The 144,179-nt window shown below is 39.3% G+C and overlaps 1 protein-coding gene across 1 annotated transcript; it reads left to right on the top strand.

Moving 5' to 3' along the window:
- Positions 1–33,074: 33,074 nt before the first annotated feature.
- Positions 33,075–96,384, top strand: ATCES1 (Alkaline phytoceramidase (aPHC)). Its single transcript, XM_089404688.1, has 3 exons — positions 33,075–33,232; positions 40,625–40,988; positions 95,689–96,384. Exons 2-3 carry the CDS (start codon positions 40,732–40,734, stop codon positions 96,197–96,199), a joined length of 768 nt encoding a protein of 255 aa, XP_089260814.1. The 5' UTR covers positions 33,075–33,232; positions 40,625–40,731; the 3' UTR covers positions 96,200–96,384.
- The last annotated feature ends 47,795 nt before the right edge of the window (positions 96,385–144,179 follow it).

Here is a 144,179-nt window from a genome sequence, read left to right as displayed (position 1 = left end):
GCAACTGTGGGGATGGAATCCATTCTTTTGACAAACTTCTGTTGGTTTTCAGTTGTTGGCCATTTGTTGCATGCTGCCACCAGTTCCCGGAACACTGATAGCTCAGGTGGGAGAGGAGGATCCAGTTCGCGGCCCCCTCCTGGGGCCATGGCACTGGAGCTGCACACAATTTCTGGTTGTCTGCTCCTTCGCGCGTGCAGAGCTCTCCACCCTTGTAGATCTCTGATGCTCCTCTTTCTGATGCTTGCAAAAGATTGCCCTTCCCTTCCTTTGGCTCCCCCGTGGCTCCCGTGCTCCGCTGCTAGATCTCCAATAAGAAATTCAGTATGTGTGAACAACAGGCCCTTATTGACAAGGTCCTAGGTTCTCTAATGATGAAAGTGAGGAAATTAACGTTGAAAGCTTCAAGAACAATTCTACTTCTTATAAGGTAATTAAGAAATCATCTTACCTCAAGACTTTTCCTTTAATCAAATCAAACACTACATGCCCTACTTCTTCATCACCTATATATAATGTTATATCTCCTAAAAATTTAGTTAGAATATCCCAAAAAAAAAAAAAAAAAAAATTAAAATTATGGATTCTTCCTTAGTCTTTAAATATCTCCCACTTATTTATGTAATCTATTTTTTTAATCTCTATTCCTGTTATATTTTACATAATTATACAATAAAAAAATAATATTCTCAACTTTTTCTTTTAAGTATACTACACAAATTTGTTCCTCTGAATTAATTCTACACACAACTCTTATCATTCAATTCTCACTATTCCTATTAATGAAAGCTAGTGTTAGTCCTCCCTATAGAATACACTGTTGGTCGAGATAGATTAAACCATTGGATTTCAATCATTTCCTCATCTAAGGCTATTCTATTTTTAAAGAAGTTCCTATAAATTGGATTGTTACTTTCTTTTAATTCATAGTTGAGGTTTCTATCAATTTGATTTTGATTGTTCCGTTCTTTTAATTCATGGTTGAGGTGTTTAAGTCTCTAACGAAGTTATACATCTTAGAACTTTACATGCTTTTATAAATTTTCCTATCTCTAGATTTTTTAAGTTAAAATCTAAATGAGTGGTTCACATCATCTCAAATTGGAAAACGCTAGGCCAAGGATTCTAAAGGTGAAGTAAAATAGTAGAATGATATGAACTTGAAAGTGAAAACTTTAGTTCATATTAATGGTTTTTTTTACTATAATCTAAATGAGTAGTCCACATCATCTTAAATGGTAAAAGGGTGTCCACATCATCTTAAATGGAAAAAGGTTGGACATTTAAACTAAAACCTAAATGAGTGGTTCATATCATCATAAATTGGAAAAGGGTAGGATATTGTTCTTTTAATGGTAAAGTGAAATGGTCCAATGACATGACGTGAACTTGATCATTTAAAAATGAAACCTTCAATTTGGATATATGGGTTGGGAAGAAGTACTTCATGATTAAATCATATTCGATTTTTTAATAATAAGAAAAGATTGTTTATGAGGATTATTTTTATTTTTATTTTTATAATTATTTTATATAATTAATTTGTTTGAGGGATTTAAATTTATTTTAAAAAGGGTGATTAATAAATTGGAGAGATTTTTTTATTTGGTTAACTAAGTCAAGAGGTGCCTTTTAATTTAGTATGATAGAGATGTTGTAATGTGATGTATTGTAATATCTTGTAAGCATTTTGACTAAATGAAAATAAAATAAAATTATAATTATAATTATAATTATAATTATAATTATGAATCACACTAAGTGGTTCGAAACATGTTGGTGTAAAAATTACTATGTGATTTATGTAGAAGAGAGTTTATATAAATCATGAATCACAAAAGCCTGCATTCTCGAAAAATAAAACATTTTGACTGGGTCAAATTACATAAAAATAAAAATAAAAATAATTAATAATTAATAATTATATTTATAATTAATTACAATTAATAATTAAACCAATGTAGATTGATCTTAACTCTGAATCTATTAAGCATTGAGAATGATCAAATCTCTTGAGATACAAACTCTTTTAAAGTGAAAAGAGATTTTATCAATTTCAACCCTCAGTAGATCCCAAATTAAAATAGATCTATATTAATTTTAAAATATATATATATATATATATATATATATATATATATATATATATATATATATATATATTTGTTTTTTTTGAAATATCTAAATGAATAAAACTTAATTGCTAAATATAGTAACCACCTTTAATATGGGAAAACTTTATTAAATTTAAACTTATAATCTTGAATTTTCAATCTTTTCATCAACACCATATCTCAAATAATAGTTAAAACAATTAAACTAGAAACTAATTCTCATTTTAGTTTAATATGTAATCATGTTGTAGTCTATTTGTCATACATTTTGGAGCTTTCTCGAGCATATTTTCAATCGAATTTGCTTATAATTCAGTAGGGATTTGTTGGAATCAAAAGTTTAAGTGTGAACTCTCCACCATCCAAATACTTCATAGCTTTTTCAAAGTATTAAACCTATATATATCATCAAAAACACACTTTAAATAACAAAAATTCATGATTTGACCAAAATTTGTCATCAAATCCCAACCAAAAACTCTAACAAATATAGTAATTAAACAAAACCTAAATCAAAATCACTTAATAATATCCTTAATTTAATATTCATCTATATTTTAATAATGGAAAATAATACAATTTTGTTAATACATTCCATTATAAATTGATAAAAAAAAATTGGCAAACCCATACATTGGTGTATTGTATTTTACTTTGTTATTCTATGTTTTTTCATTATTTGGAGGAAATACACCATGCGAAGTGTGTTTAACATTAATATAAATGGACTCTAAAACTTGTGTTGCCTTCCATGCTTGAATTACGGTTTATATAACATTTTAATGCGGTATGCATTTGTTAGCCTATGCGAAGACTTTTATATTTTTATTTTGGGAAGGTACTATATTCATTTATAGTCCTTACTTCATGGTATTTGTGTGTTTTTGGTAAGTGTTAATAAAAAAGTTGGAGTATTATATCTGACAGGGTTTTTCACCAAAGTTTTTAGTAGTTTTACTTATTATTATTTGGAAAGTTAAAAATATTATTTTATATTAATAATTAAAAAAAAATATTTAAATAAATTATTTTTTATTTTGTAAGGGGAATTTGAATGGTATATTTGTTAATATTAAATTATTTATATATTTAATTGCTAATAATTAATTATATTATAAGGTGGTAGGAGGGGAGGGATTTTCATTAATTCTGAAGAATTATTGAAGACATATATACCTGGGGTCTCGATAAGAAGACAAACAATCAAGTTGAAGCTTATGGTTTGTTTTTCGGCTTAACATTGGCTCAGAAAAAGGGCATTAGAAAGATCTAGGTCCTAGGACACTCAATGTTGATCATAAAGCATATAAACCATAGATTAGCAGCAGAAAATATGAACCTTAATCAAATAATTAAGAGATCCCAAGGGATGATCCCCTTATTTAAGTTTGTGTCATTTTTTCATATCCTAAAAGGGATAATCAGGAAGCAGATAAGCAAGCAAATTTGGCTTACTAATTGAAGGCAAAAAAAAGTATAATGAGCGAGGTTGAGGAAATGATATGCATTCCCTAATCTTATTCATGGGTTTATACTATTGGTATGAGGATGGCATTCTTGGCTCATCCAAGAGGTCAAAAAGTATCAACAAGTTGGATTTTGCAAGATTAGTTGGTCTTAAGTTTTCATTACCCCCCCTTGCCTCACTATCTCTCTTTTTTCCCTCCCCACCCCGTCCCTTCCTCCCCCCCCTCTTCTCCTTTTTTCCCTCTCCTCCCTATGCTTTGTCACCGTTCTTCCTCTCATCCCATTGATCCTCTCATTCTTATCTCTCCTCCTCTTCTCCATTTTGTTAGGGCCCCCTCCCCGCTCCTTGGTACCTGTCGCATCAGCCAATGCTTGGCTTGTCTTGTCCTTGTGCCTCGTGGCATGGGTTACCTTAGTCTGTCGCAGCAACGTGTCTGCATCCTTCATGGAGGTACTACACTTGGGCTCAGGCAATCACAGTTCATGAGAATACAGTCCCCTCGGCATAAATTATGTTGCAAAGGTCGGCGTTCTAGTATAGCTGAAGGCAAGTTAATGGAAGATTGGGAGAAACATTTATATCCTCGGCTCAGATTTTCTCTAGTCACTCGTGGGAAGAAGTTGTGGGCGAGGATGAAGGAACAGGAGAAGACCTAAGAATTTATGGTTGTTAGTTGGGAAATTAAGGATGAGCATGGGGATCCCAGCTCCATTAGTATTAATCTCCAATAAAGCATCCATATCTAGATCCACTACTTCTATTTAAAGAGTAACGGTTTGATATACTATTATGGGATTAAGGCTTATTTTGCTCAGGTGGCCTCTATGAAGGCGCGGCAGCTGAAGCTTGGGACTCTTAGCATCTCTTGCGAGTTCTGGCTCAAAGCGTCGGCGTTTAGGGGGGTCTCTGAAGGAATTTGCAGCTGCAAAGGGAATATAAGTGTCGACTTACTTGTATGTGTCAATTTAAAAGATTTGGTTGCCTAAGAGAGGCCACGAATTGTGGGGATAATCAGAGTTGGTGGGTGTTCTAGAGCAGAACTACATGGACATTCTGAAGTTGGAGGTCTTTGGTAAATTGGAGTTGGGGGACTGTGGCATTTTGGTCACTGCCATGAGCGTGCACACTGCAGAGGATAATTGTTTGTCCGACTCCTGGGGACACCGCAGGCCTAGGACTAGGGGGTCGAGGGATGGAAAATCTAGGGAAGGAAGCAACAACAAGCAGGCCTGCAAAGAGTATGGGCAAGAACATTTGATGATTCGGGAAGGTTTGGCAATTCTGCAGTGTTTTATCCAACAACAACAATTTGACACTCTAGTCATGCAGGAGCACAATTCGAAAAGAAGGAGTGCATCCGACATTTGGAAGACAAGGTGGATGTGTTGCGTCAACAAATTGAGCTATTGAAGCTTAAGATGGAGGAGAGAAGCAATAGCAAGGAAGAAGAATTCACTGACCTGGATCTAAACAATCCAATGCCAATGGAAGAATAGTCTGTTCACTCACTTGTTTTTGTAAAATGTTTTTGAATGTAACATTATAAATGAATATACTTACTATGTCAGTTATGTCAATTGTATAGCCAAAGGATAACTGAAATGACAATTTTTTGTAAGAAGCGTGGGAAAAAACTCTATGGGAAGGGATGGGAAACAATGGATGTATCAGAAACCTTTAACAGGCTTGAAAATATGATGTAAAATCCTGATTTTTCACGCGAACGAGTGTGATTTATATATATAAACACTACTCATTCTCATTAAAAATAAATAAATAAAAACTCAATTATTTTTATTAAAAAAATCAATTTTAATATATATAGATATACATATACATATACATATACATATGTGTATGTGTATGTATATGTATATGTATATGTATATATATATATATATATATAGATACGCTATCATTTTAATATCAAAATGTAGTGTTATTATCTAATTTTGTATAAATAATAAAAACTTAAATACATATATCATCATTTTAATAAAACTTATAACATTTTTAGTACATTTTATGAAAAAAAGTAACCTTTAATAAGTAATTTCAAATCCTACTCTTTTGAAATATTCATTTAAGAAGAAAAATACCCCAGTCCAATAATTGTTATTAATGTAAAAACTATAAAATTATAAACTTCTAGTCAAAACCAATGGATCTTGTCCATTGGATATTTCATAATTGGAGAACAAACTGTGAACTTCATCTATGCTCTAAAGGTTTCTTCATTGTAAAGTTTGCAACATCAGAGGATAGAGAATTTGTACTACAAGAAGGCCCTTGGTTTTGGGGATCAACAGGCCTATTCATTACCCCATGGTTCCCAGATTTTGATGCAAATACCATGATTGTATCAAAAATGTCGGTATGGGTAAGGCTTCACAATCTTCCTCTACATTTCTGGCATGATCAAGTGCTTGAAGCCATCAGGAACATTTTAGGACGCTACATAAAGACAGACACATAAAGACTAGAGGAACGAATCTACACTTTTGCTCGAATATGTGTAGAAGTGGACCTCAGTAAAGGCCTGCCAGACCGCATACAATTGATACACAATAAGCAGAACTGGACTCAATTCCTAGATTTCGAGAACACAACATTTAGATGAAGAACATGTCGTCAAACATGACATCTACAAAATATGTGCCCTGAAGCCAAGAAGGAAACATGAAGAAAGAAGAAGTCAGGTAAGCAACCCAAAGGGTGGCAATTTCCCCCAAATGAGTTAGACGAGGAAGAGGACGAGGAGAAGACCCCCAATCCCACTCAGAACACTCAAGAGGAAGAAGAAAAGGCTGAAACAATACAAGAACAAACAGAACTACAGGTCACTTCAACACAATTAGCAAGGATACTTGAAGCAAAGGATACTAGTGGTTACAAACGGCCACATGCATCAGAAAATTCAGATTCAGATAAGGAAACTTCAAGAACAGAAGAAAGCCAGCAGCTCGCCCTTGTATCTGCCTCACCATCTCAAGGAGAATGGCGAAAGGTGGAAAAGAAGAAATGGAGAAAAGTTTAACCTTTTTCTTCTCATGATTGATTATATTGTATTGAACTCATGATCATCAATCTTTGACTTGATGATGGAATGCTTTCAAGCATCTGCATTATGTAATTTTGTTTTCACTAATAAAATTACGATTTTTCCTTAAGAAAAAATAAATAAATATATAATAAGAAAAAAAATCATTTTAAAGACTCCTTACTTAATAAATTATGTAAATTGTTACCTAAAACAAGGCCGCATAGCTAGTGTTTCCTGTCGCTTAGTTTAATCATTGAATTTTGAAATGTGTTAGTGTCAGTCTTTGAAGCCTTCCACCAGCGATCAAACATACTCTTACAAAGTGGTCTTAGGGTGTCAAAGTCAAATTTTGTGATTTCAGTAAGTCTTCAAGTAAAATTTGGTCACTAGGTATTAGGTCTAGGATTTGTTTTCACTCCTTTCAAAGTTTTCTAAATGTCGGTCCATGTCACCATTCGGTTGAGTTTACCATCATTTAAAAGGTTGTCATCATCATTTCAGGTTCCAATGGGTCATTTTACACCTTGTTTGTGCTTCAGTTGTGCTTAGGTAAGGCTCATTTCCCTCTCCTAGGGTTTTTGTTTCTAAGCAAGACAAAATGAATTTGGAAAAAGTGAGAGAGGTTTTTGTCCACAATAGGCCAAGGAAGAAAATTCTCCTTCACTTTTTACACATGTGTCATGATTTTAGAGAAATGTCAAAAATACAGTCGCTACAGGAGGGTTGATGCACCTCTGGAGTGACCTTGGTAAAATCAATTTTTCTCCTAGATGGAATGACCAAATTACTTGCTTGATGAGTCAACTAATAAGTATACTCCCCAAGCTTTCCAACAAGCTATCCCGCGCCCAATTTGGACACCGAGAAGGCCTTCAAAAGTGTCCTGCAAAAAGGCGCTATGCACCTGGGAGGCGCTACGCACCTGGCAAGGTTTTCCTTTGTTAATTTGCACTGGCGCTATGCACCTAGCAGCCAAGCCCAAAAACTTCACCAAGTTTCCATTTCACCTTAAATCTTCAGTTTCTCCCTCTAAACAAGTAAGTACTTCACTCTTATCTTGTGTGTTAGGGTTTGTTTACTAAGATTGGTGTTTTGTGTTCTTCAAACTAAAACCCTAGCTTCTAGGGTGAAACCCTAGTTTTCTTCATTGCACTAGTGGTTGTATACCCTATCCCCTTAATCCCATTCCCCTCATACATTTTCCCCTTAATCCCATTCTCCACATATAATTTCCCAAACTCTACACTCCCCAAACCCTATCCATATCCCTAAACCCTACTCACATCCCTAAACTCTTACTCCCATCCCTAAACTCTGTTCACACATACATTTTTACACTCTCTCTTCCATACACTCTGCCCATTCCATTCCTCCATCCTGTTTCCACACTATTATCCACAAAACAACCATATATAACCACATTTTGCAAAACCAAAGGAGAAAAATGGAAAGAGACAATAATTATGAATATGAGCAGGAGATTGAACATGATCGGGAAACTTGGCTTAAGAGGGTCAACTTGCATCTTGAAGGACTGATTAACAAGGCTAACAGGGACAATAGAATGCTTCGGCACATGTCATATCATTATATGACTCGAAACGAAATTTGCAATATTGGAATCAGGAAGCTTAAGGCTAGGTCGAGGAAGGCCTTAAGAAGCAAAAAGGAGCAAGACAAGTCGAAAATCTTGGTTGAAGTCTCACTAGCCCATAGAAGCAATTAATGGTTGTGCCTTGTGCCAAATCTGGGCAAGTTTTGACAAATTCTGGTCATGTTCAATTTTTGGAATTTTGCAACACAAAAATTTGCCCTAGGTGCACGATTTTCACTAGGAGAATTTTGGGAAAAATGGTTTGCGTATTTGGATTCAACATGATGAGTGCATCAATCCCTGAAAGTTTCAGCAGTTTTGGAGCAAAACTTGGTCACCTAAAGGTCAAAAAACAATCAAAAAATGACCTCTCTACTTTGGACACACAAAAGCAGCCTTGGGAGATTCCATTTTTGAGGGGGGAAATGACCTCCAAATGAAAAAATTCAAGATGTTCCAAAAACTAGACAGGAAGACCTTTCCAATGAGAAATCTTGGGCCTAATTTGGCTAAGGGGAAGGCCTCCAAAATCAGCTGTAAAGTGGCGCTATGCACCTGGCCAGTGGCGCTACGCATAGAGCCAGTTTGCCTAAAAATCCAAATTTTGCCCAGTTTTTCTACAAGTTGACTTTTTCTCCCATCATGGATGAATTTATGATTGTAAATGATGCTATGCTATGTAAATGTAATTGTAAAATGACCTTAGAGGGTAGATTCATCATTTTGAGGTGGTTTGGGGGTCAATGAATCAGTTTCCATGGTTTTAAAGGCAAGTTATTCCACTGTCTATATTCCTGTTCCTTGTTGGGAAATGGTTGTAACAGTCCCTTATCTCTTGGATTCGACCCCTAATGGCTAGCATAGGTGGTTTTGATGTATATATTATGTATTTTTTCAGTCATTCGCAAAGGTTGGACTCTCTTGGATGCTCTGAGCTACATTGTACATCTTTACAAGAGTTTGGCAATGAAATAAACCAGGATTTGCAACTATTTTTGTGGGATACTTGTGGTAATGTGTTTTTGCACAGTTTCTTCTTCAGTCATTAGTTTTTCTCATGTGTTATGTGTGCCAAAATCTAATTCATTCTTTTAAACCAAATGAAATCAAGATAGATAGTTAGAATACATTGGGGACAGTGCTCTGCCTTGGGAATACATTTAGTTTTTGATGTTTTCTACAGTTTGAAGAGGATACATGATCTTTGCATGCCCTCCTCAGCTCCTCATTAGTCTTAGACCTACCATCTCACTCAATTACAAGTGCTTAAACACCTACCTACCTCGCCCCATAGAACACCCTGCATTCCTGACTTGATTTCCCAGACCCAAAGCTGCCTGCTCCATTTGATCCAGCAACAAAACCATCAAAATCAACCAAAAAACCCTAGAGCTACTATACCTAGCCTAAAATCCATATTTGATTCAGTCATCTCAATTGAGATTGACAAGGAGAGAGCCCTCTCCCGACCTGGTAGGGCTAGCTACCAGGTTAAGCTTGGTTTGTGGTTATCCTAGGATTGCCTCCCTTCAGCTTGAGGTCAATCGAGGCTTTAATAGATTTTATGAATTTCAGAGTGTAAGGGTTCGATTTTGGCAGCAGAGAGGCTGCTTAGCACTGTGTAAAGTTTTCCTGAATATCACTTTAATAAAGCAGTTTTTCTGCCCTTTAGACCTGGGATTCATCACAATGTTATTGTTTAGTATGTTTTTCCTGTAATTCACTTACATATTTTGTTTTTCTTCCTTGTTATAGCATTATCTAAGAGATATGTTAGGAATTCATCTATAATGATGCTCCTTTCATGATGATTTTGTTGTTAGATGTAATGGTTGTCTTTGCAGAATTCATCCTTTGCTAGATGCTTTGTTGAGCAACCTCCTGTTTCTCGTTCGTCTAAAGCTGCTCCTAGAGATCCATCCCTATTTGATGCTTGCAGGGCAGTGGGCTTTCTCCCCTCTATTCTTCTCACATTTGCAATCTTCTATCTGGCTGAACATGGCACTTAATTTGCCCCAAGTTTGCCGGCAGAAACTGGCATTGACTCCGTAGCCCAATCATCCTTTCTCTTGCATTTCGACCCAAAACCTTTCAAACAAATCCCTGCACTTCATAGCTAGCCTAAAATTTCATTTATTGCAGCCACATCTTGTTGGCAAAGAGAGAGCCCTCTTTGGTCTGGCAGGGCTAGATGCCAGATCAAAAGCTTGGTCTGTGGTTACCTCGGAATTGCCTTTTCTCAACCTTGAGGTACATTCTGAGTGATAACAAAATGTACGAACGAACTACCACATTTGAACAAGGGCTACATTGCTCATAATAATTGTAGAGGCTTATTATATATGTCTAGCGTTCAATTTTTTTAGTTGACTATTAGTTGTGCTTGACCAATCTCTAATAAATTATTTTTTGGCAAGTTATAATTGAGAGAATTTTGATTTAAATTTTTCCACCTATTTTAAAATAATCTAAATAATGAATTTTTAAAAATGTTGATAAATTATTAAATTGTATTTTATCTCACCAAAAAAACTCATTAAAAAGTTAAATTTATCTAATATATTATAAATAATTTAAATTAACTGATATATTAAAAATAATTTAAATTTAACTTTCAATGTATATATATTATTATAACCCTCACCTACGGGATCCACACATGGCCGTGTGAATTGACCCTTTGTTTGTACATGGGTTAGGATGTTGTCCGAGAAAATAGAGGTCACATGGTGTAAGATTTGGAGGCCCATGGAAGTGGAGAAATTCACTTGAAGAATGGAACACCCTTTATTCGAATGGACTAACAAAGTTTATGTGCACCCTTTTTTCAAGGCTCATAATTCCATTCGACTTTTAACATCCACACTTGCCAACTTTCCTTAACATTTATTTAGGTTTTTCATATTTATAAAAAATTACAGATAAATTATTTTATATAAATAATATATAATGCAAATATTTATAATTAAAATATAAAGTTGCATAATGCATTCTGTCACACATAATAAATGCATGGTGTCCCGTCTACCTTATGCGTTCCATCAATAATCATTCATAAGCCAGGATGATGACGTGCACTACAATCCAGATTGATTTATGTGTTGGATGGGTGACGTTAAGTTTTTTGTACTCTATGAAAACGCCATTTGGGTACCAAACAAGACCTGTCATGTACAATGCCCGAGGTGGAGTCGTACTTAATCATTCATAAGCCAGGGTGATGACGTGCACTACAATCCAAATTGATTTATGTGTTGGATGGGTGACGTTAAGTTTTTTGTACTCTATGAAAACGCCATTTGGGTACCAAACAAGACCTGTCATGTACAATGCCCGAGGTGAAGTCGTACTGGAGATGAAGTCATACTGCAAATGGACTCGCGGCAATAACATCATTACTAAATAAAACACAAGCTCTTTTAACCAATCACAATTTAAAAATAAAAAATAAAAACTCATTTAATATAATTAAAAAAAAATATTATTTTATTTTATAAAATTAACCTTATAAATTAATTTTTGATTTTTTGTTAAATTAGAACAAATTAACTGTTAACGCATTTGCGAATGCATCATATCCACCCGCGACAGGAATAACAATAATAATATGAAATCTTTAGTTAACGTATTTGATTAACCTATAATCTGCATGGAGACAATTCTGTTGCATCAAAGTAATCTATAAAATCAACTCGATGTACACTAACACAAGATCATCTAATTTTCCGAAAAAAAAAAATGATTCAATCATCGTAACAAAATGATTATGATCATATTATGACTATATCATGCCACCACACATCTTTTTATATTTAAAAACAAAAAACAACGTAACCAATTTGCATATAATTTTATTTTTTCATAGAATATTGATAGATGACTTTATCAAAAAGTTAATTATAAATTTATTTTAAAAATAAAATAAAATAATATACATTAGAAGAATTTATTTTCATGTCATAAATATCTTCACAAATTTTATTCTACCTTATTAGATAATGTATTAAAGTAATTAATAACCATACATTTTCTTTTAAAGCTTATACCAAACAACTCACACTTTTAAGTACGCTTACTTTTGGGTTTTATACTCTCACTTTTATTTTAAGTGTATCTTTACGTGAAATGACTTTGAACGCTTTAACTTTTTCTTGAACGGTCTCTTTCATTTAATGATGCCTTTTGAATAATATAGTGAGATGGTGTGAGTGTGCAATGTTTTTATTTGTAAAAATATTTTATTTTTATATTATTTTATATTTAAAAAAAATTAAAATAGGTTTATGGGGTTTTAGATAGATGGCGATTGAGTATTTTTTAACTCATTTTTTGATACGAAGCTATTGGTTTATTTCTCCACCTCGATCAGGGTAATATATTCGACATGATGAATATGTAATCTTGCCAAATTTACAAAAGAATTACATGTATTGATTTTGGTAAGTGTTTATTATAAATAATTATAAAAAAATAAAAATGTCATGTATAAAATTTAAATTAAAAATTAAATAATTAATTAAAATATTAATAAATAATAATACTTATAAAAAATACAAATTTTGAATAAATAATAAAATGGAAAAGAATTTATTAATAATATAAAAAGGAAGGAAGGGGCTCGAGTGGAAGGGGTTATTTTTTGCCTCGATGAACAAATAGAGACTCAGTATGCCTGGGGATTGGGTGTCGCATCCAATAATCAAGTTGAATACCTAGCGCTTTAGCAAGGATTGGAAACAACAATAGCAAAAAAAATCACAAAGTGTGGAAAGCTAAAGAATCGCAAAACTCATATCTTCCTCCTATTCTCCAAAAGAATCATTTTGCAATCAAGGCAATTTAAACAAATTATTTTTTTTGCCGGAAAATTGATCGAATTCTCAAGGAAGACCCAGCGTTAACATTCCTCCCGTCACGCACACGGATTTCGGCTCGTAACTTAGCATTAGCATGAAAGGAATGGTGGAAAATATTAATTTTCTGGCCACACAGCTCAAAGGAAATAAACCTCTATCTTAATCACTTTAACATTTAATGACCAAAGGATGTTAATTGTGTGCACAAGTACCATATGGCTTAAATTTTTCAAAGTTGGAAGGAGTTAACACAAGTGAGGGGAGCCTTGACCCTGTGAACACATTCAATTCATATCAAAATGGTGTTAAAACTCCTCCTTCTTTGTATCATTCGATTGACATTCCCAGGAAATCGTCGTGATTCAAGCATGGACTTAGAAGCTTTGTAATTCAATGATCCAAGGGGACAATACAAAGGTGGACAGGGTTATATATGGCTATGCGTTGCTCTTCGATCCCGCTCTGTAATGTTGTTGAGTGTTCAAAATTGTGATAAGAGGAAACTCTTATTTATTTTTATGTCTGAAGCATGAAGCACAATAGTCTCACTTTGGAGGAATTAGGGGATAAGTTTCAGGAGAAAAAGCATGTCAAAACAAACAGGTTGTTGGCATGTTTGCTCGAATCTATTGAAGGGTTGTTGAATATCCTTGAGCAAAGGAGCTCTGCGATGGAAAAGGAGTGAAAGACATATCAATTGCGTATGGATACCAAACATGAACTACAATAAAGTAAAATGGATGAATTCTAAGTTGAAATCATGTTTGAATTAACATCCTTGGATATTAGGGTGGTCAAGCTTGAAGGAAACTCCAATAGCGACGTCAAATTCATTGTGGAAGTGACAAAGACCAACGATGAACCTGTGAAGAAGAAGGCTAACAGCGATCAGGAGGCAGGAACAACAGGACAAGGATGGTGATTCAAGCCGCATGAGGAAGCTAATGAACCAAGAACTTCCTGATAGATAATCTAATAGTTTTTTAACCCTTTGATGCTATGTAGATATATATTGTTATTAGGAGTTTTTTATCGAGTATATAACATGAATTTATTTAAAATAGTTGGTAAAAATTGTCATAAGAACAAACTCTCTATATTTTGGACCTCATAATGCAGTATTATTTTGGATCATGAAGAAATATGTAAGGGTTCTGACCCAAAATCCAGATTTTCCTTCTAATGTAAATTACTACCCACTTCTTTCACACACACACATGAAACACAATCAAAGAAGATGGAACAATTATTCTTAAATATAAATGTACGAAGAAGTTATATAACAAACAATTCTTTTTCGGTGATTTTTTTTTACAATTTAAATTTTAAATTGTAAATTTGGATTGTATAATTTATAATACTCAAATATAAATGGAAGGTAAGGTTGGAAAACAATTATTTATTATTAAGATAGATAGAATGATTAACCAATGATTAAATGACTACATAAATCTAGAAATAGAAGTAGATGGGGGATATCTCTTGGTATAGCTCACTTGATGACTCGGTGACATGTAAAGTTATGTGAATGATGAGGTCCTTTTTCAAAGTCCTTAAGTGTCAAGCATGTCTTCCTTCACATGGGTGAGGTAGTTACACTTAAGGGTTATATTATATCAATTAGAATTCATCGAGTGCAATTACCCATCCTCTAATCATAAGCCTAGATTCCATAACGGATTACATCAAGCCCTTAAATAGCATTCATATTTTATAACACCAACCATGGTTCTCCCATGAAATGCAATGTAAATATTGTTACACAAAAATTAAAAAGGACTGAGTCAAGGGACACAGATGCTAGCATTGAGGGGGTTGCTTGCTTGGGATATTTAAGGTTTCCTTGTTGCAGGAAATTTGAACTGTTTGGACAGCCATTAAAGGTTGATTGGTGTGTTTTAATGGGTGGATTTATGAATTAAATTGGGCTCCAAGAGAAGTACGTAGGGCTATGCTGCTCTAGGAATGAGTACAAGGCAGAAAGGACAAGAAATTTATGGAGCTTGGAGCTTGTGCAAACAGCTGGGGGGAAGGAAGAAAAGTCGACCTCTGAAGGAGTGGGAGGATCCTTCATGCATTTGAATGGGCATTTACAACAACAAAGAAGGATGAACAACAAAGGAGACTTGTAGGAAGAAAAAGAAGACAGTGATATCAGTTCGGTTGGCAAGATTGGCAGGAAGAAGGTCTCTCCTAAGTGAGGAACATTGGCCTCTCAATTCCTTATATAGCCAGAGGGTGGAGATGGTCTTTCTCTAGATTCCCTTGATGGCTGGAGTGGAGGGTTGTTCCTTAGATTCCTGAAAGGAGGATCTTTGGATCCTTTCTTACTAGGAGGTTACAATGGATTTTGGATTCCCCAAGTTGGGTGGAAACATTATGTTTTGTTGAAGGGTGGAGACTTGTTTCTCTACACTGCCTTGACATTCTTGGGTGGAGGAAGTAAGCATCCAGATTCCTTATTTGTTTTGATTGACTACCATCAGATAGTTGGAGGGTGGATGTTGTTGGCCTCTAGATTCCCTGTACATTTGGTAGTTGTTGAGTAGTTGATGGGTGAAGGAAGGAGGCCTCTGGAGTCCCTGTTTTAGCTGGCAGTTGATGTTTTATTCCCTTAAGCAAGACCCCTAAGTCTTTGGAATCTAGCTCGGGGGTGACAACTGCAAGTGATGACTGGCTACAACTGTCTATGGTTGGGTGGAGAGTCCTTGACCTAGATTCAGTTGCCCATAATATTTAAGATAAGTGTTGTTTTTATACTTGAAATTTTAATGAATGATGTCTCTTTTTTGGTTGAATGATGGCATCGATAGTTGAGGAATGCCTGTGATCATTTTGTTTGTATTTCACAGTAATCTGACTTGGAAAAGAGAATCCTCATTAAAGACATTGGTAGATGTTCTGACTGTTAAAATTAAATATTGCATTGAATTACTTGAACTATGTATAGCTTATAGTGGTAAATTAAAAAGGGTGAGATTCTGTCAATTAGTCATGTGACTGTGATTTGCCCTAAAGCCCTATATGCAGGGAGACTTACATTTAGAATAGTGTCATAAGCACTGGGTATAAGCAATTATGCAATTAGTGCGGGTAAGCATTTGTGAAGGCATCATAACCTTGTTGATTGATTAAACACTTAACCTCATTGTTGAGCATAAATGATGAAAACTCCGAACAGAATGGGTTCGTAGAGGAAACTTGTATAAACCTCCCAACAATAATAAAATTCACTAGTATGACTAAGGTTTTGAGGTGGATGAACCTCATTATAACCAATGTAACTCACAGGAAATTCGCATACCCTTGGCTATGTGCGGGAAGGAGAGAAAGCACATGCATTGTTAAAGTGTATTTATGCCCAACCATTCTTTCTGAAATCGTTTGCTTCACTCATGAGTATATATACATACATGTATGTATATTACAACATTGGCTTAGCTCCCATAACTAGTCGAAAAGGCGCCATTCACGTCACTTGGCTTTCGCAAATCCTGTGTGGAAATCCCTTGCAAGGACCAGGATGGTGTGTCTTGGAGGCTCCTTCCCGGAAGGTAAAAGGGGAGCAGTAGGGAGGAATTGTCAGGATGGCAAGATCAGGATGACGTGTCTCAAATGTGTAAATAAGAGTATGCAAGGAGTCATCGGGATGGCAAGGACCGGGATGACGTGTCCCATAGACCCCTTCTTGGATGGTTAAAGAGGAGTAGTCGAGTGGAGTTGTTGAGAGGGCAGGGATCAAGGTGACGTGTCCTAGGGGTCCCATCCCCAAAGGTGCATAGGAGAACATTGGAGGAGAGCATCGGGATGAGAAGCATGGGATGACATGGTGGGCCAGTATAGGGGAGAAGGCCGAAGGGATGGGCCCCATCGTGATGTAAGCACATGTCAGCAAACCCATTAGCGGTTTTGGGAAACCGGAGACTACTTTGCGACATCCCCTACGATGGTTTCAGGAAAATTTAGGGGAGGGGTGATGCAATTCTTATTGACCATCGGATGGGCGGAGGTGTTGTGGATCGTCAAATGAGGGCCCTAGAACCCTAGGATGAAACCATGATTGCGACGAGGTGCTTGCATATTAACGTCGAGCACATCGACCTGACAGAACCTAATCACAACTCATTGATTCCCCGCTCATTTGGGACCATCAGATTCAATTGGTAGTGATAGGGACCGCTAGGGCATAGTGGCAAGGTGTATATAAAATTATCCCATTCTTCTATCATCATAAGAGGAATTGGATTAGTAGTAGCCATCCCACTGGGTGAAGTGGTGGGGTGTGTTACAGATGGTATCAGAGCTTCCAGGTCTAGCACTTGGACTGGATGGGCTCTATCATGAGCAAGTGAGGACAAAAATACGCTAAGGAGAATTATATATATATTTATATTTATAAGAAAAAATTTATCCCATTCTTCTATCATCGTAAGAGGAATTGGATTAGTAGTAGCCATCCCACTGGGTGAAGTGGTGGGGTGTGTTACAGATGGTATCAGAGCATCCAGGTCTAGCACTTGGACTGGATGGGCTCTATCATGAGCAAGTGAGGACAAAAATACACTAAGGAGAATTTCATAATGGGTTTTAGAAATTAACTAAACAATTTTTTTAAGTGTTAAAAGTCGATCTAAACAAATTAATTGCAGGTCTAATTGATATAATGATTTTGTGATTTATCTAAGTAGCAGAGACAATTGACATGTTTCAATGGCATGAATAGATTAATAGTTGTGAATAACAAGTAAAACATTATTGAATTATGCAGGCTTGTATATTTCAGTTAATGGTTTGTTGATAAACATGTGCTAATGTCAATTGTGATGCGTAACCAGTCTGTTACGAAAACTCTGTAAGAGCAGGACCATGGGAATAATTTTGTTGTTTATTTATTAATTATGCTCTAATAATTGATATTGCTTGATATATGATTGATTCATATGAAATATAGAGTGTCATGGGCATAATAACATGGTTGTTTTGTCACGACAAAGATAGGCATGGCAACTCCATGAATACAAGGTTCATGGTCATGATTGTGTTTATTTATTTATCACATGCATCTAATAATGTGTGTGATTGACAGCACATCACAGGAAGCATAAGACAGAGACAAACACATAAATGAGGACCAAAACGGTTTAGTATATTTTTTATCAACCACAACATGGAAATGAAGAGGCGAGGACAAGTGAAGACGAAAGGTCAGTTAACCAAGGGTAAGGGGATCACCCTCTAGATTGGATGGATACCTTGAGAAGCCTACATGTGAAGTTATAAGCTTCAAGGAAGACAATGAGAGACTGGTGAGAGCTCAAGATAGACAATATGAGATAAGTGTAGTCATCCTGCAAAGTCTTTTAGATTTACAAAGATAGAGGCGACCTGAGATGAGGGCTAGTCATAAAGATAGGAGGAGCCTTCAGGATTTAGAAGAGAAAAACAATGGGGCAAGTGGTAGCAGGTCTAGGAAGAGGTATAGGCAGGAAAATGAAGATATTATGCAGGGAAATGCACCATTGAGCACTCTAGAAGGAAATACCAACACTTATGCGCATCATTCTAGCTAACCATCTAGTTTTGTTACTAGGAGGTACCATCATCATCAAGGAAGAAAGGAAAAGGATTACATGCCTAAGGAATTCAAGAAAGTAAAGCCACCCACATTTGATGGGGAGATGAAAAAAATTGATTATGTTGAAGCCTAGTTGTTGGTCATGAAGATTTCTTTTAGAATTCATGATTATTCTGAAAACATGAAAGCTAATATTGCCACCTATAGCTTGAAAGGAAAAGTAGACATATGGTGGGAAGATTTGAAAAATGTTAGAGGCATTGTTGAGGGAGAATTGACTTGGGATGAATTTGAAGAACTCTTCAGAGATCAATATTTTTCTGAGTGCTACTATGGTGTCAAGGAAAAAGAGTTTTATGAACTCAATATGGGACCAATGATAGATGATGAGTATGTCACTAAGTTCCTTGAACTATTGAGATATGTGCCAAATGTCAGGGATGAGAAGGCAAAGATTCATAGATTCATTAGTGGGTTGCCTATGATATTTAGGGACAAGATTGAATTGTTGGAACCCCATACTCTTAAGGATGTCATTAAGAAGTTGAAACATTGTTATGAACAAGCAAAACGCACAACATAAATTAATAACGACTAAAAGGCAAGAAACAACACTGGAAGTAAGAAGAGTTGGACTAGGAAAAGTTCTGAAAAGAGGGAAGGTAAGCATCCAACCCCTACAAATCAATTTCAGCAGAAAACTAATATTGATGCTAAGGAAAATATGTCTCAATCAACATGAAAGCAACATAAGCTTGAAGGCAAAGATCAATTGAAGTGTTGGACATGTGGTGAAAATCACAGGAAAAGGGGTTGCCCACATCAGAAGAACGTTGGGCCAAATTTTAAAACCCCTAAGGAGCTCATATAGTGGGTGATGTAACTCGAGATTTAGCCAGATTTTATGCAGCTGTAGACAATCGCTAGGCAGACCATCAGGAATCCATCATTGAGATGGAAGGTAAGTTGTGTAATCAAATTGTTTCTATTCTAATTGATCCTGGTTTTAATTATAGCTACATCAACTGAGAGATTGTTGAAAAATGCAATTTTGCAAAGGAATTTCATAAAGAACCACGTTTGGTTCAATTGGAAACCAGAACAAAAAGAAGGATTAATCATTGGGTAAGATCATGTGCATTTTAGCTCAGTGGCATGCCCACAATTGCACATTTGAATTTATTGTTGTTGGGTGCATACAACATATTGCTGGGCATGGATTAATTGTATCTGCACAGGACCAAAGTGGATTTCTATGAAAAAGAAATTGAATGCTTGGATGCGGTAGGGAAAATATGAGTTTTGTAGGGCAGGAGAAATCCTACTTCAGTGAGGTTGATGAAGACTATGCAAGCCAATCGTAATAGCAGAAAGGGATGCATGTTGTTTGCAATGTAAATCTTAAGTGATGTGAGGGCTAGCAATGATGCTAAGAATGAGGAAAGTGAATTGTTGAAAAGGTACATGGTTTTGTAGCAGTATGCAAATGTGTTTCTAGTGGAGGTTCCTCGATTACCTCCTCATAGAGAGAGAGATTTCTCTATTAAGTTGGTACCTTGAGCAGCACCGACATCCAAGGCACCATATGAGCATCCCTAAGTTGTTCGAACTAAAATTGTAGCTAAAGGAGATGCTGGAAAAGGGATACATAAGGTTGAGTGTGTCTCCATATGGAGCACCCATGTTGTTCATGAAGAAAAATTATGGGGCCCTTAGATTATGCATCGATTACTGGCAATTAAACAAGGTGACCATAAAGAACATGTACCCATTACCATAGATTGATGATCTTTTTAATCAGTTGAGGGGAGCAACAATCTTCTCCAAGATTGACTTGAGGTCAATATATCATCAAGTAAGGATCAAGGAGGAGGACATTCATAAAACTACTTTCTAGACAGGATATGGACACTATGAGTTTATATTGGTATCCTTTGGGCTTACTAATGCCCCTGCCACTTTCATGTGCTTACTGAATTGTGTGTTGCATCCTTATTTGGACAAATTTTTCATTGTATTTGTCGCTGAAATATTAGTGTACTCAAAGACTGAGGAAGAGCATGAAAAGCATTTGGTTGCATTACTACAATTGCTGAGGGAATACAAGCTCTATGGAAAGCTCAACAAGTGTGATTTATTCCGTTCACAGATACACTATTTGGGGAATATTGTCTCCGAGGAAGGGATATCGGTTGATCCAAAGAAGATCAAGGCTATAATGGAGTGGTCAACCCCAAATAATGTGAGTGAGATAAGATCATGCATGGGATTGACAAGTTATTACAAGATATTTATCAAAAAATTCTTCGAGATAGGTTATCCTATCACATCACTGCAAAGAAAAGGGAATAAATTTGAGTGGACAACTCAATGTGCAACAAGCATTGAGAAATTGAAACAGTTTTTCACAAATGCACCGGTGTTGAGGATTACAGATCCTGACAAGAATTTCGTGGTATGCAAAAATGCCTGCAAGGAAGGGCTCGGTGGAGTCTTGTTGTGGAAGGATAGGTAGTATGTTATGAGTCAAGGAAATTGAATGAGCATGATGTAAATCACGTGATTCATGACCCATAGTTAGTTATCATTATTAATTTGTTGAAAATGTGGAGGCATTACCTCCTTGACATTACATTTACACTTATGAAAAACCATAGTGGGCTCAAGTATTTGTTTGAGCAACCCAAGTTGAACGCAAGACATGAAAGATGGTTTTCCATACTTAGCGAGTTTGATTATGGGGTCAAGTACCTCAAAGGCAAAGAGAACAGGGTTGCAGATGCACTTAGTAGGAGAATTCAAGTAAATCACTTGGCAACCATAAGCTCTTACAAGAAGGACCTAGTAGAGAGGGTCAAGAATGCAAGACAACATGATAAAAGATATCAACAAATGAGAGAAAAGTTGCTACAAGATGGTGGGGATGAGGAATATCACCTTGTTGATGATGACCTAATTAGGTCCAAGAATAGAATTTATGTGCCAAATGATGACGAATTGAAGAGGATCATAATGAGAGAGTTGCATTTCAAGCCATATTCAGACCATCCAAGTTACCAAAAGACTCTCACAACCATTAGAAAGTCCTACTATTGGCCAAATTTGAAGAAAAAAGTGGCTGATTTTGTGGCTAAATGTACAGAATCTCAGCAACTGAAGGTTGTATGCAAGCATCCAACATGATTATTGCATCCCATTCCCATTCCAAAATAGAAATGGGAGGTGATCTCCATAGATTTCATCACAAGTTTGCCTACAACCTCCATGGGACATGATATAATTGTGGTGGTTGTTGACAAATTGAGCAAGGTAGCTCATTTTGTAGCAGTCAAGTCCACCATCTCAACTATTGAGATGGCATAAACCTTCATAAAGGAGATTGTGAGATTGCATCGAATTCCCAATAAAATTATTTCAGATAGAGATGTTAAGTTCACTTTAAGATTTTGGAGGAACTATTTGCAAGTTCGGGGATAAAGTTGGCATTCAGTATAACATAGCATCCACATATGGATGGGTAAATAGAGAGAATAAATAGAATCCTCAAAGACATGTTGAGGATGTATGTGATGCATCAGCCCAAAAAGTGGGAGAAGTATCTTCCACTTGTAGAGTTTGCATACAACAATGGATACCAAGAACCCATAAATATGAGTCCATTTGAGGCACTGTATGGGAGAAGTTGCAATACTCCTATCAGCTAGAGTGATATAGTGAACAAAGTGCATATTAGGCCTGGCATGCTCAAGGAAATGGAGTAGCAAATTCATGTCATCAAGAAAAATATGAAGGTGGCACAAGATAGGTAGAAAAATTATGCAGATCAACATAGGGTGCATAAAGAGTTCCAAGTTAGGGAACAAGTTTACTTAAGAATCAAACCCAAAAATAATTCCTTAATGATTGGGTTATGTGCGAAGTTGGAACCATGGTATTGTGAGACTTTTGAGATCCTTGAAAGGATTGGACGAGTGGCCTATAGGATGGCTTTACCTCCTTCAATTAAAGTTCATGATGTTTTTCATGTTTCTTTGCTTAAAATATATGTATAAGATTCTAATCATGTGATTAATTGGTTTGTGCTATAGGTGGAACCAAAGGGAGAGTTCCAACTAGAGCCATTGTGCATTATAGACTAGAAGAGTCTCATGCTCTAGAATAAAGCCATAGAGCAAGCCAAAGTGAAATGGAGGCACTTTGGGCCTTAGGAAGCCCCTTGGGAAATGATTGACTTCACACACAAACACACACACATATATAGAGTTGTACATATAAAGATTTACAAAACAATATGTGTTTTATGTTGTTTCCTGTGTTGCATATGAGTACAAGAATATCGAGGGCGGTGTTCCCTCGAGGGGGAGGCGTTTGTGACAACCCCAACCATGGTTCTCTCATGAAATTCAATGTAAATATTGTTATACAACAATTAAAAGGGATGAGTCAAGGGACAAATTCCATAACTGAGGGGGTTGCTTACTTGGGATATTCAAGGTTGCCTTGTTGTAGGAAATCTGAACTGTTTGGACAACCATTAAAGGTCAGTTGATGTGTTTTAATGGACACATTTCTGAATTAAATTGGGTTGCAAGAGAAGTACTGGGGGGCATGTTTCTTTGGGAAACACTTACAAGGCAAAACGACAAGAAATTTATGGAGCTTGGAGGTTGTGTAGATAAATGGGGGAAAAAGGAAAAAAAATTGACCTCTGAAGGAGTGGGAGGATCCTTCATGCATTTGAACATGCATTAAAATCAACAAAGTAGGAAGAGGCGCAAAGGAGACCTGTAGGAAGAAAAATAAGATAGTAATATCAGTTTGGTTGGCAAGATTGGCAAGAAGAAGGTCTCTCCTAGGTGAGGAACAATGGCCTCTCGATTCCCTGTATAGCCAGACGGTGGAGATGGTCTTTCTCTAGATTCCTTTGATGGCTGGGGTGGAGGGTTGTTCCTTGGATTCTTGAAAGGAGGATCTCTAGTGTATTTCTTGTTGGGTGGTTTTACATTGGATTATGGATTCCCCAAGTTGGGTGGAACCACCGTGTTTTGTTTGAAAGGTGGAGACTTGTTTCTCTGGACTCCCTTGACATTCTCAAGTGGAGGCAACAAGCCTCTAGATTCCATATGTGTTTTGATTGACTACCATTGGATAATTGGAGGGTGGAGGTTGCTAGGCTCTAGATTCCTTGTACATTTGGTAACTGTTGAGTAGCTGGTGGGTGGAGGAAGGAGGCCTCTGGAGTCCCTGTTTTAGCTGCCAGTTGATGTTTTTATTCCCTTGAGGAAGACCCCTCAGTCTCTTAAATCTGGCTCGAAGGTGACAAATGCAAGTGAGGATTGGTTTTAGTTGTCTATGGTTGGGTGGAGAGTCCTTGTCACGGACTCAATTGCCCATAATATTTAAGATAAGTGTTTTTGTTATACTTGAAATTTTAATGAATGAATTTCTCTTTTCTGGTTGAATGATGGCATCAATAGCTAAGGAATGCCCGTGATCATTCCATTTACATTTCAAAATAATCTGGCTTGGAAAAGAGAATCCTGGTTAAACACATTAGTAGATGTTTTGACTGTTAAAATTAAATATTGCACTCAATTACTTGAACTATGTATGGCTTACAATGATAAATTCAAAAGGGTGAATTCTATCAATTAGTCTTGTGACTGTGATTTTCCCTAAAGTGTTGTATGCATGGATACTTACATTTATAATAGTGTGGTAGGCACTGAGTATAAGCAATTATGCAGTTAGTGCGGGTAAGCACTAGCAAAGGCATCATAACCTTATTGATTGATTAAAAACTTAACCTCATTATTGAGTGAAAATGATGAAAACTCTGAACATAGTGGGTCTGTGGAGAAACCTGTATAAACCTCCCAACAACAATTAAATTCATTAGTATGACTAACGTTCTATGGTGGATGAACCTCATTATAATGAATGTAACTCATAGGAAAATTCATGTGCCCTTGGCTATGTGCGGGAAGGAGAGCAAGCACAAGCATTGTTAAAGTGTATTTATGCCCAACCAATCCTTCTAAAATCGTTTGCTTCGCTTATGAGTATATATACATAGATGTATGTATAGTGTAGTGTTGTTGGAGCACTGTGTCAAGGCGACCTTGGCTTAACTCCCATAACCATTAGAAAAGGCATCATTCGCACCAGTTGGCATTCGCAAATCCCGTGTGGAAATCCCTTACAAGGACCAGGAGGATGTGTCCCAGAGGCTCTTTCTCGGAAGGTTTAAGGGGATAAATTAGGAGGAATTGTCAAGATGGCAAGGTCGGGATGACGTGTCCCAGAGGCACAAAGGGGAGCAAGCAAGGAGTCGTCGAGATGGTAGGGACCAATATGACGTGTCTCGGAGGTCCCTTCTTAGATGGTTAAAAAGGAGCATTAAAGAGGAGTCATTGGTAGGGCAGAGATTGAGGTGACATGTCTCGAGGGTCCTACCCCGGAGGTGCACATGAGAACATTAGAGGAAAGTGCTGGGATGAGAAGTGCAAGATGACGTGGTGGGCTAGTATTGAGGAAAAGACTGGAGGGATGGGCCTCATTCTATCCCATTCTATCATAAGTACATGTCAGCAAACTTGTTGGCAGTTTTGGGAAACTGGACACCGCCTTGCGACACCCCTTGCGGTGGTTTCGAGAAAATATGGGGGAGAGGTGCACAATTTATTCTTACCGTTGGAAGGGTAGAGGCGTTGTGGACCGTCAAATGGGGGCCCTAGAACCCTAGGACAAAACCATGATTTTAATGGGGTGCCTGCTTATTAACGGTCGAGCATATTGACCCGTGTAACCCAATTGCAAGTCATTGATTCCCCGCTCATTTGGGACTGTCAAATTTAGTTGGTATCGGTGGGGACTGCCAAGACATAGCGATGAGGTGTCATATATATATATGAGATTCTCTTCCCAACCCCTTATTTATATTGTGAAACGTCGTCTTTGGAGCCTCTGGCATCCACCTTTATTTCTAAAGGAGTTATTTGATGCACCTTCCTTTGAGGTACCCTTCAACCAACTTCCTTTTGCCTCCACATACATAGCCTTGGTGTATGCATCATCCAACGTGTTGATGTCGAATAAGGTCAACTCTTTCTGGATGTGCCTATGCAATCCCTTAACATGCTTTAACATTGTCGCCTCCTGCAAATTAATAAACAGTCAATGGAACTTTGTTGTGTATTCTTCTACCTTATTGATCGACATTGGTAAGCTCATTGCGGACATTGTAACTGACATCACAGGGACAAATACCTTAAACCCTTTGGACTTGAAGCACATTGGTACCTATTCTTATAAGGTCACCAATCTGATGATGCAGAGGCTTGAAAGGGGAGATGACACTTTGCTTGGGTAGCCCTTATCATTCCATTTGGGAACTATATATATATATATAAGGAAAAAATTATCCCATTCTTCTATTAATAGAAGAGAAATTTGATTAGCAATAGCCATCCCATCGAGTGAAGTGGCAGGGTGTGTTACATCATCATAACATATACCATGAGTAAAACCATGGGTTGGCATAACTTGGAGCTAACAAATTTCCAAAGCTAAATTATTTATTTTATTTTATTTGATTGACTCAAAATGTTTATGTTTATTGCGTCAAGTGACAGTATATAAGTGATGTGTATGAGTAATGTAAGAAAGTTTGTCAATATTTTTACATATTGGCTCAATATGTTGAATTTATATTAATATGTCCAATTTATAATACTTAAAGGACTGGTAAAAAATTTCATGTAGCTTAAAAGTAATATAGAGCCCAATATGGGGGAGATATTTTAGTGTCAATAAAAAGTAATAAAATTCAATTTGTTATTTAATATTGTTTTTATTAATAAAATTACAAATACTTTTTTAGATAAAAGAAAATCATAATATACATATTACATTAAAATATATAAGTAGCAACAATAAGTTAAGATCCATTTTACGTTATAAAATATGATAATAATTTGTAACCATATTTAAATTTAATTAATAAGCACATCAAAACTTTAATACTTACAATAAATTCACATTATAACAATAAGTTTAACGATGGATACATGGTCCATTTTGCCATATATATTATTAACTTGTAAATAGACTTTGTTACAATACCATGGATTAATACCATGGCTCATCAATACAACATGCCCAAAAACCATCTTTCATTTCACAATCAAAATATTTTATAAATATTTTATTTGAATTTATTTTTATAATTTTATATTATTAAATTTAAAAGAAAAAGGATTATTATTACTTTTGAGATATATCTACATCTCTATCACATTAAAACATATAAGATATAAATAGTAGCTATAAATTAAGATCCATTTTACCATATAAATTAAAATAATAATTTTGTAACCATATTTAAATTTCATTAATAACCACATAAAAAGTTAATACTTAAAATATAACAATATTTTTAACCATGGATATTCAAACCCCACTTTACCATGGATATTCAACCCCCACTTTACCATGGATATTATTAACCATACCATACCATACCATGGTCAGTACGATGTCTCATCAATACCACATGCCCAAAAACTATCTCTTATTTCACAATCAAAATAATACTTACATAATAATAAAAATTTAAACCATGGATACTCACCCCACTTTACACAATCCATATATATATATATATATATATATATATATATATATATATATATATATATATATTTTATTACATTCTTGGGACGAGAGACACTCTTCATCCAAGTATAGATGAGATGTTGTAATGACATGTTATATTATATTATCTAAACATTTTGATCTAGTCAAATTCGATAAAAAAAATTAAATGAAAAAGATAAAATTAATACTTAAACGGTGCAAACCTTTCTTCACCTTTGCACTCAAAAAAGAGGTTTGCACCTCGAGATATTTGATCCCTCTAGACATTTGATAGATCCGAAGTTAAAATGGATCTAGGTTGGTTACATTAAAACATTTGGTCTCTCTAGACATTTGATAGATCCGAAGTTAGAATGGATCTAGGTTGGTTAAATTAAAACATCTCTTCCATACTAGACTAAAAAACACCTCACACACAAAAAAAATACAAATAAAAAATAAATACCAGCCTAGATCCATCTTAACTATGGATCTATCAAGCGCCAAGAGGAATCAAATCTCTTTTCACTCTAAAATATGTTTACATGTCAAGAGATTTATACTTGTCAATGCTCAATAGATCCAGAGTTAAAATGGATCTAGGATGGTTTTATTATTAGGTTTTAAATATGCTACATTGGAAAAGGACACTATGCAAAAAAACCATAGGTTGGAGTAGAAATGTTAAAATATTTTTTATTTTGTTTTATTTTAACCAAGTCAAACTGTCAAGCATTACAACATCTCTACCATTCTGGGTTGGAAAGCGTCTTTCAACGCAAAAAATAAAAATAAATGATTTTTTTTAATTAATAATTGATTACTTTAAATTTCATATTAAAAAATTAAAAAATATTTTCCTACAACAAATTATTTAATTATATATTTCACTCCATATTCATATTAAATTATATATTTTAATTAATATCATAGTTTCCATTAAATAATATCTATGAATATTTGAAAATTTCTTGGTCAAAATTTTATCAAAAAGAAAAAAGAAAAAAAAAAAGTATCCAACATAACGAAACCCTAACTTCAAAATCTTATAAAAAGAAGCATACTCATAAAAAATAATATAGCACCAAATTGAGATGATTAAAGAAAAAAAACTAAAGAGAAAAGTCCAAATAAAAGTAGACCAAGGGCCAACAGAGGTTGAATCAACCTATTTTCCCTCAACACAAGGAGAAAGTAATAATTCAACATTTCCTTCACTTGGGCTTCAGAAACTCTTGTGACTTGGGCATGGTTGCAGGATTAGTGGTTGATGAGTGGAATGCCTTTATATTAAAACTTCAAAGATGTGGTCTCTCCTTATAGGAGAAGGAGGACACCTTTGTTTGGCTTGAAACTCCTCTTCCAAGCATATTACTGCCCAACATGAATACTATGCCATTTTCTGAGCTTTATGCGCAACCGAGGACCAATTGGTGGTATGCAAAAAATTGGGATTGGCCCATAGCCCCAAACCTTAAATGCTTTATATGGCTAGCCCTTGAGAATCAAATTCAAATGAGGGACCGTTTGATGAGGAAAGGTTTTTGTGGACCCAACATATGCCTGCTATGCTTAAGGGACTCATAATCCACAACTCGTCTTTTCTTCAAGTCACTTTGCTTGGAAGTCCTTGGCGCCCTAAACATCACGGAAATTGATCCTATAGAGCCTTTGGATCAATGCCTCCTTTGGTGGGACCAAAATATGGGCTTTTTAAAAACTTTACTTCTCTTCATTGCATGGGGAATTTGGAAGATCAGAAACAAATTCATATTTGAAGGCGGTCCCAAAGAAATCTTTAGTATCTCCAGTTAGATCATTGGCTTCTTCTCTAATTATGTTAATCCCATAAGGCCTCCCAAAATCAGACTTCATCATTTCCCTCCTCAATCCTCCTTCGAATGTGCAATTTTTTTTTATGGAGCTTTATAGGCAGGGGTGTGTGGAGGAGGTGGTACCATTTTCCTCCTAGGTAATAGGTCTATTTACATTTGGCTAAACTCTAGAGCAAGCACAACACTAAAGCAAAAGTGACAATAACCTGGGCCCTTTTATTTTTTGTTGCTTCCTTAAAAATTTAAGCACTACAAATCTATAGGGACTCAAAATGTCTAGTGGACTGGCTACTTAGAAAGAGCTAGTTGAGAGTTCTCTCCCTAAGTGGTTGGATGAACCGTATTTAATACCTTAAAGGTCTCTTTGAAGATTTATCCGTCCAACATATATTAAGAGAATGGAACCATCAGGCAAATTGTCTGTCTAAAAATGCTTTGCAAGAGTAGGAGGGCATGATCCTTTTTGAAGATTGAAGAGGTCTCTAGATTTCGAAGAGGGGATCCTTCCTGATCCTTAGTGACATGTAGTCGATTTAGCTAGATCGTTTCCTGTAGAATCTTCATGATAAGTCTTAGGGACTGTGCAACAATGTTTGACTGGTATTTTATCAGCCTTTCACATGTTCTTTTTCAGTCTTTTGAGTTTGAATGTTCCAATTTTCTAAGTTAACTTTTGTGTAATTTTGTAACAAACTTTATGTTGTTTCCTTAGCTTGCGAACAATACTGTAAATAGTCATGGTTGTCCAAATTCTATGTGGTCTCCACCTTGGTTGGATATGTTTTTATCCATGAAGTTCTAACATTTTTGTATCTACACTGTTGTCTAATGAATAAAGATTTCTCCTTTATGGAAAAAAAATCAACATTTCCTTCCAATATTTTATTTAAAGTAAATGTCTATTTGATGATTAGGGTTAACTTTAACTCATTATTTTTTTTATATAAAAGATTGAAATATCTAATTTAAAAATTAAAAAGGAAATCATAGCTAAAACATTTAAGCCAATGTTAAGTGTCAAAATCCATAATGAGTCTTAGGCTATAAAAAGAGGAAAAAGGTAGGGAATGTTTGGACATGTGGTTGTTATCTATTTATATTGAAGATATTTTAATATTTGATTTTAAATTTACTAATTGTGCCAACCACTCACTCGTCCCACGATGAGACTATATTTTACATATCTACTACTAATAATAATAATAATCCAATTTTAAGGTCATGGCCATGCCAAACACCAAATTGGTGTATGAGACTCCTTTATTTGCAAGACAAGGGACCCATCTCTACCTTCACATGATGATGCAGATCCTAGAGCATATGAAGGCAATGTTCACTTTTTAACAATTAACACATCAAATCATCAATATAAATTAATTTTATTAGACAAAGGGCCCACTTAAATTTACAAATTTATATATAGTCTACCTCCTTTGGATTTGAATCTTAACTCATCAAGAGGAAACACATACTCTTAACCATTTTTTTTGGGTAAGGTGAAAATATATTACCACAAAATCAAAAGTTTACATCAAAAAATTATAAGTCATTTTGGTCTCTCACCAGGGAGTCCAGATCTTACCCAAAATTAGGTCCTTCGAAGGATCATAGGTAAACGACAATATCTGGAAAAATTTGAATTAAACACAAAAACACCATAAAGTTATATTACCCTATAATTGCCACGAACACAAAAGGAAGCATTTCAAACTCAACCTAAACAGACATCATAAACTTAGGGAACTAGATCCGAGTCCAAGTTGTTGACATGGATGGGATTTTCTGGAGTTATCGAGGGTCTAGGAATAACAGTTGGAATCCCAAGGTGTTTTTCTATTCGCGCCAACCTCCAATCCATTGCTTCTAGCCTACAAGCATAATGTATGAGGTGGCCATGCATGTGGTCTAACATATGTAGTAAATCTCTTCTCACTTCCTAGTTGTCAAGGAATGCCTGTCATAGAAGATATTTCATTTGCTAGTAGAGGTTGATCGCTTGAATATACTCAGTCCCTCTGCTCCTCGTTTGCCTTATATCTTGCATTCAAATTTCCCACTAAGCTCTTATTTATACACCAAAAAGGGATGTTCTTTGTGAGGAGGCCTCCCTTTTCAATCTTGACAACTCCCCTTGCGCATGCACCAATATTTGTTCACGATACCTGATTGCAAACCCAATAACTTTGTTTTAAAGTCGTGAATTGCCCCAAGGGCTCTTTCTTCATAATAGACTAAGCCTCTCCCAAGTCTGCCTCACTCACACAATATGGTGAAGAGTCTCACAGCTCTCAAGACCGACCAATAGCCACTGTGCCGCGTGTTATACTTTATGTCTAGCCGTGAATGTGGATCCCGCAACCCGTCCTCTTAGAAAACAACCACCCAATCACTATATTTCTTATGAAACAATCACACCCAGAAGGATTTAAACTCTTTTGTTGCCCAACAAAAGTTCTCGGTTTGTTGCCTATATGCTTAGCCATCCGAATCCTACTTCTCCCCCTTACATAAAAAGGGGTCCCTACTAGTTTCACCCTCACAAACACAAAACCAAGCAAAAATTTGCCTCCCACAAGATCGACCTTCACCCTCCTTATCCATACTTCTTTCCTACTCCAGTTACCAAATATATCTCTATATCAACTCCAGTAATTAACCCGAAAGGCAACAATAAAGATTTCTAAACAAGAGTTTCGAATTACCAATAAAACAACAATGAAAGATCCCAAATTATACCAAGCTATTCTAAAGGGATAAAAAAAACCACATCTATGACAATGAGCCAGAGAATAGAGTGAGGATTATTTGGAGAGAGGGCAATCCTGTAACCAACTTTAGGACTAGACCATCCCGTCCTCGACCCTTGGTCAGTTTGTCTTGCCCACATAACTCTGCAGTTGAAAAGCTCCCCTGGCTTCATCCAAAGGCCAAGACAACTATTCCTACTCAGAGTGAGAGATAGGTTGATCACACACTCTTCTGAACCACTCTGAGACTCACATTCACCTTCGCCACTTTCACATAAAATGATGATTCTTGCAGATTAAAACCCACCTCACTCACCAACTGTTTGGGCATTCTAAGCTCCTTATGGCCAAACTCAATTCCCTCCCTTATCTCACTCCAAGCCACTACATATGCAACCTCATATTTAACATTGTCTTGCAAGTTAATGCACATCCCTTCCCATGATCCCAACCATTTGCCACCCACCCTCGACATCTTCTCCAAAACAAAATGATTGTCAGTATTAATTTGTTGCTCCATTGGAATTCATATACTAGGATGAAACCGTTATCCACCATATTTGACATGCACTCCTTACATACTTCTGCCATGAATGTTCTTTCCACCTCACTTCCTTTCGAACCCACACACATAAACATTCTCGTCCACAACATTAATCACAATGTTGGGCATCATCCCAAGGTTTTTAACTAATGAATATAGGGGGCTTGTTGCCACACCCTGCCTCTTGGCTAGGTGGGGTGGTGACCACCCGTCGCCCCTCCTCTTTCTTTTTATCACTTAGATCCATAAAACACATACTCTTAACCATTACACACACTTAAGCCACACATTAAAAAATCCTAACATAAATTTTCAAAAAAATCTAAACAAACATATATTTAATATTAAAAATCCTAAACAAAACCTCCAGTGGGAAAATCCTAAACAAAACCTCTAATATAGAAACCCAATTAACGGTATTCTTTAATAATTAAAAAATACAAAACAGGGAAAGCAAACATAGCTGATAGAAGTTTCCAAACAAAATTTTCAAACATTTGAGGTAAGAGAAAAAGGAAAAAAAAACTAATAAAAGCTAACCATGCAACTTTTCCTTCGAATTTTGAAATTAAACTAAAATTCATTGGCTTAAAAAGATATATCTATGGGATGGGTTAATGTTCACTTCACCGAAAATGTGAAATATTTAATGGAAAAAGAAAAATTAAAAGCGGAGTCGCAACCAAAATCTTCGAGCGGAAGCCCCGGGTCAAGAGCCTTGACGAGTCTCGGCGACAGAGGGAGAGGAGGGCAGGGGAGGGTTTCGAGCGCACACAGACAAGAGTACCGTTGCCTGTTCTTCCCAACATTATATTGAAGGTGTGTTCGTTTTTTCATCTCTCCCTTTTTCTGTACCGTGTTTTGCGAATGGTTTTCCATTAGATTTGCCGGCTTTTCACTGTGGATGTTTATATGCTCGTCTACATCTCCTGTTCTTCGTGTTTTAGCGTTTCCCTTCATCTTTTTGAGGTTCGAACTCGACCCTTTGTTTTGGAAATCCAGCAAGGTTAATATCGTGGGGATTAACTTTTAATGGGGTTGCTTTGATTTACCTCGAACGTAATTGAGAGCTTTTTGGAAATCGTTGATCTTCTTTTTCGATTTTTGATTTGAATGGTGCTCTGTTTTCAGTCTAATGGTATTTATCGCGCACTGTCATGGTTGGGTCGGTAAATCTAGAAAAAACTGTGTCAGATTAATGCTCTCTGCAGTCTCATTGCATGACTGAGATTTACCCATATGTTTGGGTGGAAGTATGGTCAATATCTTAGATGGGCAATTTATCTGTTTTAGCAAGTTATTCCCTGTTTCTGTTATATTGAACATTCATTTGCGGACTTGAAGTGGTGCAGCAAACACTTACTCCAGGTTGCGTGTTTGAAATGGGGTTTACCTAAGCATTGAACAGTTAACCCCGATCTAGGTGCATTAGTTTAAGCTTTGTGGTCCTGGAAAACATTTGACAATGGAACTATGAGAACGTCAACTTAGTTCAGTGCCCATAGTGCAATGGAATTGGTTGGGTGATCTTTGAATTTTTGCCCAACGGGCGATGGGCCACCACGATATTTCGGACCGAAACCTAAAACACACACCGAAACCCCCCCCCCTCCCCAAAAAAAAACCTATTTTGAAAATATAAATCTTATTTTAATTTGTTAAGATTTATTATTATAATACTATTTTGAAAATATAAATCTTATTTTAATTTGTTAAGATTTATTATTTAGACACCAAATTGGTGTATGAAACCCCTTGTTTGTGGACTGCTAAGTCTACGAAGGTATACATATTCAACATCTTCCGGTTTTGAACATGTGACCTCTTAAGAGGAAACACATGCTCTTAACCATTAGACTCACTATTATTATAAGTCAAAGTAACTATCAACGACATCTAAAATTTAATTTTTAAAAGTTAAAGTGGAAACCCCATCTCATGGTGTCTGGTAGTGGATTTGGCCTAGTAAGTCAGCCGTCACATGTAGAAAGTAAAATTTGGAGTGGTTTTTTTGGCTTTGAACATAGTAGTTTTTTGGCATTTGGGATTTCTGCTGATAGAACCTGGTAGATTATACTTTCTATACCTCACGTATCACATAGATGTGCAACCAAACATTAGTGATTTAACTATGGTATGATGATATTTGGATTTTAGAGGCCATTTAGGACTTCCTGTTTATATCTCATGGTATTTTTAATTATGAAATTCATGATAATTGAACATTGAAAATGATTTGTAGAATAGTCTTGTCAAATTTGAAATTCACGAATGGTATTGTGATTTTTTTATATGTCTTGGTCTTTTTTCATATATGTATTCGCTCTTTCCCTGCTGCATCGTATCTGGAATTTTCTGAAAGCTTGCTGTTTCTGTTCCGGATACTGTATCCATATTTGTGCAACTTAACATAAAATTGTTTTCTAATCTCTAAATGACTGGTATCCATGGTTTAGTGGTTAATCTAGGTCAGAAATTGATCATAAATTTTAATGTGTCAAATGGGACATTCCCTCTCACTTGATGGTGACACAGTCGAAATAGTAACCTTCAATTGCAACCTAATATTCTTCATTGGACACTCTTGATGGCTTGAGCTTCATAGAGATCGTATAAAGGGTTAGGATGCCCTTAACATGTGAGAGACAATGTTCCAAGGTCCATTCCTAGGATCTTGGATTAAGATTCGATCCTTTTTCATAATATTGTCACACTGAAATTGTTGTATGGTGGCAAGATATGTGGATCTGGTTTAGCATTGAGAGAGTCCTTATGTTAATGTTATCTAAAACATTTGAACCATGAGAACAGTTTGGTCAGTTGTGATCTTAGTGGAGTTTGGGTATCTATTTTAGTATTTTACACACTTTATCCATATTTCATTTCATGATCATTGCTTGTTAGACTTTGATTCATGGCAGACATACTGGTTGTGTATGGAAAGGATATTTTTACTGGCTTTCCAGTCTTTTGTGAGATTAGTCAGTCAAATGTTCCATTTTGGATAGTACTTCCAAACAGGTAGTGTTCATACATTGGGTTTGGAATCTTGATATAGACAATTATCTTGTTGAAATATGTAACTAGGTTCTGTCTTCATTATGGTTTATGTAATCATGATTTTATGTATTTGATGTAAAGAGGAAAAGAAAATTTATTATTGTTATTTGGTAGGATGGGTTTCATGCTCAAGGTCATTTTATTTATAGGTCAATCACCCATTGAGTGCTTCTAGGGCTTTGTCATAATGTCTAGGAGTCAAAGAGTCATTGTAATATGTAAAAGACCCTATTGGGCATGTTGTATCATATAAAAGGAATTTATTTAGAGTCAAAAGAGTCAAATGTCCTCCTCCAATATCAAGTCAGCCTACAAGAGAAGGAGTCGGCCTAGCAGAGACAAGTCAGCCTCATAAGGGCTATTCAACCTACATAAGAAGCCTATATATACGAAAGAACTTGATCTTATGAAGCATCATCCAAGATCATCCAAGAAGTTTGATGAAAAGGACAAGAAAGAAATAAAAAAGGTGAGCAAAGAAGAGAAGAAGATAAAGCGAAGTTTTGGGATTGGTTTTGGGCCACATTATCTCACACGTGCGAGGAACTAGGACATCATCTTATTACAGCAAGACCGAATTGCAGACTTGCCAAGAGAAGCCAAAGATTGGTGTCAAGAAGATCTATTTTGGAAGTTGAGTCATCAAGGAAGAAGGATCTCTCTAAGTGGAGGAGAAAGGAGACCAAAATCACCATATTCCACCCACACATGCGAGCTAGGGTCTTTGCAGTTAGGTCGAAAACTACAGTCACAAGTTACAGGTCTGAAATTGAGGTTGAAGGAGAAGTTGCAGCAGATTTGAAGCAAGTTTGGCTTGGGTTGACTTTATGAGAAACAAGTTCATCAAGGAGGAGTTTGACTTGGTCGTGGAGGGGTCTTTGTCGAGGGTCTTAGGTCTTGGAATTCATCATTTGAAGGTTCTATAAGAAGAGAAGAATTCTTGTGGGTTTTCCTCTCAAGAGGAGAGGTTTTGGACCTGGCTAGCAACCTACATTTTGTGTCCTCTTGTTTCATTGATCTTCATAGTTTGGTAGCTATTTGATGATAATAACACAATAATAAAGTAAAGAAGAAGTTAACTACAAGTGCATCAAGTTAATTAAAAGAACATCACAAGCAGTTATCAAAGTAAGAGAAATCACCCTAATCTAGCTGCTCTTGAATTCTCAACATATCTAATTACGTTCTCTATTGATTCTCTTGTTTGACAAAGGGAGGAGGCATCAAAGGGAGTAGCCATGAGGAATGTATTGAGCTTATTGGGCTTGTCCACGTGGATCCTTGTCACTGAAGCAACTCCATTATTTTTTCCTTTATGTGCAGCTGGAAAATGAGTTCATCAGTGTCCTGAGGTACATTGATCCAAGGTTACTTGGGAGCAGGAGCGGGAGCGACATTTTTAGAAGCTCACAGTTTGGGAGCGATTCCGGGAGCGTTATATATATATATATATATATATATATATATATATATATTTTATATTTTTTATATTTTGATGCATATATGTCAACAAAAGCATGTAGAATGATGATTTAGATATAAAAAACATAAAAAACATAGATTGAACCATATAACAACAATCATCTAGAAGATATCTTCATCAACCACATCCACAAGTTAGTAACATAGTAACATACAACATATTGAGTCTCATGATTCATCAATCTTAAAGTTTCAAGCTTTCAAAATTCAATATATAACATTTATCATCATTGATCACCAAAGTTGTACTTGTTATATTTTTTTATATTTTGATGCATATATGTCAACAAAAGCATGTAGAATGATGATTTAGATATAAAAAACATAAAAAACATAGATTGAACCATATAACAACAATCATCTAGAAGATATCTTCATCAACCACATCCACAAGTTAGTAACATAGTAACATACAACATATTGAGTCTCATGATTCATCAATCTTAAAGTTTCAAGCTTTCAAAATTCAATATATAACATTTATTATCATTGATCACCAAAGTTGTACTTGTAAGCTAAGTTAACCATTACAACAAATAATATCTAACATGAAATGAAATGTTATAAAATGAAATGAAATGAAACAACTTTCAACTTTCACGAAGCATCATATTTATAATTCATTACTAATGAGTTATAATTTCCAACTTCAAACTTCAAACTTAAATTGTCACATATTTTTTACAAAAAGTATCATAATAAATATGAAAGAGTCAATAGTTATAAAAACTACTCGAAACTAGAAAAGACAAGTAAATCTATTATCTATTGCTAATGTTTGAGCCTCTTGCTGCCATGAGAAATGTCTAATTTTTTAGTCTTGTTCGAAAATCAGGATCTTTGTCATTAATATCACCCTCTAAGCATTAATATCCAGAGGTATCTTTGTCATTACCTCTGTATCTGTATAGGGATCTTTGTCATTAATATCACCCTCTAAGCATTAACATAAGATAGAAAAAGCATAGCATGTCAAGTCAAGATTTTGTTTGAGTGATGCGTGCATTTTTAGGAGGGTCATGATAGAGGAGTTTGACAACCAATGTCACTAACATCAAGGTACATAGAGGGATTGGTGCTCTTGATTAAATACGAGTTCCAAACCCCAATACATGACAAAATCCAATGGAAACATTGCAATCCCTCCAATCCTGAAATCCTGAAAAACTGATAAGTCTTTTGGATTTAATGAAATCTAAAATTCTACTTTCTCCATATGAAATCCAATGAGGTTGGAACCACTCTCAAACATCCCGAATCATTTCATGGTAACGTTAAAAATTTAAGTAAAAGGATGAAAATGAAGATTAAGGAGGATGTCACTTTTACTTTAAGAATTCTTAAATTACCATGAATCACATATCAATACTAGGGACATAGGCTTGATCATTAGGCTGTCCCACTCAAAACTTATTTGTTTCTTTGAAAAAAAACTGCCCAAAAAAAAATCTCCCCAGTTTTTTGGGAGCATTTTTTGGGAGCGTTTAGTCTTTTTTTGTAATTTTTTTTGCAGTTATATTCCAAATGCAATTTTTTTTCAAAACAAATAAGTTTTGAGTGGGGCATCCTAATGATCAAGCCTATGACCCTAGTATTGATATGTGATTCATGGTAATGAGATTTCGGGAGCACGCTCCCGACTAGCTCCCCCTGGAGCGCGAATTGGGAGCGGGGGCGTGGGGGGGAGGGGCGCTGGCAGATCTCTCACTTCTGCAATATGGAGCTAGAAAGAGAGGATTATTTCATCTTTAGATGTCCAATTGAATATGAAATTTGTGGGAAATGCTACTGCTTATTTAGGGATTGAGAGATTCTTTATCGATGTTGATACTGTAAGAATCAGAAATGCACAGGCCTCGTTATCTGGGATTTGACACAATATAGTAAGAGATTGCTCAGTAAATCTCATTGCAATCTTAATTTAACCTTCAAGAGACTTTGGCCATTGACAATCTCAGGAGGTCACACATCATAATCTCAGTCTTCCGGTAGACTCCACAGATATTATCACAACAACTAACAATTTTTTTTGCAGCTTCTGAATCTGGTATTGTTAAGAGTGGATACTGAAACATGATTGCCCATGTTAGCTCTTGCAACCTGGGTCACATTGTTTGGGTTTGACAATGATTAGATTTGGTTTGAATTCGAATCTTTTGATGAGGTTTGGATGAGGTTTGTCCACACACACATGTTAAGTTTAAAATGAAATATAGCATAAATAGTCTGAAAACATTAAAAACGCTATCATGGACTTGGGAACTGCAAGGATAGATTACAAGCTTGAGTTGTGACATGAAGTTATGAGTTTTGAATTATGGACTCTGGTCAATGGCTATGAGGTTTGATGAGATTCGCTGAACCTCAAAAGTTTTTTTTTAGGTTTACCAAATTTTGAACTTGAAGGTTGAAATTCAAGGAAGCTTGTAACATAGGTTGCAACTAGCTTCTCTTGTATTCTTATTATATCATGGAATTGCACAAAGGTCTTCCTTGTAATTTGTCATTTTAAAACCCAGCGTTAGAAATCTCTTTTGGAACTCTGAAAATCTTGCAAATTTGCTTTCAACTTTTGTATTGGCTCATTTGCATTCATTTGGTCTTGCCATGACAACATACAACATCCAAAATATGAATGGGCTAATGACAAAAGATATGATAACATAACTTGTATACTGAGGTATGCCAGGATTTGTTGTTATTTGCTTGATCAAAGCAAATATGTGGGTTGCTTGATTAAAGTAAATATAATTCTATTGAGGCTTGTTGGGAAAAAATATTTCAGGTGGATGGGCACTGCTAACAAGTGTACATTTGCAGTCAAGCCAATGAAGGCAGGTAAAAGAAATAAAAAGTTGTTAAATAGTGAGATTAATATAGCTAAACAGAGAAACGCTTGATGATATCAATTAGAAAACAAATGTATTATGATCACATGAACATTTATTGTTTTCCTTGTGGACATACTAATTATAGACCAAGTCAGAGGAGTCCCAACATCTATTGTATGCTGGAGAATTAAGCTCTGGTTCTGTTATTGACATGGTTATTTTTCTCTGAAATTCAGACACCATCTTGTTTTTGGCTGTACTGCATAGAAATTGCAGTATCCTTTTTATTAATTTAACTAAGGAAAAATGGGGAATGTTGAAAGTTGTCATATGATGGGGGTACCACCAATTATAAATGTATTCTTACCAAATAACTTGCATTTAGAAAGAGATTGGTGTTGGTAGTCACATGCTTACTTTAAAGTGCTATTTTATAACTTTAAAGGTTCTCATTGTCTAATAGGAAAAAAATGAATTATGGACCCAAATGTGTAGGAATTAGCAACACATAAAATAAATATGAATAGTTTAATACAAGTGGAATGTTTGGATTCCGAAAGGCATTGGTTGTTTACTTTCATGCTTTTAGGATAAAGCTTTTTTCTTCCAAGTCAAATATTGCTAACTTTCCCATTTCTTGGATGACATGATTTCTGAAGAAGAAATTTATGTTGTGTTAATTTGAGTTTATTATAATTTATGACTCTTAAGTTCTTGTAGATTATTTATTTTCTAAACTCCAGAATTCTCTGTAATATGTGTTGTCTACAACTATAATTTATAGATGATGGATCTGTTGATATGCTACTTATGATAGATCAACAATTTACCATTGCAGGCATATCGTCTGTTTTAAGAGAAACTTTTGTAGTACGCATGATGTCAAAGAATAATTGGATTCTGGTTCTTTGATGTTTGGCCTGCGGGTAAACTGCATTTGAAAGAATGGCAAGTCAAAGGGTTGATAGCTTTTGGGGGCCTGTTACATCCACCACAGACTGGTGTGAGAAGAACTATGCCGTTTCAGCATATATTGTTGAATTTTTCAACACAATATCCAACATTCCATGCATTATTCTGGCTTTTATTGGTCTCATCAACTCATTAAGGCAAAGGTTTGAAAAAAGATTTAGTGTTCTGCATTTATCCAACATGGCACTCGCCATTGGCAGCATGATTTTCCACGCCACCTTGCAACATGCGTAAGTAGTTTGAAGACAGTTCATTTACATGAATAACTTTTCTTTAGTGCTGAATTCGTTATGATTCCTGATTGATATAATTGTCTTGGATATTGACACGTTGCATCTTTGTTAAGTTTTAAGTTTTAACAGTTCCATCTTCCTATCATAATCTAGATATTTCTTCCTGGGATATGCCTTTGATCCTTCCTGCATCTGTACATAGATTTGTGTGGGATCCATACAGGATGTGTTTCAAATACATCTAGGATGCATTCCCATGTCATATTTTTTCTTGAAAAAAAGTACATAGAAACATTTAATAAGTAAATATTCTTGTAATTTCAATTAGACAAGCTAAATGCATGAGGCCAATGATCATACTTGATGTGTGCCATCCACCGTTCAGCTATGGATCCCTTTATACCAGGTACTTGCATCTTAGTCAATAGCTTCTTGTTTGAAGAAATCTAACTATTTTTAGTTCTAGCAGCCCAGAGAGTGTTTGATGTGGCAATACTAAGATATTATGCAAGTCCTTTATTCTCTCTCTGATCTCTGTTTTGGCAGTTATATTACAACCTACGTCACCGGATTCAGCGAATTTCAAACTCCAAATTTGAAATTGGCCGAATCTCATAGTAAATCAAACAAAATGCATTCAGGTTCGGCTAATTTTAAGATGAATCTTAATTGAAATCAACCTTCAATAAATTCCCCATAAAAGTCGTAAAGTTTGATAAAGGCTGGGTTGGAGTTTGTTTTGAGGTTAAAAAAATAATTAAAAAAAAAAGCAGACTTTCGGCTTCATTTTCTTCGCTCTGCACTGCCCACCAGAATCCAATCGTCCAACTACACAGCAAGTGACTTCATTACTGAAAGCTGAAATTTGAATGTTAGTGATAGTATCACAGGTTCATATAGTATCTCAGGTTCATTCACGGACAACCTAGGGGTTAAGGTACATCGTTGAGCTATATTAGTTTTATATTTTATTTTAATAAATACATATATAGTATTATTATGTAATAATTGCATATGTTTATATTATTTTTACTTATATATCGTGGGGAATTAAGTTAGGCATCAGGTCCAAAAAATTTACGCTCGAGTGCGCCCCTGCTGCTAGGCCAATCCTCGAATGCGCCTCGGCCCTCGGCTCCCTGTCATGGCCCCTCCGGAGGCGGCTGATGATCAACGGGCCTTCTCAGCTTTGGTTAGATCCTTACCACCTCAGAGGCCTCGCCCAACAATCTCCAAGTTTGTGAAAAAGCTCAATGTTTTGTAGGAAGTTAATCTGCCCCCAACTCTACCTTGTATGGCCGCCCTTGCTCTAGCAGAACGAGGTCTCATCGGACAATTTACTGGACTCTGGCCATCACCGAAAACAGTGCAAAGATGGGTGGAAAGGAATTGGTTTGATAAAACACAAGGCAAAATCTCCATACGATTCTATGGAAAATGGTATTTTACGTTTCACTTTGAAACAAAAGAAGATAAAGACTTGATATTCAGGAATGGGCCCTATTTCATGGATTCAAGAGGTTTATACCTCAACAAATGGACTCCGGACTTTGATCCCGAGTTGGACACATCGAGCGTTGTTCCTGTCTGGGTTCAGCTTCCTCATTTTCCTCTTCACCGCTGGGGAGATGAATCAGTTCGAGTTATTGGGAACGTAGTAGGAAGATACATTGATCGCAGTGAACGTAAAGACAACATGCATGCTTGTGCCTGCCTCTGCATAGAAGTAGATCTAGGCAAAGGACTTCCAGAGGCCATCAAGCTCAAGGTAGACGATTGGACCCACATTCAACAGTTAGACTACAAACAGATCCCGTTCAAGTGCAAGGTATGTCATGAATATGGCCATTTTGCTAATTGTTGTACTAAATTAGTAGATGTAGAAAATACTTCGCAAGAGGAGCAATGGGAAACAGTTAAGAAAAAGAGAGCAGCCCCCACCCCCAAGCCAAGCTCAGAAGCTGGACCTTCTGCTCGTATTCCATCCATCCCAGCCACCTCGCCCCTCTCTAACTCCTTTCTAACCCCGCTGGACCAACCTGACCCCCAACCTCCTTCTTCATCCTCCAACTCTTTCCATATCCTCACTCCCCCAGAAGATAATCCCACCCTCGTAGCCCAAACTGATGCCTCAGAATCTCCTCTCCCTTTGATTATCTCCTCCACCCCCCTTCTGATCCACCCTCAGCCAGAATCATCAGAAGTAACTCAAAGGAGCATGGCGCAACCTTAGACAATCAAAGGAAAAATGGTCCAGGAAGGAAATCTGCTAAACAACAAAGAGATGAAAATGCCCAGAAGGATATAGCCATGGGCATCCAGAATCCCATAGAGTCCTACATCTTGGGACAAATTGACAAAGATTCAGTAAATAAGGAGCAGGGAGGGCGAGAAACTCTCTGCAACCCCCACTTGAAATGATGAAAGTCCTCTCTTGGAATAGTAGGGGACTAGGGCACCCCTCCAAAATAACTGCCTTAAAAGATCTAATAAACCAAGAGAAACCAGAAGTTGTATTAGTCCAAGAAACAAAACAGGGGCAGCAAGAAATGAAAAAAATCATTGCACAACATAAACAATACAAAGGCTGTGTTTGTGAATCAAGAGGAGCCTCTGGGGGATTGCAACGCTTTGGAACCAAAATACTTGGAGTATTACAATAGAAACAATCAATCAACGCTGGATAAAGACTGCTCTGGAGAGTACTACAAATAACCAAAGGATAGTCATTTACAATGTATATGCACCAAGCCATTATAGAGATAAAGAACAATGCTGGGGCTCCCTCAGCAAAAATATAGTTGAAGAAGAAAATAGTAACATTATTTTGGGGGAGATTTAAATCTCATTTTGCACTCCAATGAGAAGCGAGGAGGCTGTTTCTCCCCAGACCCCTACAGAAACCAGTTGGAGACTATCATGCAGGACTGCGATCGTACGCTGGGGAAAAATAACATCATGGAAAGACTAGACAGAATCCTGGTAAATGTAACTCTTATTTCCACCTACTTAGTTGCCTATGCCTTCATTCATCCTTTCACAACTTTAGATCACTACCCCACTTCTCTGGTCCTTGAAACCCACTGCCCATTGGGGCCTCTCCCCTTTAAATATAGTCTGTTGTGGAATGAAAACACAGTGGCCAAAGAACTTATCCTATGCACTTGGCATCAGCACATAGAAGGATCGTTGGGATACATTTGGGAAAGCAAAATTAAAAGAGTCAAATACACTCTAAAAGACTGGGCAAAAAATTGCTACACGGAGCTGGAAAAAGGAAAAAGAGAGACCAAAGCCAAGTTAGAGAATCTCCATAGCACAATTGAGAAGCGCGAATTTCAGTAGGAAGAGAAAGATCACAAAGACAAACTCTATGGCCAACTTTATTGCAACAATAGAGAAAAAGAACAGAAATGGAGAATCAAGTCTATGGCTAAAAGGTGGAGACAAAAATTCAACTTTTTTCCATAAGGGAACTACATTGCGGAAAATTAGGAACAACATTACCTCTATCATAGATAGTGAAGGAAATCAACAAACCAGCCAAGGTGCTATCAAGCAAGCTGCTTCAGATCATTACAGAGAACTCTTAACAGAAACTGGAGAAGAAGAAGATTACGCAGACCTACTGCAATATCTGCCTAGTGGGATCAGTGCTAAAATCAATGACAATTTGAGCAAGGAGATAGAAGAAGAAGAAATAAGAGGAGCCATCTGGGCTCTCCAACCAGACAAAGCTCCTGGTCTGGATGACTTTCCAATTTATTTCTATAGAGCTCACTAGGGAACTATTAAAAAAGATCTCATCAAAATGATGAAATGGATTCAGCGCAAAAGGAAAATTGGAGGCTATACCAACTCTACCCACCTAGCCCTCATCCTAAAAGAGAATCGACCCTCAACCTTCTCTCGTTTTCGACCTATTTCTCTTTGCAACTCTTACAAAATCTTCACCAAGATTTTGGCTACTCGTCTCAAATCTTTTCTTCTTTCGTTCATCTCTGAAAACCAAGGTGGGTTTCTGGCCAACAGGCAAATCTCTGATTCAATTCTCCTTGTTCAAGAAGCAATTCATTCCAGCCATTCCAGGAAAGAAAAAGGATTCATCCTGAAGCTGGATTTGGCCAACGCCTTCGATAGGGTAAGGCATTCCTTTCTAATTGTTGTTCTCCAAAAAATGGGCTTTGCTGCGCCCTTTCTTGATCTCATCAAAGCCTGTATCTCGGGGCCTTGGATTTCCCCCCTTGTTAATGGTAGGCCTGGACCTCCCTTTCAATCTTCGAGAGGGCTGAGACAAGGCTGCCCTCTCTCCCCTTACCTGTTTATCTTGATGGCTGAATCTTTCAGCAGTGCCCTAGATTACAAGAGACGAGCTGGCCTCATTATTGGCATAAAGTACGAAAATGGTGTTAAAAACATAAATCGTTCCCAATTCGTTGATGACATCCTGCTAACAGGAGGGGCGTCTATCACAATAGCTTGACATTTCAAAGCTCTTCTGGACAAATATATGAGATATTCAAAAGGCATGATCAACCATCTAAAAAGCTGCATCTATGGTTGGCATGTTTCAACTCAAACTCTCCATAATATAGCTAACATTTTTGGGGTTCCTTGCAAGCTAAATTGGGAATATTTCAATTACCTGGGAATGCCTGTGAGCATTGGGCCCTTAAAAGCTGAAATCTGGGATATACTTATTGATAAAATGAAGAGAAAAGTGCAGCAGTGAGGATCTACATGGCTTAATCCGGCAGGTCGCTTTGTCCTCCTCAAATCAGAACTCTCATCTCTTCCGCTTTACCAATTCACTTTAATGCAAGCTCCAACCACCTTTCATAACAAAATGGAAAACATACTCTGCCATTTTCTCTGGCAAGGGGGGAAAAATGAAAAAAAGAAGTTCAATCTTGTTAGCTGGAAGCAAGTAATCCAAGGTCAGGACTGTGGAGGACTCGAAATTAGATTTCCTAAACTCTCAAACTTGGCTTTTGGAGGTAAGATCGTGTGGAGACTAATTGGTGAACAACCGACATGGTGGAAAAGAGTGCTAGAAGCCAAATACCTTAGTAGCCCAAGACAACAGCTTTTGGACTGCGAAATACCCGCTAGAAACAATTCAAAAGTTTGGAAACTATGCAAAAAAGTAATCCCCTTTTTGGCTCAAAACACCTCCAAAGTCCCCAAGGGTGGCAGCAGTGTTAAAATCGAAGCAGACAAGATTATGGGGAATCAGTCTATCAACAGTCAACCAGGTACAGATCAAATCCTTCTCTTTCTACACAACAAAGGAATACACTTTCTGGACCAAATCTCGCAATGGGACATTAACTCGCAGATTTGGAAGGGATGGAATTTCCCTCCCATACCCAAAGATCTCAAGGAGAGCTTCGACAATCTTCAGACTCATCTCCACAACATTGCCCCTATAATAAAAAACGACATTGACAGTTTTCGATGGGATCCCACAGGTTCTAGTTATACAATTCAAGCTGGCCACCGATATTTGTGCAATAGAGACTATCCTGCTCCTACTTGGACACATTGGAAAATTGTTTGGAAGTCTGAAGCCATCCCCAAAATCAAATTCTTCATCTGGACCATTTTGAAAGGGAGAATCCTCACCACTGATAATTTGCAAAAGAGGGGTATAGTTGGGCCATCTCGATGCCCAAACTGTCAAGAAGCAGAAGAAACCATTCAACATCTTTTCATCACGTCCTTTTGTAATTTCTTGCTGGAGTGGAATTTCCCCTAATGACCATCCCCCATGGAACCCCCATATTTCCATTGGCGAGGTTCTGAGTCTGTGGAAGAAGAGTTACCCTTGGCAACGTAAGAAGAACAATATAGCTAAAAGGGTTTGGGATGCTCTCCCTTATGCCCTTCTGTGGAAAATTTAGCTTGCAAGGAACCGCAAGATCTTCAAAGACAAGGAAACCATCACAAGGCAACTCTGCAGCAAGGCGAAAAGTTTAATGCTAGAAACCTTTGCTAAAAACATGAAGAAAATTGATGTTGCCGGCCTTTGTGTCGAAGAAAGAGATTTTATTGGCTGTTTGATAAATAAAAGCAGGAGCAATCAGATAGAAAACAATGCCAGCGTCCAATCCAGCACCCCCAAACACAATTGGAAAATAAGAATCAAAGAAGAAGAATTCTCAGGATGGCTCCGAAACAACAATTCCCACTACGTCTTCTTCGATGGAGCTTCTAAATCCAATCCTGGAATAACAGGTGCAGGCGGAGTTATTTATAATCCTAGTGGTAGCATCATAGCCACTTTTGAGTGGGGACTGGGTCCATTATCCAACAACAGGGCAGAAGCTCTTGCCCTCTACCAAGGACTAAATCAACTTCAAAAATTTGGAATTAGTAAAGCGATGATATTTGGAGACTCAGCCACCATCATCAGTCTCATGGTTAGCAATCGAAAGGCATCCAATATCTTCCGTCAGCAAACAATAAACAAGTGTCAAGCACTAAACCGTCAAAATATGGATCTTCAATTTTACCATGTGCTCTGCTCTCTCAACAAAGAAGCTGACAGTTGTGCCAGCAGAGCATGCTGTAGATCCAAAGGCAATCTTCTCTGCAACAATTTAGAGTCCCAACATCACCTCCCTTGACCAAATTTCTCTACATGATCTGTGGCAGCACAATTGATCCAGATCTCTGCAGCATTTTCAAGGGATACTCTGACAGGATTCAGCATCATTCCACCACTGCCAAATCTTTGTCCGTGATCTTTTCACCTCCCTTTTATCCCGTTGCACATCCCGTGCTCTCTCACTTGAGTCGATCCCCTCACTCCTGTGACTCCTTCCTCCTCTCCCTCGTGATTTCGTCCCTCCTCTACAGTGGCCCTCTCTCTTTAAATTCGATATCCCTTCCTCATTCCAGCGCACAGTTGCTCTGGTCCCCTCTGTGTCCCTTTGCGTTTGTTCCTCGATTCCCTGCTTGGCTGGGTTCTTCCCCCCCAACTCACTGCTGCGTCCCATTCCACCCTTGCTTTCATTCCCCTTCGTTCTCTGTCCTTCGCTCCTTCCTCCCCCCCCCCTCCTCTGCGGCGTAAGCTCTTTACGCTCCCTTTCATCGACCCCAAAGCGCTGCTCCTTCTCCTGTTCTGATCTTCAGGGCGTTCTCAGTCTCTGTCCATCTCTGTTCTTAGCGGCAAGGCAGATTACCTTACATACAATAGGCCCCTCTCACTTCAACCAGAATAGCAAGACAACATTCGACATCCAAGAAATGGCAAGGAATGAACACTACCTGCGCTGCGCAGACCTTTAAGCGGAACTGGAGCAAATACGCGTGCATAAAAAAATCCTGGACTCTAAAATTGATTCCCATGCCAGAATGACTAGTGAGAAATACGAAGCAGACCTCAACCTCTTCCTTCACAGAGTCTCCTCGCTCCAGGAACAGTTTAATGCTATGGCCAATAGATGTAGCCATACTCAGGAATCAATTGACATCTTTAAATACATGATGGAAAAATGAAATGCGCCCAACATCAGTTCTTCAAGTCTCAAGAATGCTAAAGCCAACAGCAAGCCAGAAGAATCAACAGCACGCCAGATCAATCATATTAGCATAGATTCAGATGTGTTGCAGATATTGCTTACTATTGTCTCAGTTTGTTAGAATTTTCACTTGCTCTTGTTTTCCACAAGTCAGAAATGACAGAAGCAAAGGAGAAAATTGTCTTTCTAATCATCTCCTAGCTTCACCTACGGGCCTAAAAATCTTGTATCTCAGGAGCTCAACCTCCCAATCTTTTTTTGGAATATAAATAGCAACCGACTATGTTAATTTTTTGTTTGTTTGTTTGTTTTTGTTTCTGAACATAGTTGGTTGCTGGTTATATTCCAAAAAGATTTGGGAGACTAAGCTCCTGAGTTACATGATTGAGGCCCATAGGCTGAGCTTGGAGGTAGTTTGCGATACAAAATTCTCCTAAGCTATTGTCATTTTTGACTTGAAGGAAACAAATGCAAGTGAAGATTTTGACAAACTGAGATAAAAGAAAACAGAATTTGCAGTACATCCTAGTCTATATTGATATGGCTAATCTGGCGAGCCGTTGACTCGTCCGGTTTGCTGTCCACTTCGGCGTTCTTGAAGCTTGATGAGCTAGTGCTGGGTGCATTACGTTTCTCCAGCATGTATTTGAGAATTTCGATTGACTCTTGAGCATGGCTGCACTGGTTGGCTAGATCATTGAACTGCTCCTGGAGTGAGGAGACCCTATGGAGGAAGAGATTAAGGTCAGCTTCATATTTTTCACTGGTCATCTGAGCATGTGAGTCAATTTTCGCATCCAGAATTCTTTGGTGCGCTCTGATTTGTTCCAACTCCACCTGGAGGTCTGCACAGTGTAAACAATCTTCACTCCGTGCCATTTTTGATTCCTTAAAACTGTCCTGTTGCTGAGTGGAGAGAAGGGGCCTGCTACGATGAGAAGGGACTGATTCTGCGATTAAAACAGAGATGGAGCAGCTGGAAAAGAGGGAGATAACAGAGACGACATAATGCTTTCCACTGAACAGAAGTACGAGAATAGTCGCAGGAATTTGGGACCTCAACTGTTGATTACTGAAAAACGAAAGGGGGAGCGGATTAATGAAGAGCAGATTAATTAAAAGCGGATTGGAAAGAAGGGGCCAGCTACAATGAGAAGAGACTGGATCCTCTATTAAAACAGAGATGAGGTCGGGACTAATGACGATCAGAGATACTGGGAGGTGGCAGAGGTAACCTTTCGGGGAGGAAGATGGATAGCGGGGTGGACTGGCGCTGCAGGGGGCACAAATAGAGAGAGCTGAGAAGCAGCTTGAAAAGAGAGAGATAACTAAGGTGACAGAGAGTTCACTGCTGAACAGGATATTGAGAAAAAAAGCAGGGTGTCAAGGCCTCAACATCAGAATACTGAAATGCGGGAGGGGAAGCGGATTTATGAAGAGCGAGCCATTGGAAGGGCAGGACGAGATCACGAGGAGGAGGGAAAAGTCACGGAGGTCACGAGAGCGACCAGAAATCGAGAGAGCAGAGGTGACAACAGGATTAAGGGGCAAAAAATTCGTTGATAGAGATATGGTAGAGGTGGGATTGTGTTGGATCCTGTCAGGATATACCTTGAGGTTGCTGCAGGGGTCGGATTTGAAGATACTGTCACTGGCCATGAGAAAATTCAAGGTAAATGATGATGGTATTCCACATTGTTGCAAAGGAGATTCCCTTTGGATCTGTTGCACGCTTGGTTGGCACATTTATCGACTTCTTTGTTGAAGGCGCAGAGTACATGGAAGAATCGAAGGTCCCAATTTTGGCGAATTAAGGCTTGGCATCTGCTTATTGTTTGTTGGATGAAGATATTGGAAGCTTTACGCTTGTTGATCATAAGGCTAATAATGGCAGCAGAATCTCCAAAGACCATCGCGTTACTGATGCCAAGTTTTTGGAGCTGGATAAGACCTTGATAAAGAGCAAGCGCTTCTGCTCTGTTATTAGATAGAGATCCCAATCCCCACTCAAAGGTTGCTATGATATCGCCAATGGGATTGTAAATGACTCCCCCTGCCCCTGCCACTCCCGGATTGGATTTGGAAGCTCCATCAAAGAAGAGGGAATGGGAATCACTGTTCCGTAGCCATTCTGAGAATTCATCCTGTTTTACTTTAATTTTGCTGTTTGTACTTCCCTGTTGTTGTCTATCAAGCTGCTGATAAAGTCTCTTTCTTCTACACAAAGACTGGCAATATCAATTTTCTTTGTGTTCTTAGCAGCAATGGTTTCTAGCGTTAGACTTTTAGCTTTGCTGCATAGTTGCCTAGTGATGGTCTCCTGGTCTCTGAAAATCTTGCGATTCCTTGCAAGCCAAATTTTCCATAGGAGGGCATAGGGGAGAGCATCCCACACCCTTTTAGCTATGTTGTTTTTCTTATGCTGCCAGGGGTAGCTCTTCTTCCATTTGCTTAGGATCTCACCAATGGAATGCTGTGGGTTCCAAGAGAGAGGGCCAGAGGGGGAGATTCCATTCCAACAAGAGATTGCAAAGGGGCATGAGATGAATAGGTGCTGGATAGTTTCTTCTACCCCTTGACAGTTTGGGCATCGGGAGGGCCCAATTATACCCCTCTTTTGCAAATTGTCTGAGGTAAGGATTTTCCCTTTTAGGAGGGTCCATATGAAAAATTTTACTTTGGGGATGGCCTCAGACTTCCAAACGATTTTCCAGTGCATCCAAGGAGAAGCAGAATAGTCCCTACTGCACAAATAATGATGGCCAAGTTGAATGGTATAACTAGAACCTATGGGTTCTCATCGAAAACCATCAATGCCATTTTGGGTGATTGGTGCAATGCTGTGGAGATGAACTTGAAGATTGTCTATGCTCCTTTTGAGATTTCTGGGAATGGGAGGGAAGCTCCATCCCTTCCAGGGCTGCGAATTTTGCCCCATTGTGAAATTTGATCCAAATAATGTATTCCTTTGTTGTGCAAGAAGAGGATTTGATCCATACCTGGCTGACTGCTAATAGGCTGGTTTCCCATAATCTTGTTTGCTCCAATGTTGATTTTGTTGCCACCTTTGAGAACCTTAGAGGTATTTTGTGCCATGAAGGGAATAACTTTTTTACAAAGTTTCCATATTTTTGTGCTTCTTCTGGTGGGTATTTCGCTATCTAATAGCTGCTGCCTTGGACTGCTGAGATATTTGGCTTCAAGAACTCTTTTCCACCAAGCTTGTTGTTCATCAATTAATCTCCATACTATCTTGCCTCCAAAGGCTAAGTTTGTAAGTTTAGGAGATCTGATTCCAAGTCCTCTGCATTCCTGGCGTTGGATAACTTGCTTCCAGCTAACCAAGTTAAATTTCTTCTTTTCATTTTTCCCTCCTTGCCAGAGGAAATGCCTGAGGATACTTTCCATTTTGTTATGAAAAGTCGTTGGAGCCTGTATAAGAGTAAATTGGTAAAGAGGGAGAGAAGAGAGACCAGATTTGAGAAGAACCAATCGACCTGCTGGATTAAGCCAAGTGGATCCCCATTGCTGTACTTTTCTTTTTAATTTATCAAGTGCTTTATCTCAGATTTCAGCTCTTGTGGGTCCTATGCTCACTGGCATTCCCAAATAATTGAAATGATCCCAATTTAGCTTGTAAAGAACTCCAAAGATGCTGGCTATGTTATGAAGAGTTTGGGTTGAGGCATGCCAACCATATATGCAACTTTTTAGATGATTGATCATGCCTCTTGAATATTTCATGTATTTGTCCAGAAGAGCTTTGAATTTTCGAGCAATGCGCTCCTCTTATTAACAAGGTGTCATCAGCGAATTGGGAATGGTTAATGTTTTTGACTCCATCTTTGTATTTTATGCCAGTAATGAGACCAGCTTGCCTTTTGTGGTCATGAGCACTACTGAAGGATTCAACCATCAGGATAAACAGGTAAGGGGAAAGAGGACAGCCTTGCCTCAGTCCTCTTGAAGATTGAAAAGATGGACTGGGTCTGCCATTAATAAGGGGTCATATCCAAGGTCCAGTGATACAGGCTCTAATGAGATCAAGAAAGGGAGCAGCAAAGCCCATTTTTTGAAGGACAGCAATAAAAAAAGAGTTCCTGACCCTATCAAAGGCATTCGCCAAATCTAGCTTCAGGATGATTCTTTTTTCGTTCCTAGTATGGCTGGAATGGATTGCTTCTTGAACAAGGAGAATGGAGTCTGATATTTCCCTATTTGCCATGAAACCACCTTGGTTTTCAGATATGATCGTGGGCAGCAAACGCTTGAGACGAGTTGCTAAAATTTTAGTAAGGATTTTATATGAGGAGTTGCAAAGGGATATGGGATGGAAACGGGAGAAGTTGGTGGGTTGATTCTCCTTGGGTATGAGGGCTAGGTGGGTTGAATTTGTGTAGCCTTCCATTTTTTTCTTGTGTTGAATCCATTTCATCATTTTGACGAGATCTTTTTTAATAGTTTCCCAATGCGCTCTATAGAAGCAAATTGGGAAGCCATCCGGTCCTGGAGCTTTATTTGGTTGGAGGGCCCAGATGGCTCCCTTTATTTCTTCTTCCTCTATCTCTTTGTTCAGACTTTCATTTATTTTAGCAGTAATCTTATTTGGCAGATATTGTAAAAAGTCTGCATAATCTTCTTCTTCTCCTTTTTCAGTTAGGAGTTCTTTATAGTGAGTTGTGGCAGCTTGTTTGATGGTACCTTGGCTAATTTGCTGGTTGCCTTCACTATCTATGATAGATGTAATGTTATTTTTAATTTTCCGAATTATGGCTTGCTTGTGGAAAAAAGCCGTGTTTCTGTCCCCGCCCTTCAACCATAGCTGTCTCGACTTGATCCGCCATTTCTGTTCCTCTTCTCTTCTGATGCTATAAAGCTGGCTGTAAAGGTTGTCTTCCTGATTTTTATCTACCTGTTGGTATTCTCGCTTTTCCATCGTGTTATGGAGTTCTTCTAGCTTAGCTTCTTCTCCTTTTTTTTTGTTGTTTAATCTTGTTCCGACTCTTTGTAGTGGGTTTTTGCCCAATCCTTAAGAGCGTGTTTTACATTTTTGATTTTGCTTTCCCAAATGAAAATTGGTGAACCTTCAACGTGCTGTCGCTAGGTTTGCTGAATGAGATCTTTGGCTGCTACGTTTTCATTCCACAGAGAGCTGTATTTGAAGGGGGAGGTCCCAAAGGGCAGTGGGATTCGAGGGTCAAAGTGGTAGGGTAATGGTCTGAGGCTGCGAAAGGGAGGATGGAGGCGTGGACAACAGAGAAGGTGGAAAGAAGGGTTACATTCACTAGAATTCGGTCTAGTCTTTCCATGATGTTGTTTTTCCCCAACCTACAGTTTTTCCAGGTGAATTTGTGGTTCTTTGGAATCACATCTACAAGATCATCATATTGCATTATATTTTCCAATTTATTTCTAGATGGGTCTGGAGAGAAGCTGCCTCTTCGTTTCTCATTGAAATGCAGAATGAGGTTAAAATCTCCCCCCAGAATAATGTTGCTATTATCTGCTTCTGCTATATTTGTGCTGAGAGAGTCCCAACATTGCTCTTTATCTCTGTAATGATTTGGTGCATAGACATTGTAAATAACTATATGTTGGTTGCTCGAGTTGTTCTTCAAAACAATTTTTATCCAGTGCTGATTTACTGCTTTTGCTGTGTTACTCCAGTTAGTTTGATGCCAGAGCGTAGCAATTCCTCCAGAGGCTCCTCTCGAATCACAAATACATCCTTTATATTGCTTATGTTGTGCAATGATTTTGTTCATTTCTAGCTGTCCCTGTTTTGTTTCTTGAACTAATACAATTTCAGTTTTTTCTTGATCTATTAGGTCTTTTAAGGCATTTGCTTTGGAGGGGTGCCCTAGTCCCCTACTGTTCCATGAGAGGACTTTCATCATTTCAAATAAGGGTTGCGGGGAGTTGCTCTTCCTCCCTGATCCTTGTTTACTAAGTCCTTGTCTATTTGTCCTAAGATGTAGGACTCTATGGGGTTCTGGATGCCCATTGCTATATCCTTCTGGGCATTTTCATCTCTGTGCTGTTTGGCTGACTTCCTTCCAGGTTTTTTTTGATTGTCAAGAGCAACACCATGCTCCTTAGAGTTGTTTCTGGTGATTCTAGGTGGGGGTGGGTCAGGCGGGAAGGTTGAGGAGATGATCAGAGGGAGAGGGGGTTCAAAAGGATTGGGTTGAATCACGGGACTAGGAGTATCTTCAGGAGGGGAGAGGATGTGGAAGGGGTTGGAGGAAGGAGAAGAGGGTTGAGGATCAGGCTGGCGATTAGGGTTAAGTGAAGGGAGGGATGAGGAGGAGGAGGAGAAGAAGGACCAACTTCAGGGTTTGGCTTGGGGTTAGGGGCAGCTTTATTTTTTTCACTGTTTCCCATTGCTCTTCTTGCGGAGTGTTTTCTACATCAACTAGTTTAGTACAATGATTAGCAAAATGGCCATATTCATGACATACCTTGCACTTGAATGGGATCTGCTCGTAATCTAGTTGTTGAATGTGAGTCCAATCGTCTACCTTGAGTTTGATGGCTTCTGGCAGTCCTTTGTCCAGATCGATTTCTACACAAATGCGAGCACAAGCCTGCATATTATCTTTAGGTTCACTTCGATCAATGTATTTTCCTACAACCTTTCCAATAGCACGAACTGATTCATCTCCCCAACAATGAAGGGTAAGGTGAGGAAGCCGGACCCAATCAGGAACAACACTGGGTATGTCCAACTCTGGATCAAAATCCAAAGTCCACTTGTTTAGATATAATCCTCTTGAGTCCATGAAATAAGGTCCATTTCGGAAGATTAAGTCTTTATCTTCTTTTGTTTCAAAATGAAAGGTGAAATACCCTTTCCCACAAAATCTAATGGAGATTTTCCATGAGTTTTATCAGAGCAGTTCCTTTCCACCCATCTTTGCACTGTCTTTGGTGATGGCTAGAGCCCAGTAAATGGCCCAATGAGTCCTCGTTCTGCTAATGCAAGGGTAGCCATGCGAGGCAGGGTTGGAGGTAAGTTAACTTCCTGCAATCCATCAAGTTTTTTCACGAATTTAGAGACTGTAGGGCGAGGTCTTTGAGGTGGTAATGTTCTGACCAATGCAGAAAAGCCCTGCTAGAGAGCGGCCTCCTTCGGAGGGGCCATGCCAAGGGGCCGAGGGTCGAAGCAGAAATCGCAGTTGATGAAGACCTAGCAGGGCGCGCGCAGCCGGTTTAATTCTACAGATTCATGATTTTTAAGGATTAAAATATATATATATATATATATATATATATATATTTTTTTTTTCTTCACATAATCGGTTGCTATTTGTATTCCAAAAAAAGATTGGGAGACTGAGCTCCTGTGATACAAAGTTTTAAGCCCGAAGGCGAAGCTAGGAGATGATTGGGAAGACAAAATTTCCCTTTGCTTCTGTCATTTCTGACTTTTGGAAAACAAGAGTAAGTAAAAATTCTAACACACTGAGACAGAAGTAAGCAATATCTGCAACACATCTTTAATCTATGCTAATATGGCTGATCTGGCGTGTTGTTGAATCTTCTGGTTTGCTGTCGATTTTAGCATTCCTGAGACTTGAAGAACTGGTTCTGGGTGCATTCCTTTTCTCCATCATGTACTTCATGATTTCAATTGATTCTTGGACATGACTGCATTTATTGGCTGATCATTAAACTGTTCTTGGAGCGAGGAGACTCTGTGTAGAAATAGATTGATATCTGCTTCATATTTCTCACTGGTCAGTCTGGCATGGGAATCTATTTTGGTGTCTAGAAGTCTTTGATGCGCACGGATTTGTTCCAGTTTCGCCTGTAGATCAGCACAATGCAGACAGTCTTCAGTTCTTGCCATATCGTGGATGTTGGGAGCTGTCTTAGTGCTCTGCTTGGGATGAGAAAGACCTGGAACGTTTAAGGAGTCCTGTCTAGTCGATGAAGATAAAGAAGAAGGACTAAAAAGGAGATCGCCTTGGTGAGCAGAAGAACTGAGGGGATAACCCTTCTGAGACGAAGAAAGGGAGAAAAAAGGAAGGCACCGTGGAGAAGGGATGAGGATAGAGCGCAGATCAGAGAGCAGAGGGGAATGCAGGCGAGGGAGAAGCAGCGAGCTGGGGAGACAGCAGAGATCGAGGTCCTAGCCAAGCCAGGAATCGAGGAACAAAAGCAGAGGATCGCGTAAAAAACCAGTGAATAAAACTGAGCACTGGATTGAGGGGGGATGCTCGAATTTATAAGATGAAGACCACGGAAGTGGAGGCGCGGGATCACGAGAGAGGGAAGGAGGGAGTCACGAGAGTGAAGGAATCGAGTCAATCGGGGCAGAGCGGAAGGGGCGACGAGACTGATGGGAGGAGAGAAGATCTTAATCAGAGATTTGACGGAGGAAGAGAGATGCAGATGTCTGTCAGAGAATCCCATGAAGATGCTGCGGAGGACAGGGTCAGATGAATTACCACAGATCATGATGAGGAAAAAGATTACGGGAGATGATGATGGGATTCTGTATTATTGCAGAGAAGATTTCCTTTGGGTTTGCAACAAGCTCTGTTGGCACGAATGTCAGCTTCTTTGTTGAGAGAGCGGAGCACATGGAAAAATCTAAGTTCCATGTTTTGACGGGTTAGAGCTTGACACCTGTTAATCGTTTGCTGAAGGAAGATATTGGATGCCTTTTGATTGCAAACCATGAGACTGATGATTGTGGCAGAGTCTCCAAAAATCAACGCTTTTCTAATTCCAAATTTTTGGAGTTGATTTAGTCCTTGATAGAGGGCAAGAGCTTCTACCCTGTTGTTGGATAAGGAGCCCAATCCCCATTCATAAGTGGCTATAATGCTACCACTGGGATTGTAGATGACTCCGCCTGCACTTGCTGTTCCTGGGTTGGATTTAGAAGCTCCATCGAAGAAGAGATAGTGGAGATTGCTGCCTCAGAGCCAACTTGAAAATTCTTCTTCTTTATTTCTTATTTTCCAACTATGATTGGGGATTGTGGATTGGATGCTGGAATTACTTTCAATTTGATTGCTATTGCCTTTATCTAACAAATAGCCAATAAAATCCCTTTCCTCAACACAGAGGCCAGCGATATCAATTTTCTTCAGATTTTGGTAGAAATGGTTTCTAACGTTAAACTTTTTGCCTTGCTACAGAGATGCCTTATGATGGTTTCCTTGTTTTGGAAGATCATATGGTTCCTTGCCAACCAGATTTTCCACAGAAGGGCATAGGGGAGGGCATCCCAAACCCGTTTGGCTATATTGTTCTTCTTATGGTGCCAAGGATAACTCTTCTTCCATAGATTCAGAACCTCGCCAATGGAGTTTTGGGAATTCCATGGAAGATGTTCGTTGGGAAATGTTCCTTTCCAGCTAGAAATTGCAAAAGGGCAGGTGATAAAGAGATGCTGGATGGTTTCTTCTGCTTCTTTACAATTTGGGCATCGCAAAGGTCCTGCTATACCTCTCTTTTGCAAATTATCAGTAGTGAGAATTTTTCCTTTCAAGAGGGTCCAGATGAAGAATTTGATTTTAGGGATTGCCTCAGATTTCCAGACAGTTTTCCAATGAGTCTAAGCAGGAGTAGGATATTCTTTGTTACATAAGTATTGGTGGCCAGCTTGAATTGTATAGTTGGAGCTTGTAGGATCCCATCGAAAACTGTCGATGTCATTTTTTATTATGGGGGCAATGCTGTGGAGATGAGCTTGAAGGATGTCAAAGCTCTCCTTAAGATCTAAGGGTATGGGTGGAAAAGTCCATCCCATCCATATCTGCGAGTGGGTGTCCCATTGCGAGATTTGGTCTAGATAATGAATTCCTTTATTGTAAAGAAAGAGAAGGATTTTATCTGTACTTGGTTGACTGTTGATAGATTGATTCCCCATAATTTTGTTTGCACCAATTTTGATACTATTGCTTCCCTCGGGGACTTTGGAGGTGTTTTGGGCCAAAAATGGATTACTTTTTTGCATAGTTTCCAAATTTTTGAACTGTTTCTAGTGGGTATTTCGCAGTCCAAAAGCTGCTGTCTTGGGCAGCTTAGATATTTGACTTCTAGAACTCTTTTCCACCATGCCGGTTGCTCGCTGATTAGTCTCCACACAATCTTGCCTCCAAAAGCCAAATTTGAGAGCTTGGGAGATCTGATTCCGAGTCCTCCACAATCTTGGCCTTGAATTACTTGCTTCCAGTTAACAAGATTGAATTTCTTTCTTTCGTTTTCCCCCCTTGCCAGAGAAAATGGTGGAGAATACTTTTTATTTTATTATGGAATATGGCTGGGGCCTGCATTAGAGTGAATTGGTAGAGTGGAAGAGATGATAGCCCTGATTTTAGGAGAACAAGGCAGCCTACTGGGTTAAGCCATGTAGAACCCCATTGCTGCACTTTCCTCTTCATTTTGTCTATAATTGTGTCCTAGATTTCAGCTTTTAAGGGCCCAATGCTCACAGGCATTCCCAGATAGGTGAAACATTCCCAGTTCAATTTGCAAGGGACCCCAAAAGTGTTGGCTATATTATGAAGGGTTTGGGCTATTGCATGCCAACCATAGATGCAACTTTTTAAATGGTTGATCATGCCTCTGGAATAACTCATATATTTGTGCAGAAGAGTTTTGAAACGACGAGCTATTGTGACAGATGCCTGTTCTATTAACAGAGTGTCATCCGCAAATTGGGAATGGTTTATGTTTTTGACTGCGTTCTTGAATTTTATGCCAGTGATGAGACCAGTTCGTCTCTTGTAATCTAAAACTTTACTGAAGGATTCCGCCATCAAGATAAACAGGTAAGGGGAGAGAGGGCAACCTTGTCTCATCCCTCTCGAAGATCGAAAGGGAGGTCCAGGTCTACCATTGACAAGGGGGGAAATCCAAGGCCCCATGATACAGTCTTTGATGAGATCAAGGAGGGGCTAAGCAAAACCCATTTTCTTAAGGACATCGATAAGAAATGAGTGCCTTACCCTATCAAAAGCGTTGGCCAAATCCAGCTTCAGGATGAACCCTTTTTCTTTTCTGGAATGACTGGAATGGATTGCTTCTTGAACAAGGAGGATTGAATCAGAGATTTGCCTGTTGGCCAGAAAACTACCTTGATTTTCAGATATGAGCAAAGGAATAAGAGGTTTGAGACAAGTAGCTAAGTTTTTTGTGAGGATTTTGTAAGAGGAGTTGCAAAGAGAATTGGGCCGGAAGTGGCAGAAGGTTGTGGGGCGGTTCTTTTTGGGGATGAGCGCTAGGTAGGTAGAATTGGTATAGCCTCCAATTTTCCCTTTGCGCTGGATCCATTTCATCATTTTGATAAGATCCTTTTTAATAATACCCCAGTGAGCTCTGTAGAAGCAGATTGGAAAGCCATCTAGTCTAGGAGCTTTGTCTAGTTGGAGAGCGCAGATGGCTCCTTTTATTTCTTTTTCTTCTATCTCCTTACTCAAGTTGTCATTGATTTCTTTGTTGATCCCACTTGGAAGGTATTGCAACAGGTTTGAATAGTCTTCCTCCTAGTTTCTGTTAGAAGTTCTCTATAATGATCTGAAACTGCCTGCTTGATAGCACCTTGGCTGGTTTGTAGATTGCCATCTCTATCAACGATGGATGTAATGCTGTTCCTAATTTTCCGGGTTGTAGTTTGCTTATGGAAAAAAACCGAATTTTTGTCTCCTTTTTTCAGCCATAAATGCCTAGAATTAATTCTCCATTTTTGCTCTTCTTCTCTATTGATACGATATAGTTGGCAATAGAGTTTATCTTCACGATCTTTATCTTCCTGCTGAAATCCGCGCCCTTCAATTGTGCTATGGAGATCCTCCAATTTGGCTTTGGTCTCTCTTTTCTCTTTTTTCGGCTCAGTGTAGTAGTTTTTTGCCCAGTCTTTTAGAGCATATTTGACTCTTTTAATTTTGCTTTCCCAGATATATCATGGCGATCCTTCTATGTGCTGCTGCCAACTACTTTGAATAATACTTTTGACTGTTGAGTTATCATTCCACAGAGGACTGTACTTAAAGGGAATAGGTCCGAATAAGCAGTGGGTTTCAAGAATCAGAGATGTGGGGTAGTGATCTGAAGTTGTGAAGGGATGGATGAAGGTGTAAGCTGTAGAGAAAGTGGAGAGAAGTGAAACATTCACCAGGATTCTATCCAACCTTTCCATAATATTGTTTTTCCCTAGCCTGCGATTATTCCAAGTGAATTTGCGGTTTTTTGGGACTACATCAATAAGGTCGCGGTCCTGCATGATAGTCTCCACCTGGTTTCTGTAGGGATCTGAAGAGAAGCAGCCTCCTTGCTTCTCATTGGAGTGCAAAATGAGATTTAAACCTCCCCCCAGAATTATGTTATTATTTTCTTCTTCATCTATATTTTCTTTGAGAGTGCTCTAGCATTGCTCCTTGTCTCTATAATGGTTTGGAGCGTATACATTATAAATGACTATCCTTTGATTATTTGTAGTGCTCTCCAGAGCAGTCTTTATCTAGTGTTGATTGATTGTTTCTGCTCTGAGACTCCAAGTGTTTTGGTCCCAAAGCGTTGCGATTCCTCCAAAGGCTCCTCTTGATTCAAAAACGCTATCTTTGTATTTTTACTTATATATTATTATGTATCATTAATGTAATAATAAATATATATGTTGTTGTTCTTATTATTATTATTTATATTTATAAATAATTTTACATTTTGTATTTTATTTTTATAATTTCACATTTTGTATTTTGTATCTAAATACAAGGTGTATTTTATTTTATATATATATATATTTAATTTTTAATTATATATATTTGTAAATTTAAATTTAAATTTTATTTAATTTTTAACTTCATTTTTATTTCATATTTATTCTATGGATATAATGTGTCTTAATTTTAAAATATATATATTTTTAATTGTTTAATTTTATAGTGTATTGAATTTAGTGTAGACTTTTATTAATAAAATTTTCCTCATTGAATTTTTATCGAACTTCAAGGTTGCTAAATTCGAACTCGAACTTGAACTAGGTGACTTAGGTTACAACCATTTTCTCTTTTAGAAAGTACTTTTAAGTTTTAGAGAAGTATTACTGTTACATCAGTCCAAAGGTATTACAACTGGATTGAAGTAGTTGAGTGTCACAAGCGGCCCACTTGTGTGGGGAAATGGCCCTTGAGTGCTATACCAATGATCAGAAGCACTTTTTTTCAGCTAAGCTGCGATGACAGGGTGGGTATTGATCTGTCAAAGTCACCCAGTGCTTGTCTTGTTGCCAACTGCTCGTTTGTGCCTTTGGGAGAGTTGAACCTTTGTGGGTGGTCTGACACGCCACTGTCTTCGTTGCTGAACCAAAAAGCAGCATGAAGACTTACACGAGAATGTCTATTTCTGCAGGTTATGTGCATTAACCTAGACAACTAACTTTGTTCCTCCATGCAATCTGTTTTCTAAGTGTTATCATACTCTGGAACAATTATTTTACACTCACCTGAATGTATATCATATCTATTTATATATATATCGTAGTCAGTCTAGTCGTATTCAAAATTTTTGTTAAAACTGAATTTTCTGGTATCCATATCCTCATAACTTAGCTCTGTATCTGCACAATTGAATACTTCAACATTGATGAGTGAAATGATCTGTTTATACTTCAACATATGCATTTGTCCAGTGTAGATGTTTGGATATTGAAGAGGTTAACCAAAAGATTGTTAGTTTTTGTACCATCGGATGTGTTCTAGCCTTGAAATTTTGTGGAGAGGCTAGAATACTTGAGATCTCCAAAACCCAGAAATTGTTTCGGGAAATTTTGCCTAGAAATGGCTTAATAAGATTATTAACCAATTTTTAGATATTTTCAAAGTTTAAACTTAGGGAATATGGTTAATTAACTAGTGTTAATTAAGTCAAGACGTGAATCATCTAGAAACCTACATGGATCGATCTAGAGATGATCCTAGCCATCGATTATGTTTTAATCTTGGCCGTTGGTGCTCCAACAATGGACTATAAGAGGAGGTCGATGTGGTGATGGAGAAGACACTCGAGAGGTTCGATTTCATGAGCAAATTGATTTCTAGAGACTCAGTTGCCGAAGAGAGAGCGTGAGATTGAAGCAGTAAGAGAGGGCAGAGACAATGAAGCCGGAGGAAGATTTCCAGATCCGGTGAGTGCATTTGCAGAGAGGCAGAAAAGCCACAAAGACGCCGACGTTGGGGCGGAGCAGTAGCCTCTAGAGGCAGTTTCGATTCTGCTAGGGAAAGCCAAGTTTCAGTGCCAGAGGCTGGACAAAGGTTCCAGGGGTTCAGGAGAAACATATTCCTAGACAACAATGGACTAGACTGCTCGAGGAGAGGCCATTCCAGACTTAGTGCAGAAGGGACTACACTAGGGTGACGCAATAGCTGCATAGAGCCAGTTTGGATAGCTCACTTGGTGTTGAGGTCAGAGTTCGAATTTGCTTGTGGGGTGAGGAAATTTCCTCACTAGATTTTTGCCAGTATTTTCTCTGCGAGATTGCTAGTATTCAGCATCCAAATTGTACTCATATTATTTCACTGTCGCTTAATAATAAAATCCTCAACTGCTGCACCAGTTTTCCCAAGTTGGGATTTTGTGGGGACATTTGTCCAAAAATAATTGTGTTATTTTATGTGTGTGTGCTAGCATTTTTTCCAGCGTTTATTCTTCCGCAGTTTTATTTGTTTAGGTTGCAGTGTGATTTATTCAGTATTTGCTGTAGCAAACGACAAATAATTTGTTAAATTAAATTAATAATTAGGAGAATAAACTCCAGTTGCTGCAATAATAGGATTCTGGTTTGGAATTCTCACATGGTATTAGAGCGCAGTTGATCAGTTGGAGAGCTAAGAGGAGAAGAGAGAAGGAATTTCGCTGCTCATTGTGAGCAACATGCTGAAATTCCCAAGGGCAGCGCAGTCATTTTGCCAGGAGGTAGAGTTACTTGTGGAGGATCGATTTTTCTGAGTGAGGGGTAGAGAAATTTGATCCTACCAGATCGAGTGATTCCAGAGGCAGAGGGAGCAATCTAGATTTTTCTTTGAGCAGATCTCTAGCTGGACGCAATGGTTTTGTAGCTGTTTGCTAGAGCAAAGCCAACATCAGGTGGAAGGAAGAAGAGCACACAGAGGGAAAATTTTCCTCAGGGAACTTCTAGTCTCAAGAAGTTCAATTTTTCATCAACAATCGTTGTGGGTAGATCTTCTCACTCCAGAAGGGAGTGCGAATAGTTAAGCAACCGCTGAGTAGAAGGAAAGAGGAGGTTTTTGACATTTGGTTGAGATGGCCACTGCAGGGCTTCATGATCAGGACAAGTTGGATGGGGCTTCCAACTATGTCATCTGGAAGGCAAGGATGTCCTTCCTTCTAGATGAGTTTGGCCTGAAAATGTATATCGATGCAGTGGTAGCAGTTCCCCAGGATGCAGATCAGCTAAAGGAGTACAAAAAGGAGATGGCACGGGCAAAACGTTTGATCCTAGATGGAGTTCTGGATCATGTAGTTTTTCACATAGCTGGCAAAGACACTGCCAAAGAGATGTGGGATGCCCTCTCTACGCTGTACCAGGGTACTTTCGAGCAACGAAAGATGTACCTAGAGGAGAAGCTGAGATGTGTAAGGATGTAGAAGGGGGAAGGCATAGAGCCCTTCCTCACCAGAATTCAGGAGATCCGAGACCAACTTGCAGCTGTTGGGGCAGCGCCTCAACCCATGAAGCTAGTATGATTGGTGGCACTCAACAGTGTCTTAGAGGAGTGGTAGGTATTCGTCCAAAGTATCTTGGGCAGAGATATCCTGCTAAGGTGGGACAGGTTGTGGGTTGATTTGCAAGAGGAGGAATTGAGGCGAGCTCTTCTAAAGAGCTCCATCAGTGGCAACAACAACAGATCGAAGCAGGTGAAGGAGGAAAATGCGGCCCTCGCATCAAAAGGTCCCAGTCAGGGACATGGGAAGTAGAGAAAGAAAAAGGAGTTGAAGGTCAAGTGCTTCAGGTGTGGTGGACTTGGTCACTACAGTACCCAATGTCCTCTCAGGGAGAAGGATAAGGAGGAGAAGCAAGACCAACATGCAACATTAACAGAGATTGATAGGTTGTCCTCTAGGGCAGAGGAAGACTTAGCGATGTTTGCTGATATACCTCCAGGAGTGAGGTGGGGTGACTTGGTGTTGTAGCCCCAGAGTGCTACAGATGGGAAAGATCCTTGAGGAGTCCACCTCATGTATCAATACCTTGCTATAGGGGCCCACAATACTTAGTAGTAGGATGGATCAGTGACAGTTGATGTAGTCAGATGCTAGAGTGAGTTGTAGAGACTAGTAGCAGTCAGATCGTCGGGAGCATAGTGCAGAGTCAGCAACGACGCAAGTTCTTTAGTGATAGTGCAGATACTAGCTACAGTCAGAGACTCGGGTGACAAATGCATTATAGTGATCGCAATTGATTTAGTATTTTGGATGCTTTTCAGTTGTAGATGTTGCAGTTGCAACAACAATAGATGAAGAGGGAGTTGTAGTGCAAATGCAGTGTTGGCCGTAGTATGGCAGTGTCAACAACAACACAGATGCAACGTATATCAGAGTTGCGCAGTGGTTGGTGGGTAGTATGGCCAGACATCAGCAGTGTGACAGGAGATGATGTAGAGACAGGGTGTGCAGTAGCATTAGAACACATTCCTCACTAAGAGAGAGTGTTAGTTTTTGTAGTATCGGATGTGTTCTAGCCTTGAAATTTTGTGGAGAGGCTAGAATACATGAGATATCCAAATCCTAGAAATCGTTTCTGGAATTTCTGCCTAGAAATGACTTAATTAGATTATTAACCAGTTTTTAAATATTTCGCGAGTATAAACTTAGGGAATATGTTTAATTAATCCGTATTAATTAAGTCAAGGCGTGAATCATCTAGAAACTCACATGAATCGATCCAGAGATGATCCTAGCCATCAATTAGAAGAGGAGGTCGATGTGGTGGTGGAGAAGACACTTGAGAGGCTCGATTTCATGAGTAGATCGATTTCTAGAGTAGCAGCAGTCAGTTGTTGGAGAGAGAGCATGAGATCGAAGCAGTGAGAGAGGGGCAGAGACAGTGAAGCTGGAGGAAGATTTCCAGATCCGGTGAGTGCATTTGCAGAGAGGTAGGAGAGCCACAGAGAGGCTAACACTGGGGCAGAGTAGTAGCCTCTAGAGGCAGTTTCGATTCTGTTAGGGAAAAGCCGAGTTTCAGTGCCAAAGGCTGGATAGAGGTTCCAGGCGGCCATGAGAAACATTTTCCCAGACAACAGCAGACTAGATGGCTTGAGGAGAGGCTATTGCAGACTGAGTGCAGAAGGGACTGCGCTAGGGTGACGTAGTAGCTGCGCAGAGCCAATTTGGATGGTTCACTTGGAGCTGAGATCAGAGCCCAAATTTGCCTGTGGGGTGAGGAAATTTCCTCACTAGATTTTTGCCAGTATTTTCTCTGCAGGATTGCCAGTATTCGGCATCCAGATTCCAGATTGTACTCAAATTATTTCACTACTGCTTAATAATAAAGCTCTAAGCTGTTGCACTGATTTTCCCAAGTTGGGTTTTTCTGGGGACATTTGTCCAAAAAGAACTGTGTTATTTTATGTGTGTTCCAACATTTCTTCCAGTGCCGCAATTTTATTTGTGTAGGTTGCAGTGTGATTTATTCAATGTTTTCCGTAGCAAACAACAAATAAATTGTTAAATTAAATTAACAATTAGTAGAATAATTTCTAGTTGCTGCAATAGGATTCCGGTTTGGAATTTTCACAAAGATATGTTTACTACATATGATATTTGATATCATTCAAATGGTTCTTATTTTGCTTGTGTAATTTATGGTATTATGCAAAGGGTACTAACTATAATCAGCCATATGCATCCCCAATGTATTTTAAAAATTATGTTGAACTTAAGTTTCTTATTAATATATTGCCTGACGGAGAAACACTGAAATGTATTTGAAATTTACAAAAGAACTATATTGTGGAGCAGCCCTAGACTTGTCTTGTGGAGAAGGACATCTACAATAGAAGTTGGGCAGTCCTCCTAGCTCGTGTTCATTGTGGGAGATGGACATCTCGCAATGATAGGTGGTAGCTCTTCGTGCCTTATGTTAGTCTTCATTGGAGCAACGCGGGAAGACTATAGTGGGCTGAAGAGCAGTAGTGAGCAATTGTGAGTTGTTCACAAACGGAGTTGTGAACAACTCAACAAGAGTCTCGATGTGTTGATACGTTGATGGATGAAAGATCACCGAGAGAGCAGATTGTTGAGTCGAGATTTAGTGGCCAGATGGACTTGGATTGTTGATAGAGGCAGTTCTACAAATCAGGAGCCGAAGGACCGGGCATGTATAGGGTACGACTGAGAGGAGTTGTGAATGCATGCTACATTAGCCAGATGGTCATAATATCTTGTTGAGGGTATATTGGTTGTCGACGGATTGACACCAAGCCTCGATTTTGTATTCTTGTACTAGTGGATATTTGAGGGGCCATTATCCTTGGTACGAGAGCCTAGATTGTTGTATTATTTAGGTTGATTAATACAATGAAGTTGGGTTATTGTACAAAATTGTGTATATTTTGCGCACTAGTAGATTTACTGTTATTTATATTTCTCGGTGCAAAGTAGCCTTATTGTGATTCTTGGTTTGGTAGCATCAGAGATTTAAGATTCTATCCTAGACACCAGGATCGTGGAAAAAAACACATTGGGCACATCATCAGTATCTCCAACACTAAGCATCATGGGCTCAATGTTTCAGCATCTGGGGGTTCCTTCGAGTGTTAATCATCATGTGGAAGTAACAAGTGGCCCAACGCTCAACCCTGGGTAGGCAATGTTACATCATCAAAATCAATCTCTCTCTCTCTCTCTCTCTCTTTGCACTGGATGTTACACTATACAACTTCAATTGCTTCGTTGAGGAGGTGGGGCAATCACCTCTAAAACCCTCTACTGTTGTGATGTGGACCATCTGACAAAATCTACTCAAGATCAAGTGTACATCAATCAATCATTAGGTCATTAAGACCATAGATGCATCATAGTGGACCATACTTAAAGTTAGGGGCACAACCAATACTTCACTCGAAGGTCACCATCAAATATATTATTAGACCATGTCTCATATAGGTGTTCCCTCTCTTATGTTTGTAATGGCTAGGTGGATAACCTTGTTAGGTTAACCCATCAATGCATAGGTGCAAGAGTAGACGGTGGTAATGGAGTGGGCAAGACTTTAGGGCCAAGTGCCATAGCCAAGTGATCAACTGTATAGATGTAAGGAGGGATCAATCGTAGAGGCATGAGTTACCCCTTTCCATTCCTCTGGTGTGCCTTTTACTTATGATAATTCTTTGATATGGGTGCATAGTTTAGGAGCCCAAGCTTGCAATTAGGAGATTTAGCATTTATTGCCCCTTATGATGGGGTGGATTATTGCTAATCAGGTTGGGACAATACAATGGTTTCTTTTTGTGGAGCATCAAGTGCTCAAGGAATTAGGTGATGGCTAATGAAAGGGGTAGAGTTCATGCTAGGCTTTTTCCCACACACTAATTTTAGTCCTAACTATCCTTTGCATTTTCTGTTCTCTTTTATTGTGGTTTTCTTTGCTTTTGTCATTCTTTTAGTTGCATCAACCTGGAAGGCAATGTTTCCCAACCCACACCTAAGGATGAGGATGACATAGTGCTAATCCCCATGACCAATGACCACTCGCTCGAAGAATGGATGTGGAATAGAGTAAAGGATGGAAAGTGGTAAGTATGGAATATCAAGGGCACACTAGTTATATGTCGGAGCCTTCCTTGTAGTGTTCTTCATTAAACCCTAAGGCATCAGAGGAGGTCCCACTCGACTAGGATCAAAGCTAACCACCTAGGTGAAGTGAGGGAATGAGAATACAATCAAGATCGGTCAATTATCCCCTTGATTCATATTAATATTCCCTAAAACAATAAGAAAAAGCACATGATTTCAAAATGGTAAGAACACTTGTTGATGGATGACCCACCTTCCTTAAGGAGGAATGCTAGATGGAAGAACGAGATCTGACTAGAGCATATGTATTTGGAGGGTCCATGGCATCATGTCAGGTGCTGATCAATAGGGTTGTTGGCTCATTGGCTGCATAAGGAGAAAAACTTCTCCTATCGGGTTATCCACTTTTTGGTGGGTAGTAGTCCTATTGACCTACTTTTGTGGTAATTTGTTGGACATTAATAAAATTGTGGGGTCACACATATTTATCTTATTATCTCGTGTGATACAGAGTTAGTTTCACACATGGTATCAGGACCAATATCAAAGTTTGTGAGCTTGTAAACCTACGAATTCATGTTTGTGGAGAAGTTCTGTTAATTTTAGGCAACAATGGTATGTTCTATGCTTTAGAGCAATTTTACTTCAATTTCTTTATTAGTCCAGTATCAATATTCAGATTAGCAATCACATCAACATGATAGTAAAATGCGGATAGAACATAAACATAAACAATAGAAGACAAACCAAGACAAGAGGACACAAGATGTGGCACTAGCCAGGGACAAACCCTAATGTGGGGAAACACTTGATCAATTCTTCTTATAGTCTTCAATAGTTCAGCAGAGATAGATATTACAATTTACAAATCTGATAATTTATAACAACAACAAAAGAGCCCTAACCAGAAAAGTCAACGCTGATCAATAGGGCAGATTTGACCCTCAACAAATCGGTCAACTTCAGTCAACTTCAGCCTCCAAACAACAAGATAAAATAGCCATCAAAACAGTGAAATTCAGTCCAGTCAAAGTCTGGTCAAACAACCCACTTGTAGTCAGCCCTATCTGTAGTCATTCCCTCTAACTTAAAGGTGACCTGGTTGAAGTAGTATATTTCAATTGCATCTTAGGCACTTTGTATGAATTCTTTTGGGGTTTATTCACTATTTGTTGTTATGTTGGTTGGCTTTGGCGCTTTTCTTTCCCCCAACAGTTTTCTTGCATACCTAAGATGATAGAAGTAAACCAACTCCAAGAGGTCAAACACCTTAATTTCTTGGAACATTGCCTGCTAGATGCCTTATATGGGTAAATGTATGTTAGTATGCTCTATATGAATACATTTATGCCTTGGATGAATAAAAGATGCCAGGATGGATATCAGATGGTTGCATTTGCTGGAATGATTTGTTGAAGAATCCAGGGCAGTTAGAGTTAGAGTGATTCTTCTTAGCATGATAACAATTTGTGAAGTGTTTTTACAATTTATCTTAGCTTGATCTTCTTATTATTATTAGTGTGTGTGTTTGCTTCATCAAACTACTACCAAAACAAAGAGACTAGAACACAAGATGTTGGCTTTCTGCCAGGGCCAGAAGCTCTCCCTCTTGGAGAGGAAAACCTGTTGATTTTTGGTAGCATTGGATGTGCTCTAGCCATGCAAATTGGTGGAGGAGGCTAAGGCACATGAGATATCCAAGACCGAAAATCATTTAGGGAAATTCCACCCGGATGGAGAGATATGAAAATAATTAATATTTTTAATGGGGTTCCTAAGTCTAAACTTAGGAAAATTAAAATATTGATGTGTATTAATATAATATGGGTGAGAAAGTTCTAAATAACAAGGATCAAGGCAAATCTAATTTTTAGCCATTGATTAGGGACTTAATCTTGGCCGTTGAATCGTCAACAGGAAAAGTATAAGAGGAGGCTTGAGGGTCAGTTGGAGACGCACTAAGTTGATCAAGAATTCGATTTGCTGGGGCAAGGTTTGCTGAGAAATTGAGTTAGTGATCTGTTGTAGCGAGGGACAAAAGGCTGAGAATACATAGCAGAGAGGTAGAGAGAGTGTCAGAGAGACAACGCAGAGCCTTGGAAGGCTGATGCAGAGGCTAAGGAGGCTTGCGCAGAGGACGCAGAGGGCCAAGAGGCTGACGTAGGCAACACAGAGGGCTACAATGCTGACGCTGGGATGAAGAGGCAGAGTTGAGGAATTTTCGTGGGGAACACTGAGAGCTGGTTAGCTGACGCAGAGCCGTAGAGGGTGACACATTTCTAGAGAGAAGCTTGGAGCAGCTTTCGTTGCCTAGCTAAGGAACAATCAAAGTCATTGTGGGGCTCATCATCCAGTTGTCGATTAGCCGAAATCTCTATCTCTGAAGAAAGGTAATTTCTGCCAAGGAAAATCTTTGAAGGGTGAGCCATTTCTTGCAACCTATTTGTATTAAGAAAACTGCATAATAATAAAACCCTCATATCTGTTGCACCGTTTTTCCCGCATTGGGTTTTTCTGGGGACGATTGTCCAAAAGTAACGGTGTCCCTTGTGTTGTCTCAGTTTATTTCAGTTGCTGATTTGTATATGTGTGAAGGTTGCATTTGTGTTTATTTCAGTATTTATATTAATAAATAACTTGTTAATAGAAAGAACAAGTAGGAGATAATAAACCAGATACTGCAGTAGGGATTTTTGATGTGTAAGACTTAAAATTTGGCACATGGTATTAGAGTGATTGCAAATCACAGGGGGGTTGAAGACACCAACAGAAATTTGAAATTTGCAGCAATAGCAATTGTCTTGAAAGACAACGTTGTTCCAGAGTAGAAGCAACAAGAGAAGAGGTGAGGTAGAGCTTGCATCAGTGGTACGAGCCAAGGGAAGGGCCAGCTCAGAGGCAGAGTGAGGCAGAAGAGGCTCACGAAGAGCCACGTCATTCTGCTCAGGCAGGTAGGATTGACACAGTTGGTCGGAGGAGCAGATTCAACTTTTGTCGGGATTGCGCAGAGCCTGAAAGGCTCAGTTTCTTCAGTTGTCGGGGCTTGGGGAGCTGTGGGTAGATTGTGATTTGAGGAGCTGGTGGGACGCTGTTTCTGTCGATACAAAACAATGTCTAAGGAGACGGAACCAAGGTAGAGGGAATCACTACCTTGACGGATTTTTAGCCAAGGAATCTAGATCCAAATTGCAGTTGCAAGGAGGATTGGAGAGGAACAGTTCGACAGCTGGCCAAAGGATTTCCAGGAGGGAAATCGGGACTTAGAGGGAGATTTCCAGAAGGGGAGTCGAGACTCAGAGGTAGCATCGAATGTGCTCTAGCCATGAAAATTGGTGGAGAGGCTAAGGCGCATGAGATCTCCAAGGCCCAGAAATCGTTCGAGGAAATTCCACCCGGATGGAGAGATATGAAAATAATTAATATTTTTAATGGGGTTCCTAAGTCTAAACTTAGGAAAATTAAAATATGAATGTGTATTAATATAATATGGGTGAGAAAGTTCTAAATAACGAGGTTCAAGCCAAATCTAATCTTATAGCCATTGATTAGGGACTTAATCTCGGCCGTTGAATCGTCAACAAGAAATGTATAGGAGGAGGCTAGAGGGTCAGTTGGAGACACATTAAGTTGATCAAGAATTCAATTTTCTGGGGTAGGGGTTGCTGAGAAATCGAGTTAGTGATTTGTTGTAGCGAGGGGCAGTGTGGCAGAAGGCTGAGAATACATAGCAGAGAGGCAGATAGAGTGCCAGAGAGACAATGCAGAGCCTTCGAAGGCTGACGCAGAGGCAGCCAGGACTGATGCAGAGGATAAGGAGGCTTGCACAGAGGACGCATAGGGCCAAGAGGATGACGCAGGCAGCGTAGAGGGCTACATAGCTGACACTGGGCAGAAGAGGCAACGTTGAGGAATTTTTGTGGGGCAGACTAAGAGCTGGTTAGTTGACGCATAGCCGTAGAGGGTGACACAGTCCTTGTAGGGTGACATAGTTGTAGAGAGAAGCTTGGAGCATCTGTCACTTTCCAGCTAAGGAACAATCAAAGTCACTGTGGGACTCATCATTTGGTTTTCGATTAGCGGGAATAGTTGTCTCTGAAGAAAGGTACTTCTGCCAAGGAAAAACTTTGAAGGGTGAGCCATTTCTTACACCCTAGTTGTATTCAGAAAATTGCATAATAATAAAACCCTCATATCTGCTGCACCGGTTTTCCCACATTGGGTTTTTCCGGGGACGATTGTCCAAAAATAACGGTGTCCCTTGTGTTGTCTCAGTTTATTTCAGTTGTTGATCTGTATATGTGTGAAGGCTGCATTTGTGTTTATTTCGGTATTTATATTAATAAATAACTTGTTAATGGAAAGAACAAGTAGGAGATAATAAACCAGATACTGTAGTAGGGATTTTTGATGTGTCAGACTTAAAAATTTCCACATGTTATCAGAGAGATTGCAGATCATAGGAGGACTGAAGACACCAACAAAAATCTGAAATTTGTAGCAGTAGCAACTGTCCTGAAAGACAACGCTGTTCTAGAGCAGAAGCATCAAGAGAAGAGGTGACGCAGAGCTTGCATCAGTAGTACGAGCCAAGGGAAGGGCCACGTCATTCTGCTCAGCCAGGTAGGATTGACACAGTTGGCCAGAGGAGCAGATTCAACTTTCACTGGGATTGCGCAAAGCCTGAAGGGCTCAGTTTCTTCAGTTGTCGGAGCTTGGGGAGCTGTGGGCAGATTGTGATTTGAGGAGCTAGTGGGACGCTGATTCTGTCTATACAAAACAATGTTTAAGGATTTGAGGAGCTAGTGGGACGCTGATTCTGTCTATACAAAACAATGTTTAAGGAGTCGAGACCAAGGTAGAGGGAATCACTACCTCGACGAATTTCTAGCCAAGGAATCCAGATCCGAGTTGCAGTTGCAAGGAGGATTGGAGAGGAGCGGTTCGACAACTGGTTAGAGGATTTCCATGAGGGAAATCAAGACTTAGAGGGAGATTTCCAGAAGGGGAGTAGAGACTCAGAGGGAGTCCCGAAGAGGTAGCATCAGATGTGCTCTAGCCATGAAAATTGGTGGAGAGGCTAAGGCACATGAGATCTCTAAGACCCAAAAATCGTTTGGGGAAATTCCACCTGGATGGAGAGATAGGAAAATAATTAATATTTTTAATGGGGTTCCTAAGTCTAAACTTAGGAAAATTAAAATATTAATGTGTATTAATATAATGTGGGTGAGAAAGTTCTAAATAACGAGGATCAAGCCAAATCTAATCTTAGCCATTGATTAGGGACTTAATCTCGATCATTGAATCGTCAACCGGAAAAGTATAAGAGGAGGCTTGAGGGTCAGTTGGAGACACACTAAGTTGATCAAGAATTCGATTTTCTGGGGTAGGGTTTGCTGAGAAATTGAGTTTGTGATCTGTTGCAGCGAGGGGCAGTTCGACAGAAGGCCGAGAATACATAGCAGAGAGGCAGAGAGAGTGCTAGAGAGACAATCCAGAGCCTTGGAAGGTTGACGCAGAGGAAGCGAGGACTGACGCAGAGGCTAAGGAGGCCTGCGCAGAGGATGCAGAGGGCTAAGAGGCTGACGCAGAGGGCTCGGAGGTTGACGCAGAGGCAACCAGGACTGACTTAGAGGTTGAGGAGGCCTCCGCAGAGGACGCAAAGGACCAAGAGGCTGACGCAAAGGCAACAAAGGTTGATGCAGGCAGCGTAGAGGGTTGCAGATCTAATGCTGGGTTGAAGAGGCAGCGCGGAAGAATTTTCGTGGGGTAGACTGAGCGCTGTTTAGCTGATGCACCGATTTTCCCACATTGGGTTTTTTCGGGAACGATTGCCCAAAAATAACGGTGTCCCTTGTGTTGTCTCAGTTTATTTTAGTTGCTGATCTATAGATGTGTGAAGGCTGCATTTGTGTTTATTTCAATTTTCGGTATTTATATTAATAAATAACTTGTTAATGGAAAGAGCAAGTAGGAGATAATAAACCAGATAATGCAGTTGGGATTTCTGATGTGTCAGACTTAGAAATTTCCACAAAACCCGCACACAATTCTAAATTCTTCTTATAGAGATTCCAATTTACAAATACCAAGACCTTCACCCTTGACCTACTAGGTCACTCCAGGACCAAGACATCAATCCTCTTCTTACTGCAGAGATCATCATCATCATTATTGCTGCTTCACTGAGATCATCATCATAGTACCACAAAGGTTCTTGTAGTTGCACCATTGCTTGTACTTCCACCTAGATCACCATATCAACGAGGTCTTTTATACTTGCATGTGAGCTGCTCCGAGATAGTGATCATGACCGAGACCATCATTGCTACTTCACCTTGATCTTGATTGTGTCTAGAATGCTGGAATGAGATCACTGGTAAGTATGCTGAGATTGTAGTGACACCTAGAGAGTAGGCCGAGACAAAGAGTGTTACTTTAGGACCCTTCCATTCACAAGTATGCCGAGATTGTTATGCTGCTATGGTGATGACTGTGAAATTGTATGGAGGTTGAAAATATGGTGGACTAACTTTTGAAATACATACTGTAACAACTCTTCAAAACATTGTAGGTATTCGAGATTCCTTTCTGCAATCATCCCTGAGACATCCGAGATCTTGTACCTCTTGTACTTCTTGCACCTATTCGATGTTTAGAGAGAATCCAAAATTTCAGAGCTTCCTGCACACATATGAAATTTCAGAGGTGTACGAATATATATTTTCTGTGGTGACCCTAACAGGGTATATATAGTGGTCTGTGTGTAGGTAAGCCGACTTGTATTCATGACTAGACATGTCACTTTAACTGAGCCGACATCACTGTTCTTTAATATACATTTTGAGGCCAACATTATTGTTTTCTTCATTGTTTTGCAGGCAGACTTCTTCGTGCTTGTCTTGGAGGATTGTGCTTGTCTTGGAGGGTTGTTCTTGACTAGTATACATTTTTCATATATGCTCAAGAAGAGCTTTTTACACACGACTTTGACTCTTTGACTTTCATAGACCTATGGAATGAGCAAGAAACTCATTGATATAATTTATAAAAATAATATTTCTTTTTGTTGACAAGTACAAAGATCAAAGTTAAATTGACAAATACTGAACCTAGTTACACTTTTCTTCAACATGATTGACGCTCCTTTTTTAGAATATTTGTGCATGATGGTGCTCTTTGTAATCAATGGTGGTTTGCAGATTCTAATGACTTCTCAAATGCTTACATTCTAAAATTGTATTCCCATTGCGTTACGATTTTTTGTTTGTTTGTTTTTGGTTCAATCAAAAACACTGTATTTATATTACCATGAAGAAAACAAGTACATTCAGATTTTCATCAGCTCATCGTGCCTCATTCCGACCGAATTTGTTGGCGAGGAGAGTTGGAATATGAAGCAAAAGATTTAGCAATTGACCCCTTATTTTCGGAGGGCTACGAAGCCATACTAGCCAAAAAACTGACAAAATAAGCAAACAACTTGTCAATGGCATATCAAGGTGGTAGAAGTTGATGGTGCATGGTTGGCGCTGCTAGTTGACTCTGTTGTTCATGCATGTGGTAATTGTGCTCTAGGCGGGCCTCTAGCTCTTGCAAGTGTTCATTTGTTTGCCTCTGGCTTCTGTGAACATTCTCCAATTGTTCCAGAATTTTTCATTGAGGGAATTGTGTGTCATTCAAATAAGCCACAATTTCATTTCGATCCTCGTATCTATGATCTCAGAGGATATCCAGGTTGGCCTAGATCCCCTGTAATTGAACAACAATCGATTCCAGGGAAGAGGCCTAAACAACACGACCAGGAGAAAGAGCTAGGTTCTACGCTAGCTCCTCCTCTCTGTTTAGACTCACTGAGTGTTCCTCATTGGAGGATGATGCACCGCCCACACGAGCGACTGGATGGTCACGCTGTCCACCCCCTGTGCGGGTTCTTCCTTGTTGACACGACATACCTGCAGATGTAAGGAGTTCCCAGGACTGGACAAGACCTTAGGCCAACAGACCCTTAAAATCACCAACACACTGCAATCTCCAAATTTCCCACCACGGGACAACACAACAACGGGGGGTCGATTCAACCAATGTCACATGGTTCGGGTTCGAGTTTGGGTTCAACAATGATTAGGTTCAATTTGAGTTCAAATTTTTTGATGAGGTTCGGATGAGCTTCGCCATTAGGTTCGTCTATATATATATATATACATATATTAATTTCAAATGAATTATAGGATAAAATAGTAAGAAATAAACATCAGTAAACATCAAAAATGCTATCATGGACATGGAAACTAAAAGGATAAATTACAAGCTCGAGTTGTGACATGAAGTTATGAGTTTTGATCTATGGACTTGATCGATGGCTATGAGATTCGATGAGGTTCACCAAACCTCAATTTTTTTTAAGGTTCGCCAAACTTCGAACCTCAAGGTTAAAGTTCGACGAACCTTGTGACATAGGATTCAACTATACCAACGCACCAGGACCAGGCTCTCCTGAACCCCTCGACACTGCAGAAAGGAACCAACGTTGAAAATGGAGGCATGACCCAAGACTTAACACAACAAAACCCACAGAGCAGAGCTGAGAACCTCATAGACTGCTGGAGGCCAACCACCTTGAATGTCAAGGCATCATGATACGTACACACAGACTCCCAGTTCCACCCAATTACTCGCCTAAGCTCGAACTCAAGATGGACTAGGGCCTCAAATGAAGGGGGGGGGCACAATTGACCACAATTCCACAAAGAAAATCCCATATTACTCCTCACAGGGACCCAAGGCACTAGGCTAATATCGACAACTGACTCACACCACCAAAAACCCATAGGAACATTGAACCAAGTCCCAACCCTGCAACCTTTGAGAACGACTAGATTGAGACAAAGATGCCACCCTTTCACAAGGGCAATAGCCACGATAGGACCAACAAAAAGAGAATTAAATAAAACCAACAAACACCAGCAGGAGAGGTAGTGCATTACCCAAATCCGCAGGCCCTGGTGATGCCACCAACGCAGAGAGAAGATAACCGGCTCATGGAATAGCAGCGACCCAAAAAAGAGTCAGCCACTCTGCAAAGCGGTATCTCTAGACATAGACGCTCTTGGGTCCCAAATGAAGTCTTGAGAACAACACCACACACAAGGGTCGACTTTGACATTTAAATCCTCACCACCCTGGCCTTTCGGCTTTCGCCGCAGGCCTGAATAGCAAACGTAAATGTCACCACCTTCCACAATGTCTATTCTCATCGCCCAACACAACCAAACACTCACATTCTGCAGCCAAAGCATAATACTTAAGGTATCCTTCTTCAGAAGCGTCCTTTGTCGGGCCAAGTGCCCAACACCTACCCTCTTTAACATCCCTGCATGGGAGACAAGTGGCTGGGGGTGGGGATACGAAGCCCCCCTCAACCAAGGGTAGGTCACCCCCATTGGGGGGTCACACATATTTATCTTTATACAAGTAAATCTCATTGATATATTTTTATATTCTAAATACATTATATTATAAACGTATATAGTAGGATATATGGCTAAAAGTAAACTTATCTATTATCTTATATAAGTTATATATTAAGAACTCACAAGTTATAGTTTAAAAGTAAATTTATATAAATAAAAGCTGTGTGTGTATACAAAGTTTATCTTTTGAGGATTTTCTTATTTCTTATTTTTCAAATCTGATTTCCACTGTAGCTAAATTCAAACGTGAACACAAACCATGTGACTTAGTTTGGAAGTGTGTTTCCCTGGAACACATTTTTTGCCATTTTTATTGCTGTTTTGCTTCTTTCACCATTACTTTTTGCCTCCAGATTTTCCTTTTCTTACAAAGTCAGAAAACTTCACAAACTCCTGTCCGTTCTTTGTTCAGAGAACGCTTACCTTCTACCAACTTTTTGAACTGTTGGATTGTCTTCTTTAAATGCACTTGAAGACTTATTTTTAAGAAGGGAAATCGACATCTTCTGTGAAAAATCAGTAGCAAGAAGCAAAAAGAGCCTCCACATACATGATCTCTGACTGCTTTTACTTGCTCTCCAATTGTGTTTGCTAATTCGTTGAACATAAATAAAATTATCTTCACAATTTTATCTTTATCTACCTATATGAACAGCCTCTTTGTGATGCTGTCTTGCCTGAAAAACAGCATTCATGATTCATCAATTCATTTGTTTGAACAAATGGTTGCCCAGATACCATCCCTAACCTATAAGAGAGAGATGTTGTACATTTACTGCCAATATATACTGATACAAATATTTCTACTGTTCATCAGGTCTCATGACTCTGCTACTGTGACATTCTGCAATCCTTCATTGCCACTTCGTGAAACCTGTACAACCCACATTTCTGCACTCTTGCGGCAATAATATTTCTGTTCCTCATCCTTTGCCATGCATTTGTGTGTTATGAACACGCTTTTTGTGTGTGAAATTCCCTCTGTATTCTGGTGGATAGAAAGCAAATTTCTTGTCAAATCAGGAATGTCAAGAAAATTCTTGATCAAACTTCTTACTGTTTTCTAGCTATGCGAAAATACCCCTTTGTTGTCCCAATAAAATTTAATGGCCTATCTTCTTCTGCCTTTTGCGGACATCCAACAATCTGTCTCCAAACACCAATATGGGCCTCCCAAACTTGCTTCTTGTGGTTTAGACCACATATCTAACACAATTTGACATCTGAAATTTTAATTTGAAATAACCCATCAAAAGACAAAATACAGTTGTGAAAAACTTACCTCTTTCTCTTCTTCAACCATGGATTGCCCATCTAGCGTTTTCCCACCGTGATGTAGTGCCAATGCATCAACTGGATTTCAATGTGTAAAATTCAATAAATTGATATGTAAGTCACTGGACATGTCCTTGGGGGATCTCATGTCTGAATCCGCTGGTGATGAGTAAGATGTCTGATGATCTAAGAACATCATACAATAAACTTGGTGATTACTAGAAAGACCCATGTCCATTCCAATAACTCTGAGTTTCTTGATGAGTGCCCATTTCCTTGCCTGGCGTGTTGTTGTGTAATATTCCTTTTATTTATTTATTTAAATTCCCAGGAAATTTTCTATGAATTTTCTTCAGAAAAGGCACAATAACTTTTGTGAAGAATTTTAACAAATTTAATTAAATTATAGAGCTAATAATCACAGAGCTTGTAGACAAATTCCTCTGCAAACCCCAACTACTTATTTATAATTCTGAGATGGAAATTGCATCAAATTTATTTTGAAAGGAAACCTCACAAGTAGACAAGTTGGAGTAATTTGGTCCTCTTTGGAAACATCCTTTGGCTGGACTTCACTGTATGCAAATGTGCGCTGCTTCAGGGCTGGACTTCACTGTATGCAAATGTGCGCTGCCTCAGGCTTGTAACAAAACACTCCAAAATCTCGCCCTTCCTTGCTAAGTGCCAATGGAGAACCTGAAGTGGTTCTCCCTCTTGACTAGTTAGGGTGGATGTTTCAGCACTGAAACTAGTTTTAATCCCTAGGGCGGATAGTTTCACCCTCGAAGAAGATCTACACTTGGGGTTACAAACCCTCACATAAAGCTCCAAGAGCCCAAGGAGAACAATTCACCAAATATCCAGTCACTCCTTCGAATGAGCTCCTGCTTTCCTTTTTTGAGATGGCTATTCGAATACCATGGGTCATTCGAATACTCCCTAGAACATTTGAGTTCTGTAACCTATGTTCTAGTAAGGTCTTCATCAAGGAAAATCTTACTAGGTAGAGAAAACAACACTCTTAGCTCTAAGAGCCTGAAGTTGATCAACCAGAAACCTGAACCGGAGAAAAAAAGTGGAGTCGGACCCCAGCCAACCCCAGTCAAGTGTCACATTAGGGAGATCCATATTATCTTTGAGAGATAAGTTCCCAAACACCATGGGGTCTGGGAATGGAAGAAAGGGATGCCTCTCACTCTGAGGTTCTATTCTTGTTCTTCTCTGGTACATTCTTCCATGAGTTTAGCATGTAGCACCTCCTCAATAGCCACCAAAGGTTGGGGGCTTTATCCCTTCCTCTAACTACATGTGCACATGAGTTTATATGAATTTTTGTTTCATGTTTAAAGGTGACTTGTTGAGATTTGATCTCCTTTTGCTTCTTTTTAAGATCAAGAATTTAAGCTGCTAGGGTGGTGGTGGAGGGCATCTTGCTACTTCTTGTCGTTCAACTATTGCTTCAATTATACGTTTTTCAATTTAGTTTTTGCTACTCTATTTGTGAGTTCACCAACCTTTATTTGTAATGCCATGTTTGATGATTCTATGAGTTCTAATCTCATTATTAGTTCCCATTACTTCCACCATTTATAGAATCCCATATATTTGAGTTTGGAATCGTTGGGATTACCTTACTGCATGTGACTTCCTTAACAAGGGGGTTCATTATCCTTTCCCTTGGATCGACTATCGATCATGAGGAATCTATGCCCTCTAACAAAGGGGGTCAAAAAATCTGTATTGGGTCATGCAAAGAGGCTAGAGTGGTGAGTTGCCTAGAGGCATCTACGTGATGCTATGTTATCATATCCATGGGGCTTGATGCTGGATCTGCGAATCCACATTTTAGATACCGATATAGATACATATCCACCCATATCTATGTACAATCCACCACATAAACATATCATTCAAACCCTTGAACGTATCCTATGCTAGTAAGCCCTCACACGTTGGATGATGGATCGCAAGCAGATAATATTAGAATTTTGTTTTGTTATTTTTTTTAAAGCATATTTGCTAGTGTTTTGAAACCCTAAAAAGCAAATATTCTATTTAGCTTTTTTGTTAGATTACTTACTAGTAATTTGTAAGCTATATAGTAAACACACATGATAATGCTAGCAGGAAAGGTTTGACACATCAATTTTTTAATTTTCAATTTTTGATAACACTAACAGGAAAACTTCGAGACAATACATAGATGATAATAATATATAGTGTACAAAAGATGGTTGTGTCATTAATAATTTAATTAGGTCAATCCCATCCAACTCTAGGTGAAGAGGCCTTTTAGAACAATATGATACATAGATGGTAACCTGTTCTCAAACAATGTACAATATTCATTTCCATTGTAACTAGATGGGAATTTTTAGATTATAAGGAAAATTTCAAGGAAGATAATAGGTTGATCATGATGTAGAGTTGAAATATTCAAATGATGAGCATGTAGACACATTTTTGGACATGTAGTTAGGCCTACACTACATTATCATATCAATAGAGTGATCAATGATGAGACACTCAATTTTGTATTTACATTCTCCCTTTTTGTATAGAGCATGATGCGTCATTGATTTTAGTCCTCAATTTTATAAATTATCGAATGATTTCAGTTCTAATGTTGTGATTATGAATGGTTTTTGATTTTTAACATTGGATATGTTTTTAAAATTAAAAAGTTATTATTGTATTCTGGATCCTAGTTTTTCAAATTTTTGGTGGATCCGTATATGTAGTTAGAGTAGTTGCGGATGTAAAACCCTAGTTGGGACAATAAAACACTGGAGTTGTGCTCATGGAAAAAGGAGAGAGATTGCGGGGTGTCACACCTTTGTTTTCCTAGGTTTAGGACATCACATCGATTGGACAGTATTGGTATGGTCCCATCCTATTTTTATGTTATACTAGGAGAGAGAGATTCCAATGAAGCAATTGTTGGAAACCCATCAAGGTAGAGCTTAGATTTGAGTGTTTTAGGGGGGTTTCATGTGCGTTTATGATGAGACCATTGTAGAGTTGTTGATTGATATTTGAGCAGAGTTCATGGCTTGTCCTTCTAGTAGTGAAACCTCCCCTCTTGGAGAACAACACCAAGATGCCCTAAGCCACATTGCATACTAGTTCTTCTTCTAATTATTTGGGACAATTTTATGTCACACGTTTCTTACCTCGTCCTCGGATGGTAGGAGAGCTGAGCTACATACTAGTTCTTTTTGTAGTTATTTGGGACAATTTTATGTCACAAGTTTCTTACCTCGTCCTCGGATGGTAGGAGAGTTACATGCTTAGTGGTGGATGGCTCGTAAGAGTCCTTGTTTTATGCTTGTAGACATAGTGGCCATCGAGACGTTGCTTTCAATTATCAAATTTTCCAAGAAGAAAGAGTAGATCCAAGTGATAATTATAAGTGATATAGCTCTGTCACCACTAGATCCTTGTTGTGTTGGTGCTTTTACAACGATTAAGGGGGTGTCTCTAGCATTTTGTGTGTTGTATTTTGTGCATAGAAATTTGCATGTAAACTTGAAAGATATCAACATATTAAGCTATTATGCTAAAGTGCTCGAAAAACACCCAAGAATGGGATAAAAACTGTAAATTGAATTGCAAAGATTGTGATTAGTTTCTTTAAATATATTTCATCCACAAAATGGAAATTATTGGAGATGAATATGTGCTTTGAGTGAGAACAATTCAAAACAAATGCATGTAAAAGAATATGTATCTTTAGTGAAAGGGAATACTAATAAGTGCATAAGAATAATAATACATGATCGCTTAGGAAACAACCGCAAAATTCAAAGGGCTAAGAAAAAGCATATTGGAATCTATTTGATATTGTAATATAGAGGCAACAATTAACTATAGATACAATACAATAGCGGTTGCCTTGTGAATCTTTGGTAAAAAGTAATGAAAGTGCTGTCAAGTTCAGGAGAATGAAAGAAAAATGTAAGAGGTGCTCTTGAAAAAACTATTTTTAAGATTTAAAACCAATAGAGATAAAATTTCCAAAGTTTGCTAATCTATATACGAGGTAAAGGTGAATATATCAAATTGGCACCGAGTGCAATACATATCAACGACATAATACATAATCAATGAGGCTCTAAGTGGCCTCTAGAGTCCAAAAACAATGTTATAAGCTATGGGGGTCACTGGCCTATTATAAGTCTACATATCAGTGATCAACATGATCACTCCTCATCATGATCAAACTCATCACCACTACTAGACAAGGGATCATCAACATGAGCTACATAAATAATCTGGTTGAGTGTTTGAGGACTCCTAAAACATCTCTGCAACCTTAGCAGTAGTGGTAGTAGTAGCAAGTTGCAACAAAAATAGACATCAAAGCTACAAATCACTCATCAACATGATCACTCATGAAACTCATGATTGATTCAGCGCTACTAAAAATGGGATCCTCATTAAGAGGTACATAAACATCGTCTCGCTCAAAGTCTTCAGACTTGGATTGCTCAACTTCATAATATGATAGAAATTGAAGTTTAACATGCCTAATTAGCAATTTTGGTTTGAGTGAAGGGTTCATCTCCTCAGCCTTTTAATGTGGTAGAAAAAGCTTAGCATCTCTAACCAATTATTTTCATTGCAGTGAAGAGTACATTATTGTTAATGCCATGGTAGAGGAGTTCAACAATCAATACCACCAACATCAACAAAGTTCAAAAATCAATGCCACCAATATCAAGGTCCTTAAAGAGCGTCATGCTCTTGATCAAACACCAATCTCATACCCTCATGCATGATAGAATCAAATGGAAACATTGCAAACCCCCCAAAACATGAAATCCTGAAAATCATTAACTCTGCTGAATTTTGAGTAAAATCTAAGATTCTAGGTTCTCCATATGAAATCCAATGCGGTCGAAACCACTCTCAAACATTTGGAGTCATTTCAAGGTAGTGTTAAAAATTTAAGTAAAAGGATGAAAATGAAAAATAAAGGAAATGTCACTTTTACTATAAGAATTTAACATTACCATTTGGCATTGATTGCTAGTGTTGCTAGGGTTGATATGTGTGAGGCAAATGAGAGGGGAGGCATGCTTTTCTTAGACGGGTTGTTTTTGGAGGGAAAAACTTGAAATTTCCCTCAAAACAACAATAAAACTCAAAAAATTGCATTATGTGGGGTCTGTGGTTGGCCTGGCAATAAGCCAACCGATTTATGAAGGAACGACGGTTTTTGTGGTTTTTTGGCGAAATAGGCCCACAAACCGGGTTTTTTGTTCGGTTTGACCTGGTCGCCCAATGAACCGGCTTGTTTTTGGTTCAAGCCAACCGATTTTTAAAACTAGGGTTCCACCCCAACCCCAACAAAGCAACCAAAGACTTATCTAGAGCTTCTTTCCTTTGGTCTTGGATGTTAGGAGTATTTCTCGCTCCTACATCCCCCCCAGATCATGCAAACAAACTCCTCGTTGGATCCAGAGGGTTCCAATTGCAAGCCAACACCATTGTCGCCCCCCTTGCTGTTCGCTATCAAATTCGGGCACTCTTGAGATCATCAATCTCTATCCCTGGACTTATTCACTTAGCCTTCTACATGATCCGATTATGTACATGTTTATGAGGTCATCCTATTATTGTATCCTTCTTGACTTCATTTTATTCTTGATTTAGCTTTGGCATTTTCTAGGAGTTGCGCTTGCACTCCCACATTATGCTCATATTAGTTGTATCCTTCTATATCATTGACCTATTTATGGTCATTTGTTGGACATTGTGCTCAATGAACCAACCAGTTTCTGGTTCAAGCCAGCCAGTTTTTAAAACTATGGTTCCACCCCAACCCCAACAAAGGAACCAAAGACTTATCTAGAGCTTCTTTCCTTCGGTCTTGGATGTTAGGAGTATTCCTCGCTCCTACGTCCCCCCTAGATCATGCAGATAAACTCCTCGTTGGATCCAGAGGACTCCAATAGCAAGCCAATGCCGTTGTCGCCCCCCTTGCTGTTCGCTACCAAACTCGGGCACTCTTGAGATCATCAACCTCTAGCCCTGGACTTATTCACTTAGCCTTCTACATGATCCGATTATCTACATGTTTATGATGCCATCCTATTATTGTATCCTTCTTGACTTCATTTTATCCTTGATTTAGCTTTGGCATTTTCTAGGAGTTGTGCTTGCACTCCCACATTGTGCTCACATTAGTTGTATCCTTCAATCCCATTTACCTATTTATGGTCATTTGTTGGACAGTAATAAAATTATCTTATCTCACTTTGGTACTAATATTTTTCAGAGGTCCCGTGTTTCCTTGTTGATTATGGTTATTGTCTTTCTGATGTTCTTAAATGTAAGCTTGCTAAATTACAATGATAGGCCCCTTGTTGAGGATTTTGTTCTACAAAAGAAACACAAAATGCGTGTGTAATAATCCCACACTTACATCGATTGCAAGACATGGGTCGTGTTCAAAGCTACATGCACGAAAAACTTTTCCAATATGAAAGTTTGTCTTTTGGGTGCAAGACTATGGGTTGATGTGATAGCATTCTCTCTTATTCTCTATTAGCATTGCCTATGAATTCCTGTGTTTAGTAAACCACAGTGGCATATCCCCTATTGAGGATTTCATGGGACATTAACATGACTATCATCCTTTTTAAAATAGTCAAGCAAAAAAATTAAAAAATGTGTGTGCACGAAAATTTCCATATTGACAATAATTGTTAGACATGGGTGTTTATGAAGTACCCTACACACCAAAAGCATTTCTAAACCAAAACTTTGCTTCGAATTGCAAGTTCTCTGGTTGATATGATAAAATTCTCGCTCAATCATGTAATGACATTGTTGAGATCCGCTAGTGGCATCTTAGCTGAAGTTAGCTTGTGTTATGAAAAAATATATAGGAGTCTAAGTTGAAAATAAGGGAACGAATACCGATCCAGTGAATATGACAACTTAAGAAGACAAATCAGTTGAAGAAATGACACACTTAGATGTTGCAGTTCAGATGATTAACATCCTAAGTGAAGGTTGTTTAGCCAACTCAACAACATCTTCGCTAGAAGAAAATAAAAAAATTGCCACACGCCCAATAAGGGAAAGTCAAACCAAAAAAGTTCCCTATCGGTATCCAAATCATGAGAGTAGGGAATTCAACCATGCTACATATCGGGACTATTCAAAACAAAAACAACAAATTGATGTTCTAGAGAAGAGTGATGTAACCTCAATCCAATCCTATGATGACAAGTCGTTACAAAATTACAGTGATCAGAATATTACACAAAAGATTAATCTAGGATGGTCTGATCCTTTCTCAGTGCGACAATTTTGTTTATCACTTAGAGGATCATATCAACATGTATCGACAAAGATGACAGTTCTGAGACAGAAAGACATTTGAAGCCGAAAATATATCAAGACTTTTTCATTAACAAGCTTTGAGGACAAAGCTTTTTGAGGAGGAAGGTGGTTAAAATTGGCAACTAGGGCCAAATTCCATGTGGATCACCTTATTTATGGCTTCTGATATTTTTCCTAGATTCCTCTCATCAAGAGATGTAGGATTGATTTAAAGATCATCCGATTCCGATAAGTATTTATGGAGATATGAATTTATTTTGATTATGGACAAATTGTCAAGGTCGGCCAACAAACTTATGTAGGCTCAGAAGCCCAACAGTCATGTCTATTCAACCTCAACGTTTACATATAAATACAAGGAGCATTCTCTTCATTTGGACAATTCAATTCACTCATCTTCTCTCTCTCTCCCCTACGCATAAAAGGAGCCTCTCTCTCTCACAGGTGTCGCTGAAAGGAAGACGTCCTAGGGCAAGGAAGACACAGAAAGGACGCTAGGGCAGCAAGTCATCTCTTTGACCAGCATTGACCAAGCGTTGAAGTGCGGATTGGGTGTGGTTGCCTCTCCTAGGCAGGGCATAATTTTTGGCATGAAAATCGAGGTGATCTGACATTTGGTTTGACCGGTGTTGACTGCCCTAGTTTAGGGCTGCAAGTTGACTTCAGAAATCTGCAAATTCACTGAATTTTTGGGGCTGTTCAAGGGCTGTTTCTTCAGGTTGTTCGAGGACAAGTTGATCGAAAATTGACCAAGTATTTTAGAGGTCAATTTCAACTAGTTTGACCAAGTTTGACTTTGCTAATCTAGGGTTTGCTGCTGCTGATATAAAATTACAGAATTCAGATTTTGTACTATTTCTCTCTGCTGAACTATTGAAGATAAAATTAGATTTGATAAAAGGGTTTCCCCGCATTGGGGTTTGTCCCTGGCTAGCCGCCACATCTTGTGTCTCTTGTCTTGGCTTGTTTTCTGTTGATCATTTAATGTTCTATCTACACTTTACTTAATGTATATGTGATTGCTAATCTGTGACTAATAAGAAGAAAAATAAGTAAACTGCTCTAAGCATAGAACATACCATAATTTAACATGGTATCAGCGCTAAGGTGAAGACAAAGCCCAAGCAAGAGCAAGAGCAAGAGCAATCACCGAAGAGAAGGTTGGCAATGCTATCTTAAAGAAATCATGGGGTCCTCAACACACTTCCCTGCTGAAGACAATCTCTGTGAGAAGTTTGACTATCACGGATGGAAGATCTCTCTCGATCTAACATTAGAAGAGCAGGAAGTGTTGGACCATGTGAGAGGCGGGATTGTTGAGCCTCCATCAAATGCATCCGCTGCTGCTAGGAACAAATGGACCAAGGGAGAAGTCAAAGCAAGGAAGATCATCCGCGAAGATCATCCGCGACTCTATTGACAAGCGCTTGGTGGCCTATGTTTCCGAGCTAAACACCTCCAAGGAAATCTACGATAGACTGGTGAGTTTATTTAAAGTTAACGATGCAAAGCAAGTCTTGTTTCTTAGAAATAAGCTGAAGGAAATTAAGAAGGGAAAAGATGAGAGTATGCAAGTGAGTTTATTTAAAGTTAATGATGCAAATCAAGTCTTGTTTCTTAGAAATAAGCTGAAGGAAATTAAGAAGGGAAAAGATGAGAGTATGCAAGCATATTTCTCAAGGATTTCCGAGATCAAGAATGATATCCTATCTATTGGGGAAGTAATTCCTGACAGGGAAATGACACTCACAACTCTTGGAGGACTGCCATTTGAATGGTATATATTCAGGACTACTCTTCTCAACAATAACATAATTCCTGGATTTGAGGAATTAATGGCTAGATGCATTCAAGAAGAAACAAGGATGGAAGAGCAAAAAATGCCCATACTTAAAGGTCATCCCTCTGCCTTTTTTCTCATACTAAAAGAAGAAACAATTCTGGGGCTAAATTCAAAGGAAAGGCTGGACGAAATGGTGGAAGAAAAGGATGATGTTACAATTGCAATAAAACGGGTCACTATGCAAGGGAGTGCCCTGATAAAAGGGATTCACATCGGGACGATGATCAATATCCCTCTCAAGGCAATCAAAGGAATGGTAGGTCAAATGGCAGAGGTAAAAGAAGTGCCAAAAATCAAGGAAGAGGACAACCATTCAAGAAGGCAAGAAATTCCTGGTATGAATCTAACACTGTTAACAATAAGCAAGATGAATATTATCTACCAGCAGCTGTATCCACTACTGCTCCTTTCGACTCGTTGGGAAATTGGCTTATTGATAGTGGTGCCTCAAGGCACTTCACTGGTTACAAAGAAGCTCTCTATAATCTGATAGAGAAGGAAACCAACCTAGAAATTGTTCTGGGAGATAATTCAAAATATCCCGTGAAAGGTGTAGGAAATGTCACTCTTCAATTGAATCAGGGTAATACCATCCACTTACAAGATGTATTATATGTACTCGATTTCAAAAAGAACTTGGTGTCCATTTTGGCAATGGAAGACAAAGGCTACAAGGTGGCCTTCAACGATGGCAAGGTACGTGTATGGAAAAAGAAATTTAAAGATGCTTTTACTCTTGGGTTTCGAGTTGATTCATTATATCAGGGCGGTGGAAGTCCGCTAGGTGTCATGTCTTGTGACACATCTCTTCAGTCCGAACTATAGCATCAGAGGTTTGCTCACCTTCATTGTAAAACTCTACTCGATGTAAGAAAAATGGTGACCGGGATACCCGAGTTCAGATTAGAGCAAGAAGGTGTATGTCCAGGATGTGCCGACGGGAAGCTCAAAAGGGGACCATTACCCTCAAGCGAAAGCAAGATCTCTGATATATTGCAGTTGGTTCACTCAGACATATCTGGTATGATGCCTGTGAACTCCTTGGGAGGATATTTATATTACCTCACTTTTACAGATGATTATTTTCGCAAGACTTGGATATGCTTTTTGAAAAAGAAGGAAGAAGTGTTCTCCCGGTTTCGACACTTCAAAGCCTTGATCGAGAATCAAACTGAAAAGAAGATCAAGATCTTAAGGACTGATAATGGGACTGAATATGAATCCAATGAGTTCCATGACTTTTGCAAAGAGGCTGGCATTAAGAGGGAGACTACTACACCATATACTCCTGAACAGAATGGTGTGGCGGAAAGGAAGAATCGTACAATTGTGGATGTTGTCTGTGCTATGCTCCATGATCAAAGACTTCCGAAGTTTCTATGGGCCGACGCTGCAAATACCGCCATATATGTACAAAACCGATGCCCTCATCGAGCATTGGGTTCCAAGACTCCCGAAGAAATGTTCACCGGTAAGAAACCTGACATATCTCATTTTAGAGTTTTTGGAAGCCCTATATATTTTCATGTGCCTAAAGAAAAAAAGAATAAATTGGGTGCATCTGGAAAGAAAGGAATCTTCGTGGGCTATAGCGAAAATACTAAGGGCTATAGAATCTATGTAGCTGGTCAAAGGGAAGTCGATATTAGTCATGATGTCACCTTTGACGAAGATATGGCTCTTAGCAAGGTAGACAATCTTCCTACTTTAAGGGGATCTAAAGAAGCTGACACCGGGGAACTGAAGGAAAAAGAAGATGAGACGATGCCCGATGTGGAAGAACCTATGGATCCTATTGATCCTCCTCCACAAGAGGCTTCCTCTTCTAGGAAGAGGCCTTCATGGCTTAGGGGGACACTTGATGATGCTGAAGGACACATTGCACCCTGAGGAACCTTCCGTGAAAGTGAGAAGCCGAACAGGTATCAGGGATACCTGACCATCATGAGTACGATCATCCAAAATGAGCCTTCGTCATTCACAGATGTCGTCAAGCATCAAGTTTGGAAGGATGCTATGACTGAGGAATATGAGTCCATGATGAAAAACGATGTCTAGGATGTGGTCCCTAGACCCCAGGACAAAGCAGTTGTCACTTCAAAATGGCTTTACAAGATAAAGCATGCAGTTGATGGAAGTGCGGAAAACTGTAAGGTTCGTTTTGTCGCTCGTGGCTTCTCCCAGAAGGAAGGTATAGACTATGACGAGATATTTGCACCTATTGCCCGATATACCACCATCCACTCGATCATAGCCCCTTGCTGCTTCACAAGGATGGAACCTACATCAAATGGATGTCAAGACTGCGTTCTTACATGGTTCGATCAAAGAAGAGGTCTATGTTGGAGCAACCCGAAGGATTTGAGATTTATGATCGAGAATCTCATGTGTGCAGGTTGAAGAAGGCCCTCTATGGGCTAAAGCAAGCACCCTGAGCATGGTATGTCAGGATCGATAGCTACTTGATGAAGTTGGGATTCATTAGGAGTGAAGCCGACCCTAACCTTTAAGGTCATAGATGACAAGCCTCTCATACTGGTGCTATATGTTGACGACCTCTTTCTAACAGGTGCAAACCCTCTCATTCACGAATGTAAGAGGGAGCTGGCTTCTAAGTTCGAGATGAAAGACCTAGGACTTATGCACTATTTCCTAGGACTGGAAGTCTGGCAGAAACCAGGGGAGATTTTCCTATCTCAAGGAAAATATGTGGTGAAGATATTGGAGAGATTCGGCATGGTGGACTGCAAGCTCGTAACTACCCCGTTGGAGCTTGACTTCAAGAAGTTAAGAGGTAGTGCTGCCAGACTTGTTTTACGAAATGCCACTGAGTATCGTCAACTCGTCGGAGCATTAATGTTCTTGGTGATCTCTCGTCTGGATATATGCTTTGCAGTGAACACATTGAGTCAACATATGGTTGAGCTTCACCACTCACATTGGATTGGTGCCAAGAATTTGTTGAGATATCTTCGTGGCACAATCACTCATGGGTTGAGATACACTGCCGGGGATGTGAGACCACTTGGGTATACTGATGCTTATTGGGCAGGCAGTGTGATGGACTGAAAAAGCAATTCCGGGTGCTGTTTCTCTTTGGGATCTGCCTCGATATCCTGGATGAGTAGGAAGCAGAAGTCGATGGCTTTGAGCACTGCCGAGGCGGAGTACATTGCTGCTAGCATGGCCTCCTGTGAGGCAGTCTGGTTGCGAAAGCTCTTTAGTGAGCTGTTTGGATTTACATTGGATACCACCGTGATTCTGTGTGACAACCAGAGCGGGATCCGTTTATCAGAAAATCCCGTATCTCATGATCGCTCCAAGCATATCGATATCAGGTACCACTATATTCGAGATATGGTGCAGCGAGGAGTAATAAGGCTCTAACATATCGGTATAGATGAATAGGTCGCCGACATTTTGAGAAAGCCCCTAGGAAAGGTCTAATTCCTGACTTTCCGAGAATGACTTGGTGTCGTTTAGAGACCCTCTAATGAGGGTCGAGTATGATATATTGAGCTCTGGGAGCTCCAGGGGGCGCGGGGTACTTCTTGGAGCGACATGTGACCACAGGGCGACTCACCATCCCCTTGTGGTGCACGATGTACAGGGTAAAGGTTCAACCTTCCCCTGTGACACCCCGTGGCGACTGTGGAACAGGATGATTAGTTCTCCTGTGGGCTAGGATGATTCGTTCTCCATGGCGACTGTGGAGCAGGATGATTAGTTCTTCTGTAGGGTAGGATGATTAGTTCTTCGTGGCATCCATTGGACAGGATGATTCGTTCTCCTGTGGACATAATGATTAGTTCTCCTGTCGAGGCATCCTACCCATGCAGTCTGGGACTCATGGGAAGTACCTCTCATTTGATCAATGAGCAGGGAAATGAGGATAGGGACCATAGTAGTACTATCGATGGATGCATCGCTGTATCTACCGTACTCCCTATGCTAGGATGACCTCCATTGATCTGGGATCAGTGAGAGTGGTTTACACTCTAAGACTGACTTCGGGTCAGTGGAGGATGGTATGATACATCCTTGATCATTTCTTCTCCTTCGTAGTTCGAGCATAGAAAAGCAGAGCAGAGTGGAGTGGGGTCAAGCTGTACAGGACAATGCATTTGATGGATGGATAACAGCGATGGTCTGACGGATTGCAGATGAAGTTCTCCCTAGTTGAGAGGGAGTGTTAAAATTGGCAACTAGGGCCAAACTCCATATGGATCACCTTATTTATGGCTTCTGATATTTTTCCTAGACTCCTCTCATCAAGAGGTGTAGGATTGATCTAATGATCATCCGATTCCGATAAGTATTTATGGAGATATGAATTTATTCTAATTATGGACAAATTGTCAAGGGCAGCCAACAAACTTATGTAGGCTCAGAAGCCCAACAGTCATGTCTATTCAACGTCAACGTTTGCATATAAATACAAGGAGCATTCTCCTCATTTGGACAATTCAATTCACTCATCTTCTTTCTCTCTCTCCTACGCATAAAAGGAGCCCCTCTCTCTCTCTCACACGTGTGGTTGAAAGGAAGACGTCCTAGGGCAAGGAAGACGTAGAAAGGACGCTAGGGTAGTAGGTCATCTCTTTGACCAGCATTGACCAAGCGTTGAAGTGCAGATTGGGTGTGGTTACCTCTCCTCGGCAGGCTGCAATTTTTGGCACGAAAATCGAGGTGATTTGACCTCTAGTTTGATCGGTGTTGACTGCCCTAGTTTAGGGCTGCAAGTTGACTTCAGAAATTTGCAAATTTATTGAATTGTTGGGGCTGTTCAAAGGTTGTTTCTTCACGCTATTCGAGGACAAGTTGACCAGAAATTGACCAAATATTTTAGAGGTCAATTTCAGCTAGTTTGACCAAGTTTGACTTTGCTGATCTAGGGTTTGCTGCTGCTGATATAAAATTACAGAATTCAGATTTTGTACTATTTCTCTCTGCTGAACTATTGAAGATAAAAGAAGATTTGATAAAAGGGTTTCCCCGCATTGGGGTTTGTCCTTGGCTAGCCGCCACATCTTGTGTCTCTTGTCTTGGCTTGTTTTCTGTGGATCATTTAATGTTCTATCTGCACTTTACTTAATGTATATGTGATTGCGAATCTGTGGCTAATATGAAGAAAAATAAGTAAACTGCTCTAAGCATAGAACATACCATAATTTAACAGAAGGCAATGTTATGAATAAATATATAGGAAATAATGCAAATGACAATTATCATAAATAATTATTAGTTAATTAGTAATTGGGTTGAAGAGGCATGTCTAAATGAGACATGACTCTCCATGAAGAGACACCTACTCGGTATCATTGTTTTAAGATCCGGCCGGCTCGGAACTGACTCGGCCGAGCTGGAGCTGGATTTTTTTTTTCAACCCGGCAGAAAATTCGGTTCGGTCGGCCGAGTTATGACTGACCCGGCCGAGTCATGCCATGACTCGGCCGAGTCAGTCATAACTCGGCTGACTCGGCCGGATTCGTAACTACTTGGCCGGTAGCTACAGTGGCCAGTGAACCATAAAAACACGCCTTTTTTTGATTTTTTTTTTAAATTTTTCTAAGTGTGGGGGACTCCAAAGGTGTTTATGAATTAGTTTGCTGGTCTTTGCGGTCCATTCCCCTCTCCCAAAATTTAGTATTTGATCATATTGCCCTACTAAGGCTATGCTATTCATGGTAATGTTTAAGAATCTTCATTTTCATCCTTTTACTTAAATTTTTAACATTACCATGAAATGACTCAGGATGTTTGAGAGTGGTTCTGGCCTCATTGGATTTCATATGGAGAAAGTAGAATTTTAGATTTCATTCAAAATCCAGCAGACTTATTGGTTTTTCAGGATTTTAGGATTGGGGGATTGCAATGTTTCCATTGAATTTTGTCATGTATTAGGGTATGGAACTCGTATTTAATCAAGAGCACCAATCCCTCTATGTACCTTGATGTTAGTGACATTGGTTGTCGAACTCCTTCGGGATTCGCTCCCAAGCCGGGAGCTTCTGAAAATGTCGCTCTTGCTCCCCGCTTTCGCTCCCACTCCCAAGTAACACTGAGCCAGATGATGTTGGCAACTCTAGCAGTAGCCGGTAGTACTGGTCACAGAATTTTGTTGTAGAGGCCATTTCTAGCCTCCTTGGTTATGTGTTTTTGTTTTGATCTCTATATCATCATCGTGTATGTATTGGACAATGCACTGGGTGCCATTTTAATATAATGGATATATTCATGAGCCTACTTTGATCATATGTTGTCTTCTATCTATATTCTAATGCTGTGTGTTTGGAAACATGAATGAAAATATTTAAAATTTTGTGTTTTTATAAAAATAAATATTTAATGTATTTTTTACAACCACTGGGTCATTGAAATCAAGCCGGCCGAGTCGATACCGAGTCGGAGTCGGAGTCGGAGTCGGAGTCGACCCTCAGCCGAGTCAGAGTTTTAAAACATTGCTTGGTATATAAGCAAGCCTCTCACTCTCATTGTATAATCATTCTTATTCACACATTTAATATATAATATTTGTATCTTCCTGGATATCTTTATATTCCAAGTCTTTTGGAGTAATTAATCTGTAGAAGGAACTTGTTCGCTTCAGCTTGTGTGTTGTTAGATGTCTTTGGTCCATGTTGAAAGGTGCCTCTTGAGTCTTGATATATGTTGACTGTAAGCACCTATCCAAAAAATGAAAGTGCTCACCAAATAATATGAAGCATACAAACGTGTTATTATTTGGGCCCTAAAAGAGTGGAAAAATTTGGAAGCAAAACATGTCATTCCATGACATTTTGGGCAAATGTTATTCCAAGGACATCTTCAGTTGCTGCAAAGTATTACAAACCATCTATATGAAAAGTTGTCTCCAATCGGGTCTGCAATTAATATCATGGTTAGCAATGCCTGTACGGGGATTGTGGAATTTGATTACTGAAATGTTTGTTAACTTTGTAATTGTAAGTGATATTAGAAATCTAGGCAAGGAAAGTCTTCAAACAGACGGGTTAAAATTTTTGAATATTCACTCAAGACATGACAAATATGCGTATTGGATTTCTTATTGCAGCTTCTACTCCATAATAATTGTTAGTTTGAGTATCCTTTATAGCTGTATCTATAGGAACGTTTTAAAAGAACAAATAATTCAGTGTTGCTTCATTTGTGATGCCGTTTGTAACTTTGTAACACCAGGCCAAGATATTTTGTAGAACTGAAGCTGCATTAATTCTGAAGGGGGAGCACTCTTTAACATTCCTTTTTCTGGAAAATTATACTACTGATTATAAAGACACATGCTTGCTCTAATATTGTGGAACCGAGTATCTTCTTTCCTCCATATCTGCTCCTTTGATGGATGATCTTCTGGCAGGAAAGTGGATATAATATTGTGTTTTGGTTTTAGCTGTCTGGCTGATATCTTGTCACTTTGTTTTGGAATGCAGTCAACAACAGAGTGATGAAACTCCAATGGTATGGGAATTGCTCTTGTACATATATGTTCTTTACTCTCCAGATTGGCATTATACCTACACAATGCCAACATTTCTATTCCTTTATGGTGCTGCGTTTGCCACTCTTCATTCGTTGTTTCGGTTTGATCTAGGGTTTAAGATACATTATATAATTTTGGCTTTGCTATGTCTTCCGCGAATGTACAAGTACTATATACATACAACAGAACCAGCAGCAAAGCGTTTGGCCCATTTGTACATCTTGACATTGATTTTAGGGGGGATGTGCTGGCTGTTGGACCGGACCTTTTGTGACAGAGTCTCTACTTGGTACATCAATCCTCAGGGCCATGCTTTATGGCATATTTTTATGGGTTTCAATGTCTATTTTGCAAATGCATTTTTGCAGTTTTGCCGGGCCCAACAACGCGAATGGCGTCCAGAAATTCGTCATGTCTTGGGTCTACCTTATGTGAAGATTTTTAAAGTTAAAAGCGAGTGATGAAACATGGATCTTGTGATTTGAATCTTTTATTCGTTCCTGATGTCAGAAATGTCCAAGTCGACATTTCTTTTCAGTTTATGTTAAGAAAGATATGAAACAGTGAACTGATTTTCATTTAAGGAAGAAGAGAATTTTGAGCCCAATTTATGTTATTCTATAGTCAAATTGTTTTCTGGAGAGAAGTTTTGCATAAATTGCTTGTGCTATTTTCAGACCCTGTTTTTGAATTTTGAACTTGTTCACTCTTGCAAAGGGTATGCGTTTGCTACTTTCCCCTAAAATGCAGAGGCATGGCGGCGGTCAGAGAAATTGACTGCCAATATTCTTTTTTCAAGTGGTATGGTTACACAAGTGACTATTGCAATTCAAATAATATTATTAGGCTTATATTTAAGGATGTAATTCCTCAATTGGCCAAGCAATCTGAGATTATGGTTGAATATTTAAACAAACCCGAGTTTAAACTTAAATGTTCAGTACTTTCAGGAATGCTTTCTTGACGACTGCTCCGTGATGTTTTGCAATCTATTTAATATAGCTCATGCCGTGTTTTGCATTAAGATTTTTCATTGGACTCGGAAGAAAACATGATACTAGTAAATAGTGACTGGGGAAATATGACTGTTGCAATGTCATTCTAACTTCTTAATGCAGTGCAACAATAAAATGTTATTGGACTTTCCAATAGCCTTATTTGTGTTCTTATTGCAGCGGTGTTTTGATGATTGTTTTTCGGTTAAGAAATTGCTGGTTTCTTATCTTGGTGGTGTTGTGATTCACATTGTTGATGGTGGAAATTGAAATCAGGTAAGAAAATGACTGGTTTTCTTATTGTAGTGGTGTTTGCATACACATTATTGATGGTTGAAGTTGGAATCATCAAAATAGTACTGCAATTATAGTTAAATTATCAGTTTTCATTAAATATCTTTTTGATTCAACAAGTTATATAGATTCCTTTGGATACACTTACATTTTGCTATTGAATAAATATTTTTGTATTCTACAAAATTGTCATTGATTGATATTTTCTGTCATAATAATTCAATATTTTCAATTGGATCATGTTAACAAAATAACTGCATACTACCACATATCTGCATACTACCACATGACTAATGTCACCAAATTGATAAAACTTATACTTGATTGGTATTTTCTGTCATAATAAGTCAATATTTTCAATTGGATCATGTTAACAAAATAACTGCATATTACCACATATCTGCATACTACCACATCTTTAATGTCACCAAATTGATAAAACTTATACCTAGAAAGACTGCATCTGCATACTGCCACATGACTAATGTCACCAAATTGATAAAACTTATACCTAGAAAGACTGCATCTGCATACTGCCACATGACTAATGTCACCAAATTGATAAAACTTATACCTAGAAAGACTGCATCAATTGCAGTAGAGTTTTACAACTTAGGTCATCATTGTTGTGAGTGCTTCAACTTCCTGTTAAATTATAGATAATGAATATATATTAAAGGTTCCTTGTTTTTGAACATTTCTAGTTTGTCATCATTAGAATCCGGTTATATAATCTTTTAACCAAATTGTAATTTTTGATTCATGGAATTTTTGTTTTTAATATCCCCATAACCTGTTAGTGCAATGCTAACATACCCCAATTACTCACACATTTCTTCAATTCAAAATAATTTTTGCCAAATTTGAAGGGAAAATGCCTCTTTTCCTTCCTGTGATTTTGAGCAGCTGGAAAATAGTCAATTTGTAGTGTGTACTGCTATGTATTTTAGTGGGAGTGTCTCTTATAAACATTCATTATTATTAATGAAATTGTAACAAAAGAAACTTAAAATTGATGATATAAGATCATTAAGATTAATTAATATTTTTTTATTAATATTAATTAGATAAAAATTAATGAAATAATTTCCAATACATATTTACATACATGGATTCATCTTACCTTCAGATTTGTTAAACAATCAGAGGGATCAAAAAGAAATTGAGATGTAAATCTTTTGCTGCTTGAAAATTCAAAGTTAAGACAAATCTATATTGGTGTATATAATTATAGCTTTTCCATCACAAGTTCCTCTTCTTTTCCTAAAAACCTTTAAATGGATGGAGGTTCAATGTCGACAATAATTGTTTCGGGGAACTTAATAGGACTTGAGGGGACTAGAGTTAAGGCGGGCATGAAGAACCTTGGCTTAAATAGCCCATTCAAACCGGCTAGGCTAGGGGTGTGTATATATTAATTAATGTTTGGATTTGTTTAGTTTTTTTTTTTTTTTAAACAATGTTTTTATTTAAACATTACAAACTTTAATCTGCATCTCATTCACATGATTTTTGTTCTCTTTTGTTTTAAACCCTGAATGTTATGTTGGGTTGTCCTATCCATGTGCACACTATTTTACGCATCTCTCTTGTTTGAGGTTGTATTTTTAAACAATCAAGAATACATGAGTTTTGAGACATGAAAATTGAGGATGTGAGGCAAACCTTTTGCTTTTCGTAGATTATAACATTTTTAGTGGTGGTTTTGTTGAGTTTTGGCCATGACAGTTTTAGTTGGAAGCTAGAAAGTTTGTATGTAGCTCAATGAAATTTTGGCAACACTAACATATTACAGTGAACTTGGTCATAGGCCTATGACCACCATGTGAATGCTTTATATGTTATGAATGACATAACATAAATAGTAATATGTTTATATAACATAATAGCATACATGTCTGTTCAACTCATCAATGAGACTATAGGATTTTGTATCTTCCACCCATCCGCATTAACAAGACCATGGGTTGTCACAATCTAATAAGTTGGCCATGGATTGTGCCAAATTGTTGATTGTACTAAATTATTTTCTTGAAGGACAATTTGTATTATTCACAAAATACAAAATCTACCTATAGTTTCACAAGGATTCATTGGGAGAATCCACGTGTTTTCCTATAATAACTTAAATACATTTAGACACAAAATTTTGGCTTTTAATGTCAAGATTGCCTACATCACTTGTGTTGAATCTATGCATTAAGTTATTTACAGATGGATTTGATTAAAATTTAAATAATGTTGTGCCCATTAAACAAAAGATTGGGATTGGGTGATGGTTGCTGTTGAAATATTCACCAATAATGCGAGGGGGGGTGTGGGGGTGAATCAATATTGGACACTTTTTAACAATTTTAATCATTTCAATTAAACATTAAAGACACAACATCATTCAACAATGCATAACATCATAGACAATATACGGGATTTTTCGGTGGAAACCCTTTGGGAAGAAAAACTATTGAACACTTTTTAATGTCTTAAAGATTACATTAACAAGAAGCTCCAACTTCCAAGATTCTCCATCAAGGACTAGAAGGATGCGCCAACACCCTAATTTTACCAACTCCAACTAGAAGGATGCACCAACACTTTGATTTTATCAACGCCAACTGGAAGAATGCTCCAACACCCTCCTAGTATCAATCTGTTGACCTAGCACCACCCTACCACCCTAAAGTGTTCTCAGGCTCCAACTTGAAGGAGACTTCAATCTTCGTTTTGCACCACCTTGCCACCCTAAAGTGTTCTCAGGCTCCAACTTGAAGGAGACTTCAATTTTCGTTTTGCTCCATCCTGCCACCCTAAAGGAAGAAAGATATGTTAGATCACACCAGTTACCTTGCTCAGTGATTGCACTTCATAACCACTGCTTTGATCACTGTTTAAACCACTATTGTCAATAGCTTCAATGTCAATATCATTTTTGCATTATCGCTACAGTGCCTTTGCTTTTGTCAATCACCGGTATGTTGTTATAATAGTAGAACACACAACACTCATGTCACTGTCCAATACTATCTCAACTTGCTGTCCTTGCTTTCTATGACAATACTACAACCTTTCACAATCTACCTTTTTGCTCACATCAACAGAGCTTTGCTTCTCACACATTCATAGCTGATATATGATTGTTGTAATGCTGAGTAATATCCACCGTCTCAAACACAACCATAGAGTGCACAAGATCATTAACCTTAGATTACTGCCCAAATGACAGGTTATATAAAATGGTGTAGAAAATCCTTGAAACCTTGCAATTGCTAATGAGAGCAAATTGACATGCAAAAGACACAAGATTTCTCTACCAAAATTCCGCAGAAATTTATTTGGGAAACCCAACTGGGAAAACCCCCTCTTGCTTGTATTATCAACTGAGCAATATGATATATTACGAAGAATCTACTTCAAACTTGAAGCTCCTGCAATACTGATCAACTCCTAAGAAGAACTACTGAACACTGAGCCAAATAAACTTGCAAGGAAGCTCCTATTTCCTTGTGCAATTCAACCCCTAAAAAATAGGAAATCCTCCTATTTAATTGCTCAATTTCCAAGAGAAATTGCTTAGCTCGATCCTCAAGCCTCTTGCCCTACTTGCTTCTCAAGCACTACACACAAAAACATGTGTGCCATAATAAATACAATTTGTGCTTTCATTCAATCTCAATAGGCAATTCAAATTGCATGACCTACTAGGGCTAAATTTATTAGTTGCAACTAGTTAACTAAGAGTCGGTTGAATTAACAAAAGTCAAACTAAACTAAACTCAAGAACTCAAGTCTATCTCTATTCTAGAACTGGAGATAGACACTAGAGTTTATCTCCACTAGATAGTTAAATTTTAGCTATCAACTAGTACACAACTCACTAAAAGCCATCTAACTCGAATTAACTGTCAATAAACTAGTGATAGGCCACATCACACATGTTAACTGAAAGCTAACTCAAGCAATTATGAGATTGAATTCAAATTAGCATCTTTGACTAAGGCACAAGTCAAAGAATCCATTCCTTGCTACATTTTCAACACTCCCTCTTAATGAAGAAGGGCTTCTTGGAAGAACCTTGTCCACCTAGATCTATCTTAAACTCTACCAAGTTCTTTGCTGTTGCAGCTGCTCCCTCTGAACTAGAAAGAGCCATGTACCTTGTGTATTTGGGTGTTTGCTTCTTGGTGCTCGGAGACTCAACTCTCTTCTCAGCTCCCTTAACCAAATTCTTTGCCCACTTGGCTCGAAGTTTCCCTATATTGGAAGTCTTTGACTGAGTGGCTGCCTCCACTCACCTTGGGCTATGGTGCTCATCATCATCTTGCTGGTCAGTGCAACTACTAACTAGCTTAGGTTGAAATTGAGACACTGACTAAGGCTCCATCTTGAGAGGGGAGTGTTGAGATTTGTAGCTTGGGAGGTACTCCAAACCCTAGGTCGAGGGTTTTGGAGGACGGGGCACGTAAGTATGGCTTGTGGGCGTGAAACCCAAGCTTGGGGTTTTGTACCCATTGATGTTGGGGCCAAATCCATGACAATATTTGGACATGCGATGGATGGAGATGATAGAGGATGTCGAGATGAATCCAATACATCGAAAATCATTAAAGTTTGACATGAAGAAATGGAGATACGAATTTTTGAATAATTGTGTGGGTGAATATGTCATAAGATCAAGTCATCCTTAGTTCAAGGAGCCCTTCTTGATAGGTTGGAAGCCACCCTAGAGAAAGTTATATAAAGAAGTGAGTAGAGGCCTCATTCAATACATCCAAGTGTATCCACATCAAAGAATAAGCTTTGAAATTGGACAATGACTGAGGCAAGGAGCCGAGTTTGTGGAGTGGTTATCTTTGTTTAGGGTACGGTTTCCTTGGGAGAGAGAGCTGCAGGTCTGAGGCACCATGCATGGAGGCTAGGAGGACGGTTTTGGCAGTTTATCTCTTCAGCTTTGGAGCTTCTTACTTCCTAGATTAGGCCGCATATCAGAGGTAAGTATTGGCACTGTTTTGTGGGTTTTGTCACTGTTCTGGGCCACAAGGATAGGCTGCTACAACGAGTTTTGGAGGTCTGTTGAGAGGGCTAGTGAGACCCTCTCTCCTAGCCGCAACAATCAAAATAAGGCCACAACCAAAACAACGGTATCTTCCTTTGCTAGAGGGAAGTTTTATGTTGTCGTTCTGGACAAAGTACATTAGGGTATCTTGTGAAGTCTTCCAAGACCTATATAGTGCTTGAGGAGCCTAGAGAGGACAACTAAGGTGGAAACCCAACTGGAGAAGGAGATACAATGATTGGAGCAGGTATTTAGGGATGCTGGTGTGCCCTAACTAGATTGGTAGAAGCACAAATCACAAGGGAAAGAAGGAAACAACAATAAATTGCATATGTCATCTTGTTTGATAGTTGGATGCTAAGTGATGTAATGTCTTAGGAGAGGACAATTGAGGAGTTTGTGGCAGCCAAGATGAAGGGTCTTCATAGGTGTTAGATGCCCTAACCAAGAGCAGATGCTACAACAAGGATTGGACACCTCGAGGTATGGTGGAGGGCAACGTGAGAGGGTCCAAGTGTGGAGCCCTATGTGCAGTGCCTTGATGGATTAAGGGCTGCTAGGAGAGGCAGTTTGTTGGAGCTCATAGGTCTGATCAACCAAAGGAGCAGTTGTTGTAGCCCATGTTCATTGTGAGAGATGGACATCTTACAGTGATAGGTGGCAACCCTTTGTGCCCTATGTTATTCTTCATCGGAGCAACGCAAGAAGACTATAGTGGGATAAAGTCCCTGAGTCGCTGAGGAGCAATAGTGGGCAGTGGTGAGTTGTTCACAAATAGAGTTGTGAACAACTCCAACAAGAGTCTCAATGTGTTGTGCCCTTGATGGGCTAAGGCACAACTAGTGAGAAGATTGGATAACCGCGGTTCTGTGGCCAGATGGACTTGGCTCGTTGATAGAGTTAGTGTTGCAGATTGGGAGCCGAAGGACCAGACATGTACAGGGTACGACCAAGGCAGCTGTGAGGATCTCTACATCAACTAGACGGTTAAGTATATTGTTGAGGGTATATTGGTTGTCGATGGACTGACACTGAGCCCCCCTTTTGTATCTTGTAGTAGTGGATGTATGAGGGCCATTATCTCTGTTATGAGGGCCCTAGACTATTGTATTATTCAGGTTGATTAATATAACGAAGTTGAGTTATTGTATAAAATTGTGTAAAAAGTTGTGTTTAGTTTGTGCACTAGTAGATTTATTGCATTTATATTTCGCTATGAAAAGTAGCTTCATTGTGGTTCTTGGTTTCACAGTGTTAGTGATTTAAGATTATATCTGAGACAACAGGATCGTGGAAAAACAACATGGTATCAAAGTGTGTTTGAGCTACTTTGAGGGATAGTGAATCAAAGTGTGCAAAACGAAGCAACTTAGAGGGAGATGGGGTGTCTAGATCATGGAGTAGAGGGTTCAAATGAAGTCATGGAGATTTGGTATTGACTGGCTTGGTAGCAAGGTTGGATGGGAGTTCTGGTGGATTAGTGGTGAGCCTGGTGAACAACAATTTGTTGTAGGGCAGGCTGCTGAACTTGGAATTATTTTGACTTATCATGGATTCCTGGGACAACTCGAGGATTTATTTGGCATGGATAAGATCAGGGTGATCAAGATTGTTTCATGTGATGGACTACAAATTGCAGGCTAGAGTCTTCATCAGATCATGATGTTGGATATCCACGATTAGAGGGATTTACACGAATGGTATTTGATCCAGGAGGATGAGTGCTTGTAGGATTGAGCCAGTGGAGATCGTTTAGGCTTGGATGGAGTCTAGTCTGAGAGTGAGCATCCCTATAGAGGTTTGGGATCTCCATGTTCATATGTGATGATGCAGAGGCACTACCGATATTTCAAGGTTCATTCTACAGAGTATGTTGCAACGATGAATGCTAGATGGGCTAGTGTTGCCAGAGATGATGTTGATGGAGACTTCCTAGTGTTGGAAGTACCTCCCTCACTAAGAGGGAGTGTTGAGATTTGTAGTTTGGGAGCTACTCTAAACCCTAGGCTTGAGCGTTGTGGAAGAGTTGGTATACAAGTGTGGCTTGTGGGCGTGAAACCCAAGATTGGGGTTTTGTACCCATTAACATTGGGGCCAAAACCATTACGAGATTTGGACATGTGATGGATGGAGATGATAGAGGATGTCGAGATGAATCTAATGCATCGAAAATCATCAAAATATGACATCTAGAAATGGAGATACGAAATTTTGAATAATTGTGTGGGTGAATATGTCATAAGATCAAGTCAGACTTAGTTAAAGCAACCCTTCTTGATAAGTTGGACGTCACCCTAGAGAAATCTATATAAAGTAGTGAGGAGAGGCTTCATTCAATACATCCAAGTGTATCCACATCAAAGAATAAGCTCTGAAATTGGACAATGACTGAGACAAGGAAGAAGAGAGGCAAGGGGACAAGTTTGTGGAGAGGTTATCTTTGTTTAGGGTACAATTTCCTTGGGAGAGATAACCGCAAGTCTGAGGCACCATGCACAGAGGATAGGAGGATGGTTTGGGAAGTTTATCTCTTAAGTTTTGGAGCTCCTTACTTGCCATACCAAGTTGCAGATCAGAGGTAAGTATTGGGACTATTTTGTGGGTTTTGTCACTGTTCTAGGCCGCAGGCATAGGCTGCTACAACAATGAGTTTTGGAGGTTTATTGAGAGGTCCGAGAGGGATATTGAGACCCTCTCTCCTAGCCGCAACCAAAACAATGGTATCTTCCTTTGCTAGAGGGTAGTTTTATGTTGTTCTGGACAAAGTATAGTAGGGTATCTTGTGAAGTCTTCCAAGACCTATACAATGCTTGAGGAGCCTAGAGAGGAAAGTGAAGGTGGAAACCTAGTTGGAGAAGGAAGTATAGTGATTGGAGCATGGATTTAGCGCTGTTGGCATGCCCTAACCAGACTGCTAGAAGCATAGATCCCAAGGGAAAGTGGATAGCAATAGTAAGTTGCAGATCTCTTCAACAATTTGGACGAGAAACACATACCACACATTACCTCGTACTGAGCTTGCCATGCAATCTATCAAGGAGAAATCCAATTTGAACTAAGAAAAGCGTGCTTCTCCTGCTGCAACATGCTTGTTTGATTTCTTGTTTGGACATTTTGTAGCATAATGTCCAAAATCTTGACAATGAAAACACTTGATCTCACTAATATCCTTCTTTTCTTTTCCTCCATTATGACTAGACTCAGTTTTTCCTTGGGCCTTCTTTCCCTTGGCTTTCTTCCCTTTGTTAGCTAAAGAAAAGTTCTCTTAATCTTCTATCCCATATGAGAATCCATTCCTTGTGTTCTTCCTCATCTCTTCCTTGAAGTCTTGCATACCTTGAGGTAGTGTTGAAGAATTGCAGAAGTTGATCTTGGAGTCAATATTGGAGACAAGATGCCTAGTTGAAGCTCTCATGAGGTGACCTTGGAGAAAGTGTTTGGGTGACATGAAAAGCAGTGGTGACACCTTTTGAGAAGACAAGGTTGTCATTGATGAAGTGATTTGGAGAAGGCATTGCTAAAGAGTTTGACAGGGATCGTTGAAGAAGATATTGGGAGCCGTGAAAAATCATTAAACTTATCTTGACAAATTGAAGCTAGAGGTTGGAGCCTCATAGAGACAAGGTTGGTGCCTTGGAAGATAGGGTTGGAGCCTTAGAGGATAGGAGTCCTCAAGAGACCAGGTTGGAGCCGGTACCAGAGATAGGGTTGCAGCCCTAGAGGTTGGTGCCTCAAAGTGACAAGGTTAGACCCTGGGAGATTGAAGATTGGTGTGTTCATTTCAGTGTTACTTGGGAGCAGGAGCGGGAGCGAAAACGGGAGCGGGAGCGACCATTTTCAGAAGCTCCCGGTTTGGGAGCGAATCCGGGAGCGATTTTTTAAAAATATATATATATTTTTTATATTTTTTAATTTTTGATACATATATGTCAACAAAAACATGTATAATGATGAATTAGATATAAAAAACATAAAAAAAACATAGATTGATCATTGAACCATATCACATCAATCATCTAGATTCTAGAAATTATAATCTTCATCAACCATGTCCACAAGTTAGTAAAATACATATTACAACTGCAACATAATGAGTCTCGTGAATCATGATTCATCAAATTCAATATTAAAGTTTCAACTTCAAGCTTTCAAAATTGAAAGTTCAATATATAACATTTATCATCATTGATCACCAAAGTTGTACTTGTAAGCTAAGTTTAACGGTTAACCATTAGAAGAAGTAATATCTTAGATATTTCTAAGTGCTAACTTCTAACTGTTAACATGAAATGAAATGTTATAAAATGAAACATGAATAATGAAATGAAATGAAACAACTTTAGTCTTTCACGAAGCATCATATTCATAATTCACAATCATTACCAATGAGTTATAATTGCCAACTTCAAACTTCAAATTTTCATTGTCACAGTCATATATTGTTTACAAAAAATATCATTATGATATGAAAGAGTCAAGAGTCAAGAGTCAAGGACTCAAAACTCAACAGTTATGAAAACTAAAGTCTAATAGAAACTAGAGAAGACAAGTAAACTGTAAATCGACATGTGGCCCTTGCCACGGGAGTCTCTAGGAGTATAAGCAGGTCGTGGTGGTCTTCTAGGAGTCTCTCGCACAGACCGACGACCAGAACTAGAACCTCCACGTGAGGGTGTAGATGGAGGTGGCGACAGCAAAGGAACAAGACTCGGACCTCAAGCACTGCTACTGGATGGTGGAGGTGGAGGTGGCATGGCTGCTGCAGCTGCAGCTGCTTCATCTTCATCCCTTATAAGTTCCTCTTCCAGTTCTTCAAGATGCACTATACCATCCTCCAAATTGTCATCCTCTAGGTGATTGTCCCAAATTCTATATGTGGAATCCTCATAAGCCCGATCACAGTAATGACTCAACAACCTCAAGTTGTAGTGCACATAAACCAAGCTTTCTGCTCGGTTTTCATTGAGTCTGTTTATTTTCACATTGTGTATGAAGCTGTAGGTGCTCCAACACCTCTCTGCAGAAGAAGTATTCACAACCTGTGATAGAACTTTTTTTGCCAATTTTGGCAAAAGTCCATGGCCGCCATATGTTTCCCACCATGTGAGAGCATCAAATCTGTCTCTATCTTCCATTGCATGGAAGCTACCAAACAAACCAGTGCCACTGAAGTATCTGCCTATTTCAAGGTGCACAGCTGCACATTCCTCCCTGTCAGGTATCAACTTTTCCAATGCTTGCAAATATCCACTAGTTACCTCTGCATCTAAATGGGGTTTGGTCCTAATCCCACCCCCTGGTGCAGGTTGGCCCAACCAAGATGTAGAGTAGTATTTTGGCGTAAGGATATACGCCAAGCAATGTAGTGGAAGATTAAGTTTATTCCACCGTACACACACAAAATCATGAATCATTTTGTACAAGTCAGGATCTCTGTTATGAACAATCTTTTATTTGCCCCAACATGGTATCCATCTGCTCATACACCTCGCCAATCACTGGTTTGTTTGTATTTGCAAACCGAATCATGTGATAAATGGGCTTGGTGAAATCCAACACTTGCCTCACACTTGTCCAAAACTGACCATCAAGAGCGGCCTCCTCCACCAGTTCAAAACCTTGCCTGTCAGCTGCATTTGTAGCCCTTTCCTTTAATGCCTGCCAATGTGGACTTGATACCATGCTAGCCAATGACTCTCTTACCTTCAAAAGGCGCCTGAAGGTGAGGTAATAGCTACCAAATCTGGTCTTTCCAATCTTCAACAACTCCAATCTCGAGTGATTGCGGAAAAGGCCATGTGTATTGCTATGATTTGTAATAAATTTTATCATTTGTTTGCCTTTCTTGTACAAATCACCAATCCATTGGTATTGTGCATTTTTGTTCTTGACAACGTCATGCATCAGAAGGTTCAATGTGTGAACCAAACATCCAGACCAAAATATGTTGGGGTATTTATCCTCAATAATTTCTCCCACTGCCTTACAATTAGGAGCATTATCAGTGATGACTTGGATGACATTGTATGGCCCAATACGGTCAATTGTTTCAAGTAATGCTTCTGCAATGTTGATGCCGGCCCTGAACTTGTCTGAGTAATCATGTGCAGTTAGAAAGATGGCACCACTTACAGGCACATCAAGAACACTTATTAATGGCTTGCCTTTTACATTTTTCCATCCATCAGATAAATGGACACCCCATGGTCAATCCAAGAACTTGTCATTCTATTCAAAGAATGTGATATTTTTTCTTTTTCATAATCAAGTCCAACGGTTCTTGCCTTGTCATACCCAGGGCTCTTGTTTCCTTTAGGGGCATCATTTATGGCAGAAACCATTTCGTGCCAATAAGGTGAGTGAAGAACATTGAATGGTATCCCACATGCATAGAGAAACCTATAAACCTTAGAATCCACATCATTCCTACACCCCTCATCAAGGAAATCTGATATGGTTCTACGCCTTAAACCTGATGACCCTGTGCCTCCATATCCACTGCCTTGGGAGGATGCTGAAGGAGTTCTTTGTGCTTGTGATTGTGAGCTTGGTTCAAAGAAACCCCTTGATTTTTTTGATTTGTAATGGGCTTCCTCCTCTTCCCTTATGTATTTGGCTCTATCCGCCGTTGGCATCGCTGGACAAGTTTTGATTCCTATTTGTTTGTCTCCATGCCATGGCCTTTCCCGCAGAGGTGTTTTCTAGCACGGGTGTATGAACCTGTGTAATCATTGTTCCAATGGGGGCAATGAAATTTAGTGGTTCCACCCCCTTTCCCTGCTTCAGGCCTGTTAACATATTTCCACAATGGGGTTTGGTCTTGTTTAGTTTTTTGAGAGTCATGTTCACCCTCCTCCAGCTCCTCTTCACCGGGGTTTTCATCAAATCCACTTTCTCCAGCTTCTTCATCCCCGTCTTCATTTTGGCCCCTCCGTTTCCTACTCTCTAGCACCATAATAACCATAAAAGGGACCAAGAAGAGGAAAATCCCAAGAAATATATCCAGGTCCATGATGTTTGATATTTGTAGGCTTTTGAATCTGCAAAGTAATTTAATTTATTTAGATTAATTAATTTAATAATTTTAATCTATTAATTTAATTTAGATTCATAATTTTTTTACTAAATATAGTTAATAAACTAAATTAAACTAACTAAACTAACTAAACTACTAAGTTACTTACCTCTATGTAGACTTGCTCCTCGCTTCTCTTCGCTCCTTTGCTCTTGCTCTCCTTGCTCTGGTTCTCATTCAAGTGATAATGAAATGTTTGTTTGCCCCATTGGGCTTTTAAAACAATTTTATTTTATTTTTTTTAAATTGGAAAAAGATTTCGGGCTCGCGGCTTTTTTTCTGCCCTGATTAAAGAAGAGATTAATAAAAGTATTTATTTTTATTGTTCATTTTGTTTTCTATTTATAAGTGATATAACTAGTAAAAATAACAATTGAAAGGAAACACTGATTCACCCCCTTCTTAGTATTTTTAGCAACTTACGTCACTATGTCACTTGTAAAAACACCTTCATAAACTGGCCTGTAACATAACTCTATATACCCAAGCATTGCATCAACAGTCTCATGCAAATACAACTCTTTTTCAACTATTTGACCAAGCAAGAATTATAGATCTTTAGGTACTATTGCAACACACAATCTCTTGGATTGTCCCATACACCATTGAAACAATGGCACGATTGTCATACTACAACAACAAATGACAAGAGTATAGACAACCCCAAACTTAAAAGATATCCCTTTGACAGGCCACCACATCAATTCCTTTTAACACATATTTATGAGATATCATGTTCTCAGACCACGATCTTCATCAATCTTCAGGAGATATGTTATACATGCCAGATTGACATCCAATTAAGATAGTTCTTTGTACTGAAACCAAAATTATTCTATTTTTATCAACACCATAAGCTAAAACAGAGACAAAATACGTCATGACACTGATATGAAAAAGTTTGAAGTCATGCATACCCACAAGAATTTTGGTCTGATCAAACCCTTAAACTGCGCTTTAAACATATTTCTAAAAGTGTGCTTAGAGCTGGCTATTTGACTTAGGATTTTGGCCACAAAACATGCCTTAAACCATCTCAGTAAAACAACCTTAATTCAAGCTTCTCCATGCCCCAAACAATCTTCAACTCAACCTCTAAAATCCCTCAAAACAGGTCTGATTTGGCTTCAAAACATTAACCCATAATAAATCGGAGCTTAGCCTTAAAACAACTTCAGATCCTAGCCTTCGAACAAGGTTTTGTCACAGAAAAAATTCAACCTAGCAACAACTTCATGACATGGCCTCCTTCTTAAACTAGGAACTCGGTTTGCTACACAAAACTTAGTATGTTGTTGCCTCAGACAGGGGACTATCATGAAACGAATACCCTAAATCAGGCCTAAAAAAAAAAAATAACCCCAAAAACATAAATGAATAACCCAACAAATGATGCCATAACAAAGTTACAATTTGTCTTCCTCAGGAATTTCGGATGCCTCAGATCCCTACGATTTTAAGAGCTTTAAAGAATATATTTTTGATGCCCCATAACACGAATTGATGCCTTATATTCATACTAAATGGGGAAGGGGATTTTTTGGGCTGACTTGTGTCACAAAACATAAAAAAATTATCTCCCACAAATTCAATTTTTGTTGGATCCGACTTGAACTTGAATAAAAATAGAAATTTATAAGTTCAATTTTTACAGGGCCGACTTTATCTCATCTTTTGAGGCCTAATTCATAATGAAAAATCCTCTTTTGGAGGGACGAATTGATCAACACTTTGTAAGAACCACGACCCATAAGCATCATTTATTTTTATGAATTTGTTTATATTTGGAGAAAGCACCATGACCACACTCTCAGGGGAGTCCATGTCTCCTTGATAGGGGATGGTAAAAAGATTGAAGAGATATCCTACATAGGTTACGGTGATAGAGTTGTTGAGATCTCTCAAGAGAATTGATACATGGATTTGTAATGCCTATTGGGAAGAAGGAGGGCCAACCTGCTCCCATTCATCATGATATTAAGACTCAAGTGATAAGAGGAGGCATCAGATGTTTGATCTCATTATGGCTAGCCAATTTTATTAACATGTTTGTAGAGCAATGGAACTTTTTTCCATTTATTTTGCTTCCTTTTTCATTTTCCTTGTAGACATGCCAAAAATTTATGCTTTAGAACCTCCTTAAAATTTATTTGGAGTGAAGAATAAGTTCATTGATGGAGTGTCTATTGGATTAAGCTTTGTGTAGGAATAGCGTGATGATCCGAGTCTTCAGCAATCGTGCCATCTTTTGAGGGTAAACTCCTCAAGACTTTTAAACCTTTCAACTATGTAAGGACTTCAACATGATTGTTTTATTTTCAATCCAATATTCCATAAATATTTGGTATGAAAATTTCCATTTCATTAGAGATGGATCCTTTGTATTACCTGGAATGCAAGTTTTTTCTAGTGTCAAATATGACTACAAATTTCGTTGAATTTCCATTTACTCCATTAAAAACTAGAGCAAAGTTCACTCGATAGTTCAACTAGTGGGGGATATTTTTTTGAACAAAATGGGTAAAATTTTTTAGGTTGAGGGAATAACTCCATGAATTGCGTTTTTTAATTAATTTGAGCCATAGGTAAATAATGAATAGTCTTGAAATTCATCTTCCAAGATCTTTATGACTCTTGACATTCACCTATAACTCTTCATAGTTCTCCTATTTTAATATTTACAAATATATTTACAATATACTTCAATCCCTAAGGATTAGGTATCTAACATTCCCCCCTTACTTGAAATGGATGTCTATGATTTGAAGCAACATTTTGAAGTTTTCAAACTTTTATCTTACAAGTGCTTTGGTGAAGATGTCCACAACTTGTGTATTTGAGGAATAATGTCTCAAATAAATAGTCTTGGTGTTTACATGATATCGAATTAGATGGTACTTTGTGTTGATGTACTTGGTTCAATAATGGAATATGGGATTCTTGGTCATCCAAATCACATAAATTCTATCAACTAGAAGAGGATTATAATTCACCTGTTTCTCCTAAAAATATTCAACTATTTTCACGAGTCAAACAATCTCCTTTATTGCTTTTGACACCAGCACATATTCTTCCTATATTGTGGAATCTGTTGGGACTATTTGTTTGTGTGATATGAAGGAGCAAATGTTGATCAAAGAGCCATGAGATACCTTAAAGTTGACAATCTCATTTTCATTTTCCCCATCAAAATATAAATAAGAATCTCCAATTACGTTGAAATCATCCACCTTAGAATATCTTAGTCCAAAGTTTTTGAGTTCCTTTCAAATATTTTAAAAATATTTTGGTAGAAAACCAATGTACTTCACAAGGTCTTTGCATGAACTTGAAAATAATCCCAACTATGATTGAAATACAATTCTAGTGGTGGTAAGGTAAATAAGACTTCTAGCAAGTTGTTTGTACTTGGATCCTCAAACTAATTCCATTTTTGTTGTAAGCTTCAAACTATGTTCCATTGGAGTAGAGAGAGGGTTACACTTAATGATGTCAAACTCGTTCAACAATTCTACCATGTACTTCCTTTGGAAGATGAATATGTAGTTTCAATTTTGAATAACTTCAATGCCCAGGTAACAATGAAGATGTCCCAAATGTTTCATCTCAAAGCCTTTTTACATTTTTTTTTAATGGATGCAATATGATTTATTATTATTCATTATTATTAATAGATCATCTACATACACTACAAGATACAACTGTTTGGGATAAATTTTAGACAAACATAGTTGCATCATCAAGATAAATGTTTCAAATTCAATTTCAAAAGATGCTTATTTAGGTTATTATATGATGTTTGCAGTGGTTGTTTCAATCCATATAAGGATTTAATGAGCTTACACACTTTATATTCTTGTCTCTTGACAACAAAATATTTTCGTTAAGCCATGAAGACATTATGTTTCAAGTCTCCATTCAAGAAAAGAGTCTACACATCCATTTGATACTTTCCATCCATTTTGTGTTGCCAATGAAAATAAAATAAAAATGGTAGTCCATTTTTCTATGGGGGTAAAAGTCTCCACAGAATCAATACCTTATTTTTGTGCAAATCATTTGGTGATGAGTCTCACTTTGTGCTTTCAAGTGATCCATCTGATTTGTACTTTTTCTTTCAGACCCATTGGCAACTAATTTGTTTGGTTCCCAATGGAGGATCCAACAACTTCCATGTCCCATTCTTCAAATGGCTTCATACTCCTTTTGCATGGATTTTTTCCACTCAACTTGAGAACTAGCTTCTTCAAATGAAGTTGGGTTCAAAGTTAATAGATAAATTCAATTCACAAGAATATGAAACATCCATATTATTTACATTATCTAAATATGAGTTATATATATCACCTCCATCTTGTATTGTAGAACTTCTAGTTCCTGTGTTTCCAACTTTATTAGAATGAACACTTTCAAATGTCTTGATGAATCACTTTGGTATACCTTTTTGAGATGGTCTAAGTTGCTCCATTGATTGAGTCAATGCTAAATTTCCATCAAGGTTCTGTGTTTCAATCCTCTCAATCTCATTGTCTAATTGAACTTCCTGTTATGATGAAGAGGTAAACTTCTTCATGAGGGGGAGATGGTGTTTTAAAAGGAGATTCCATAGATTGATACAAGATAGGGATACCCGCTTTGAGATGTGGGAGCTCATCATAAAATTTGAGATATGTATTTACATGGGTGAATCTATCCAGATGATCCAGTTATTTCTCAAGAATTTTTTCATTCTTTGTGGATTAAAGAAAAATCACATCTTTGGAAAGAATGTAATTTTTGTTTACCTCATTGTAAATATGATAAGCCTTGGTGGTATTTGAGTATCCAAAGAATATGCACTTTCGCTTCCTTGCATCCAAGTCGTTTCTTTTCTTCTTAGAAACTAAGGCATAACACGTGGAACCAAAGACCTTGAGATGCCTCACCAAAGTAATGCAACCTCACCACATTTCATATGGATTCTTATGTCCAAGAGCATGAGATTGATGCTAGTATTTTTCACATATATTTCACATAGAATTGCATTAACTTAAAAATCAATTTCACATTTTTGAAAAATATCATGGAACAAATCATATTAAATAGGGTTCTTGTGAAAATTCCATGAATGCAACAAATGAAGTTTAATATTCTAACTGTTAGCAATTTATTTGTCTTCTGAATTAATTATTCAGAAAATAACGATTAAATCACTGATGCAATCTTCACGATAAAATAACTGTGGAAAGCATACTAAATACGGAACTGAGAATTAGATGCACACACTAAATTAAAACCATTATTTTTGTACAATAGTACCTAGAAAAACCCCAAAGGGAAAACCACTGCAACATACGATGACTTTATTATTGTGCAACAATTTGAGAGAAATAATACAACTGGTTGCCTAACTGGAAAACCTCAGGAAACCTACTGGAAAAATATATGGAAGACACCCTTGTCCTCCTTTGCAACTAATCTGGCCCTATCCTGGCAAATCACACTCTCCCAGGCTATTCACACTGCCTATGGGAAATGAGCACTGCTGCTCAAGATAAATTTGTACAACCTCAGATCTTTCTCTAGGTGAGAGGTACAACCTCCCTCTTCCTCTGGAACTAACTCGCTTTTCCTCCGGTACTCTGATTCGACAACCGGAAACCGAAACAAGCCTTTTTCGAAAACCCACATTGGGGTTTCTAGATATTTTCACTACTCTATACAACCTCCTTTGCAGATAACTCAAAATCCTCTTTCCTGTCACCTGGACACTGGAAATATAGAGGAAATATTCCTCCGAAATCTCTCCCTCAAAATCTTTGATGTACCCTCTCTATGATGCTTTCCCTAGCTTCAACTATGCTTGCTAAACGATGAAAATTGGGTAAGTCAAATTGATCAAACTTACTTGATTCGATGCCTCTTCTCCAAGCCCTTGTCTTGCTCTTATAATCTTTTGTTGGAAAACTGACGACCAAGATCTAATCCTGTGAAATGCCTTAGATCACTTTGACTCCATCAATAGAAGTCTCTAGAGAAAAATTAAAATACCTTAATTAATTAACTAACGTCCCTAAGTTAGACTTATGAAATAATTAAATTATTGGCTAATTAATTTAATTAAGGCGAGTCCGAGTCTTATCTCGTGAAACCTTTTTTGGGTTTTGGAGATTTCATGTTCCTTATACTCTTAGACAACATACAGACTAGAAAACCTATCCATTTATACCACATCCATAAACTAACAATCCCTCTTAGCACAGAAGGCATTCTCCAGGATACCCATATGTTCTTTGAAGTAGATGAACTTGGCTCTCCCTAGAGCCTTCGTTAGTATATAAGCCACCTGCTAATATGTGGGAACATGCTGTAGCTGAATTGATCCACATTGCACACAATCCATGACGAAATGGTACTGTATGTCTGTGTGTTTCTACCTATCATGAAACACTAGATTCTTAGAGAGCCTGATGCAACTATGATTATCGCAGTAGATACTGGTCACCTCCATGCTCTTCCTGAACAAACTGACTAGCAATTTATGAAGCCAAATAGCTTCGCATGTGGCCATGCTAGTTTCCATGTGCTCTGCCTTTGCATAGCTCAATGCTACCAACTTTTTCTTCTTATTGTACCAAGACACAACCCCTGATCCAATGCTGAAGAAACAACCTGATGTGGTTTTCTGATCCACTAAAATTCCTGCTGAGTCACCATCCATATAACCACATAACCTGAAACCATCACCTCTACTATGTATCAACCCATACTCGAATATGCCACACAAGTACCTCAATATATACCTCGCCATTGTCCAATGCACTCTCGTAGGTCCCACCATAAATTGAATGAGAGTGTTGACCGCGAAGCAGATGTCTGGCTAGGTGTTTACTAGACACATGAGTGAATCAATGTGATGTCTATACAAGGTCGATTCTACATCCTCATCCTCCAATGTATCTAACTTCCTTCAGTTAGTATTCATAGGCGTGGACATAGGCTACAATCCTGCATCCTAAACCTTTTCAGAATCTATGTAGTATATCTCTCTTTACCAAGAAATATCTCCACGTCCCTCTACCATACCTCTAGGCATAGGAAGTAATGCATCAATCCTAAATCCTTCATCTAAAGTTTTTTCTTCCAGGTTCCTCTTACAGTCCTCTATGAGCCTTGATGACCATGTCAAGAAGAGGTCGCCAACATACAACACTATGATGATTTGTTCACCCTCTAGCATAAGATAATAGAGGTTGGAATTCGCATCACTCTTCACGAATACCATTTGCTGCAAGTAACTATCAATCCAACCATACCATGCCTTGGGAGCCTATTTGAGCCCATGTATCTCTCTCTTTAGCCCGCACACATGTTTTCCCCTCTTATGTGTCTCGAAGCCCTCTAGATGTTCAATGTATACCTCCTCCTCTATCACACCGTTTAATAAAATTGTCTTGACATCCATATGGTGAATCTTCCATCCCATATGTGTTGTTAGAGAAATCACTGAATACTTGTAAGTATATCTAGAAACTAGGGCGAATATATACTCATATATTATGCCTTCCTTATGCATATACCCATTTTCCATGAACTTAGCCTTGTACTTTTCCACTCTTCCATTTGCAATGTTCTTGATCTTATAGATTCACCTCTAGTACGTATCAACCCATACTGGACTATGCCGAACAAGTACCTCAATATATACCTTGCCGATGTCCAATGCACTCTCTTAGGTCCCACCATAAACTGACTGAGAGTGTTGACGTGAAGTAGATGTTTGGCCAGGTATTTACTAGACACATGAGTGAATCGATGTGTTGTCTATACAAGGTCGAGTCTACATCCTTGTCCTCCGATGTATCTATCTTCCTCTTGTTAATATTCATAGGCATGGACATAGGCTACAATCATGCATCCTGAACCATTTCAGAATCTCTATAGTATATCTCTCTTGACCAAGGAATATCTCACCGTCCCTCTACCATACCTCCAGGCATGGGAAGTAATGCATCAGTCCTAAATCCTTCATCTAAAGTTTTTTCTTCCAGGTTCCTCTTACAGTCCTCTATGAGCCTTGATGATCATGTCAAGAAGAGGTCGCCCACATACAATACTAGGATGCTTTTTTCACCCTCTAGCATTAGATAATAGAGGTTGGAATCCGCATCACTCTTCACGAACCCCATTTGTTACAAGTAACTATCAATTCGACCATAGCATGCTATGGGAGCCTATTTGAGCCCATGTAGCTCTCTCTTTAGTCTGAACACATGTTTTCCCCTCTTATGTGTCTCGAAGCCCTCTAGATGTTCGTTGTATACCTCCTCCTCTATCCCATTGTTTAATAAAATTGTCATGACATCCATCTGGTGAATCTTCCATCCTGTAGAAACTTTTGAATAATATGACACTTATTCACAAAGATTATCCTGATTATACACTATTTGCGGAATGCATGCATAATACATAACCTCCTCTACATTGATCATCAATTTTGCGGAATTAAAAACAATGAAACTTCAATCGCATGCGCACATTAACAAAGTATGTACTGGGGAAAGAATACCGCTGAAAACCCCCAACTATCTGTATATTATAATGGCCTGCCTCTACTGCGCAATCCAATGTGAGAATAGGAATGATCCAAGCTCGTTTTCCTTGGCTTGTACTGCGCAATCCTCATTGGAAATCTCCATCATTGATTGTGCAAATCTCATGCACATCTATAGTCACAACTGATAGTAGTCTCCACCTCTAACACTTGTCTCCACTGAACTGTCCATGCACTGAGTTAACTGATGTATTATTTAGTTTCTTTATGAGTTAATAATTAGTGAATTAATTAAAAATTAATTCACATCACTCATCACTAGTGTATTCTGCAGTTAGACTAAATACAACTAGTTCAACTAAGTCAAACTGAACACAATTCCATCAACTCCTCAATCAAATCCACCAAACTCAATCACTTGAGTTCTAACTGAAGTCCATCATGCAATAGCTCAACTGACCCATAAGAAAAGCGTGTTTCCTTCTGGCAGCTGCATGTGCCACATCCGTAGCTCAAACTGAAGTGCTCCAAGAGGATAAGATAATGTTTATAGTCCAAATATTATTAAGAGCTAATAATATTCGACTGTTCTATTTTTAGACTAGTAGTCTAAAAATAGACTCCGCCCATATGTCTAAAAATAGAAGTCCATCTATTTTTACCAACATGACCAATCATCCACAAATAGCATCCTGCAACTCATAGACCATGATCCATATGTCTAAAAATAGACATAGTCTAAAAATAGACTTTGCGCCAAAAATAGCCTGCGGGCCCACTTAGTGAAGGCGACTTCTTTTCACTAAGCTCCATCATCTTGTTGCAGTTTCAACACTCCCTCTCAACAAGATATGGATTATCTGCAACCCCTATCCTGTAACTTTGGAATGTTCTTTATGCAACACATTTGCCCGGTCCACTTGCTCCAACAACACTTGGAACAAAAAAACACTCCCAACTGACCACTCTGTTGGGCTAGGAACATACTATGATGCTGAAGCTCTACCTGCTGCTGACAAGTGCTCCCTCTCTGACATCTGCGCTACTGCAACATCTCCATGCATCTCGCACCATTGCACACGTCTCTGTGCCACCTAGCAATGTGCAAAACACTTGTGCCTCTCGCATTGCTGCAGCCTGCTAGCTATGCGCTGTCTTGGGATTCCCTACACTGTCGCTCTCTCTGCCGCTCCATCCGCATCTATCTCTACCCAATCAGTCAGTTCCTGCTACTCCACATCGGGGCTCCTGTAGCAAGGTCTCATCCAAGAGGTTGGGTACCTCAAGGATACTGCCCCTCCTCCTTGGGACGATCACTCTATATCGCCCCACCTCCTACCTGGAGGTATGGCTGCATGTGATCCCTCAGCCCACCTGGCTCGAAGTTTCCCCCTACTGGAGGTCTCTACATGTGTAGATGTCTCTACTCTATCTCCTCTCAGCTTCCCTTGTTGTGGCTGCTCCACAACCTCCTGAAGCTGCTGCACCAATCGTGGCTCCTCCTCAATCGTATGAGACTTCTGCTGGCTCTGCACGTTGAGAGGTAATATATGCTCCCTCTCAACCACCAAGTCTCCATCAGTTGCCTCGCTGCTCAAGGCTTTGCATGCATCTTGAACCTCAAGAGCATACAGGTTCTTGACCCGTGAACCAATCTGCTTCACCTGTCTAGTGATGATGTGTCTAAGGAAAACCTTTCCCTTACTGAAGACTACATCACAGCCTCTGTCTTCCAGCATCGCGATCGACACCAAGTTTCTCTTCAGTCCTGGTACATACTTGACATCGGTCAAGGTAAGGCGAGCTCCATGCTCCCTCTGAAAAATAACCGTGCCTACACCTGAGACACTATACTTCTCATCATTACCCATCGCTATGAGTATCTGGAGATCTTTCTCCTCCAAAGTACTGAACAAACTCTTGTCACCGGTCATGTGGAAAGAAGCTCCACTGTCAAGAAACCAACCACTTCCCACCATGGATGAAACCATGCATGTGAAGAGTGTGAAATCCAACTCAAACTGTGAAGCAAGTGCCTCATCTTCATATCCTTCCCCAGATCCCTTCTTGGATTTCCTCCGTGGACAATTTGCAGCATAATGACCCACCTCATGACAACGAAAGCATATCACTTTCGATTTGTCAACCTTCTTCCCATCATTGGAAGAACTGGATTTGTAAAGAGAACCCTTCTCCTTCGTCTTCTATGCTTTGGCAGCCAAAGTGCAATTTTCTTCATCATATGCCTTTGATGAAGATTTGTCCCTCGTATTCCGCCTGATCTCCTCTTGCACAAGATCCGACCAAAGTCTCTCCCATCCTGGCAATTTCTCCTGACCATTGACAGAGTTCTGATAGGAATGCCAACTCTTCAGAAGACCAAGTAGAGCCAAGCTCACCAAGTCGTCATCATCGACAGTCACCCCCACACTTCCCAGCTCATCCCGGCATTGAGTGAACTTCGTGAGATACATGGGCATACTTTCTCCTTTCTCACACTTAATGTTTCTGAGTTTATCCTTGAGCGCCAACTTCCTCTCGTCGCTCTTGCTTTGGAATAAATCTGTCAACGCTTTCCACATCAAGTATGGAGAAGCCTTTCCATGCAAGCTGGATACAATGTGATCCTTCAAGCCCTCCAACAGAATCCTTCGACACTTTGCTGTCTTCTTTTGCCAAACCTCAACGTGAGCAGCATCAGTAGGCTTTGGGACCTCAGCCTCTATGAACTCCTTCAGCCCATTGTCATCTAACACCACCTCCATCCTGTCTTTCCATGCAATATAATTCAAGCTGCCCTCAAGGGCATACTCCAATCGCAATCCGTTGAAAGACATTTCAACTTTGACACCAAGAAAACACTGCTGCAAATTCGAATTCCACAAGATCAAAACTCAACCACTTCTGATCTAAAATTCGTGAGAACAAAGTATTTCTCGTACAGAGATTGACTGTATGGGCTTTTACCAGATATCTCACCCTCCAAAGGAAGGATGAATCCAGAGGCTACCTGGCCCGATTACAGACTCTGCCTGAAGAAATAAAATGTAATCACTTTCTGAATAATATATCTGATGATCAACTCTGCTTTGATACCATGTAGAAATTTTTGAATAATATGACACTTATTCACAGAGATTATTCTGATTATACACTATTTGTAGAATGCATGCATAATACATAATCTCCTCTACGTTGATCATCAATTTTGCGGAATTAAAAACAATGAAACATCAATTGCATGTGCACATTAACACAGTATGTACTGGGGAAAGCATACAACTGAAAACCCCCAACTATCTGTATATTATAATGATAGAGAACATGTAACAATACATAGTACAATACTCCTCACAAGTACTCAGTACTATCTCCACCTGCTACACACAAACTAGCTCAGATCTGAATCAAGTCATAGGTTCAAATCTCCTCCGCTATCTGCCTGCCTCTACTGCGCAATCCAATGTGAGAATAGGAATGATCCAAGCTCGTTTTCCTTGGCTTGTACTGCGCAATCCTCATTGGCAATCTCCATCATTGATTGTGCAAATCTCATGCACAACTATAGTCACAACTGATAGTAGTCTCCACCTCTAACACCTGTCTCCACTGAACTATCCATGCACTGAGTTAACTGATGTATTCTTTAGTTGCTTTATGAGTTAATAATTAGTGAATTAATTAACAATTAATTCACTTCACTCATCACTAGCGTATTCTGCAGTTAGACTAAATACAACTAGTTCAACTAAGTCAAACTGAACACAACTCCATCAACTCCTCAATCAACTCCACCAAACTCAATCACTTGAGTTCTAACTGAAGTCCATCATGCAATAGCTCAACTGACCCATAAGAAAAGCATATTTCCTTCTAGCAGCTGCATGTGCCACATCCGCAGCTCAAACTGAAGTGCTCGAAGAGGATAAGATAATGTTTATAGTCTAAATATTATCAAGAGCTAATAATATTTGACTGTTCTATTTTTAGACTGGCAGTCTAAAGATAGACTCCGCCCATATTTCTAAAAATAGAAGTCCATCTATTTTTACCAACATGACCAATCATCCACAAATAGCATCCTGCAACTCATAGACCATGATCCATATGTCTAAAAATAGACATAGTCTAAAAATAGACTTTGCACCAAAAATAGCCTGTGGGCCCACTTAGTGAAGGTGACTTCTTTTCACTAAGCTCCATCATCTTGTTGCATTTTCAACACATCCCATATGTCTTTCTAGAGAAATCACTGACTGGTTGGAAGTATATCTAGAAACTGAGGCGAAGGTATACTCATAGTCTATGTTCCATGAACCTAACCTTGTACGTTTCCATGCTACCATCTGCAACGTACTTGATCTTATAGATCCACCAAGAGCGCACAAATGATCTATCCACAGGTCTCAACACTACCTCCCATACATCATTTGCATGATGGAGCTATACTCCTCCACCATGGCATCTTGCCACACCTGATGCTATGAAACCTCCTAATGGCTGGAAAGTTCAACAACCTCTGCCACCAAACCTTGGTACATGTCTAGCTATCTGCGTTCTCTCTTACCTATCCTAGGAGCCCCCATAAACTCCTGCACATCCTTCAATGTTTGATGAAATTCTCTACTGGTTCGACCACTAGTAGTGGGTGGTTCAACCAACTCCTCATCCTACCCCTGTTGCTCTGTCTGTTGCGAACTTGTTGGATCCGTTGCACTCGAGCTAGTGCTTGTACTGGTAATTGTACTAGTTGTGATTATACCTGTGGCTATCCCTGCTGCTAGACTAATTTCGCTTATGTTGGCTCATTCTGATCACCTGCTTTGCATCTTGCAAGATCTCCTGAAGGCTCCATGCTCCATGAACTTCACATCCCATCTCATGATAATCTTCGTACTGCTAGGAATGTAGATCATGTATGCCTTTAATGTTTCGCTATACCCCATGAAGAACCACTTCTCTTCAGTCTGATCTAAATTAATACATTTTTCATCTGGTACATGATAGAAAGCTACACTGCCAAAGATTATGAAGTGACTGACCTCTGGTTTCTTCTGTGAGAAAACCTCCTCTGGTGTTATATTTCCCAATGCCCTATGAGGGTCCCTATTTTGTATATACACCACTGTGCTACATGCCTCTGCCCATAGAAACTTGGGCATGTCCTGATCATATAGCATAAGTTTTTCTTCCCCAACTATATATATATATATATATATATATTATTTATTTTCCGCTTCGCTATTGCATTTTGTTGTGGATTTTATGGAGATGTCCACTCCCTCTTGATTCCCTCCTTCACACAAAAACCAATGAAGTCACTATCTGTGTACTTTCCTCCGTTATCTGTGTGAATCACTTTGATCTTCTTTCTTGTCACATTTTCGATTAGAGCGTTAAACTCTTGGAAATGATTGAATACCTCATCTTTGGTCTTCAAAAAGTAGATCCCTGTCTTCATGGAATAGTCATCTTTGAAGGTGACGAAGTACTTGTACCCCCTAAGAGATATGGTGGAAATTGGGCCACAAATATATGAATGTATAAGCTGAAACATACCATTTGATCTGTTGTCACTTCTTGGGAATGTTTCCTTGGAATATTTCCCAAGTACACACCCCTTGCACACATAATCGTGTTTTGTGCTTAATTCTGGAACACCTGTCATTGTCTCCTTGAGAATCCTCAGTGATCCACGATGTAGATGACCCATTATCCTATGAAAAAATTCATCCAAGTCCGTCCCAATTCTACTGCTACCATTGCTGCTGTTGCTAACAAGTGCCTTTTGAGAATCAAGCTACAACATATATAGCCTGTTGCTACGATCTCCAATTTGCTTCACCTTCTTCCAACTCTAGTGTTTGAGGAACACATTATTACCTACAAAGTAGACACCATATCCCTTTTCCTGTAGTTTTGAAATTGAAATTAGGTTCATACCCAAGCCTGGCACATGCAACACATCTGTAACACTAGTGCTTTCCATTGAATCCATTTGAATTTCGATGGTACCTCTCCCAACCAGAGTACATTTACTTTTGTTTCCCATAAGGATTTGGAATTCCATCTGCTCCTCCCTCTAACTGGAGAAGTAGTCTATAACTCTTGTCATGTGAGCTAACACTCCAATGTCTATATACCAGACACCCTGCAAAGTCGAGCTAGAGAGACATGCTATCTGATTGAATTCATCTTCCAATATGGAAGAAAAATCTACATCCTCTTAAATTCTAAATATTTTTGTGGCCATATTGGAAAATTTGAGAAACTCATATACATTGGAGAAATCCTGGATATAGTTCTTGTGTTCTTTTCTCTTCCTTTCCTTGCACTGATTTTCTGTTGCTAAACCCTTGTTGCAAAATCACTGCACTTGATCTGCTCTACAAATCCACTGATCTACTCACGAGAACCCTTTTCGACAATCCTAGTACCTATTTCTATTGCTCTCGAGACATATATAAATTTTCCTCCACCGTGGACTGGAAATCAAATTTCCGCCTCCAACAATTTGCACTACTTGGTTGACCTTTGTATATTGGGAATTTTGTGCTTTAGATCTCCCCATGGAACTACACAAATCTCGCTCCCTTTATCATAGAGGCTTTGATATGATATTTGAATCTCTGATATCATGTGAAAATTCCTTGATTGCAACAGCTGAAGTTTAATCTTTAACTGTTAGCAATTTATTTGTCTTATGAATTAGTTATTTGAAAAATAACGATTAAATCACTGATGCATTCTTCACAATAAAAATGTTACAGAAAATATAAAATAAAGAATTGAGAAATATATGCACACACACAGAATTAACACCGTTATTTTTGGACAATAGTCCCTAGAAAAACCCAAAGGGAAAATGAGTGTAGTAGATGAGGGTTTTATTATTGTGCAACAATTTTGAGAAAACTATTAGAACTCATTTCCTAACTAAAAAACCTCTGGAAATCTATGAGAAAAATATATGGAATACACCCTTGTCCTCCACGTCAATTGATATGTCCCTCTCCCAACAACTCACGCTCTCCTAGGTTATTTACATTGACTTTGGGAAATGCACACTGCTGATTAAGATAAATTTGTACATCCCTAGATCTACGTCTAGGAGAGATGTTCAACCTCCCTCTACCTCTAGAACCAACTTGCTTTGCCTTCAGAACTATGATCCACAACTGGAAACTGAAATAATCCTCTTCTGGAAACTTGCTGGGGTTTCTGACTATTCGCACTACTCTATACGATCTCATTTGCAGATAACTCAACCTCCTCTTCCCCGTCACTTGAACAATGGAAATACTGAGGAAATATTCCTTCAGAATCTCTTCTCCCAAATCTCTACTTCTCCATCTCTTCAATGCTTTCCCTAGTGTGACCTTCACCTCTCAACTGCCCTGTTGGAATCAGGTTTTTCTTCAGATCTAGAACATGCCTTACCTCCTTCAATAGCCATTGATTTCCATTTTGTTGTTTTATGAACACTGTACCCATTCCAATGATTTTACAGGGTTTATCATCACCCAATCAAACATGTCCAAAATATCCTTGAACATAATCATGAAAATGTTTCCTATCAGGTGTGGCATGGAATGAGGCCCCTAAATCTACCACCCAGGCATCAATAATATTTTCTAGTGAAAGAATCAAAGCATATTGCAACACATCACCTACCACATCGCTTCATGATTGTTTTTCTGCTATGCGTCTCCATTTCCCTTCCGATACTTGCAGTCTTTCTTCAGGTGTCCTTTCTTCCTACATTTCCAGCACACTATCCCCGATCTGAACTTGGATCTACCTTTCCTTGACTTACTGCAATATCCTAGGCTCTTTCCTCTTTCTATTTTTCTTCCCCTAGTCTCTATAGTCAAAGCATTACCTGATGTCTCAGCGGAGCTTTTCCGTCGCATTTCCTCGCTAAGGATTGCACCGACAACATCATCAAACTTTAAAGTACTAGATCTAGAGACGGAGTTACTAATGGCCATAAGGAAACCATTCTAACTTTCTGGCAATGAGCACAGAAATACCAGAGCCCTAACTATTGGGCACAGGATACCCCAAGGGACGTTTTGGAGCTTAGAGCCTAGATTTTGGTTAAAAAATTGTAACTCCAATATAAATACTCTGCATTTTGTGGGCGTGGAGCACGTAACTTGTAAAAGAGTTATAGGGTTGTCCGCCCTCAATTTTGTTAATGTAATGTCAGATGTAGAGATCTACCCATGGTCCGCGGACCATGGGATTGTATAAATAGAGTGAGGCTCTAAGTAGTTAAGGCATCTATTAGAATGACATGGAGGATGAGGAGTTGAGTCATATCTGTGGAGAAAAGTCTAGTTCTGGGTTGTAGAGTAGGAGAAGGCTCTGCAGCTGAGTGCACAAAGGCCTAGTAATCTGCAGTTGAGTGCGCGGACCCTTGCAGTTGAGTACACAAGGCGAGTTGAGTCTGTAACAGTTGGAAGTATTAATAAAGAGAAGTTTCATATCAATTCTGTGTATTTATTTCTTGTTTTATGCATTGAATATATTGGGTATAAATTGCACTTCTACTGTTTATATGATGCACGAATGTGTATAATTGTATTGATTAAGTGAATGCAAGATAGAATATCTTTTTATGCGAAGTTAACTAAGATTTGTTAAGAAGGTAAGTAAATTACGCGGTGTAGTTTGGGGAAATACTGCAGTTCGTTGCCATAGCAGCGCGAAAGCATCTCAACCCCTAGTAAGGGCTGCGCGAAAGACAATTATAATAGATCGTGAGGTTATTGAACGTTAGAACAGTGCGCGAAGTAACCTGGGTGAAGGTAGGCATAGTTGGACTAAATTGACACCACAGACATCTCAATGGTGCAGAAACTTGGTTCCAACATCCCCCCATACTGCTTCGGGTGAGACTTCAGTCCGCGCTCCGCAGGCTGATGCCGAAAGGGCCAATAGTGTAGGGATTTGTTTAGGTAAATAACTCCGAACCTGGGTTAGGCCCCCATAAGCCAAAAAATGGTTCCATTGCCAGGACTAGAATCTGCATAGAGATGTCTGATGTCGTATCACTAGAATCCAACTAAGAAGGAAATTGAAGGTTGGTTGGATAGAAGAATTCATGAGTTCGCAGCGCATGAGAACATGAACCTGCAACTGTTAAAAGAAGAGTGGTTAGGCTGCTTGTTAGCCTCCTGTTGCAACAAGTGTTCATCTTTCATGATTGACATTTTTACATGCCAAATATGTCATACTTTGCATGCTGCAATGCTCCATATTTCCAGAAAGAGGTCAAAGAAGAGGCCATGAAAGTGTGCCAGTCTAAATGCCACTGTTGTATTCCAATTTTGATGACTTAACCATTTTTTGAAGAATGTTCTGTTAAGGGAAGTCCAAACAGCTTAATCTTGGCTTCCCTAGGTTTCAATTTCTTGCTTTAGAAATAGAGAATGAATATCTGTCCAAACAGCTTAATCTTGGCAGATTTGTAGATAGGTAGAGAATCAAAGGAGCCCAACTGCTTAATCTGGGCCCTTGGCAGAAATAAGTGCAGATTTAGATAGGAGGGCAGTCAAAAGAAAAATTGTAAAGCAGGGTCTGCAAGTCTAAGTGCACCCAAACCAAAAGAAGAAAAAATGTTAGGTAAGTAGGCTGGGTAGGTAGTTTTGAGGTTGCAGAATGTTGATTTATGATCAATTTTGTGTTTCAAAGTGATATTTTACTACAGATCACAATTGTAAGGCAGTTTTTCATTTGGAGCAGGTCAAGCGAGGCATGTCTAAACTCCCCCTTCTTCTAATTCCCTAAATCACTCACTAACTTCCCTGAAGAGGTCAAGATCTGCTTGAGCCTCTTAGTTTCATCATGTTTCATAAAACATTTGCCTAAGTAGAGATCTGCTTTACTTAGGAGTGCTGATATCTCTTCTACAAGTTCCACCCCCCCTAATAGCCTAAAGATTCACATACTTAGCGCTTTCTTCACACTTTCATATTAACTACTAATTCTTACTATGTAGCTCCCTATCTGTTCCCCCTTCCCCTACTAAAAATATGTTAATAAATCTCCCTATGTACATATTCCCATCCCCTGGCATTTTAGCCCTATATATATCAGTTTGGGAAATGTCGAGTTCATCTGGGACTCAGCATTAGCCTACCGCGTCCTAACCCTGGGATTAGCTTGACATCTGGTTAAGTTAAATAACCTTTTTCTCACCCCTTTACCCATAACGTTTCATCCCTTTTAACCCCTCGCGCTCACAGGTTCGGGCTTAGTTTAAAAAATATTTGATTAAATTATGATCCCGGTGCTCAAACCCTGAAAAACCCACAAAAAACCCACTAAACCAAAGTCTAACCCCCCCGCGGCATCATACAAATTCGAATATTCGCGCGGGCCCCGTCCATTATCCCTCCGCCGCCTCATCTGTTCTGCCAGCCGTCCGATCGCCCGCGCCACAGATCTACGGTGGGTGGGTCTTCTCATCTCCGAAGCCGCCGAGGGTTAACGCCCGGGAGATCGGCGGTTTTCCCGCCGTACTCCCGCCACGCGTCGCCCTCCCGGCTGTGGCGGAGCCCCCTCTGCCGAAACCACCTACGCGGAAAGGCGGTGCGCCCGAAACCGGTTACCACTCTCCCCCCTCCTGCGTCAGCGTGACGTCACCCTGCCACGTCACCATCCCGCGTCGGCCTCCTGCCACCATGTCCTTGCCACGTAGCTGCCACCATACTACCACGTCACCTCCTCCACCATACTACCACGTCACTGCCGTACTAGGACCCACCGCTGACGTCATGCTGACGTCACCGTCAAAAAGTGAAAAAGGTGCAAATCGCAGCCTAGGAAGCCCGGAATCAGAATCTGAGGCAGTTTTTCATGCGCGATTAGCGCCTAGCTCTAATCGCGCATGGCTACGGGAAATAGGCCAAAATGGAAAGCCCCTCACCGCTCGGCCTCCAGCAGGCCTAAAAGGCGCAAAATGACCAGAATTTCTTCGCGAGGCATACAAAAAGGGGCAAACACAATTTTTAAAGCAACAGAGGGCTGAGCAGCAGCCATAAAAGGTCGATAGGACAGTCTAAAGCACTCAGAAGACATTAAAGAGGCCAGGTTCAGCGCCAAAGTGTATCAGAGGAAAGATGAAGCGGCAAAGAGTATCAGTTCAACAACATCAAAGCAGGTGAAAATTAAAAACCTCCATCAAAGTCAGCAGAGCAGTTAAGGCCATTTAAAAACTTATCTGGTCGGGATTAGTGCACATTAGGTGGAGATAAAAGACAAATCACAGTTATTACAGAAAGACTGCACCAAGCCACCCAGGACAGACATTAACTCAGTTTGATACAGCTGCCCTCAGCGCAGCTCAAAGATATTTTCATGCATTTATTTCTGGATAAGATTAGGTTAAAGTAATCATTTTCTTTTAGACCTGTTTAGGTCGGCTGTAATAGATTAATTTTGGATAATTTTCCCTATTTATACGACCCTCTGCATTGTAAAAAGGGTTGGTCGGCTAATGTACTCCAAGAGAGACTCGCACTGTATATTTGATATTTTCTATAATCAAAGATTGCTGAAAGCTTGGAGAATGGACTGTTTGATGTGTTGTTAATGGGTTCTGAAGGATGAATTTGGAATTCTTGTGCTGCTGTATGAATCAATAAGTTTTCCTCACCTCTGTTATTTCAATTTCATATATGCTCAAGTTGCAGAACGAAGGATTCTTTTAGAATTTGCTTAGCTGCACTCTATGCTCAGTTTCTGTGGCTTCTTAATGTTTTCCTCTTGATTTAGGCATAAATATGAATTCCTTTATGGCTCATGTTTGATCTATTTCACATATGAATGACTGTTATCTAGGAATTCTTAGTTGCTCCTAGATAGAGCTCATTTACCTTTCCCTTGCTAACCTGAATGAGAGATTCTTAATTGCCTCTCATTCCTTAGCCTTTCGATCCGTCTCTTTACCTTGAATGATTGTTTCATATGCAGCTGTCTTACTCCATTTTCCTCTCTCGTGACCAAGAAAACTCACCAGTAGTCTTACTCCATGACTCCATGCCCAATGGTTTGAAACTTATCACACTATGTTTTGCCTCTTTACTTGAAAGCATCATCCTTCCCACCAAAACGCAAACAAAACCCCTTGAACTCAATAACTAGCCTAAAAACCTTATCAACAAAGCTAAATCAGAAAGAGAGAACCCTCTCTGATTGTAGGTGGGCTAGAACCTGCAGCCCAAAGATTGGTTTGTGGTTACCTCGGCCGTATCCTTTCAGGAGCTTAAGGACAACTTGAGTGATAACACTGCTACCGATACACAGAGATCCATGAAATCTTCTTTGCGTCCTTCCCTACTAAGCTATATGAGTGGATCGCGAAGCTAGCAGATAGCTAAGGAAGGTGGAAACTTGACGGTCCTATTGTGTGGACCCCAGAGCTAATGCGAAGGCTGGAAGCATCAGAGGATAAGATCGCACACACCATTGAACATTGGCTTGATCGGATTATAGGAGGATTCATTACTGAGTTCGCGGTCGATACCTCAGTCAGCTATAGCAAGGCAAAGCGACGCTTTCTCAAAGGATCGCGAGGTAAGTACATAAGGTCTTTGAATACTTGGATTAAAATGTTATTGTGTGAAAAGAGGGTTATGCAGTTACCTTGATGTTTGGGGCTATGCAAAGTGGAAAAACTTATAGGAACGAAGGAAATAAGGGACCAGAAAATAGCCCCTTGATTTCACCTCTGCGAGGAGACGAGGAAGAGATCTGTAAGGTCTCATCGCGAAGTGCGATCCAGCTGATAAGGAAAAGAATTCCGCGAATACCACCCCCACCCACACCGCCACCAACTTCACCACCATCACTTCGATCTTCACTTGTACCACCTCCACCACCACCGCGATTCAATATGGCAAGCACAATGAAGTTGCCTGTGTTCAAAGGTTTGGGAAATGAGGATCCAGACCAATTTTGGTTCATGGTAAGGGTTGTATGGGAAGCACAAGGAGTTACATATGACAATATAAAGAAAGTGACACTAGTTAATGCCCTGCAGGACAGCGCGATGACCTGGTATATTAAGCACTCCAATGATAATCCAAATGTGGGAATCACGGATATCCAAGCAGTGCTAAACAAAGAATTTAGCAGGCCGAAGTCTGAAGCACAGTTGATCATTGGATTCAAAGAGATGACAATGCTGCCAGGCGAGACTCCCTAGGAGCTGGATCAAAGTTTGAAATGTATGATTCGCAAAGCTAATATTAATTTTACGGATGGACAACATCGCGAGTGGTTTGTAGCTTCACTAATGCAAAATTTAAGGAGTGCATTATCACAGCAGAAGATAATGAAGGCGGAGGCATTAGAGATTTCCATGAGGCTACATGAGATCCCGATGTAGGATCCTAACTTAGGAGTTTAGCAGATCCACGCGCAGTTGAAGAATTTTTGCCTTGAGATGCAAAGTCTGAAACAGGACAGGACAACTCGACCAGAAGTGCGTGAAGAGGCATGGTGCGTAAAATGCAAGGGTCAGGGTCATGACAAGGACCATTGCCCGGTTTTCACAAATTACCTCGCAGGGGGAGGACCGATGCCCTTAAGACCGGAAGCACAAGAAGGACCTAGCGCGGCACCTGCTTTGTGGTGCACGATTTGTTAAATAGTAGGAAAACATGCCATAAACAATTGTCAGTTGTTACAAAATTATATGCAAAATTTGCAACAGTTGTTCTCCAACTTTTGTAGGTCGGTGGGACACGATGAACACACTTGTAGAAGCTATGAGTTAATGATGGATAGAACTATCACCTACAGAGTTCATGCCGAAACGCGAACCCTTGACCAAAATACAGGAATGACATGAACAAGATTTCAGGGGCACGGGCGAGGCCGAGGCAGAGGAGGACTTGGAAGAGGTCACAAACAGTTGATATGCTACAATTGCGGAGGTCCAGGACATTATGCCTGTGATTGCACGAATCCAATGCACCCGTTGTGTTTGTATTGCAACTTGTTTGATCATGAGATAGAAGATTGTCCTACACTGATAGCTAGGATACATGACAAAGGAGCGCTACCGCCTCCCCCGACTCAGAACCTGCAGATGATGAGGTCTGAGCCATGTGAGGAAGATCCGAATGTGAACATTGTGCTCCAAAGTGGAATCATGATGGGAGATGACAAAGGCAAACAACTAGAATATAGTACTTGGGTTCGCAAAGCTTCGGCGAAAGAAGCAGAGTTTGATTTGGAGCGCACTCGAGAAACCTTCATGGAAGCTAAGAAGAGCTTCACTGATGCCTCCACTTCAGGAAGCAAAGATAAACTGGAGCCGGAGATGGACCCATCTATGCTCACAACGTTCCTGGAAACATGTATGAAGCTATTGCGCAACAGTAAGGCGGTGAAAGAGTTACAGGAACTCATTAATACATACGTTGGGATCGCGCCATGGGAACCGCGCGTAGTAAGGAATATTAGAAAACATAAGACAAGAATGGGAAGAGAGATGAGACTAACCGCACAGATCGGAGAATATGAGATGGATCAAGTCATCCTGGATTTAGGATCAGATGCAAATGTTCTGCCAAAACAGACATGGGAGTGAATGGGGCAACATGTGCTGCAGTGGTCTCCAATTCAGCTAAGGATGGTGAACCAACAGAAAATTATACCCATGGGGCAATTGTAGGGAATAATTGTCGATATAGAGGGAGCAAGCGCACTGGTAGACTTTGAAGTGATAGAGATTGTTGATGACAACAATCCCTACCCCACACTCTTAGGAATTGATTGGGCCACTGACATGAACGGGGTGATCAATTTGAAAAAGCGAAAAATGATTTTTGAAAAGAAGTCACTACGCGTAATTATACCCCTGGACCCTGCTGAAGGATCGCGCTATACGGAGCTGGTGCACGACTATGAAAGTGATGATGATTTGGACTGCATCTATAAGATAACAACACGAAACCAGGACTGGGTGAATCCCACCGCGGATGGGTGGATTGCATGGGAGCGCGAAAGCTCCTGTACTTCGAATTCAAATGAGGAAACAGAGCGATGGCAGAATCGGTTACATGAGGTAACTACACTAAATTGTAATATGATGACAAGGTCGCTGTGTTGTGTATCGACAGAAGTAAGAGACCTGCCTACTTATGATGGTCTAAGTGAGGTAGATACCTTCTTGAATAAATTTGAAAGGGAGGTGTCAGAAAAGAAACGCTTCCAGCCTTGGAATGGGTACTGCGCGCTATGCCCACGAGATGGTGGGGTACGCATAAAGGGAGCTTTGACGACTGGTGCGAATGTAGGGGAATGATGCGCACATGATTTGGGAAGCCTAGGGTGCGACTGACAGATAAATACAATGGGTAGGATGATCAGCGCACGCATCTGGCCAAGTGGACACAAGCCTATGGAGAAAAGCCACAACTTGAGTGGGTGAACCTGTTCTGTCATACCTTGGATGTTATACCAATGAATTGGTATATAGAAACAAATCTCCGCCATGGGATAGGTGAATGGGATGTTCTATGCAAAGGGTTCTTGATGACCTTCAGTTTTGAGTATGGGTGGGATAGTATTGATGAAGCGCTACAAGAGGTGAAAGAAACCATCTATAGGATACCACAGGAGCTGGTAGAATTGATTCAGCCTGAATGGGCTACTCAAGTGAGTTGCATGCTGGAATGTTATAATGTAACTGCTGAAGAAGAAGACAAAGATCCATGGAAAATTAAAATTCCAGAGACGGAATGCCACTGCGAGGTTCAAGGACCACAAATTGAGAACCCTGACATAACTGCGCTGGTGAAGACTAAGCAGGTGACTATTGGTACAAAGTCAGAACCTAAGTTCGCGAAGATTGGACACTATTGGGACAACGCGATGGTGGTTAAGGTCATTGAATTACTCCGTGAATATCAAGACTTATTTCCGACCAAATTTATGGATTTGAAGGGAATAATTGGAAATTTAGGGGTAATGAAGATCACGTTAAAACCTGATGTGAAGCCAGTTAAACAAAGGCTGTATCGCTTAAATCTGAAATACAAGGAGAAGGTCTGCGTAGAACTAGACAAGATGCTCGCGACAGGCATCATTGAGTCTATGGAGGAATCTGATTGGGTAAGCCCAATGGTGGTACAAGAGAAGAAGTAGAAGGACGAAATAAGAATATGCATGGATCTCAGAAAATTGAATGACATGTGTGTACATGATCCATTCCCAACTCCATTCACGGATGAGGTGTTGGACAATGTAGGCGATTAGGAAGCATATTCTTTCACTGATGGGTTCTCAGGGTACCACTAGATCAAAATCATGTTGGAGGATAGGATCAAGACAACCTTCGCGATTGAGTGGGGTTGCTTTCAATATACTATCATGCCGTTTGGATTGAAGAATTACCCTACTATCTTTTCGCCTGTGGTTGTTGCGACATTCTGGGAATATATTCATAAGTTCTTGGAGGTCTATTTTGATGATTGGAATGTATTTGGGTTGGTTAGGTGCCACATAGCGAACCCGCGCTTGATGCTGGATACATGCTGAAAATACCAAATTGCGCTCAACCTCAAGAAGTGTCTATTCCTCATTCCTTTTGGGAACCTATTAGGGCATGTGGTTTGTAAGAAAGAGCTGATGGTAGACCCCACGAAAATCGCGGTGATTCTAAATTTGGAAGCGCCGTGGAGTGCGAAACAGCTGCGCGCTACATTGGGACATACGGGGTACTACAAGAAGTTCATCAAAGGCTATGCCTAGATCACCACACCGATGGAAAAGCTGATGAAAAAGGATGTCACGTTCTGCTGGAATGATGACTGTAAGAAAAGCCTAGATGTATTGAAAGAAAAGATGGTTATTGTGCTGATTTTGGTCTTCCCGACTTGGAAGAAAGAGTTTCATGTCCATGTTGACGTGTCGTGTATAGCACTGGGGGCAGTACTAACACAGGATGGTGGAGAAGGCTTGGATCACCATATCGCGTTTGCAAGTTGCAGATTATTTAAAGCAGAAAAGAACTATTCCACCACTGAGTGCGAGGGACTAGCTATGGTGTATGCGCTCCAGAAGTATCGACACTACTTGCTAGGAGGACACTTTAAGATGTATACAGATCATTCCGCGCTGAAGTACTTGGTCAATAAGCCTATGTTGGGGGGGCGCATATGCAGATGGCTTTTATTGTTCCAAGAATATGATTTTGAAGTTGTTGTAAAGCCTGGATGATTGAACGCGGGACTAGATCACCTATCGCGCATTGAGACAGGAGAGGAACCTACTAGTCTGGAGGAAGGATTACTTGATGTGCAGCTCTTTGCTGTGCACGTAGCAGATGGAAATTTTGAAGATATAATTCACTTTCTAACAACTGGAACTGCGTCAAAAGAATACTCTGTCCAGCAGAAGAAGGAATTAGTGGTGCGCGCGACCAATTTCTTTGTCATTGCTGGGCATCTATACAAGATGGGAATGATGAAATACTATGAAGGTATGTACCCGAATTTGAACAAAGCATCATCCTCGCAAATGCTTAAAGGGGCACCGCGGGAGGACATTATGCTAGAAGAGCAAATGCGCAGAAGATTCTACGCGCCAGGTTGTGGTGTCCAACCCTTCATCAGGATTCAAAATCACATTGCAAGGCATGCAATGTATGTCAAAGAATAGGTAAGCCATTATGGAGGGATGAAATGCCTTTGAACCCACAAATGACGTTGCAACCTTTCAAAAAGTGGGAAATAGATTTTGTAGGACCTATCAAACCTCAAGGAAAAACAGGCATGAGGTATATTATCACTGCGACAGAGTACCTGACTCGTTGGGCAGAAGCGCAACCGGTGAAGGATTGCATGGCCACAACTGCCGCAAAGTTTCTGTTTGAACACGTACTAGCACGATTTGGATGTTCGAAGATCTTAATGAGCGATCGCGGTACGCACTTCCTGAACGAAACAATCAGCACGCTGATGGAAGAGTTTCAGGTGTATCATCAGAAGAGCACACCGTATCACCCACAGGCTAACGGGACAGTAGAAGCATTCAACAAAGTACTAGAGACTGCGTTGACCAAAGTATGCAATGCATAGTGAAGGGATTGGGACCTGCGTGTACCTGCAGTATTATGGGCTTATAGGACGACATGCAATAAAATGACGGGACATACACCTTTTAGGCTTGAATATGGAGTGGAAGCTGTAATGACTATGGAATACATCGTGCCCAGTCTATGCATAGTAGCGCTCACATGTATGATGGATCGCAGAGCCATGGAGGATAGGCTCGCGCAGTTGGAGGATCTCGGGGAAGAACGATTTTTGGTTGGATTTCACCAACAGGTCTAAAATCAGTGCGAGAAGGCTTGGCACGATTGACATATTAAGTTTCACACCTTCAAGGTGAATGATTTGGTGTTGTTGTCTGATAGTAAGTTCGATAAATTTTCAGGGAAGCTCAGAATGCAATTCCTGGGAATGTATGTTATTAAGGATATCATAGATGGTGATGCGGTGCAGTTGGTAAATTTAAATGGAGAACTCTTCCCAGAAAAAGTCAATGGAAGTCATTTGAAGACATACACAGGGGGCTCAGCCATCTGACTAGCCGATAGAAGCACAGTCTTAGCACTCCAGGCAGCTGGAACAAGGTGTGGGACTATAAACTACTTTGCTCGAGAGCTGCGCGATGTCAAGATTGTGCGCAGTAGCGAAGTGTCATAGGGTTCGCGATGTCAAGATTGTGCGTAGTAACGAAGTGTCATAGGGTGCGCAGTAACGAAGTGTCATAGGGTTTGAGCTGTTGCGCGCCCAGACATTCATGAACCCAGACTTGTTCGATCTTTTGAAGGCGAATTCATTGCTTGAGCAATTACCTGAGTCGTTAAGAGAATTGTGGAATCGAACTATGGCAGCACTTGAGGAAGCCATGGATAACGAAGTAATGACCGTTGAGGAAGCCGTGTAGGCCATTACGGAAGTAGAAGCCCCTGAAAGTGTCGGGATAGTCATAGAAATCCCTAAATTTCCACACATGCCGCGACCTAAGAAAGACAAGCAGGCTATGGTACCAGTGCACGTATCCCCTAGGAATCTGTTAAGGACTAAGCCTACCATGGAAGAAAAGGGGAAGGATACCAATTTGGAGGCTGATCAAGAGGAAGAATTTGAAGAAATACTAGTAGAGGAGGAGGATGTAGAAATGGAGGTTGAAACCCAGGGTGCGGACCCTATTGCTAGGATGCCCGTATATGTTCCTCCGCAGAAGGGTAAATCAAAGGTTCCCAAAGATATAGATGAGAGAAAAACCTCTTTGTAGACTCCGCTACTCCCTAACGACATTATTTTTGAAGGAGCGCACCTGGGGCGAGTGCGTGTACTGAAATTTGAAGAATGGGATCTTGCGGACCACGAGAAGTTCCCACATTTGGCAACCACACATCTCATGTGCCATAAGAAAGATGAGCTAGCCAAAATCATAGAATTGGAGCCGTGTAAATGGATGAGGAGTTGAGAAAGCAGGGTTGCTAAACCTGCTTTGGGTGCCGCATTACCATTGCGCCCCAGTGACCATTTTTGTCATCAGGCAATTTCTTTGCCTGGTGCATGATGGGTGCTTATGGCTGGAGGAGCCTATCCCCATCATAGACCATTTGATTCACAAAATTACCTGACTCCCTTGCAAAGGGGAGGACCCAACAAACATCTCAGAGGGAAAGAGTGATGATTTGGCCATTGCAGAGGCCATGAAGAAGAAGTTTAAGTTGGAGAAGAAGAAGAGAGGGTATGCCATTTCCACCATCAACAACCCTACGGTTAAAGTCGCGACGCAGATATTAGTAGGGGAGGTTATGCAAAAGTGCTGCGCGGATGAGATGCTCGCACCAGTGGTTGCATTAGCAGCGCAATGCACAGAAGGGGTCCAGTTCAACTGGGCAAACTACTTATGCGAAGAGTTCCTTGAGAACTACCGTGGGGCACAGGAGCATGGAAATTTTTTTCACTATGTGTGGCTTCTATTGTCCATAGTACTGGTGGCATGGGAATTTCCCGAAGATAGCTAGTTCCTGACGATCACGTAGGACCTTTTGGAGGCAGCGAAGTAAGCTTCACTGTGGGCAACCAAGGATGCATAAAGGATAAGGGACAATAAAATATTCTAGGTGCTCATGGAGATGAACATTAGAATGGGGATTAAACACAAGCCGCAATTATCGCCTATAGTCTAGAACAATCTGTAGAGGTTCGCAGAGTTCAAGGAAGATTTTCACCATGTCTACATTAGGGTGTGGAAGGACCCCACGAAGACGTGGTGCGAGCTACCCTATATGGCACTAGACGACGTCATCTTCGCAATCATTGAGTCGTGGATGCCGAAGTGGCGCTCCAGTTAGCTCGACAGTGGAAGTAGAGATGTTCACCGCACAACGGAAAGAGGAAGAGGTGAAACTGCGGATGGTGCAGTTGGCAAGAAAGAACAGAAATGAAGAGGCAACAGCTAAGGCCCAGGTGGCGTGCGACACTACGAAGTTGGCGGAAGAGCAGCAAAAGTCAACAGAGGAAAAGCACGACACACTGAAGTCACCTTCACCCGAGCTGGAGACAAATACAGAGCAAGGTGGTGCGGACTCGTAGACAACGTCCACCCAGCTGAAACGTCCCCACCCAAGAGAGCAGGTAGGGCCGCGAAAGAATTCAAAGGCATCAAAAACTTCTTTCGACCCGATCACCCTCACTGAGGGGGATCTACACAACATTGGCGAGATGGTGACGAACGTCACCATGGAGGCCCTCCAACAGTTTGAGGAGGAACACCAGATGGTGTTGGGGGCCCTCCAGGCACAGATATAGGAGTTGCAGGTGCGCACTCCACAGGCTAGCACTGTGTCAACTAGCCTCGCAGTAGGCACGTCCGCGGTCGAGGAAATGCTGCGTGCCCGGATGACCAACACCATAGTGCTGCCAGATGGAGCACTCGTTACAGAAAATGAGGCCGGCAGGCCTATGGTTAGCGGGTTGAAATGAATCAGGTTAAATGAATATGGTTGCTCTCCCTTGGGAGACGCTCTATGTTTTGCAGGATGGAATCACTATAGAACTACGAGCTAGGAAGGGTCACATGCTCCAGGTAATTAGCAAGCAGCGCATCAACATTGAACATCTGAGCCTGCAGTGCGATGAGGTAGTGGCACAGAACATACAGATCATGCAGGTGGTAGAGGAAGCCTTCTAGATGGTCTCGGAGTTGGCCATCCAAGCAGAAGAACCAGTGGAGGCACACGTCTGGAAATTAGTAGCAGGGGTGCACGAGGCAAAGGAAGAAATGGCTAGGTTTTAGCTAGAGCTAAACCTTCAAATAGCTGAACAACAATTGAAGACGCAGCCTTCAACTCCGCTGGAGGTTAAGGAACAACGCACCATCACGATTACAACAATAATAACGGAGGTTAACAATGTAGTGACAGACTGCACAAAGTTGTTTGAGCAGTCATTCGAGGTTCTCACTACCTTGCAGGAGGACCCGAACATACAATGCCTAGAGACAGAGGTGCGTGAGCTACAATAGAAATATGACGAAGTAAAAGGGACTGCGCAAACGGTTTCCCTTACATAGAGGCTCGCGAGGATGTAGCAGGCGAAAGCACTCAAGGAACAGGTAGATGCTGCTCGACATAAGGAAGCAATTTTGAAGGCACGCTTACAGCCATGGATTAATGAGGCGTATATCATTACAACCTCCATTGAAGCAAAGCTCATGCAGTGGAAAGCAACACATGAAAAGTTTCAAGGTAGCAGTTCAGCCACATCCGTCTCTGAACAGCATGTCGAGGAAGTACAACTGGCGGCCGCTCAGTGTGCTGTCGATCTTGTAGTGATCCAGGCAGAATTGAGAGGTCTTTGTGCAAATATCTCCGCACCAACAGAGTGAATTGAGGGTGAGTCATGATGTTTGTGTTGGGGGCATGTTGGGTGCGGGATCCCCCAAGGGACGTTTTGGGGCTTAGAGCCCAGATTTTGGTCAAAAATTGTAACTCCAATGTAAAGACTCTGCATTTTGTGGGTGCAGAGCGCGTATCCTGTAAAAGAGTCATAGGGCTGTACGCCCTCAATTTTGTTAATGTAGTGTCGGCTGTAGAGATCTACCTATTGTTCGCGGACCATGGGATTGTATAAATAGAGCGAGGCTCTGAGTAGTTAAGGCATCTATTAGAATGACACGGAGGATGAAGAGTTGAGTCATATACGTGGAGAAAAGTCTAGTTTTGGGTCGTAGAGTAGGAGAAGGCTTTGCAGCTGAGTGCACAGAGGCCTAGTTTGCAGCTGAGTGCGCGGACCCCTACAGCTGAGTGCGCAGGGCGAGTCGAGTCTGTAATAGTTGGAAGTATTGATAAAGAGAAGTTTCATATCAATTATGTGTATTTATTTCCTATTTTATGCATTGAATATATTGGGTATAAATTGCACTTCTACTCTTTATATGATGTGCGAATGTGTATAATTGTATTGATTAAGTGAATGCAATACAAAATATTTGTTTATGAAAAGTTAACTAAGATCTGTTAAGAAGGTAAGTAAGATATGCGGTGTAGTTTGGGGAAAAAGTGCAGTTCGCTGCCATAGCAACGTGAAAGCATCTCAGCCCCTGGTTAGGGCTACGCGAAAGATAATTATAATAGATCACGAGGGTATTGAAGGTTAGAAAAATGCACAAAGTAAACTGTGCGAAGGTAGGCACAGTTGGACTAAATCGACACCACAGACATCTCAAGGCTGCGGAAACTTGGTTCTAGCATCCCCCCATACTGCTTTGGGTGAGACTTCAGTCAGTGCTCCGTGAGCTGATGATGAAAGGGCCAGTAGGGTAGGGATTTGTTTGGCTAAATAACTCTAAACCTAGGTCAGGCTCCCATAAGCCAACACTAACTTTATCATCAAAAATTACCCCTACAGAACATAACTGACTAGAAACTGTATTAAATTCATTTAAATGATCAACAATAGATCCACCTTCTGACATCTTCATATTAAATAAAAGCTTCATAAGAAATACCTTATTTGAGATCGAGGTTTTTTCATAAAGTTTGGCCAATGCCAACATTAAACTCTCTGTTGTCATTTCCTTTGAAATATTAAACGCTACTGATGCCGCTAGGCAAAATTGTATTGTTGCAAGTGCCTTTCTATCGAGAATATCCCATTTAGTGTCTGTCATACTCATCGGCTTCTTTGTCTTTCCGCTCAATGGTAGGTACAGATCTCTCTGGTACAAATAATATTCCATCTGCATATTCCATAGTTGGTAGTTTTGGCTATTAAATTTTTCAACCCTAAACCTACCATCTTCTACCATTGCTCCCACTCGAACAAGGAACCCTTCTCTCCTGTGAGTTTATCATCAAAATAGACCTTCGTCTCTGATACCAGTTGTTAGAAAATTATATATTACAGAGAAATGGAACACATAAAATATATTACAGAAATATAAACATAGAAAACACATAAAACAAGAGAGACACAGATATATGTGATTCACCCAACTTGGGCTACGTCCACGTAGACACAACCAATCCTTCCTTTTATATTATCCAGCAAACTAAAGATATACAACCTACAATAGATCCGCTATAATTCCTTCTTCCCTCTCACACAATCTCCTCTTTGTTTCTCGCTCAGAATACATGCCTGTATAGATGTAATACAATTCCCTCATATATAGCGAGGGGTTGCCTTCTAGGGAAAAAAAATATAAATTAAACATAACTTCTACTGTCAAATATCTACCTAATGAACATTTTACAAGGAAATTTTACATCTATTTTTAGCTTCGGTGTTAGGTCCCTATACTACTAGTGTAACCCATTATTGTTATTAGTACAACCCCCTTATTATATTTTTGTGTCCATGTAGTCCCCATATTTTTATTATTGTGCCCCATAGAAGCCCACTATTGTTATTATTGAGCCCTTACATTATTATTGTTATGTTGGCTCTGATTATATTATGACCCCTTAGACTCCTATATATAGAAAGGAGGTCTTGCCATTTGTATCATCCAAGAATTTTTCATTTGTGTAATGTAAAGGAGGTTTCCCCCTCGAATAGGCTTATTTCTAAGGCGTTCATCTATCTTTTGTATATTTTTGTGAGCTGGTTCCATAACATTTGGTATCAAAGCTTTGGATTCTAGGGTTTTGCTGCTCCAAATAGGTCATCGTGGAATTTTCGCTATAACTTGTTTTCTGCAACGTTTCAGAAGCAACACAAAAAACTCATTTGAGACGAAAGAGCGCTAAACCTCGCGTCCAAATTTCAAAGCTTTTCTCGCTATATTTTCGGAGATATGATCTGCGGAAGTTAGGGTTTTTGAAAGCTCCAGAATTTCAGCTAAAACAGGGCATTGTGGTATTTTCGCTATAACCGTTTAGCTACGAAGTTTTAGAAGCTAAACCAAAAACCCATTTGAGAAGAAATCTATTTGAACCTCGGCTCCAAATTTTAGATCCTGTCTCGCTATAGTTTCAGAGATATAGTTTGAGGAAATTAGGGTTTTGTAGACCCCCAAATTACATTCCAAATAGGTCACCTTGGGAAAATAGTCATAACTGTCTCTCTGAGCATCAGATTGAAATTTCGTAAGAAGTTGTAGAAAGAGGACGGACTGTAGTTTCTTGTATATATTTTTCAGATCCAAAGGTCAAAACATTGACACGTGGAACTTCATAAAATTTCGCTCTTCTGAAAAGGTATATAATTAGGTCATCTTGGGAGATTGTGCATAACTCTTTCTTGGAGAATACAATTTTGATTAGACTGGTGGCATTGGAAAGAGGACACAGAGGGCCACTTCAAGTCGCAATTTCAGAATTGGAAGAGTCGAAATTACAGATTTAGAGTCGTTTCAAGATAGAGATCCTAAAATCAAGAAAAGACAATATGAGGAAGTTTGATGGCAAGGATCCGATAAATTGGATACTACAGATGGAGCAATATTTTGATCTACATGAGGTGCAATTATTACAAAAGGTATGTATTGCATATTCATATTTAGAACTGGATCAATTTTTATGGTATAAAAGGTTTTGTTCTCATAAACCACTTGTTACGTGGTCAATTTTCACAGAGGAAATGATAACACATTATGAGGATACAAAGAGAAACACCTTCTTTAGCCAATTGATAAATCTCAAACAAAAGTGGTCAATGGCAGAGCACATTGAGGACTTTCAAAAATTGAATATAAGGGAAAATGATATTCCAGAGAAGCAGAGGATTGATGTCTCCATAGGGACTTTAAAGGATAACATTCAACATGAGGTTCGTCTTTAGGAATCTGATTCATTGGAGAAGGCATTCAGGTTGGAAAGAAAAGTGGAAAGCAAAATTATGGCAACAAGGAATTCTACCCCTCACAACTATAAATATGAGAGTGTTGTTTCTCCTAGCCTTCCACAACCTACAAGGGTGACACCACAACAATTGGAAGAAAAAAGAGCAAAAGGGATTTGTTACAATTGTGATAACAAATGCATTAAAGGTCATAAGTGTGCTGAGAAGAAATTATTTTACATTGATTGTGAAGAGGAGGAAGGAAAGGATCAAGAAACATCAAAAGAAGAGGATATACACAAGGAACCGACCCCAGAGAAAGAAGAAATGAATCCGACCTTATATTGTAAAGAATTGGCAAGAATTAACACTCCTCAAACTCTCTAGATAGAAGGACATATCAAGAAGAAAAAGGTTCAAGAAGTGAAAGATCACATCGAGAAAGAAGAAATGAATCCAAAAATATCTTGTAATGCATTGGCCAGAATTACCATTCCTCAAACTATCAAGATAGAAGGAAATATCAAGAAGAAAAATGTTCAAGAAGTGAAATATCACATCGAGCATCAAGAAATGAATCCGACCATAGCTTGTAATGCATTGGAAGAAATTACCACTCCTCAAACTGTCAAGATAGAAAGACATATAAAGAAGAAAAAGATTCAAGTAATGAAAGATCACATCGAGCATCAACAACAAGTTCTCTGACTTTTAAAGGATAACACCACTTTGGTGCAGAATCGAATGAAACAACAGGCAGATAAACATCACAGAGAAGGAAGTTTTGATGTAAGCGATTGGGTATATTACGGCTACATATCAAGCAAGCTATTTATGAGAAGGAAATGTTGGCAATACTACATGCACTTAAGAAATTTCGACCTTACCTAATGGGAAGAAACTTCAAGGTAAAAATGGATCATGATAGCCTTAAATACTTTTTATAACAAAGGTTATCTTTAGAAGAAAATAAAAAATGGGTCACAAATATGTTGGGTTATGACTTTGAAATCATCTACAAAAAAGAGAAGCAAAATGTTGTTGCAGATGCACTCTCAAGAAAGGATAAGGATGTGGAAGCATTGTTTTGTGCTATTTCTATTATCCAACCAAATTTGATAAACAAAGCAAGGGATGAATGGAAGAATGGAGAAGTAGGG

The sequence above is a fragment of the Pinus tabuliformis genome, chromosome 2_2 (assembly GCF_031772625.1).
Source record: "Pinus tabuliformis cultivar Carrire ecotype Pingquan chromosome 2_2, CPIR1, whole genome shotgun sequence".
Taxonomy (NCBI): Eukaryota; Viridiplantae; Streptophyta; class Pinopsida; order Pinales; family Pinaceae; genus Pinus; species Pinus tabuliformis.
The sequence above is the reverse complement of the archived record's forward strand: the minus strand, read 5'-3'. Positions and strand labels throughout refer to the sequence as shown.

Bases quoted from the DNA above. Each gene is read 5' to 3' on its own strand.
- ATCES1 (XM_089404688.1), top strand. From the start codon at position 40,732: ATGGCAAGTCAAAGGGTTGATAGCTTTTGGGGGCCTGTTACATCCACC. The intron at 40,989-95,688 runs GTAAGTAGTTTG...TTTGGAATGCAG, and splicing joins CACGCCACCTTGCAACATGC to TCAACAACAGAGTGATGAAA.